The sequence below is a fragment of the Onychomys torridus genome, chromosome 15 (genome assembly GCF_903995425.1).
Source record: "Onychomys torridus chromosome 15, mOncTor1.1, whole genome shotgun sequence".
NCBI lineage: Eukaryota > Metazoa > Chordata > Mammalia > Rodentia > Cricetidae > Onychomys > Onychomys torridus.
Window position 1 is genome coordinate 16,886,271 of NC_050457.1, and position 135,529 is coordinate 17,021,799.

At 39.9% G+C, this 135,529-nt stretch overlaps 1 protein-coding gene across 2 annotated transcripts; it reads left to right on the forward strand.

Annotated features, from left to right (window-relative positions):
* Window positions 1–433: 433 nt before the first annotated feature.
* Homer1 (homer scaffold protein 1) lies at window positions 434–113,331 on the forward strand. 2 transcript variants are annotated; one of them, XM_036207068.1, is made up of 10 exons: window positions 434–933; window positions 47,850–48,006; window positions 53,645–53,776; window positions 56,252–56,344; window positions 63,455–63,594; window positions 97,909–97,944; window positions 98,973–99,129; window positions 102,196–102,306; window positions 103,027–103,107; window positions 111,214–113,331. In XM_036207068.1, exons 1-10 carry the CDS (start codon window positions 929–931, stop codon window positions 111,400–111,402), a joined length of 1,101 nt encoding a protein of 366 aa, XP_036062961.1. In that variant the 5' UTR covers window positions 434–928; the 3' UTR covers window positions 111,403–113,331. The 2 variants fall into 2 exon arrangements, with proteins under 2 accessions (XP_036062961.1, XP_036062960.1); XM_036207067.1 differs by lacking the exon at window positions 97,909–97,944.
* Window positions 113,332–135,529: the final 22,198 nt, after the last annotated feature.

Sequence of the window (135,529 nt, forward strand, 5' to 3'; positions counted from 1 at the left end):
GGGGCTGGGTTCTCGGATTCATTCATTCTCCGCCGTCTGGAGCCCGAGGCCGCCGGTGGCCGCGAGGAGGAGAGGCGGGAAGAGGGGGCGGCCGCGAGCGGGGCTCCATTGTGCTCGGCGGGGGCCGGGAAGCCGAGGGAGGTGGGCTCGGGCCCCCTGCGCTGCTCCCCGGCGGCCGCTGCGCCCCCAGCTAGCCGCCAGCCTGGAAATGGCTCCGCTGCTGCTCCTCGAGAGAACGAATCGATCCTCCCCAGCCTTCTCCGCCTGCTCTCCACCTCCTCTCTGCTCCGAGTCTTAGGAGGACGAACCTTCAGAGGACAAGATTCCAATGTGGTGTGCCGTGCACATCGCGAGCGGCCGGGGTTTGCACTTGGAGATTTTTTTTTTTTAATGTAAGCGAAGGGAGACAGTGGCATTGCTGCTTGTAGGATTTTTTTTTAATTAATTTTTTTTTTTTTTTATTAAAGTGCACGTCGCGTTGGGTTGCACGCTCCACCCCTAGGGACCTGGTGTGGTGAAATTTGAACCCACCGCCTTAGCCCAGAGAAGGCCGAGTTACCTGGCTCCCTGGAGTGCCGAGGGGCCGGGAGCGAAATGACCAGCGAACTCGTTTTTTATAAGACTCGGTGAAGCTGGGTTTTGCGGTTTCCTACATGTACACCCGATTTTGTGGAGTAGTTTGAGTGCTATAGTCTCCGCGCAACCTTTTCAATTCCAAATAAGCAAATGTTTGAACGTTTTGGTATCAGCGCGAGTGAAATCTTTTTACCGACAAGAACTAACTGACTTGTCAGCGTCGTTGAATTACCTCCGGAAAAGATCTCGGGGGTGGAAAAGCAACTGCGAAATAACAGACGGAGAAAATTCCTTGGAAGTTATTTCTGTAGCCTAAGAGCAGAAACTTCAGAGCAAGTTTTCATTGGGCAAAATGGGGTAAGGATTTTGTGCTTATCACAGCTTTAAATCTGTTTATGCGTGTGTGAGTTGAGCGGTGGCGGCGACTGTTTTTAAATTCTGTCCCTTGTTAAACGGGTATTACTTTAAAATAGAGATTATATTTGTATTATTGTAGAGCGACACCAGGGGTCCTAATCAGAACGTGTAGTGTTGTTTGTAACTCAGTTATAGTCTTATCAATGATATGTATGGAGACCATGCACTAGTCTACCCCGTACCTCTTAATTGATCATAGCGCTGTATAGGTTACCAAAATCTTGCCATCTTAGGTTTGTTTGACCGGTATTAAAGAGAAGAGCTGCCCACATTCTTTCAGTACTTTGGGGAAATAATCAGTTGCACAAAGGGACGGTTGTAATGAGTAGTTAGACGACAGTCCTTGAAACTGATCCCTTGTAAATTGTTGCCCTCACTGCCCTGTTTTATCCTTGAACATCGGAAGCTAAATGCACAGCGTCAGTTTACTGGGCGTTAAAACGCAAATCTCGGAGTCTCACTGTTGCGGTCTCCACAGTGTGGTTGCTGGAGAGAGAGAGCGAGCTTTTGGTTGAAGGAACTTGGTCACTCTTTCTGCTCTTCTTTTTTAAGCTCAGACCTTTGGCTTGACTCAGCCGTGTCAGATTTACGTCTTCAACATAAGCCAGCCAAGAATGCATTTTCCAAACTTTTCATTCTAAACACTTCAGCTTAATAAAATGCTGGGAGCTCTCCTCTATTTAAGCTGGAAACCCGTGTTATGGGAGCGGTGATCTATTCATTTCTTTAGTGTATTATCCACGCTGTCTCTGAATTCTTCTGTGGCCAAATTAACCGATAAATACATAGTTGGGGGACCAGGTTTGGAAGGGTGGATTTTGAAATTCATTGTGGTGATTTATTAGGAGCACACACCTTAACGTTCTGGAGGAGTTCCTTTTTGTTCTGACAGTTAAAATTTGAAGTTTATTAGCTTATACAACTTTGAAAATGTAGAACACATGTCACAGGAGCCCTTCCTCAGAAATTAATTAAGAGTTGCTAATTATATTTAATACTTAAATGACAGGGGTAAGAATGTAATTAAAATACCTTATTCTATTTCTGGTGCTACTAGTAGCTTTAGTGACCTTCTGCAAATTACTTAACCTTTGTGGATGGACTGTATTCTCATGTGTAAAATAAGGAGTATGAAAGTTTTTCCAACTTGTAAAAATGACTCCCCCCCCCTTTCCTCATTTAATAGTCAGTAGTTAGTTGGCTTTTTTCTTCTAAACTGTTTAAGCTAGGAAATAATGGCGTTTGAAAATGTTTTGAATCAGTTGCACGAATTTTTAAATGAGAAAATTCTAAAAAAAAAAAAAATTGATATTGGAGACCTTTGAAGTATGATTTCCCTTGATTGTATGCAGGTCCATAGTTTAAAATGTGTTGTTTAGGTCACGTTGGGGTGTCACATGCACTCGTACCTACCATCAAGATCAGGTGGCGGTTCTCACCAAGAAGGCTGCCTTCCCCAGACTGGAGTGGCAGCGTCAGGGAAGAGACTCAGCTTTCTGTCTCTTTACATGAACGCCCACTGTTTTACCAAGTGAAGAGATTCATTTACTACTAAGGAGACTAGTGTTGGGAATATGAGTCTAAGCTACTTCCATGAAATACATTTAGATACAACATAATTTGTTTATAAACAACTCACTAGCCTTTTTGTGAAAAATATTTTTAAGGGGCTGGAGAGATGGCTTGGGGCTTAAGAGCACTTGTTGCTCTTTCAGAGGACCTGGGTTCAATTCCCAGCACCCACATGGTGGTTCACAACTCTCACTCCAGTTCCCAGGGTTCTGATACCCATTTTTGACCACTGCAGGTGCCAGGCTTGCAAGTGGTGCTCATACATACATGCAGACAAAACACTGACACACATAAATTAAAATTTAAAAAAATGAATAAAATAAAAAATTAAAAATAACATATAAAATAAGGCTGTAATAGAGCCCTGACTGGTGAGTGCTGTAATTTGAGTTTGCCCCTTCAAAATTCAGGTGCCAAAACTTCATGGTCAATGTGACGATGGCTGAGTACTGAGAGATCTAGAAAGGAGGGCTGGAGAGATGGCTCAGCAGTTAAGAGCGCTTTTCTGTTGGGAATGTGACCCTTTCTTATTGAGGGTGCCTTGGTTTGTCTGCGTTGTTGAAAGAGGAAGGGTTAGTAGAAATAAAGAGAACATCATACAGCAAAGGCATTTGCACACGTTTCTACCCTTTGTAGGTGAATAAGCATAGCCATCTGGGCCTCTTTGAAAGTAAGTTAATATTATATGACCTTGAAAGTTTTCCCAGGCGGTCCTAAATTACCTTATGTGGACGAATATCCAGAATTTCACGTGGATAAGGAAGTTTATATATTACAGATGGACTTTTGATGAATGTTAAGTTATAATAGGATTTACATTAGATTTAATTGTAGGTATAATTAAGGGGTAAAGGACTGGTTAAACTAAAATAATTAGACAGGAAAAATGAGTCCTGTAATACTAGTTTATGCACTGTGGAAAAGGAAGAGAACAGCTGAAACCAGCAGTTGGCAGAGTCTGTCAAAAGCGCACACACTGTGTTGAACTGGAGTGAGGTCAGCTCAAGTATGGCTGTGTAAACATCCGTGTATCAGACTCCTTACAGATAAAGTCTATGTAAGATGAAACCCACGAGAAGCTTCAGCATCTCCAGGAGGGGTTTCTGTTAGGTTGTGCACCCCTGGAAGTATACCATGATGTACTTAGTCTGGAGCTCTGAGAACACTTGAGAAGGCAGCCCTTATCACGTCACTTTGGCCAGTTATTTTGAGCTACTTTTTGTTTCTATTTAGTTTAGACTCTATTAAGAGATAGTTACATACAAAATAGGAGTTTCCCTACAAATGGATGATGATATTTTTGTTTGTTTTTCTGATATCTACCCAACTCTGCAAATTTTGAGCCTTTTTCCCATAAACTCTGCTGCACTGTTACCTGGGGTCGCCTTTGCTGAAAGATGAGAAACTGAAGCTGGTTCTGCTGAAGGCTCTAGGGTGGCAGTAGAAATGTGGGAACCCACCATCGCAGTAGGAGTGCACTTTGTAAAGGCAACCGTCTTCCTATTCCTAACAGTTTAAGTCCTCAGTTCTTTGTTAATTTACCACACGTTCAGCACCAATTGTGTGGCATGTGCTCAGCCGAATGTTGTTGAGTTTATAGGTTAGAACTGGGGAATCTTGGTTAAAGTAAGATGCGAAATGATAAAAGAGCAGTCAAGTGGGGGCATTTGTAGAGGCACACAGTCTATTTGCTGCTCTAGGAAGGATAAAAAGACTTTGGAGCAGGTGAGTACAGCTAGGCCTTGTAGACAGATTAGAAGGCATTTAGGTAGACCAGTGATGGACAGAACCACTGCAGAAAAGCCTTGCTTGCATGGACTCCTTTGGATATAGAGGAGTGAGTCTCTAGAACTTTATCCAGGACCAGGTGAGAGCATTGTAGGCCAATGAAAGACTTTGTTATGCTATAGACTGGCCTTTTAAAACGTAAGAGATCCCAGCCTGGTGTGGCATGCCCTGCACATCTGGTCCTTAGAAAACAGAGGCAGGAGGGTCTGGAGTTTGAGGCCAGTCTGGGCTGTAAGAAAGAGCCTGCTTTAAAAAAAAAAAAGCCAGACAAATTAAAAAATATATGACCTGTTGGCAGCTATACATTTTTATGCTGTAACCTAGTACTCTCATTTAAATGATAAAATGGCACAAAATATTCTTACTTTATGTGATATAGTCTGATATTTTCTATTCAATTATATTCCATTTCATTTTCAAGAAGAAATGATAGGGAAGACCCACTACTTAGATTTAAAAAACTGTGGTAGAAACTGGCAATTTGAAAAAACGTTGCTCAGGGTGGTGTGATGGGAACATTTCGGGACTATAGAAACACCAAGCTAAAACAATGATCTCTGCTGGGTAAAGGAAGTGAATAATTGGACAGGCGCTGGGAAGTTCCACCGTGGAGAGGGTGTAGTTGGGAAGCGTGTCGGTGGCATTTAGAGTGGGGCTTTAGAACTCCGAGTTTTCAGGTTCAGAAATGGTGGAAGCTGCATGGTGTGCTCAGAGAGGAGTAGGTGCTCGCCATACTGAGGGGCTGTGTGAGAACGAGCTGGGGAGTTGACCAGAGAAGCTGACTGTCCTTGTAGTGTGTTGCTTGTGTTACTGGCAGTCAAGATTAAAAGCCATTACATCTCAGGAGATGGGATGGATCTCTGTTCTGCCATTGGAGTTGTCTCTCTGTCTTGGATATTGCTAACTGAATAGAACAGGAAAATGAATCCTGAACATGTAGTATTCTCTGGAATTGTCAGTTCCTGCTATAAGGTTTAAGTGACTGTTTTAGGTAGCCCTAGTGTGTGTGGTTAGGACCTGTCTAGTCAAGTGTAATGTGCAGGCTTTTGTTGCTTGTTTTTTAATACCTTAGGATTTGTGGTACATATACTTAGTGTATGACAGTGCAGTTTACAAGAAACCTTGTTTGTAGAAGAAACAAGGTTTTCCTGGAGGTCTGGAAGACTTTCATTTTTTAAGTTTTTTTAACTGAGAGATTTTGAGGTATTGTAAGAGTTCAAGTTAATTACAGAAGAACTTGTATGTGATAAGGGTAATTGTAGGTAGGTTTAATCTGTGTACAAGAATTGAGAAGGAAACAAACAAAAAAATTCAGACCTTTTTTGTCCTTGAGACACAGGATCTTGCTAAGTTGCTCAGATTGGCCATCCCAGAGTACTGGCATTACAGGTGTGTACCACCACACCCCATACATGAATGGTATTATAGGAGTATAGGGGAAACTCAACAATGAAACCCAGTCAACAGTGTAGGAATAAAATTGTGTGTCTAGGGGTTGGGGATTCAGTGGAGAGCTCTTGCCTAGCAACCACAAGGTCCTGGGTTCGGTCCTCAGCTCCGGGGGGAGGGGAGGTAATAATTGTGTGTCTAGAATCTTTCTTTTAGATCAAAAAAATCAAAATTTACAGAGCACTTCCTACTTCCTCCAGCCCCTTCTTCCTCCCCTTGCTCTCCCCTCTCCATTTCCTTCTCTACCTACCTTATGTTTGAAAGAGTTTTATCATGTAGCCCAGGTAGCTACATGGGACTTGTGACCCATAGCTTGCTTCCCCAGCCCCTGAGTGTTGGGAGTGCCCCTGCACTCCATTCATACTTAGTGGTAGTCTTCCCTGTCCATTGTAATCTAGCATGTTGGTACATTTTGTCTTCCTAAGGTCTAAGGAAGGAGGGGCAAGAAAACTAAACCTTGTTCCTCGTTCTTGTTTTTTAAATAATGTTTTTGAGAAAAGAAGATTGAGTAATTGGCATGCATATCTTTTCAGTATTTGGCTTTTTCCTCTACTTTCATTTTATTTATCTTATTTTTAAGTTTTCCAAAAATCTTAAATGTATGTGGCTTTTTATAGCAAAATAATTTTTAACACATAAAACTGACTCTCATTTTTACTTAACTATCCTTTCTCTTCTTAAGGTAGGCTGATCAAATTTTTCTCATTTTTTCTTATTAGAAAATAAAATGGTTTGTGAAATCTAAAAAATGTCTAATCAGTGTTTTATCCTTGTGATATGGTTAACCCCTGCAGTCTTTCCTGCTTTTGAAGAGTCATCTTAACCTCTGTAATTCCTAATAGTATTGTAAAATTGACTCTGCCCTAGGGGTGTCTCTCTTTTTTTTTAAGTGAACATGTATGTGTGTATAGTGTGTGTGAGTGTGTGTTTCATGTGTTCAGGAAAGGTGTGTGTTTCTGGGTGCACATAATTGTGTGCTAGTGTGCTTGTGAGTCCTGAGATTGATATCAGTATCTTCCTTGATAGCTCTGCACCTTAGATTGCCAGAGGGTCTCTTGCTGAACCTGGAGCTCATTGTTTTTGGCCAGTCTCGCTAGCCAGCCTGCTTTAGGGATTCCTGTCTCTCTGTCCCCTCCCAAGTTCTGGGACTGTTCCACCCACCTGGTTTTCACATGGGTTCTGGGGATTCAGACGCCACGCTGGGCTTCACATTTGCGCCAAGCCTCCAGTCCACAGAACCATCTCCCTAGCTCTGGATATTTTCTCTCAGTAGTCAGTAAATCATGAAGAGCTCTTTCTCATTATGTTTGAAATGAAAGGGTTAGTACTAAGTCCTGAGGCAGAAAGGTTGTAAGAATTGACAGCTTTTTGTAAAACTACCAAACAAGAATTAGAATGTAAGAGAAACTCAAAACAAAAACTGTTTCAGACCTGTAGATAACTTGCAGTTTTCATTACTGTATAGAGTGGTTTAGGCGTTGTTGCCACGTCTTAGGTTTATGGCATATCTGGATCCACGTGTCCACATGCTGCAGAGTCCAGAAGACCATAAAAGAGATCGTCCTTGACTTTATCACAGAAGGACTCGCTCCTAGTTACACACTGTTGTTAGTTGTTGAGTCTGGGGGTATACCTCAGTGGTGGAGCAGGTTGCTCAACAAGCTGAGGTCCTGGATTCAGGTCTTCCACTACCACCAGGAGACAGGGCAACTGGAGCCTTAGCTCTGAAGTGTATTCTCATGGCTCAAAGTGCTTCAAACAGACGGGTTTGTGACACAGCAGCACACTTGGAAAATTAGCTGAAGGGATTTGAGTAAATTAAGTCCCATTCTTAGTATACAGAAGAATCCTGAGTTCTAGTAATTGGAATATGTCAGTTATTATTTTCTTTATATAGGTAGATTGCTAGATTCTTTTTTGTGCTTAAGTATGCCTCAGGTTTGCTTGAGAACTTACTATTGCTTTCCTGTCTTTCTTAAATATTTGTGATAAGTCTTAGGGTTATTCTGTAAGGTATTTTGGTGATTTCTGAGTTTTCGTCCCTGGCACTTTCAGGTTCTCCTATTAGGCTCTTAATAATGATCACTGGTAACTCATTTGGAATGGAATTAGCTATCAAAGAACTCAACTTAGAAAATGTTATCTGTGTCCTCCAGTATTCCTAAACTTAGGACAGTTACTTTGATCTTACCATCCCTTTAGCTTTTTGTGTGCTGCTTTTTACGTGCTCTTTTGTAAAATGGGGTTGTTTCCTATCTTACTTGTTGCAAATGTGTCTTTTGGCTTTTAACATTGAAATGTGTGTGGTTTGCTTAATTGCCCTGTTGCTTGCATTATACTACTTAATAAGGACTCCACCTACTCTAATAGTATTACCAGGGATCACTGTGTAGGTTCAACTGAGAAGAGCTGAGCATGGGGGCACACACCTTTAGTTTCAGCACAAGAAGGCAGATATCTGAGTTCAAGGCCAGCCTGGTCTATAGAATGAGTTCCAGGACTACACAGAGAAGCCTTTACTCAAGAGTGAGAAGACTCCGTCACCCTTTAAGCCAACTTTCTTAAGATTGTTGATTAAAAAAGCAAAAACAGTTCCAGATCTTGCAGAATGCCCTTTACCTTCTCTGCTGATAATCAGTAGTTATTACTTTGTTAAGTTTTTGACAAGTTCATGCATGTATGCAGTGATTTGGGAACATATTCACCCCATTGCTCTCTCCTGCATCCTCCTTCTCTTATAGACAGCCTCCCCTTCCCAAATCCTACTTTCATGTGTTTGTGTGCACGCACGCGTATGTGGAAGCGTGCAGGTAGTCATAGCTGCTGTGTATTCATTCTTGATGAGATTGCTCTTGTCCTGTCTGGAAAGCAGCATTTTGTAGGACGCCTATCCTCTAGCACGGTGATTTGCACTGTGACCCTTTAATACAGTTCCTCATGTGGTGACCCCCAACCTTAAGATTATTTTTGTTGCTACTTGGTAACTGTAATTTTGCTACTGTTATGAATCATAATGTAAATATCTTTGGAGATAAGGGTTTGTCAAATGTCAAAGGAGTCGTGACCCACAGGTTGAGAACCACCTTTTTTAGCAGTTAACACTGTTCCTGCTTCCCTTTTTTGATGTTCTCTGAGTCTTGGAAGGATGATGTCCAGTTTAGGGCTGAGCATTCAACAGTCGTTTATTTTCAGAATAGTTAAGAGTCTCTGTTGAATGTCAGCCACTGTAAAAGAAAGCTTCTCTGGCCAAGGTGGATAGCAGTGTTAATCTGAGGATATAACTATAAACATTTAGAAGGTAGTTTGGTTACTTATATATTTAGCTTAATATAAGTAATCTACAGAATTGTGTAATTCTGTAATTGTGGCTTTTCATTTCTTTTATTTGGTATTTTGTTAATGTTAAATATATGCGTATGCATTACTATTTTGATGATAATCTGGGGTAAAGTATAAACTATTAATGACAGTGTTACTGTTTAATTTTATTTTGTGACAAATTACAATATTCTGAGTAATCAGTGTTTAGTCCATAGGTGGAGTTACAGGCTGTTAATGTGGCAGGAAGCTAGTCTAAAGAATAGTTTCAAAGATGGTAGAGTTTGCCGTGATGCAAAAGTGTATAATGGAACTGGAGAGATGGCTCAGTGGTCAAGAGCACTGGCTGCTCTTCCAAGAGAGCCTGGATTCTATTCCCAACCCCTACATGGCAGCCCATGGCTATCTATAACTCCAGTTCAGAGGATCTGATGTTCTCTTCTGGCCTCTGTCACCAGGCATACATGTAGTCCACAAATAGGCATGCAGGCAAACACATAAAGCAATAAAATAAACACAAAATGTATGAGTGTATATGTTTTAGGACTGCATACATAAAGTGTGTTTGTATATACAAAAAAAGATGAGAAAGGCTTTAAAGTGCTGCCATGTTTCTGGGAAGACCAGTTGTGAAAGTGTTTGAGTCTTTCTGAATTGTTTAGTTGCTCTACAATGAGTACGTTTAAGTTTTAACGTTTTCTCTTGGGATTTAAGAGTGAAAGTATTTAAAGAATGTTAATATCTATAGTATAATACTACCACAGTCAGTAACTGTTCATGTATATAGTTTTACAGGCATTTGTATCAGTTTTCACTTCTACATGTAAAATCTTAGTTCATTATTTTCAAGATTGACTAAAGAAGTAGTTACCCTACTTGACCAGCAGAACTGTTTTAAATGTAAGGATTATTCTGCTGACAGTTATCAGGATATTAATGATATCTGCATCTTTATGGACATGTGACTAATAGAACATTCTACAACTATGAAATGATAGAGCATGTGTTGAATCTTGCAGCTGCCGGGAGCTCTTGTCCTTAGCTCAGGGAACCTAAGTGGATGCTCGGTGATTGCTTTGGAAAGCTGTGTTTAATCCTTCCTAGTCCTTCTAAAATATTCAAATTTAGTGCAAGCTTGGTTCTTGGTGAGTTTCTTAAATGCATGTCTCTTGTCTTCCTTTAAGATGATGAAAACCCTGCATTTTACTTTAAATCTGCTTAGTGTATTATGTTTGGGATGTTTGAAGTACTTATAAGCGTTTTGACATTACCATACACGTTTGGTGTAATATTTCCACTGTTGACTTTAAATTGAAATTTTTATAAGCTAACCCTCCTTGTAGTTATCGGGCACTTCAGTTTCTGGAATACTTATGTAGATAGAATCTGTTTCTCTGAAGATCTCAGGCTGGTGGAGGGAGGAGGAGCACTTGAGATGTTAATTTGGAACATTTTCCCTCTGCTTAAAAGACCTGTAAGTGGAGGGCCAGGATATAGCATGTTGCAGTTTCTGAATGACATGGTTTCTGTTACTTGATTTACTATACTAGTCTCTAAGGAAAAGCTGGCCCATACTGTACCAGATTTAAACTTGTCATTATTCTTTAAAAAATATTTATTTTTATGTCATGTGTATGAATGTTTTGCTGCATGTTTGCATGCACACCACACACTTAGCCTGGTGCCTGTGGAGGCCATGTAACTAGAGTTACAGACTGTTGTGAGCTGCCGTGAGCTGCCGTGTGGGTTCTGGGAAATGAATGCTCAGGTCCTCCAAGAGCAGCACATGCTCTTCAGTGCTGAGCCATCTCTCTAGCCCCTGAATTGTCCTTTTGGAATCACCTCCGAAGCTCTAATGCAGTCATTAGCTAGTGTAAGGTAAAAGGAGTGGAGATTAGGGAGGACTGTGAGGAAGTGACACACACTTCCTAAGCACATTGTTCTAAAACCTTCTACTCAAGGAAACATATCTCTAGCCTGATCTCTTTTTTATTCTACAAGCTTTTTATTTTTTTATTTTTTATTTTTATTTTTTAAATTAAAGCAATCATGTTATGTTAGCTAGGTCAGATACAGGTTTGAACTGCATTACCTCTTGGCTACAGCAGGAAGAAGACTAGATCATAGTATGATACTAGCAGAAATAAATACTAGCAGAAATAAATACTAGATTAGTTGTTCACAATTGTGAGCCTATATCAGCACCACCTAGAGGGCTTGTTAAAAAGAAAAAGATGCTGTATTCAGTGGGTCTATGAGTTTGCGGGTGATGCTGCTGCTGCTGCTGGATCTTAACTGAGGAATGCTGCAGTCCATCACAAAAGTGAACACCTTTGTCTAGTCAGAAAGCTTACCTGTTCCTAAAGTGCCACTGTCTCCCATTCCCTCCCTATCGCCTTCGCTAGGCATGACCCACACACTTTAAAGTTAGAAAAACCATGATACAAACTGGGGCCAGGACACCTGATTTAGCTGCTGATCTATTCTTTATAAGCTAGAAGATCCAGGATAGTCTGAAACCATACCTTTGAACCTGATTGCTTTTAGCCACACCTACCAGGTATGACCATTTCCTATTAAGGTTTCTTCTGCTTTCTGGCATTGTTAAATGTATTGTTTTTAAAACTACCTGAGATGGCTTTGACTTCTGAAGTTTTCTGCTTTAGGAGAAAATATGATTTCATTCATATTTGGTTGGGGATTTAGCTCAGTGGTAGAGTGCTTGCCTAGCAAGCACAAGGCCCTGGGTTCGATCCTCAGCTCAAAAAAAAAAAAAAAAAAAAAAAAAAAGCCTTAAACAAAAAAACTTCATTCTAAATTACTGATTTTGCTTAGAAAGTTTTAAGTTGTGTGTCATAAATATTAGACTTTTATTGTTGTATGACAGACTACCAAGATTTAAACAACACCTGTTTGTTATCCAGACGTTTCTGTGGGCCAAGAGCCTAGGCATTGACACTTAGCTGGATCTTCTTCATAAGATAATCCAGGGAGAAACTAGGATTGAGATTATGGACATTTTCTCTTGTATTCCTGTGGTTTTCAGCAGAATTAATTTCTTTGCTTACTGTGTCTCTTCCAAACCAGCCAAGGAGAGCCTCCTTTTGGTTGGCCATTTACCTGCATAGATCCAGACCTCTTTGGATAATAATCTTCCTTTTGATTAATTCAGGATCAACAAACTTGTGATCTGTCATTTGTGTGTCATTTGTGACCCCCTGCTCGGGTCAACTGTTCACTCTCTAGAGCAGTGGTTGTCAACCTTCCTAATGCTTCGACCCTTTAATACAGTTCCTCATGGTGTGGAGACCCAACCATCCAGTTACTTTCACTTTTACTTCATAACTGTAATGCTGCTACTGCTGTGAATCATAATTAATATGTTTTCTGTTTCTGTGTTTCCTGTGAAAGGGTCCTTGGACTTCCGGGTTGAGAATCACTGCTCTCGATTATGTGCAAATGTCCACCGGGGAATGGTCTTGGAGGCCATCTTAAAATTGGCATCTCATACCAAGTACCCGTGGTTCCTTTTCCAAGTCTGAAACCTTGAAGTTCTGTGCTTCTACTCCCACGTGGATGGGTTACTCCTTATGCATCCCAGATGTTCCCTTATCATTCTGTCTCATTTACTGGATACTGTGTCTGTTGTGTTTAACTGCACAGTTTTCTGTAATGTGATTTTTCTATCAAGGGCTGGGTAGAAAACACTTTTTCCAGACACTGTATTAGGTATGTGAATTTGTTCTCTCCTAGTTGTTGAGTGTATTTATATAGAAAGACAGACAATGTCCTCCTACTTTCTTAGACCCCTAACTTACTGTCTTCTAGTTTCCAGTGCTATTGAAGCTGATTGTTGCTGCTTCTTGTGTCTTGACGTGTAGTGTTGATGACCTGAACTTCATGATGATATTTCATGTGTGTTTTTCTTGAATGCTGTTGTTTATTTGCAGGCTGTGGATTGAACCCAGTGCTTTGCCCCTGAGTTATATTCCCAACTCTGCTTTGGTTTTTACTTTCTAGTCATTTGTTCTTTAGTATTTTAGTGGGCTCTTGAAAACCCAGCAACTCACCTCCCTAAATTTGGAAAATTCCTTGTATTTTTAAGGAATAACTCCCCTACCTTTCTCCCTGCTTTCCAAGCCAAGGTCTTACTCTGTAGCCCATGCTTTAAACTATCCTGCCTCAGCCTTCTGAGTGCTGGGATTATAGACGTGTGCTACCATGCCTGCTAGAAATATTTTCTTGCCCCTTTTCTCTTTGCTCTGTATGAACTGCCTGTTTGTTGGATGATAGACCTCTTTTCATTCTTGCATGCTACTTAATTTCTCTAAAGAAGAGTAATTGAACACACATACCCATACCTCGTAGCATTCTGAGATAAGGTAAGGCTATTTCCTACTACATGCATGGGGGTGGGAGTTGTCCATTTGTAGTCTTTTTTTTCTTAATGCTCCTCTTTCAAGTACTGCTCCTGTTTGTGGGAAAGGTAGTTGATGTTAGAGCTGAGGTAGAGATCCCATTGCTCTCTATTAAAATTTCAGCCAACCCCAGTTAAGTCCCACACTTCACACTCCTTTGCGATCACCTTGCCTCTCTTCGGGCAGGTGGTAATTCACTTAGCTTTCTTTTTGAGGATACTTTGACACTTTCTTGTTTTACCAACTCAGGTACTGTAATTTGTTTTCCATACTTGAAAAATGCACTTTCTGTTCTTGGATGTTATGGGTTTATACCTTCTTTTCCCTTCACTTTGACTTAAATGGAATTTTAGAAAAGGAAGATAAATGTGTGTCATTAATTTACCATGTTTGATCAGAATCACTGAGCCTTCAGGTCTTGATTTATGTTATTAAGGCATCTTTCAGAATATGTTGGTACTATTGATCAATTGACTGGAGTTTGGTAGATGACACAAATACTTTCTAAAGATCTGTCTGACTAACACCTAAAAACTCAAGCATAATTTAAGTACATTTTAAAATTAAAAAGTTAAAATTGGTAGGGTGGTGGAGTGATGGCTTAGTGGTTAAGAGAACTTGTTGATCTTTCAAATCAACCTGGGTCGGATTCCCAAAACCCACACGATGGCTCACAATCAGCTACAACTCCCAGTTTTTCACAGGATCTGATGCCCTCTTCTGGCCTCCTTGGGTACCAGACACACACATGGTGCTGGACATATTTGAAGGCAGAAACCTATGCACCTAAAATAAAATAATGTAGAGAGAGAAAGAATGTACACCACCATACTTGACTATTAAAACAACAACAACAACAACAACAACAACAACAACAACAACTACTGAAAAGCAGCCCTCAGCATAAGAGTGCTTGTTCTCCCTGCTGTTAGACAAACCAAAGCTCCGGGTGCCCTTGCTAATACTGTGCTTCTTGAGCACTTGTTTACAAAAAGTAAAATAAGCACTTAGTTTGCGTCATGAGTCATGCTAGGCACTGGCAGTACAAAAGGAGTCGATAGACATGTAAACAAGAAACGGTATTGCTGTGACTTAAATGCTGCAGTGATGCGCACTGAGTTAGACCTTGCAGAGAAGGAAGTTTCTTGGATCGTCAGGTGTTTCATGTAGCCAGCTAAGTTTGAGTTGAGACTTGAAAAACAAACGAAAATTAGAGGAAGGTGTGAATAAGGTGGTTAGGACATTTTGGGTGGGAAGATAGTGTGGGTAGTTTCAGAGTATGAGTACGCTTGTTAGAAAGGTAAGGTGGTAAAGAGAGATGTGAGCAGAAAGCTAGCTGGGGCCAGTTCTTGACTGTCATGTTAAGAGGATTGTCCGTTTCCCTTAGGTTAGTGGTTTTCATGTACTTTTATGTGCCTGTATCCATAAAAGATTTGAAGCATCTTCCTTCATACATATATATATTTATAAATTATATGTTCTACATGTGTGTGTATTTATAGAAGTACATTTTGTATGACAGGCACATAACTTACATAATAGGCATGTTTATATATAATAAAACATAAAAGTAGACATGAAAGAAAAGGAAAACTAAAGCTGTTGCTTTAAGTAATGGTGACCAGTAGAACAATTTCCAACTGGTTATTACCAACCTTGCATTTTAGAATAACCATTCAGACTCATTGTGGGGAAGTGTTATATTTGATGGAGGGTGTGTGTGTAAGTAGTAACTGGGATTGAAAGACACATTTAATTCCAAAGTAGGTTAGTTGCAGCAGTTTAGTCAGGAATAATTGTTTGAATTAAAACACTACCCAAGGGCATGGACTTGAGATTTAAGTAGTGACTGTCTCTGAGAGTTGATGTAAACTAGATAGATCTGGAGGATAGGGGAATAAAGAAGTTGACTTCGTAACCATGAACTGAGGTAGTGAATTGGGAGGAGAGAGGAAAGTTTACATTGGAAAGAGGTGGTGACTGATTGAAAGTTATGTATTTATGGTCATCTGCATTGGGGATATCTTATAATTGGATATTCAAGTCTGACATTTAGTAAAAACAGAACTTGGCTAGGGATTGAGTTTTGGGAATCATTAGAATATATAAGTATTGGTTGCTGCTGTGAATGTGGATGAGCTCATTCAGGGTATTTATAGAAAAGAACAGGCTAGGCTTCTCTGGGAATCATCATTTTAGGAGTAGGCAGAGGAGCTGAGAGAACTGTAAGGTGGGAGAACATGTCACACAAATTAAGAAAATGAGCTTGAAGAAAGGGGTCCTGGGCCCCGATGAGGAGAATGACCAAGTGAGTTAGGGTCAGGGGTTTGGGCTGATAGGTTTCTAAAGGCTTTCTCTTGAACACTCTGCAGCCTATACTGGAACCCAGGTTGCTACAGAGTGAGGGGGCAGGACGAAGCAGATTGGAGATGTAGACATCTACTTGAAGAGACAGTATCTTGGGGTTAGGACGATGGCTGTGATAAGAGCTTCACACAAGGGCCTGAGTTCAAGTCCTCAGCAGTATGTGAAAAGCCCAGAGGGTTACAAGCCTGTACCCTCACTAGGTTACTGGTGAAGACAGGAGGGTCCCTGGGATTACTAGTGAACAGCTGGTTCCAGGTTCAGTGAGAGTCCCATCTCAAGGGAATAAAGCAAAACATGAAAGAACAGAACACACACCACACACACATTCTCTCTTCCTCTCAGACAGGCAGACAGACATACACACACAAGAATATTTGTGAAATAGTGTAACTTCAAAATTCTCTAAGGTTCAGGTAGTTGAGTTTTGTTCAAAGAAATATGGACAAACATTCTTTGAGAAGGAATAACTAGCTGGAGGTATTTTTAAAAGAACAACAAACAGATATTTGTTGAAGAAAGGTGGGGCCGGATGTGATGTGGCACATAGGTAAAGTGGTTAATGGTTAGTTAGTAAAAGAGATGTTTTCATGGTAAACTGGAGGAGATGGGGAGAGAAGACATGACTGTATTGCACCCTGAAGGGCAGGAGACCCTTGGGAGTTTTTAGTTGATAGACTCCAATTTCTCAATTTGTTTACTGGTTTGTCTAACATATAAAGTGTCAGGCACTGTTCTAAAATATGAGATCCATCTATAAACAAAGCCTTGCCTTTATGAGTGTTATATTCTAGTCACTAGAATCTAGTGAATGATAAACAACACAGCCATCTGCTGAGTGTGGAGAATATAGTTACTCAGAGAGCCTTGGAAAAAGAGGGAAGCCTGGGAGAGATTGCTTACCATGGCCACTGGGTAGCTTAAAGGGCCTAAGTAAGGTAAGCGGCCCGAAGTTTTAGTGAACTCTGAAAGCAATCTAAATGTAGGTAACTCCAGTACCCAAGTAGGTGGAAGAGTTTTCATGGTTCCATTCTATTAAAGCATTAAAGGATGATGCCTAATTTTTCAGTGTTTGTTTTGATTTGTGGTTTGAGTCAGGGTCTCACTTTGTAACTGGGTGCTATGTAGATGAGGCTGGTCTTAAGCTCATAGAAATCTGCCTGCCTCTCTTCCCCCAATTGCTGGTTAAAGGTAAGGGCTACCACACCTGGCCTCAATTTTATTTTAATATTTTCCCTTTAGTTGCCTGTTTTCTTCTTAGAGAACATTCTGTAATCTTGGAAGATCAACTTCATAAATAATAGAGTCTGCTGGAAAACCTTCAATCCCTTCTTACTTATTCCCCCTTACTCTCCACCCCCCCTTGCCCACCCCCAGGTACTGCGGACTGAACCCAGGGTTTACGCAGCTAGGAGAGCTCACTGCACTGAGCTATTACCCTGAACCCAGCCACCAATTGAAACATCCTGAAACGAAGTCCCGTAGAAAGTCTTAAAGCCTTTTTGATGGCTGAGATGATATTTAATATCTTTAATAGTTTTCTCTCACACATATACAGCACATTTACTCATGGTGAATCAAACTGTATAAAGCCATGAGTAAGACTTTTTCTTTACTGTCTAGGAAGGTTTAAAGTTAATCAGTATAAGTGCTGAGATGATACTCTGACTCCTAGTGAGTACTCAATATGTTATTATTTTAGGGACTTTTCAAGTTATCCTATCTTTCTTTTTCCTGATAAATATTTTCGGTCTTTTCTGGACAAGGTAAACCTTAGCTTTCTTTCTAAATCACTCAAAGAACTTGTACCCTGTACTAATTCTGATCTTACCATGATAGCTTGGATAGTGTTTTAATTTTGTGATGGACTGGCATGCTAAAGGAGTGCATGGTAACTGTTCATTGGCTGCATCAATAGTAAAAAGAGATAGAGGCTTTATGACGTTGAAGAGTTTACTCTTTCTTCTGTAAAGCAGACTTTCATTGTGAAGCTTCTAACACACCATCTCTTTTTAAATCTTGAGATGAGATTCAGGCTACCTAAGCTGTAATTGCAGAGTAGTGTAGTGTAGCCTTACTAGCTTAGCAAACAGGTGAGGTTTCCAGAGTCAGAGAGTAGCAGTGTGATCTTGAGCAACTTATCTAAGTATTGTGTGCATCAGTGTTCATATCTGTAAATGAGGAGAGAATTATGAAGACAAATGGATAAAGTATCTAAAAGGTTGTTAAAACAATACTTAATAAATAGTGACTAAAGATAGCTGTTATTGGTTGGGGATTTAGCTCAGTGGTAGAGCGCTTGCTAGGCCCTGGGTTCGATCCTCAGCTCCAAAAACAAAAACAAAAACAAAAACAAAAAAAAAAAAAAGGAAAAAAAGATAGCTGTTGTTATTCTGTGATTTGTAATTTTCACTGTAGTGTTTTTGTCTTGTTTTCTTCTGTTTGTATTTGAAGAGGATGGTGGAGAAAGCAGTTCCAGTTCATGAATGAGGGAAGTATGGGGGCTGGTGAGATGGCCCAGCAGGTAAAAGCGTTTGTTGTGGAGCCTGGCAGGCAGCTCATGTAAAGGTGAAGGAGAGAACCAGTTTCACAAAGTTATCCTTTGACCTCCCCATCTGTGCTATGGCTAATTTTAAAAAATATTTATATGGGTGTTTTCCTTGCATACATGTCTGCATGCCATGTGCATACTTGGAGCTCATGGAAGAGGGCATTGGATCCCTGGGACTGAGTTACAGATGGTTGTGAACTGCAGTGTGGGTGCTGGGAATTGAACCCAGGTCCTCTGGAAGGACAACCAGTGCTGTTGAGCCATCTTTCCAGCCCTCCCCACCCCACCCCCCTTTGTTAAAGAAAGAAAAGTATGTTTTTAGGATATTTGTGTGCTAAAGAGCAAAGATAAAATTAATGGAGTATGTTTTGTTGTTGTTTTTTAGTTTAGTTTTGTTTTTTTTTAGTTTTTCAAGACAGGGTTTCTTTGTGTAGTTTTGTGCCTGTCCTGGATCTCACTCTGTAGACCAGGCTGCCCTGGAACTCTGCCTGGCTCTGCCTCCCGAGTGCTGGGATTAAAGTTGTGTGCCACCACTGCCTGGCCAAATTAATGGAATTTTTAAAAATTATTTTTTATTACTGTGTGTATGAGTAGTGATACTCACGTGAAGGTCTTCTACCATGGTTTCTGGGGATTGAACTCAATTTGTCAGCTCTGTGTGGAAACTGCTTTTTACCTTCTAAGCCCTTTGGCCTGACCAGATTTATAGCATTTACGCACCTTCTTCCAGTCAAATATTCATGTAAACATTTTGTGTTCTGTACCTGCCTCTAAGCCTGATGGCCTAAGTTCAGTTCCCCAGAACCCACATGGCACAAGAAGAGAAGTGATTTCTCACAAGTTGTCCTCTGACCTCCACACATGTGCCCTTGGCACACATTTGTGTCCCTCCAGAATGAAATAAAATATAACACAGATAAAGAAGCTCAGAGGAGATTTGTTTTGCTGCTGTGTAGTCACTTTTTACCCTTTACTCTCAGGTTCAGAATCCCTTATAGAGCCATGCTTATGTGACTTGAGAGAGCCTGAAAATCCCAGTGTTCTTTCCTCTGGAAAATGCAGTGTCCACCACTTAATACTAAAGTAGATTATTTTACAAGCTTTACTTTTTCTGGACCCTCATAGTACATCATCCTGCCTCTCCCATGAATTTATTACTTTATATTCATATTATAATTATTTTCTGTATTAAAAAAAATGTTTTCAGGGGTTGGGGATTTAGCTCAGTGGGTTCGGCCCTCAGCTGGGGGGGGGTGTTTTCAGCTGGGTATGGTGGTCACCATCCCCACCACCAAATAGGAAGAGACAGGAAGGTTACAAGTTTGAGACCAATCTAGGCTACATACTGAGACCCTATCTAAAACAAAACAAAAGACAAAGAGAAAAGGAAAGAAAAGAAAATTTTCTTCGAGATAAACTTAACATGGACTAGTATGTTTCCTCTTTGTGTATTCCCCTCAGCTCTTAACAGGATGCATGGCAAACATTAGGGACTAGAATTATTACACTTGTACTCAACGGAGACTGTATATTGGAGTTGGTAACTGCACACTACAGCAATTTGCTTAATATTCATTTCCTGAGACTGCCTCAGTAAAGTTTTGAATTCTTGCCTCAGCCTCAACTTCCTTGTGTGATGTTAATTTGGCTTCATTCTCCTTGGTTACTAAATGGGAGTGTATGCCTCATTCAGCTTTAAGATTTAGGTGATGATCTTGACAAGATCAAGAACCAGTGAGAGAGCTGGAGAGATGGCTCAGAGGTTAAGAGCACTGACTGTTCTTCCAGAAGACAAAAAAAAGACACTGGAGGAGTCTACCATTTGTCCTGGGTTTACAGCCTTACCTCTGTTAGATTTGTATTATAAATGTTGTGATAGGTGTTTAAGCATACAAAAATGAAAAGGTAATTATACATTTAACACCCATGCATCCATTAACTAGCTTCAGTAATTAACATAATCTATATTATTTTGTCTATATTGTTTGTCTTTCTGGATTATTTTTTGATTATTTTTTTTTTTTTTTGAGACAGGATCCCTATTATGTAGTTCTTGCTGTCCTGGAACTTACTATGTATACCAGGTTGGCCTTGAACACACAGATATCCACCTGCTTTTGCCTTCCTGCTTCTGCTGGGATTAAAGGATTTTGCCACCACACTTAGTCAGTGGATTATTTTAAAGGATATTCTAGACATAATATGTTTCACCTGTAAATAACTACATATGTGATCATTAAGTTACAAGTGTTCTTTAAAATAAAAATTTTCATGATACTATAGTACCCAAGAAAGGTTTGCCCTCCTCAGAGATTCTTAGTATCTATAAGTGTATAGCATGAGTGTCAGATCTCAGCTATCCTGGTTGCTGCTGGTATTGCACTAGTGCAAGTGTTTTTGATCTCTGTGTTCCCAGTCACACTGTGCCTTGAAGTTTCTGGACCTGCTAAGCAGTTGTCAGCTTCAGGATCTTGGCAAATTGTTTCCATTATTACTTACTGTATTACAAATGATCCCAGAATTTAGTAGCTTCAAACATTTGCAGCCGTTTATTAGCTTATGAATTTGGAACTTGGGAAAAGCTTTTGGGGGATGGCTTACTTCTACCCTATATTGTTTTGGCTAGACTGTGGAGTTATTCATGGGCACAGTAAGCTAGTGTTGACTTTCAGCTGGGCAGTCAGCTGGGATTGGGGCCTTGATTTCTTGATGCTTGGCTTGCTATACAGTGTAGTGGATCCTTAAAACAACAACAACAATAACAACAACCAGGCTGGAGCTGAGTATCCTGTTGTAACCCAGCCTCAGAAGTATCCTATACACCTTGTGCCATCTTATTTGATCAGTCATTGAAGCTCATCAAGTTTTCACTTTTTGACAGGGAGATGGCATGGTTTCAGAAGAGGGAACAGAGATAACGTTTTAGCTGCCTTTAGACATTGCACATGCAGTTATTTATTTCTCAGATTCCCTCTTCTGCTATCTAAGTTCCCTTTCTTCCATTCTTACTGTGCTGTCTTTACCATGAGGATTAGGTCCTGTCATATACCCAATACCTAGTACTGTACCTGTTGAAATAGTGAAATGTACCAGGCTTGATGGAGCACACCTTTCATCCCAGCATCCAAGAGGCAGAGGCAGGTGGATATCTGAGTTTGAGGCTGGTGAGTTCCAGGGCAGCCAGGGTTATTCAAGGAAGCCTTGCCTCAAAAAAACAAGAACAAAAATAAATATTAAAGTGTATTATTTTTATTTAGAAATCCAAACACTTTATTTCACTTGCACAATAGATACAATAGAAACACCAGAAGTCTCTCTTGTGTTTCTCTACCATTTCTTAACTCAGGGCAAAGGTGAGGTGGAGAGGCAAACAGTTGGAGAGGAGAAATTATCTCAGTATGGGAGGTAGGACGGGGATGATAGCTCCTTGGTGGTAGAGTGCTTACCTGGTACACATGAGTCTCTGGGTTCAATCTATAGTACCGCCTGTGGGAAAGGCCTGGGGTAAAGTGCCTGAGGGACAAACAGGAGGCTAAGTTCAGATCTACAGAAGCACATAAAAGCCAAGTGAGGTGGTCCTGGAGGAGGATGGGTAGAGAGACAGGACAATTCCTGGAGCTCATTGGCCAGCCAGTCTCACGTCTCAGAAAAATAAGATGGAGAGCCCTCAATTTAGCAAGACATTTGACATTAACCTCTGGAGCTCATATGCACCTTTGCACCCCCACCCCCACTATGTCCATACATACAAAGCTGAATTTCTTTCTTTCTTTTTGGAGACAGACTCTTTTTGGGCAGTTGAAGCTAGTCCTACTCTGTGGCCAGGCTGGCCTTGAACTCATAATCCTCCTGCCTCAACCTCCTAGATACTGGGATTAAGTGCTGGGATTATTGATGTGCATCAGCATGCCTCACTCCAATAGCTTACTTTCTACTTGCCCTTTCCATACTTTTCAAATCTCAAACCTACAGTCCATTTTCTGTTCTATAGCATTCTATTCATGAAAGGACAACTTGAGCTTTAAATGTTTACGTTGAAAAGTGTGATAGAAAAGAAATACTTAGTAATCTTAGGTAATAGCCAAATAGATGTACTTTAGTCAAGGAAAGCTAACCAGATGCTCATCTAGGGATACTATTCTTTACTTTTGGCACAGAACTAGCAAGGTTGCTTAGCAGATTTTGTCAGAGATAGGGTAGGGAATAGATAACAGCAAGAAATCTGTGGATCACCTCAGATGAAAATTGCTTTTTAAAACTTTGAGTAATGATGACATTGTAGTGTGAGAACCATAATAATGTGAAGTAGAAGTTGCCACAAATTTTGAGATTTTTTTTAAAAAATTTAACAAATAATTACACACAATCTGTGTAGGCACTGGAGACACAGGGTAAACAAAAATGCATATGGCCCCACCCTCACAGAGTATGCAATCTGGGGCTAGAGGCAGGCACTATGATTAATGTTTGCAAGATACCTTTCCATTATTATTTTTAACTTACATGTGTCTATATTTCAAATGGTTTTCTCATAAGTGCCATATATTTGGTTATTTCTATATAACCATTTGATAATCTGCCTTTTTATTGGAATATTTAGATCATTTACATTTAATGTCATGACTGGAACGATTGGATTTTACTTTACAATCTTGCATTTTTTTTTTCTCATCTGTTCTCTTTTTCTCTTCTTTGCCTTATTTTAGATTTCTTAAATTATTGCTTTTACCTTCTTTATTATTATTTAATAGTTACTTAGCTTTTTATCAGTTTTATTTATTTTTATTTATATGTATATGTGTGGAGGCCAGAAGAGGATATTGGAGCCTCTGGAGCTAGAGCTACACGTGGATGTAGGCCACCCAACTTGAGTGCTAGGATTCACACTGGTCTTCTGGAAGAGCAGGAAGGGCTCTTGATGGCTGATCTCTCTCTCTCTCCAGATCGTGTTTAAGGTTTTAACTTTCAGGTGTCCATGCGTTTGGAGGCAGAGGTTAACATCAGGTTGACATCAGTTGCTCGCACATTTTTTTGAGACAGGCTATCTTGTGAACCTGGAGCTTGGCAGTAGGCTGGACTGGCTGGTCAGCGAGGCCAAGAGCTCTTTCTGTCACTGCATTCTCAGCACTGCTGGTACAGCTGTGTCCTCCTGTACTCTGCTCTTTTAAATGTGGGACTGTTTTGTTTTGTTTTTCAAGACAGGATTTCTCTGTGTAGTTTTGGTGTCTGCTTGGATCTTGCTCTGTAGACTAGGCTGGCCTCAAACTCACAGAGATCTGCCTGGCCTGCCTCCCGAGTGCTGGGATCAAAGGTGTGTGCCACCACCGCTCAGCAATTTTTTTTTTTTTTTTTTTTGGTGAGAATTTTTGAGTTCAGGTCCTCATGGCTGTAAGATGTGGTAGTTTGAATGAGAATAGCCCTCATATACTAAAATATTTAAATACTTTATCCCCAGCTGGTGGAACTGTTTGGGAAAAATTAGGAAGAATTGTGGCCTTGTTGGAGGAGGTGTGTTACTGGAGATGCCTTTGACATTTCAGAAGTCCAGGGGCATCTCAGTTTCTCTGCCTCATGCATGTAGATCAGGATCAAAGTCTATGTACTGCTCCACTCAGTGTCTGCCCGTCTGCTGCCGTGCGCCCCACCACAGTGGTCATGGATCCCCTCAGGCACCAAATGTGAGGCACCAAATTAAATGCTTGCTTTTATCATGGTATCTCTTCACAGCCGAAGAAAAGTAATTAAGACATATGGCATGTTCTTTATGACAAGCAGTTTTCTCAACCTCTATAATTTTTTTAATCTGGAAAAAGTTAAATGCCTTACTTACTTGGTACATAAAAATACAAAAGTTACACATTAAAATAAATTTCTTAAAAATCTTTTAATATATATTTCTTGTATGATTAAGCTAAACCTGTTGATTTTCTCATTTATCACTCTGACAAAAACCAAAATTCTTTCTTTTTGTGGTATATAATAAAATAACTTTTCTGAAGTCATTCTGCTGTACCATAGTATTAGACCTTCTTATCCTTATCTGTCTGCAACTTGGTACTCATTGGTCAGTGCTGATCAACATTTCTATACATTTATTTTTACAGAGCCTTGTTGTATAGCTCAGATTACTTTTGGAGTAGAATCTTCTTCCTCTTGGAGTCTTTTGAATACTGTGTATATGCCACCAAGCCCATCATCCTTGTTAATAGTACACATTTTTAACCCATCACATTCTACTTTTGAGTGAACTTACACCACCTCACATACAAGAACTTTATTTCATTTATCCTTCTGTATTTCAAGGAGGCTTTACCTCAAGGATGTCAAAATCTGCTAGTGTTCAAGTTTCTTATATAGAATGGCACAGTATTTGCAAGTCACTTACACACATTATCCCATATAATTTAATTAATTAGTTGTGGCTTTTGCTGTACTGGAATTACACTAGGGGTTTGCTAATGCTTGGAGATTTCTTTCATTCAGCTCTGTGGACTCTCCTTCTGGGCTCCATCCTCTTAAATGTTAGTGTTAAATACGTTAAATACAGCTTTCTGATTTCAGTTATTTATGATAAAATGTAAGTGCTATGGAAATAGTTCTTATACTAGTATTGTTTAGAGAATAATGAGAAGGGGAAATGCATTTGCACATAAGATTTTAATAGCATCTATATGAATGGTTAAAATTGTGATGAGAAATCTGTGGATATGGAAGACCAACTTCATAGCATCATTCTTCTATCTTTGTGCTATTGTTGTTTGTTCTATCTCTATTAGTGTTATGAGCCCTACATTACATTATTATTTTTACTTCAGCAGTTGTTTTTTTTATTTTTATTTTTTTTTATTTTTCAAGACAGGGTTTCTCTGTGTAGTTTTGGAGCCTGTCCTGGATCTCACTCTGTTGACCAGGCTGGCCTTGAACTCACAGAGATCTGCCTGGCTCTGCCCCCGAGTGCTGGGATTAAAGGCATGTGCCACCGCCGCCCAGCCAGCCATTACCTTTTAAAGAGATATTTATTTATTTATTTATTTTTGGTTTTTTGGAGACAGGGTTTCTCTGTGTAGCTTTGCGCCTTTCCTGGAACTCGCTTTGGAGACCAGGCTGGCCTCGAACTCACAGAGATCCGCCTAGCTCTGCCTCCTGAGTGCTGGGATTAAAGGCGTGCGCCACCACCACCCAGCTTAAAGAGATTTTTAAAATAAAAAATTTCCCCATATCTTAGTTACTTTTCTCTTGCTGTAAAGCAACACAGTGATCAAAGCAACAATGATCTTGCAGAAGAGTTTGCTGGGGGCTTGCATACAGTTTCAGCCTTACTCCATGACTGTCATGGTGGGAAGCATGGTGGCCAACAGGCATGGTGTTGGGGCTGTAAGTGAGAGCTTACATGTTGAGATAACAGCCATGAGGCAGAGAGGAAAGGCCAACTGGAAAGAAACCTCCAACAAAGCCACACCTCTTAATCCTTCCCAGATCGTTCACCAACTAGGAAATAAGGATTCAAACATAAAAGCTCATTCAAACCACCACATTCCACTCCCCAGGACTCATAGGTTTGTAGCTATATCATAATACAAAATGCATTTAGTCTAACTTCAAAAGTCCATTGCTGTGGATATCACTCTGTATAAATAAAATACTGATTGGCCAGTAGCCAGACAGGAAGTATAGGCGGGACAAGCAGAGAAGAGAATTCTGGGAACAGGAAGGCTGAGTCAGGAGACACTGCCAGCCACTGCCATGAGTACCAACATGTAAGATACTGGTAAGCCATGAGCCATGTGGCAAGGTACAGATTAATAGAAGTGGGTTAATTTAAGATAGAAGAACTAGATAACAAGAAGCCTGCCGCGGCCATACAGTTTATAAGTAATATAAGTCTCTGTGTGCTTACTTGGTTGGGTCTGAGTGGCTGTGAGACTGGTGGGTGAGAGAGATTTGTCCTGACTGTGGGCCAGGCAGGACCAGAAAAACTCTAGTTTTCTGCAAGTCCATATGGTCTTGCCCAGTCTCAGCACTGTTTAAAAGTCTCATCTGGACATGGTGATGAATACCTTAATCCCAGCACTTAGAGGTAGAGCCAGGTGGATCTCTGTGGGTCGAGGCCAGCCTAGTTCTGTAGAGAGTTCCAGGATAGCCCAGGGCCACACAGAGAAACCCTGTCCCAAAAAACCAAAGAATAAAAAAAAGTCCAAAGTTTTTCTGAGACTCAAGCAGTCTCTCAGCTGTAACCTCCTGTAAAACCCAAAAGAAAAATGTATACTTCTAACATACAATGGCACAAAATCTATATTATCATTCCAAAAGAAAGGGATGGAGGCTTAATGAGGAAATACCAGACCAAAGCAAGATGGAAACCCAGCAGGGCAAACTCCAAATCTTATAATCCATGTCTAATAGCAAATGGCTTAGATGGCTGTACCCTTCCAGCTTTGCTGACTGCAACACCCTTCTTTCTCTTGGGCTGGGTCCACTCTCTGTCTGCAGTTCTCTCTTGGCAGGTATTCCACAGCTCTGGCACCTCTAACATCTGGGGTTTGTCTCCAGTGTAATTCAGGCTTCACCTTCATAGCTCCATGCAGTGGGCTTTCAGGGCCTCCAGGCCCCCTTTGCCACATCCGACTTTCCTTAACCCTGGAGGGAGATTCCATAACTCCATTACACCTGTATCTTTCATGACTGCAGCCAGAACCACGTGGCCAATGCTGCCAAGTTTTGCTGTCTGCTTGCTTTGGAACTTGCCCCTCCTTGAGTGAGGTTTGCATAAGCTCTGCTTTGTTGCTGCTCTCTAGGAACAGACAGTTCCTTAGGCCCTTTATTTTCGAAAGTTGCAGGATTAGCTGGGTTGCCCCTTGCTTTGAGGACACCACTGTCTTTATTCCATGTATCACCAGGCCTTTCTTAAGCCTCTCATCTCAGACTTGGCTCCAATGTTATGTTCTGTGGTGTTCTCTTTCTTCTTGAACAACAAGAAAAACGAAACAAACAAAACTTAACACACTTCATTTCTATTCCTGTACCTTACAGCTAAATAGATTTTTTTTGAAACTTATTTTGCAGTATATAATCGGCTGGTCTTCCAGTATATATTTTTTTTATCTTTAAAGGCAAATAGCTCTGAGGACATTCAGGTTTCTACCTACTTATGTTTTCCTTTGCCTTCTTAAAATGTCAATTACACTCTAACACTGTTTCAGTCCTTGTTTCCTAGTCTGTCATCTGGGCATGTATCTGCTGGTTGACTGGATCTTTCTTTTTGCTTATTGTGGGTTGTATTTTATTTATTCCTCATTGAATGTCCTGTGGGCATGAGAACAGCCCTCTAGGCACACAGAGTGTATTTTCTGGGCACCTTTCCCTGTGTTTAGCTCTCTCTCCTCTAATACTTGGTACTGTTATGTCTAATTGCTTTGCTTTTCCAACTTTTTATCCTGTCCTAAACATGGTGCACTGTTAAATTTCTGTGTGCTGTATGTCTGCAAACCCTCTCCAATAAGTGGGAGTATTCCCTTTCTCAGAAATCACTGTGCCATCCTGCTTGTTGTCAGTGTTCATGTGTTTTATCAGGATTGTAGTGTTTAGATGGGAGGATAAATCCAGTCATTGCTCTTCCGTCCAGGCCTTGGAGTACACCCTTTAAGTACGTGTAGAGATTTTTTTTGTTTTTGTTTTTAAGTAATTGTAACGTGTCACTGAAGTGGCATGACCAGTGAAGTTTACCTGGGCTCTGAAGGTGAGCACGCCTTACCTGAATGATGGTAGACAAGCAGTGAGGAAGACAGAATGTGGGGCAGGTTTTAGATGAGTAGTCTTCCTGAGTCATTCATAATTAGCTCGACTACTTTGCTCTATGTGTAGCAAACAACCGATGAAGTTTGTCTTTTGAATTTCCTTTGTAATCATTCTTTCTGAATAGTTGTCACAGTTGTAACTCTTCTTTATTCAGTTCCTACCGGACAGTTTGAATAGATTGCCTTGTCTATTTAGTTTGTCATTGTGTCTAACAATACCAGCAAATAATAGATGCTAATAATGTGTGTGGAGGAATGAATTCGATGCTCCCATGTTTTATATTTAAAGGTTATCACCTAGGAAAGATCATTCACATTGGGAAGGTTGAAACTCTGTTGTGAAAGGGCCTCATCAAAGAAGTTTGTTTTATTTGCTTCGTAATTGTCTCTGCTGGAACGTTGTTGATAGAAATGTGATAGCCCTAAAATATAACCTCAGTTATTGTATCTGCTAAACACTTTGAAAAGTTACTAAAGGGTTTCATAAGATCTGTCTATGTGCACCGATACACTTTTACTTGTATTGTGAAGGCAATTCTTACTACAGTACTTAATTGGATTAGTAGTAAGATTTGGAAGAACCGAAAAACTTCCTTTTAGTTATAACATTGATCATAGATTTTTCTTCCTCCTGCAATGGAAATTGAATTTTGAAAGAATGATTTTACTTCTGCAACAGAATAAAAAGATAAGTAAATGAAAACAGTAGTGTTAGCCCACTGAGATTTCTATATGTTGATCTTTGAAATGCAAAATGGGATACTTAGTCCAAAGTGTCCCATATCTGCTTCAGCCACTGGTTGAATTTCATGACACATCTGAAAGGTATAACATGACAGGAGGAATATACATGTTCCGATTAAAAAAATGAACTTTACATATGTGGTAATGTTTTCTGATTTTCCCATCACTATTTTTCCCACTTTGATTTTATTTCTTCCTGGCAAAAACACCAAGAGTTTACGCTTCCTGAATTTATTGAATGCCACCCCTTCCCCTTGAGCAAGGCATATAGGTTTGGTACCAGCAGTAAACTCAGGTTTCAGTATATGGCTCTAAGACCAGACTGTATGTGAATGTTGGTGATACAATGTGCCCAGCTAATTATATACCCTCTTCATCTATAGGTACCTCATCTTCAAATGGGGGATAATAATAACTATTCACAAAGGTTGAGAAGATTATTGCAAATATTGCTCAGAATCATGTATGCTCAATGTAGTTAGAGTTTTCCTGCCTGGCCCAGCGTCAGGACAAATCTCTCTCACCCGCCAGGCCCATAGACACTCAGAACCAACCAAGTAAACACAAAGAAACTTACATTGCTTAAAAACTGTATGGCCATGACAGGCTTCTTGTTATCTACTTCTTCTATCTTAAATTAACCCATTTCTATTAATCTATACTTTGCCACGTGGCTCATGGCTCACCATTACCTTACATCTTCCTTGTCATTGCGGCGGCTGGCAGTATCTCTCCACCCAGCCTTCCTCCTCCCAGAATTCTCCTCTCTCTTCTCCCGCCTATACTTCCTGCCTGGCCACTGGACAAACAGCATTTTATTTATACAGAGAGATATCCATAGCACTTCCCCTTTTCTTTTTTTTTTTTTAAAGGAAGGTTTTAACTTTTACATAGTAAAATTACATATAACAAAACAATTATCATGCAAGAATTTCAGTTACAGTATTAAAGAAGATATCCTATATATCTTATATTTGTGAGTCTAAGGTTTTATATCTAATTTATCTTTTATCATAATTGAGGAAATTATAACTACCTAGTCTTCAACCACATCAAAGACCTCAGAAGTATATAATGTTACCTGAGAACCAGGAGAAGGATGCAAGCAACTTTCGGGAGTCTTATAGGGTAGACAGAGACAGCTGGCAACCTGGACACTCACCTAATGTTCCTTTGTAAAGTTGGGGCATTTGTCTTCAGCCCACAGGGCTAGAGTCTCTTGGTCACTTCTTTCAGTGTCCTGTAGAATGTCTGGCAGTTTCCTCTGTGAAGCAGGAACCTGAAGGACCATTTTGTCAAGCAAAGTTCAGTGGTCACCTTTCTATGGTTCCTGCATGTTGTCCAGTTGATCAAGCAGTCCAGGCAAGAACAGTTTCTTGCCCAAATGGCTATTTTTGCTAAGGTGAAGATAAACTCCATATGAAGTGTCTTCAATGCCCATCCTCCTCTCTGAAGTAAATGGGTGCTGCCAGTCTCACTGTCCAGAAAGTCTAAATTTTAAAAATATTTTAAATGCCATATTCTGTAGACCTTTGAAGTGTTTGAAGATTACCTGTCTATCTGAACTATATCTATGTATATCTAGAAAACTTAACATGACTATAAGTTTGACTATCGTAGAAGACTAATTGATCTGTATTTCTTAATTATCCATTACAATCTAAATGAGTTGCATAAACATAATACCTCAAATATATATATATATATATATATATATATATATATATATATATATATACAGTATAACAAAATTAACTTTAAGTTTGTATCTATAGACTAAAATCTATACCAATGTAAAACATTTTAAACAAGTTGTTGCTCTTTAAAAGTAAGTTTGTTAATCTACCCTTTCATCCTATTATATCTATATCATATCACCTTTTCTTCTTTAGAAAGAGATCACATTTATAATCAACTTGATTTAAATAAAAATACTGGTTTTTCTCTGTCCCACATCAGAAGGCTCTTCTGATGTGGGACATAAGACTCTCTTAACCTTTTCTTTTAGCAATATGCCTGGGTTTAGAAAAGGAGTGAGCCAATTCCATCTCCAAAGCCAGTTTGATAATTTTGGGAATTTGGGCGTAGTTTTTCTTACTACTTCCTGCTGGAGGGGGGCGCTGTATCTTATGGGGACACAAAGAAAATTTTAGGATTATGGAGTAGTCCATGAGGGTGAACCTCTGAGCCAGTTGCCTTGAAACCATTTTGGATGTCAGATCATCTGGGTCATGGTGTCATCAGAGACCTTTCAGGTGGTCTTGGCTGATCAAACCTGATGTATCTTAATCTGGAACAAATCCATAGCCTCTGGCTTTCTGTGGAAACAAAAGCAGAGACTCTTTTCCAAAGCAACATATCCTTATATCCAAATTTTGAAGTCAAGGTACCTTTAAATTTTACATATTTGTTTAACTCAACAGCTTTTATGATCAAATCTTTTTCTGTATTTAAAAATTACAAAGGAACATTAGGTGAGTGTCCAGGCTTCCAGCTGTCTCTGTCTACCCTACAAGACTCCCGAAAGTTGCTTGCATCCTTCTCCCAGTTCTCAGGTAACATTATATCCTTCTGAGGTCTTTGATGTGGTTGAAGACTAGGTAGTTATAATTTCCTCAATTATGATAAAAGATGAGTTAGATATAAAACCTTAGACTCACAAATATAAGATATATAGGATATCTTCTTTAATATTGTAACTGTAATTCTTGCTTGATAATTGTTTTGTTATATGTAATTTTACTATGTAAAAGTTAAAACCTTCCTTTAAAAAAAAAAAAAAAAGAAAAGGGGAAGTGCTATGGATATCTCTCTGTATAAATAAAATGCTGTTTGTCCAGTGGCCAGGCAGGAAGTATAGGCGGGAGAAGAGAGAAGAGAATTCTGGGAGGAGGAAGGCTGGGTGGAGAGATACTGCCAGCCGCGGCCATGACAAGGAAGATGTAAGGTTTGTGTTTCTTATTTAACAAGACGGTTACATCTACAGTTCAAGTAGCAAACACTGGAAAATGTTATTGTGACCAAAGAATTTACCACATCTTGTAAACATAGACTTTTGTCTTCAGGGTTCAGAGCAGTGTATTTAAATGTTTTAGTTTGCATTATCTCATTTGTGACTTCCTCTGGCATTAATGATTGAAGTTATTGAACAGTTTCTTGTATGCATCTTGATTTATAAGATGAGTATATAAGATGAGATTCCACTTAATTTCAACTGCGAAGGTTAAAACTATCAAGGTTTTCTTGTAACTATTTGCCATTTGGTTCAATATCTGGTATTTAAGCCATTCGGTTTTCATATATTTGGTCTTTGACCTTTACTACACAGAATTAGTTTCTACAGAAAATTTTGGTATTTTTTAAACCAATACTACAAAACTGGGGAATTGAAAGTAGAGTGTTGAGTCTGGGTGTAGTGCCACACACTTGTAATTCTAGTACTTAGGAGGTAGAGGCAAAATGGTGGGGAGTTCAAGATCATCTTCAGTAACCCTGGAACATGGCAGCTTACTAGTGGCTACATCCATGATGGAGTTTATGAGCTCCTTCTTATGCAAGTACCCATAGATAGCTGCTGTGATTTCATGAATGCAATGGCAATGTCATCCAAAAGACATTTATTGCATCTCTTCCCCATCCCTGGGCTCTTGACATTCTTTCTACTTCCTCTTCCACAATGTTCCCTGACTTTTTGGTGGGTCATCTCTCAACAGTCACTCATTCTTGGCACAGTTACTGTTTCTTCACTAACTACTGCCCTATGAAAAATGAAGCTACAATACTGACCCTTCAGGCAAGATGTACCCTCTGGTGCAATAATGGTCTGACTATTCTCGGGGGTAACCAACTGTTTTCTTTTGATTTGAGGCCTGCTCCACAAAGGAATTGGTGTCTGGCACTGCAAACCTGATCACGGTTAGCAGTCGTAGGCTTTAAGATGAAACCTACTACTGCTGTTCTACTGAGCAGAAGTGTTATCAGACTGTCTTCTAAATACTCTTGTTTATACTCACAAAGTAGTGCTGTTCTCAGCCTTGGTCAGAGAAGCTTCTTTTTCTTCTCCAGCAGCTTTCCTGGCCCTTCCGTGATAATGAAAACTAGCCAGCAGGAATGGAGCTTTATTTCTCTGTCCTGCACCTAAGGGTGGGTGTGACATTTTCAGTATTAGGGTCATACCACTTGTTCTACTTGGCAGTCAAGTGCAATGTCATACAATACAATAGCCTGTATTGTTTTGGGGGCTCTCTGGGTCCTTGGCCAACCACTCATGGGGAGATATTCTATACTTGGCACTGGGATTTTTGTTTAATAATATATCGCTTCTGGGATCAACATCATCCATCTGTGCAGGATAATTAAATCCATAATCTTAAATTTTTTTCACCAGCTTACAGAATATTAGGTTTTTATGTGGCTTTTTCATATATCTTTAGATTAGCCCCCTACACACTTCTCTCTCTCTCTCTCTCTCTCTCTCTCTCTCTCTCTCTCTCTCACACACACACACACACACACACACACACACACACACACACACACACTCTTCACTCCCTTCTTTCCCCAGCTCATCCCTACTTAAAACTTTCTAAATTAGTGTTCCCTACTTTGCTTTCATATCCCTGTATTCTGATATTTTCCTGTTTAATTCCCCACCATGGCTCCTTTCTGAAACTTTCTTATTAAGTATAGGGTCTTGTTTGTAACCTTAGGATGGCCGTGAATATGCAGGAGCCTACCTCAAGCCCTATGAGTGCTGGGCTTATAGGCCTGTGCTTCCATGCCCACCTAAGAACTAAAAATCTTAACTTAGTGAATTCATCTTATCTATTTCTGTTCTATAGGGGTAAAGAATTTAGGTTTCCAAAAAATTTGAATAGTTTGCATGCCATAAATAAACACTTCATAATTCTGCATCTGATAATTCAGTCAACTATGGCTTAAAAATATTTGAAAAAAGGAAGTCTGTACTGAGCATGAACATGTATAGACTTCCTTGTTGTTCCCTAAATAATTCAGAATGATAACTAGATAACATTTATATTATGTTTGATTTATATTCTGTATTATATGCAATCTAGAGGTAAAGTGTTTGTGAGGGATGTGTTGGGGGCTGGATGCAAATACTATACCACTTTATATACAGGACTTCAGATTTTTCACCTATGAGGGTCTTGGAGTCAGTCTTCTGTGGATACAGAGAGACACTTTCATAGCAGAAGAGGGAATGCATTTAGGATACTAGAAATAGCCTGATGTCGTTTTTAAAGAAGTATTTCGGTGTCAGTTATAAACCCTGTAGACTGCGTTCGTCACCATCCTCCGTACCCTTTATGGTGAAACAGTCTCTAAAATGCTGCCGTATGCGGTTGTTGCAGCGTGCTGTGATGCTGTGTTATTGCTCTTAGCACCTTCCTCGTTTAATTATACCTTCCTCATCTAATAATTTACTTTTCTCAAGTGTTCCAAGAGAACACTGGACAGAGACTTAAGAGTTCCCTTTGAATAATTCTGTCACAAGGTAAAATTTAAGCATAGATATCACCACTTTATTTAGTCTCCAGAGTATGGCTTTTAAGGTTCTAAAAATAACTTTTTTAAATGGTTGAATGAGGTAACCTCAATTGGGGTTTGGATGGTATTTATTTAAATGTTCTAGAGTGCCTGCCAGGCACAAAGCTTTAGTAGAATTGATGCTTGTCCTTATAAATTGGTAAAGAAGTATCTGCACTTAGTTAAGTCATCATCTTCTACACTGTGTTCACTCGAGAACCAGTCTGGAAACCCTCCCTGGTTTTAGATGATTGCCTTGCTTTCTTCTTAGGTGGTTGGTTTTTTTTACTGGTTGGGGCATCTCTTAGGTGAGTTTGCAGGTTTACAGTTAGCCACATAAGCATCCGTAGACCTCTTGTTGGGCAGGACGGCGCTAGCTTTGTCATACACCATGAATATAATTCTGAGCTGACAAAATTGATGGAAAAGCCTTGCATCAATGAAGATTTGGGGCTGGTTTCTTTTGGAAAGAAGGAAGTTTAATAGGTAAGAGTGTCTCCACGACTTTATTTTCTTGATGAATCGAATAACCCAAATGCTATAGTGTTTTTTAACTGGGGCTAATTTTAAAAATTAAGACATTTCAAATTCTGTCAAATCTAAAATCTCTTAGCTTAGATTTACTTTTATGTTTGTGTGTATGTATATATGTATATATATGTGTTGTATATGTGTGTGTGTGTGTATATATATATGTATATATGATCACAAAGACAACATTCCTACTTGTGTTTTTAAGCAGTGATGAATAAATTGGATTGAAATTGTTTGCTGAAGCATTTTTTTCTTATATAAGAAAAAAATGAGATGAGTTAAATTACTTGTAATCTCACCACCAAGTCTTAAGCATTTTGATGTGTAATATTTTATTCACTTACTAAGTATGCCTGATATATCGATATTTAAGTTGCCGGGGGCACAATAATTAAAATCCTTTTCCTTGAGAGAGAGAAAGGAATTATGACTTTTTAAATATAGATACTAAATATAGGTACATCTTCACTGAGAGGGTAACATCTTAGCAAAGACCTGGGGGAGACATAGGAAGTTGCTGGGAGGATCTGAGGGGAAACGTCACTTTAAGCAAAGTCCTTTTGGTAGGTGGGTGGTGGTGGAGTATGTATATGTGTGTGTATTGAAGGTCAGAGCTGGTGTGTCTAAAACATCAAGAGGGCCACTGAAGCAAAGGAGAACAAGGGGCACATGAAGTTGAAGGTGTGGTAGTTTGAATGAGATTGCCCCTCACAGGCTCATATGTTTGAATGCTTGGAATTGTTTGGGAAGGCCTGGGAGGTGTGGCCTTGTTGGAGGAGACATGCCATTTGTGGTAGGCTCTGAGGTTTCAAAAGCTGATCCCAGGTCTAGCCTTGGCTCTCTCAGCCTGCTTCTTGTGAATCAGATGTAAGCTCTTAGCTATGGCTCCAGCGCCATGCCCTCCTGCCTGGCTGCTGCCATGCTTCCCACCACGATGGTCATGGACTCACCCTCTGAAACTGTAAGCCAGCCCCAATTAAATGTTTCTTTTATAAGTTGCCTTCATCATGGTGTCTCTTCACAGCAATAGGACAGTAACTGAGACAAAGTAGGTGCTGGAGCCACATCCACTGGGGATCTTCCTCCTAGCATCACATGAGCTTCACCTTGGGAACTTAAAGCCATTCACTGGTGCTGTGCTGAGGGAGACTGGTTTCTGTTGTGCAGCTAGAGTTGAGAAATAGTAGCAAAACATCACTAGGCTTGATTAAGGAAGGAGATACTGAAGTTGATGGAGAATTTGGAGGAATTTTCTCCCATCTCTGGTTTTCTTATTTTAAAACCAGTATGTTTTAGGAAATTTCCCAGACATAGAAAAGTAACTACTAACTCTTGTTCAATAGCCATCTGAATGTTACATGTTTGCTGACTTTGTCTCTTCCCCCGACCCTTTTTCTCTAGAATATTTTAATTTTATTTAAGTTTGGTTTTTACAAGGATCATTCTGGTTTCTGGGCTAAGAGAAGTAAGAGACAGGCAAGGTTTAAATATATACTTTTTTTTTTGATCATGCAGACACATACTGTATCCACTCATTTATGAACTACTTTCTTTTATTATATTGAACATTTTATATCATTGACTACTCTGCAACTTCATTTTTTATAGTTAAATACTATTCCACTAGAATGTACCCTAATTTGTTCTTAAATTATGGAACATTTTAACTCATACCCTTTTGTATTAAGCTGTGGTGATAGGCCCTTGTCTTAATGTTTCTACAGCTGTAATAAAACACCGTGGCCTAAAGCAACTTGGGGAGGAAAGGGTTTATTTCATGTTAGAGCTTATAGCCCGTCATCCAGGGATTAGGGCAGGAAACCTGGAGGCAGAAAATGAAGTGGAGGCTGTAGAGGAAATGCTGCTTAAAGGCTTGCTCTTAATTCCTTGTTCAGCTTGTTTGCTTACAGCACACAGAATCACCAGCCCAGGAGGCACCACCCACAGTGAGCTGAGCCTTCCCACAGCAATCATCAGAAAATCTACCACAGGCTTGCCCACAGGCCTGTCTGGTAGACATTTTTTTCAACTGAGGTTTCCTTTTCTCAAATGACTCCAACTTGTGTCAAGTTGTCATAAAACTAACCTCCAAAGACCTCTTAGATAGGTCTTTGCTTATATCTGTGATTCGTTACATAAGATAGACTACTTGAATAAAGTTGCTTTGTCAAAGGGTGCATACAGAAATCTAAAGGCTTTGAAATGTATGTCAAATATTTTCCAGAAAAACTACATCCACTGACTGCTTCTGAAAGTGCCATTTCCCTTAACTCTCACTAACAGTGAATTTTGTCAGGTTGATTGTTTTTAAATCCTGTTTTGATAGGTGAAAAGGTAACTCATGGCTTCATCTGCAGTTCTTTGATTTCTAATGAGACAGACTTGAGTTCTCCCTTATTTACATTAAAAATAATTATTCAAAGCAGTTGCTGGCTGTGTGACTTTAAGTCACTTAGGACTTTTTATTTTTATCTTCATAAAACCTGCTTCATAGGGCTACTCATGAATATTAAAGCATTTTTTAAATTGGGAGTTTTAAACTTTTTTGTAACCAAAAGTTTCATAGAACAACACATACCCCCTTATCAAATCTGAATTGTTTTGAGAGTTTATATTCATATTCTTTTTTATAAATGCTTGACTGACCATTATTGATCACAGCCTTTTGGTTGTGTCCTGGAGTTTGCGAAATGCTGTTCTAAGCTGTGTGCTGCTGGGTCTTTTAGCTGTTGTAATCACCCCAGTACGTCAGAAAGTCAGCTTCCCTTTAGGGCTAATAAACCACTTCCAGTGGAGCTGAATAGGGAGAATGCCCGGACCTACCTTGATGTATTCCCATAGCAAATGCTAAATACATTTGAGTCTCTATGATGTTGTACTGACCGAACCATTCACTTAACTGTTGGGAGATGTAGCTAATGTATTTGAGCAAAAATAAAGAATTTCATCTGTGATTTTTGTTACCTTAAAATATAACAGAAGTGATAAACAACACTTGGTTTTAACATAGCCCCCTTTAAACAGAGGATAGGAATGAGAGCTTGGTAATACTAGGAAGTAGGAAGTTCTGGATGTGTGACTGCCTTACCTGAAGTACCAGATGCTCACTGATGGACTTACAGTGATGAGAATGGAGTAGCTATTAGTTGAAAACCACTTGGTAGTATCCCTAATCAGTAGTACAGCAGTGTTTTAACTCTTGTTGTGTAGGTTAAGTATGTTTTGCCTAAAATAATTTTTTATACTGAATAGTGTGAACATTTTAAATGACTAAAGGCTAAAGGTAAAAACTTAAGGCATTTACTACTGTTCCACATTGAAAAAAATTAGAGTAATGTTACAGAGTTCATTATATAAAAATAAAAACTGTGTTTTATATTGAAAAAACTTATCTTTGGGAAAAGAGCAGAGTATATCTGTTGTGTCTACCCTATATTGCAGTGGTACTCAACCTGTGGATCCTGACCCCTTTGGGGAGTGGTGTATCAGATACCCTGCTCATCAGATATATTTACATTACAGTTCAGAACAGGAGCAAAATTACAGTTAGAAAGAAAGTTGCAACGAACTGATTTTTATGGTTAGGGGTCACCATAACATGAGGACTGTATTAAGGACTGCAGCATTAGGAAGGTTGAGAACCACTGCTACATTGTTTTTTAAACAGATGCCACCAAATTAGAAAAATAAGCAACTCAGCCCGACTCTGATGAGTGTTGATCTTAATTACTGTGTTCAGTAGAGAAGTCCTCTGGCCCAAATGTCCCATAAATACATGAAGATCTATTTAGTCGCACTGTCATCAGGGACATGCAAACTTAAAGCAGCTTTGAAATGCCATTTTGTGCCCGTCAAGTTGGCAAAGATTAAAGATGTTTCTTGGACATCACCACATGTTGGAAGAGTGCAATATGGACCAGCCAGAGTATAAATTGGAACAAGTGTTGTGAAGAGTGATTTGGACATCTGCTATGGTGCATATGTTATGCCAGGAATTCTGCTTCTGGTATGACGTGTAAAAGAATTGTTCATAATAGTGAGAAATCAGAGCAACCTGTGTATCTTATTAGTAAGGAAATGGCTACACACAGCATTGTCTAGTACAGCATTCTAGTGCAGCTAGATATATGATGTGAGTTATGTCATTTTAATCTACTTTTGAAGTTCAAAACAAAACCAGTTTCGGTGTATTGAGACAATACATTAAACATGTAATTAGTGTAGAAACAAAAAATATGAATTTTGGAATCTATTATGTGCATTTGGTGCACATACTCAGCTGTTAAGTATTCAATTTGGAAGTACTTCATCTGAATTTAAATTTTATGAAATTTATTGTTGGGAGAAAATTCCCATACATTTTTTTTTTCTGGTAACTGAAATGAATATCAGAGTTTAAACTTCTTCACCTCGGCAGTACTATTCTTGAGGTGCTCAGTAGTAATGTGGGTGTGTGTGCATAACACCTGTGTCTCCACTGATCAATTTAATATCGATGAGAATTATCTTGTTCTTTGAAGATGCTTTTAGACCTTAAATGGCCTTTTAATGTTTTAGTCATTTTAAAGTTTAAAGAACTGGATGTCTACTGAGAAATCTTCCTCAGATTTCCCTAGTGCATACTGTTAGTTCTCTGAATTTAGCTTTATTTAGAGGAAATCATTAGGCTAGAAAAGAATACGTAAAGTATAATAAAACTGATACCAATTTTATACCTAACTCTAAATGTTACAACTCCTGATGCACTTTAAACCCATGGTATTTTAATTATGTTTCTAAGTAGAGAGGATTTTAAATAAATGGAGAAGCAGAGGTATCAGTTGGCAGTGCCACGTTGTAAGTCTGTCTATCTCCCTCTTGTATAGCAAGGCCATGTTATAATTTTGTATTCTCCACATAGTAACTTGCAGGTTTTATAATGCGCCACCTGCTGTGTGTTTGGTTGATCACTAGATGGAGTTCTAACAGTGTAACTGTGTGTCGGGTAGGCATTGGTAGAATTGCTCTCAAAGTAGACTTTTTTTTTTTTTTAATAGAACATTTCTTAAAGAAGCAAACCACAGTTAAACATGTAACATAGTAATAAAAGTTCTGTGGTGGTACTTTTTTCTTGGTTTGTACAAGAAACACCAAACATTTTTGTCAAGATTTTTGTTGGGTGTGTTGGGGGGCAGGGGAGGAATTGAGATTTAGTCCTATAGATAAGCAGTTTATATTATGAATTTGGAAAGATAAATCTTTCTTGTGCTCCTGCTTGACTGAGGCATGCTGTGCTGCCTCAGTGGTACACAGTCCATTCTTCAGACCTTCGAGGAACTTAATAGCACACTAGATAGCATCTGTCTACTCCTTGATGCCCCCTTGTCTTGTTCTGAGTTCTAATCTCACCATTCTTCTTCTCTTGCCACATCAGATAAAGTCCAAACTAGAAATTTTGTCTTGTTTTGTTATTTTACTCTAATCAAGGGAGGCATTTTGTCAGGAGTTGGGTGTACCTGCTGTATTTCAGTCCTGCTTGTAGGCAGGTTTAAATGTTCCTTACTCTTCTTTTTCCCCCTCTGAATAATAGAAATGCTTTTGTGTCAGACACTCCTGAGTCCATCGAATTCTAAGGTACTAAAAAGTGCCATTCACTAGCTCTTTGGTAGTCTTTGAAAATGTTCCTTAAAGCATCCTTTTCTCAAGTTACATAAATGTAACTTTTCCACGATGACATTTTGAATCTCTGTGATAGAAAATCAACTGGGAGTAGACTGTGGCAACATTCCACACCTTTCTGCTCCCTCCTCCTTCCTCCCCACTAATCTCAGTGCAGGTAGAACTTCAGCCCCTGAGGTGCACTACAAGTTTAAACAGGACCCCCCAAATTGTATGTGCTGTGGGGTGGTTAAGAAGATAACAACAGCTATTCATCTGCAGCTAGCTAGGCTGGAGTTGTGCAGGAGCAGTCACACATTGGGGCGGACAAGTGTGAGACAAGTTACTGTAACTCATCTGTGCTTTCTCCGCTTCGTTGTGTTTGAGTGGTATTTTAAGTAGCAACTACTTCACTTAGGAGACCTGTCTTATCACAGTATAAGCCTACAGGTAGGCTGACTCATTTCTTTCGTGACACAATCAAGAAACTAGATTCTGTGATTTTCCATGTAATATTAACTAAGAATGCCGTTGCCCTTATGTTCAATTGTGTCTCCCTTACAGCGTTAGGGTGGCTTCTTCTGATATAGTTGTTTTGTGCAGTGTTTAAGACAAGATTCTTTGTTATGTGTTATCTCCTGGTGAGTATTCTAGAAACTTCCAGCAAACTTCTGAGTTATTTCATTGACCAGAATCATTGCTTCATTGCTTCAAAGATCCATTTATAGACCAACTTCTGGCAAGAATGGAATTGTAGAGGCAGATGGTATCTGAGGTTTGTCAGGGAGGAGCTGGAAGGATAATTGGTGGATAGTCAGCTAACAGGGTCTTAATGGTCAAATTCTGAAAGGAAAGTATTACCAACTGTATTCCCAATGACTAGACCACTTTCTTTTGAAAACTAAAGTAGAAACGGTATTATTTGAAGTTAAAATCTTCCTTATATGTAGACGAATTTCTAAACAGTCTTATTAAATAAGAAACACAGAACCAAATACGGGGTGCAAGCCGTAGAGATCAGAGCAACTAACCCCAGCTCACCACCTCGCCGTAGGTTCCCAAGAGTGTTTCTTCCTGTCTCACCTGCGCCTTTATTGCCTTCCTGTTCTGCCTTCTCATTGGCTCTAAGCCCAGCCACATCACTTCCTTGTCACTGCCTGTCTATACAGACCTCCAGGTCTCTATGGTTGGTACTGGGATTAAAGGCATGTGTCACCATGCTTGGCTGTGTCCTTGACCACATAGAGACTCTGTCTGCTATGTGATCAGGATGGGATTAAGGGCGTGTGCCACCACCGCCTGACTTCTATTTATGGCTTGCTATGACCTCTGTGATCTCCAGGCAAACTTTATTTATTAACATACAAATAAAATACCACATTTCAGCACAAATAAAATATCACATTTATATCTTTGCTAAAGTGTCCATTAATGCTTAGATATCTGGGGTTGGGGATTTAGCTCAGTGGTAGAGTGCTTGCCTAGCAAGTGCAAGGCCCTGGGTTTGGTCCTCAGTTTGGGGCAGGGGTGGCTACTTAGATATCTGAAAAGAATGTTTGTAATGTAGGCATTAAAGGTGGGCTAAGAAACATCATTTCATCATTTTTCTTCAGTTGGCTATGTTTACAGGGCCTAAACTTTTGTACTTCCTTGGAACAAAGCTTTATTGAGTAGTTACAATATTTGCAAAAGTATAGATTGCAATGCTCATCTTAAACAGCATTACCATTGATTCTTTTTAAAATCAAGGCTATTCAGATGACAAATGTGAGCTTTTTTCTAAATCTGAAATGTCAGTAGCCCCTGGAAAGTGCTGTTTGTTTCATTCAGTTTTTAAATGCTCATTTTTTTATTGCACAGATGTTTGACATCTAGATATAATAAATGGTCAACGCTAGTGAATTTGAATAAGGCTTGTTTTTTATAATAGAATTCTGATTTTTTTTTTTACACTCCCCCCTCAGTTATTTTCCATTTGCGGGTTCCCATGTCTGTGTTTAAAGTTGCAGAATCTATCACTGAAGATAGTACTGTAACAGAATTTTAGCTCTGTAACGGTATATAGAATTTTAGAATCATTTTCATGCCAGTTTCCTAAAATAATTTAGTGAACCAACAGAAAAACACCCTATAAGCTGTTCTTATTAATATATGTATAATAAAAACAGTGCTTCCAACCACTTACTGTCAGTGTATAAGAAATTATCAAGAACCCTAGGCATACATCTATGATTGGGATTTTGTGTATGTATGTAAATCTGTGTGTGCATATATAGTTTTACTTTTCTAAACTAGTTGAAGACATTTCATGATGAGTCTGTTGCTACTTAATTTGAGGATGATATTTGTTAGAACGATTACTTTGAGTGTTCTTAACAATGCTCTACTTAAGAAATAATACTGTAGTCATTATTAAGAAACCCTCAATTTTGGATTGTCTGTAAATATACATATTTTCTAGTGACCATTACTATGTAAGTGTAACATCAGTAGCAATGTCAAATATCAAGACCAATTTTCAATAATACATGTCTCAGTTTGTGGTTTTTTTTTTTTTTTTTTTGAGCTGAGGATCGAACCCAGGGCCTTGGGCTTGCTAGGCAAGCACTCTACCACTGAGCTAAATCCCCAACCGTGGTTTGATTTTTATAGTGTGTGTATAAATACAAGCCCTAGCATGAAGAGGAGATCAGAGATGAAATAATTGTCTATGTACTGGATTATTTAAAGTTATTTGAATTTCTTTATTGCAGAATTGTTAGAATCTTTATTTCTTATAGGTACATGATAGATACTTTAGAATTGGATATGACACAGTGTTTGCAAAATATATTTTAAAATGGAACTCCTTTTTCTCAGTTTCATAAAATAGTTAGAAAAACACTATTTGATTCTATTAGTAAAATTATCATGAAGCAAGTAAAATGATGAACTTTTACCAAGAATAAATACTGTGTTTATCACTTGGACACTGGTCAGTCTGAGATGCATTTTAAGTCTATCTCAAGATGAGACATAATATTTTGGTTATATTCTCTTTACTGCTTTTTCTACAGCTTTTTTCTAAAGAAACTTATTAACATACATAGTGTTGAAACATATTTTGAATTGCATGGCTATAAGACTGATGATTTCCCTAAACTTTGCATTCCACGTGATTTTCTCTTCTGAGGTCTAAACAAATGTTGCTTTTCTAGCCTCACAGATCTACATGCCGATTCTTAGTCATCTGAATTTGGTCAAGATTGTTACTTCTCATCTTCCAGTCTCAAATCCTATGTTCTATTTACTACACTGACTAACAGTCCCCCTAAATAGAAATCCAGGAAACTGGGGTTCCTCCTTCATCAGGATTCATTTCACACCATTGACATTTGGGATAGATAAGTCTTTGCTATCCTGTACATCGTAGGTGTTTAATAACATCCTGTTGTCCTTTACATAGCAACAGCACATCTCCCCTCCCCACCCCACCTCCTAGTTTTAAGGACTGAACCTAAAGCTTTATGCATTTCCTGCCTGATAGGCAAGCTTAATGCTGCCAACTTTAACTTCCTAAACTGCACAGTTATTTCCTGCTGATTTCAGTTGCTTCCAGCAGAGACCCCCTCAAGAACAGGCTTTTTTCTATTTCTTCATTCTTGTGTCTTGTATACTCACTAAAATTCTTATTTTATTAATTAAAAAAAAATGTGGGTATGGTTGTTTTGAATCACACATGTGCATGCCTGAGACCAGAAGACGGTGTCAGATCCCCTGGATCTTGAGTTACAGGTGGTTATGATCCGTCATGTGGGTGCTGGGAATCGAGTCCCATCTTCTGGAAGAGAAGCCAGTGCTCATAACCAGTCTCCCCAGCCCTCTCACTGAAGTTCTTGCTAAGCACACAGTGTCCTGTACCTTTTTCCCAGCTGTGCCATGATCGTTTTCTTCATAAGAACCCTCATTTTATTACTTTTCAGATAACCTATCATGCTGAAGAATGTTTCATTTTAAAAGTATCTGTGTCCCAGCTACATCTCCAGCCTCTAGCCCAGTTCTTGGCATGTAATAGGTTTTTTTAATCTTGTGTTTAATCAGATGTTGTAGTGGTCTCATTAGTGACTGTAATTTCCCTAGTCTTTAGCTTCCAGAGATCTTAAATTCAGCTTTAATTAAGAAGCCATTTGTTCATAGCATTGAACACGGTGTGTACTTAGTTGATATTCACATGTCATTTGTTTTTGAAATAACTAGTTATTGGATTACTGAAGGAATTCATGTAAATTGAGGAAGTTAATGTATGGGGAGTCTGTATTTAAGACATTGTATTTCCAGTGAGTATAGGTTTATCCATTTATAGAAAGCTTGATGTATCATTAGTTTTACTACTCAGTTCTTAGAAAAATGTTTATTAGAACATATTTCTATAATCACTCGTCTGAACTATAAATTTTCTCCTTTCAGTTGTAAACAACAGAAGATCCAGTCAATAGGGTGGTTGCAGCACACACCTTTGATCCCAGCACTTGGGAGGCAGAGGCAGGTGGATCTCTGAGTTCAAGGACAGCCAGGGTTATACAAAGAAACCCTGGCTCTTCTGGGGGGAATAAAAAGAGTTCCAGTCAATATACTTTGTGTGGTGTACTCCTTTAATCCCAGCACTCAGGAGGCAGAGCCAGGTGGATCTCTGGGAGTTCGAGGCCAGCCTGGGCTACAGAGATCCAGGACAGGGACCAAAACTACACAGAGAAACCTTGTCTCAACCCCCCCCCCCCATTAAAAAGTCAGAAAAAACAAATAAGTCATCTTGTAAGGCTGGCCAGCTTCCCTATGAATGAAGGACTGAATGTGCAGAAGAGGGAATGAGTTAGGCCGTACCAGTTCAGAATTCTCTGTGCACCGCCTTGCCAGGCCAGCACATTGAGGGAACCCGTCTAAGAGCAGTTACACTTTTTCAGGGACTAGCACAAATGTATTACTCCTTAAAAAAAGCTTAATAAAAGTGGGGACCTGGTAATTATTTCCAGAAATAAATAGAGAGAGAGGTAGCTTCCCTGCAGGGAAGGGACCTTTTTTTTTTTTATCAACGCTAAGTGCTGACGTGGACAGAGGGGAGACACGCTGCTGCCCCATCCATGAGGCTTCAGAGCCATTTGTCACAGACCAGATTTGCTGTCACTGCTGTGTTTGTTCTTTGTCTTGTTTTTCTTTTTTCTAGAATCTGTTTTCTTTAAACTTACACTTCAGAAAAATGCTTTCAATTATTTAAAATAAAATCTGATTTATTTGTATTTAAATATTAAATATTCCCAGTTAAAAGGTTAACATTCTGAACCAGGCATGATGGCTTACCCCCTGTAATCTCAGTACTCAGGAGGCTAGGGCAGCAGGATCTTGAGTTCAAGGCTAGCCTGGGTTCCATAGCAAGACTTTTTCTCTAAATAATAAATAAATAATGTTGTTTAAACTAGGAGGGGGGTAGCAAAGACAGCTTGGTGAGTGTTGTTTCCAAAACAAGTTTACTAAAGCCTTGGACACTTTGGACTGTAGTGCTCCTGTTTGTGCAGATTGCCCGTGCCTTCTTTTTCACCTTGTAATATTGTTTTGAGTATTGATTAGTTTTTGTTCTTCCTATTTGTAAAACCTTCTTGTACATTTTAAAGACCCTGTTTGATTTAAGAAAGTATTGTCTATGGTTTTGAGCACCTCCTCCATATACTTTTCAGTATAGCTCATGAAAGGATAGTATGAATGAGATCTTTCAGCTATTACAGAATGATGTACTTGTAAGTGCGTAAAATGTCAGAGACTCAGTAAAATAGAAGGATTCTTTTATTTTTATAATCTGTTCTACAGTATAATCCTATTTGTTGTAACACCCAGGACCTGTAAAGGTTCTAGGAATCGTTAACTAACAAACACTGAACCTGTGCTCCTAGGCAATATAATATCATGTTCCTATAAGTCTCTGATCACATGTGTATAAACCAGTTAGTACATAACTTTGTTTCAGGTGCATTTCTTTCATTTCAGTGTATTAACTTATTTATTTATAGACATGATCTCATTATGTTTGCAGCTCAGTTTGGCCTTGAACTTACAAGATACTCTGTCTCGTGTCCAAATGCTAGGATTGTAGGTATGCTGCACTGCACCCTGTTAATGTGTGATTCAGTTTTCTATTATCACTGTTTTAACATCGAACATGTGACCAATTATAGTATGACTTGTACCCGAACCGATCTTATCTAACACACATTTGTCCTCATAAGGCACATTAACTGTGCATCTATGACTATGTAACACTTAGGAGTACTTCAGCATTATGCTGAGAGGCCAGTTTAAGCAGTGAAAGCATCTGTAAGCACAGCAGTGCAAAAACCGTGGTGCTAAACAGACCACTAAGAAGACACCTGAGTGCTAAAGCAAGACAGAGAGGTATTGTCTTGTTCATCCCGAGGTAGAAAAGTGCACGTTAGGCAGCTCCTCACATTTTCCACAAACACAGCTCTGTAAGATGGGAAAAGTCGCAGGTACTTACTTGAAAGTCTGTTAGTTTGGTTTGCTATTGTTGGGATAAAACAATAACCAATAGCTTGAGGGAGAAGATGGTTTATTTGGCTTCCAGCTGCCAGTCCATTATTAAAGAAAGCCAGGGCAGGAACTCAAGCAGAATTCACAGGAAGACTGCTTACTGGCTTGCCCAGTTGCTTTCTTATACAATGCAGGACCGCCCATCTGGAGGTGATACAACCAACAATGGGCCGAGCCCCACCCCCCATCAATCATTAATCAAGAAAATTCCTCAGAGACAGGTCCAAAGGCTGCTCTGATGCATGCAGTTCCTCAGTTTAGGTTCTCTCTTCCCAGGTGACTCTAGTGTCTGTCAAGTTGGCAACCCCCCCCCCCCCCAGAGTTACTGATGACTTTTAGTGAGTACATGTGTGTGTACAGAATCTCTGAGTGGCAAGAATTGGCTATAGTTGTTTTAAAGAAGCTTATAATGGAGTACTTCCACTATTCATATCAGAATGAAAACTTTTATTTGTGGGTATGCGTAAGTTTTTAGTAATGCAGTCACCTTTATGGTTGTTGTGTCTTCTTGTTCTAATGAAATAAAACTGTTTTCAGTAGCTTTTTCCTTCCCTCCCTCAGGGAACAACCCATCTTCAGCACTCGGGCTCATGTCTTCCAGATTGACCCAAACACAAAGAAGAACTGGGTCCCCACCAGCAAGCATGCAGTTACTGTGTCTTATTTTTATGACAGCACAAGAAATGTGTACAGGATAATCAGTTTAGATGGCTCAAAGGTAAGTCACGTTTACTAAATAATCTTACTCTCTTGCTTTGTTCAGCATAGAGCTTCAAGTCCATTCACATTTTTGTTCCCATTAAAATAATTCCTTTTTGAATTATTGAAGCTTAACTTGAAAAAACAAAAAGTGATCATTCTTAGAGTAGCAACATTTTTTTTTTTTTTGGCCCATCAAGTTTTTTTGAATTAACTTAATTCTTTATTATATTGAGTTTCATGAGGAAACATATTCTTCAGATTTATGGTAGATTAGTTTATTTAATGAGCATTCCTTGTATCTCTGTTGTGTATCGATGTTAAACGATAAGGAAATACTAGTGAACAGTGAATTTCCATATTCATCACTTTTTCATTGTTACAACAGTACCAGGTATTGGCTACTTGTGGAGAAAAAGATTTATTTATCTTACAGTTTTGAAGGCTGTGAGTCCAAAGGGGACCATCACCCTAGCGTAGTGATGGCTTCTCCTTGTTTGCTATGCTGAATGATTTGATAATGGTGACTGACTTAAAGATGAGACAGTGATTACATCTGGAGCCACAGTTGAGCTGAATGGGGCCAGACATTCTCCCTTTATGATAGCCCATTCAGGAGAATTGAAGTTTTTAAGAATTACTTTCCTAGAACACATTCCCAATGACCTCTAGATAGAACACTTGAATGTTCTACTATACCGCCTTTAAATCATAAAATTCTTCGGGGTGGGGTGGGGTATGGGGCTGAGGATCTGGGTTTGGGTTCTAACACCCATACAGAGGCTCATAACCATCTGTAACTGGTTCTAGAGGATTGGACACCTCTGCAGGTACCAGGCACATACATGGTATATATACATACAAGCAGGCAAAATACTCATAAACATTACATTAAATAAATTTAAAACAACAGCAATAAAGATCCTTTAGGAGAACACAGTTAATACATAATTAACCCTTACAATTTCTGTACCCTTAAATCATGAACTCTGCCAACTTCAAAACTAAAGTAACTGAAGTGTAAGACGGAAATCTTAAAGTTTTGCTTTTAAGAGAGGCAGATGATGTAATATTTATGATCAAGGACAGTTGGGCTCCACCTTCAACTCTGTCAATTACTATTTTGACTTTGAAGAAAATGCTTTCTGGGGGATCCTTTTTCTCAAATTAGTGTAAATAGTTATAAGGATTAAATAAGTTAATATCAGTAGAACATACTTCGTGCTTGGTACGTAGTATGCTGTTCAGAAGGGAGAAAATCTTTTATTACCAATGAATTTTGTATAACTAACTTATATTCCAAACATCAGATTCTGAGGTTTCCTTCCTTCAAGCTTTCTTGAAGGTCTGAGGCCTTTCTAACTTTCCATCAGTTCAGTGTAGAAGTTAGGAACACAGAAGAAAGCCAAAGCACCTCATTGGGATTTTCGAATCATGTGACCTTGCACAAGGTATTTAATTTGTTGCATGTATTTTCTCACATGTAAAAAAAAAAAAAGATCTTAACAACTGTGCATGCACTATTATACCAGAGTATTGCTGTAAAGAATAAATACATTTTAAAAGGCATAATGTGCAGCAATGTATTGACTGGGTGAAGGTGCTTGTCACCTAGCCTGACAGCCCTGGGGCCCACACAGTGGAATGAGAGAACAGACTCCCACAAGTTGTCCCCTGACCTACAGGACATGCATGTGCACATACACATAACATAAACACATTTTACAGTAGCAACAACAAAAATGTACAATTGCCCTACGTATACTTATTATTAATACTACTAGGCTAATAATTTTACATGTGGCCTACTATGGTTTGAATCAATATGTGATTGATTAACTTGTGTTTCTCCACATAATTAGTTTTCTTTTCACTTCCATGTGAATGACTTAAAAGATGATGATGGTTCATTTCTGTGAAGTGTTCTTTAATGAAGAGTGGCTGCTCAAAGCTGTTCGGTTTAGTGAAATACAACAGATATTAAATGTTATCTCTGGCTTTATACTGTTAATTTATTTTCCCTACTTAAACTTTCAGTTTCTGTAATCTGTTGTCTCACTTGATCTAAATTGCCAGGATAATGTGTTTTTATTAGCTGGGTTAAAGGGTTAAATGGAAAGAATCAACGGAAGTAGTCCGTGGCCAGGAAGGAAAGCCACACTGAAATACTTCAGTGTTACCGAGTCTTTTTTTTTTTTTTTCCAGAGCTGAGGATGCTCTACCACTGAGCTAAATCCCCAACCCCCCCCCCCCAAGTCTTTTTCTGCTGTCTCATCTCCGTCTCTGTTTTATGATTGCCTTAAAAAGCCCAGAGTACCCTAAGTAGGAAATGTTCCTTTATTCGTTCTTTGTGCTTGAACTGTACACATGAGGAAGTTTGTTGGTTTGTTGGTTTGTCTTTCTTTTTCTTTTTGAGACAGGCTCTCACTATTTAGCTCTGACTGGCCTGGTACTCAGAAGTTCTCCTGTCTCTGCCTCCCAAATGCTGGGATGAAAGGTGTGTGACAACATCGTATTGTTTTCATTTTTTCTTCATGATGTAAAGACCCTAGCTTGGCCTAGCCAGGTTCAAAGCATTCCTGATTTGAAACGAGATACTTTTCCACCTCTTCACCTTAGACAAAAACTCTAGGTTTGAGAGTTGTTTATTTTAAAGCACTAATTTTTTCTTTTAAAAAATTCTTAATTCTATAAAAACAAAACAAAACAAGGGTTGGGGATTTAGCTCAGTGGTAGAGTGCTTGCCTAGCAAGCGTAAGGCCCTGGGTTCAATCCTCAGCTTAAAAGAACAAACAAAAATAAAAACCACACCTTTAATCTCAGCACTTGGGAGGAAGAGGCCAACAGATTCCTAAATTGACTGCTGGCCTGGTCTACAATGTGAGTTCCGAGACAGCCAGGACTGCACAGAGAAACCCTGTCTCGAAAAGCTAGAAAATTTTCTTAATTCTGTTCTAGTCAAAAAATCTAAGAAATAGATTTTTAAGCATAGGATTATTTAAAGCTTTTCTTCCATGATTCAGGGACTAATAATACAGAAAGAGGAAAGGTTCAGAATGGAGACTAGAATGGACCTCTTTATCAAGACACAATGAAGTTAATTTGAAATGGTTGAAATGAACCCTAATGTTCACCAGCACATTGGTTAGTTTTTCTTGTTGCTTATTAAATGTGTTATCACCCCACCTTTTAGAGTTAGTGGGGTCTGATGCCAAAATGCCCTTTTGGTCTTGGTTAACACTTAGGTCCTCCTTAAATGTTCCTGGGAGAACACTGAAGGACCACCAAATCTAGAACAATGCTTGCTGGTCTTTATTTGCTTGCCTTTGCTCTCTGTCATATCCTTTTAGGGACTTCACAGCTATTGAATGATCTGAAATTCCATTGTTAGCTATTTCTTTGCTCTAACCAACTCTTACAGAATGAAATCCATAACTGCATTGCCTCTCTTACTGTTGTGTCTCAAATTTCTAGAATTGTACTTGGTAGCTAATAGGTATTCAGAGAACAGCAGACAAATCAATCAATGATCTTTGGTTGTTTGTCTATAGTCTTCTTTCGAGTTAGTCCTTCTAAAATATTTTTAGATTATTTTATTTTACATGGATGAGTGTTTTGCCTGCGTGTATGTGTGTGCACCATGTGCTTGCCTGGTGCCTGCAGAGGACAGAAAAAAGCATCAGATGCCTGTAACTGTAGTTATGGGTGGTTGTAAACTACCATGTGGGTGATAAAAATCAAAATCAGGTCCTCTGCAAGATCAACAAATTCTCTAAACTACTCACCCACCTCGCCAGCCCCTCAACTTTTGATGACTGCTCCACAAGTTAAAATAATTGTTAGCATGTTTTACATACCTAACAAGGTATGTTAGTGGAAGCTGTTTTGAACTAAATGGTGAGGAAGCTTTATAAATATCAGTGGAGAAATTGATAAAGTACAAAGATAAAGCTCTCATATAACAATAGGTAACATCCATTACCTGTGAAAAAGGAGGGAGCCAGTTTCCATTGTGCCATCTTTTTCTTTAGTGAGACATGTATGTCCATATATCCTTGTTAAAGCTCCCTCAGTTCCTGGTAGTGCATAAACATTTATATTTGTAGTGGATCACTTGCTAAACAAATACACATTTTTTCAGAAAATGATGAATTTCTATTGCCCATTTACTAGTTTGGTAGATGACAGTTTCAGATTTGACAACATAAATGTTTTTATTTTGGTGCAATTATATTTCTTAATTTTAGGGGGTACTAGACTACCCAACTATAAATGACCCTTTCCTTTCCAGCACTGGCAGAAAACATGGATTAGTATGTTATAATACCTGAAACGTGTTACGATCTCCAGAGTTAATCTTTATTAACATGCCAAATGCCATGTTTTCTAAGAAATCATATGTGAAATAGAAATGATATTGCCACCAATCTATTATTTTATAAGAAAAGTGAAAATACTTCTTAGGAGTTTGTTTTTTCTTTGAGTAGAGAAAAGGCCTGCTAAGTGATTGAAGGTCTTTTTTTTTTTTTGTATGAAAATGTATTTTGTGTAAATTAGATTGTAAAAAGCTTGATTATACATTAAAATATCGAAATAATTTGTATTCATAGATTATTTTTTTTTGTTTAATTTTATTTTATATATGTGCGTGTTTTGCCTGCATACATGCCAGTGAAGCACATTCATGCTGGTTGCTTGGAAAGTCAAATAGAAGGTGTCAGGTCCCCTGGAACTAGAGCTACAGACAGCTGTGAGCTGCTGTATAAGTGCTAGAAATTGAACCCAGGTGTTTCGGAAGAATAGCCAGTTTTCTTAACCCTCTTAACCACTGAGAGAGTTCTCCAGCCCTCATACATTTATGTCTTGAAAGATTCTGTTAAGACTAAAGCCTATTTGTTTCCAGAGAATAGCATCTAAGATTAATAAATACTGATCCTCAACATTCAAAGGGAAGAAGCCGACCACATTCAAACCTGTTCAAAGGCTCAGTGGCTGAGCACTTGCCTTGTATGTACCAGGTCCGAGTGTGATGGCCACTCTACCAAGATAAAAGTAACTGCTAATATTTGTCCATTATCAACTTGTGAAAAAACAGTAGGTTTACAAGGTACATCTTTGGGAGCTTGGGTGCTCTCTCAGTCAGTAAAGTGCTTACTTGTGCAGACATGAGGATCTGTTCTATCCCCAGCACCCATGTCAAAAGCTAAACTATGTGGTAATGCTTTTAATCTTAGCACTGGGGAGGGGAGACAATTCCTTGGCCTTGGTAGCCAACCAGCTTTACCTAGTCAGCAAGCCCCAGGTCCTAGTGGGAGACCCTTTCTCAAAAACCAAGTTGGACAGCTTTTGAGGAACAACATCTGAGGTTGTCTAGCGTACGCAGGCATGCCCGTACCTACACCACACACACACACACACACACACACACACACACACACACACACACACACACACACACCCTAACACATACATACCTTTGAAGTTTTTTGGATCATTAAAAATATATCTATAGTTCTACTAGTTACATGTTTCTACATTGCCACAACTGCAACTATCTTTATATATTTAACTTTGTGGGTTACAAATGAAGCTGCAATGATCTTGGATTTAAATGCCCATTTCTTATTTTTGGCTGGCTACTTTTCTTTATTTTTCAGGCAATAATAAATAGCACCATCACTCCAAACATGACATTTACTAAAACATCTCAAAAGTTTGGCCAGTGGGCTGATAGCCGGGCAAACACTGTTTACGGATTGGGATTCTCCTCTGAGCATCATCTTTCAAAAGTAAGTTATTTCAGTAATCTCTGAGAAAATCTTCATCTCTAATTTATGTGTCCTAAATATATAACAGCAAACAGAATACAAAATACTGGAGAAATTTGTTTAATTTCAGTTGTGAACTCTAGAACTATAATGACTTTAAAATAAGAATATTAATATAATATTAAATGTTATAAATAAATATAAACATATTAAAATAAAAATATCTTTGGATTCCTTATAATTTTGTATAAAGATTTACTATACACATCCAAAATAGTCACCACTAGTTAAGAGGGCTTATTATAGTGAATGATCTGTGTAGCAGGAAGGAGAAGGTGGGAACTACCTCTCCAGAAGGGATTTTGCAAGAAAAAAAAAAAAATTAATTGGAGATGGTCTTCAAGATAAGCAAACATAAACTCTTCCAAAGAGTGAAAATTACAGTTAGCAGGAATATAGATTTCAGTTGGATTTTGTTGTTGTTGCTTGTTTCTTACTATGACAGCAGTCATGTAAGCTATTGTTTGTTGAGAAAACTCTGATTTGCTTGGATGTAGAATCTCTGAACTGTCTGCAGTACAGAGTGAGATCCAATCGACACCAAGAGGAATTTTTCGAGTAATGCTGCTCAAATGAATTACGATGGCCAGAAAGACTTACAAAGTGCAGAGCATCACCAGCTAAATACTGGAAATAAAACAGTTGTTCTGCCAATAAAGAAAGCCACCCATGCTTACATCAGGGGCATCTTGAGTTCTTGTGGAAATTACACAGAAAGAATGGATATCGAGATTGGAAAGGTGCACAGGATACTAAGGTGATTAGGATGAATAGCACTCACCTTGCTCTCTAGAGTCTGTGCCCACAAGACAAAGATTTGTGCTAAAACTTCTATGTTAACTATTCTATTTAAAGGGTTTGCCTTTAACAGAATTTCAGATGCTTACATGAGATTTGATATAAACAGAATTTGAAAATTAAGTTGTTCGAATGCAGGGTAACAGACTCTTGTAGGTAGATTCAGTTCATATATACATTAAACTTTAACCTTATTTACTGTAGAAATTGTTCAGATCCTTTAAGATGAGTTATTTTAAATGTCTTACACCTTTGTGAATATTTATTGACTTGATTTATAATTAGATAGTTAGTAGTTGAAATAATCTTCTTGTTTTTCTTGTGTTTTAGTTGTAAACATTCCTTTTCATGTATGTTTTCAATATAAATTAAAGTTTAAAGCTCAAAGTTTGAAGCTATTTTAACTATTGCCTTTGTGATTATAACACACTCTCTATAAGACACTTACAGTGTGAGTGTGGCCTAATAGGACTTCTCTTAGCAAGTCTTCCTTTCTAAATATATTTTTGAACTGTGGTATAGTTGTGAGTCTTAGATCGGAGTTTCTCAGTATAGCAGTTCAGATGAATTTCTCTTCCAGAAAGATCTCCTTGAAAAGTTAGATGCTTATTCTAACACATTAGCCATTACTCAGCCACTTCATAGAACTTTCTTTGTGTTGTCTGCTAAAGGAGATAAATTATACTTTTTACTACATGAATTTCATGATTTTTCACAACGAAGAGCTAAAATTGTAAGTGGATTTCTGAAACAAACTTTCATGAAATATCTTTTAAGTTTCAGTAATTTTGATAATAAATTAAATCTTTCATTATATTTTTCCAAGTTACTGAGTAGCTAGCAAACAGAGTAAAGGAGTAGTCAGTTAAAACCTGTCAGTCATACAGTCTCAGCTTACATCCTCTTACTTGTTTGTTTGGGGAGAGGGTGTCTGGGAATGACTTTGTTAGAATTTTTTTCCTCTTCAAGTTAAAATATGCTTACTATATCTGAATATAGTGATAGAATAGCTTCCATATCCCAAACAAACAGGTACTGTGTGTGACAGTGGTGTTTCTAAGAATTAGCATTTCATGAATAACTTTTTCATCTTAATGACCTTTCATGTTATTTTTCTTTTTTAACTTTGTTATTGCTTTCTGTTACTGAATTGGCTATTTAGAAATCTTCACTAATGAGTTTTTAGTTGTTAGTGATAATATAATGATATGTAATGTGTCTGTATGACTTACATAATATGGGCATTTATATTTTATTATTAGTTAAAAGCCTTTTCTTAGTATTTTGATGTACAAACAGATACTTAAATGGTTGCATTTTCTTAGCAGTTAAAAAAGTGTAGTGTGCGCCTGTCTGCTGACTCTGCCACTCATGTGAGTCTTAATAAATGGTTTCTAGTAACCAGAGAAGAATATAGATAAACCAGCTTACAAATTCCAACTTCGTGATGAATAAGATTCATCACAGTGCTTATGTACTTTTGGGGTTTAGGCTTCTTTTCCCATCATTTTCATACTATAAGCTGTACTTGTTGGGAGGCTGTACTGCTTATGTAAGAGTTGGCTCAGAAAATAAAGGGAAAACAGGCCCTGTGGCATACTGCTAGCTGGCTAATGCATGTAGTCTCTGTGTGTTCAGTTTGCAGAAAAGTTTCAGGAATTTAAAGAAGCTGCTCGTCTCGCAAAGGAGAAGTCGCAAGAGAAGATGGAGCTAACCAGTACTCCTTCACAGGTGGGTGCGGTGGGTCTGCTTTCATGTGTGAGCACAGCTCACTTCAGACCATCAGATCCTGTATGCCAGAGTAAAATTTGGAAGAATAATGGCAAAATTATTACCAGAGTAGATAGAGAAGTGCACTCTTAATTCGTCTCTACTGACAGAGAAAGACCTCATTGTTGACAAGAATAGTTAAAAAAATCAATATTAACTCAGATAAGCTTTATGTTCTTGTCTTAGTTTAAGTTTTTATTGTGAAAAGACACCATAACCACAGCAACTCTTAAAAAGTAAAACATTTAATTGAAGGGTTCACTTACAGTTTCAGAGGTTCAGTCCATGGTGGTGTGCAGACAGACATGATTCTACATCTTACAGACAACAAGAAGTGGACTTAAAGTCATATTGAGGGAAGCTTGAGCAAAAGACACCTCAAACCCTGCCCTCACGGTGACACACTTCCTCCAACCAGGCCACATCTCCTAATAGTGCCACTGGGTCCAATTTCTTTCAAACCGCCACAATACCTAACAGCAGAAGAGCAAAAGTACAAAATGATCGACCTGTGTTTTTGTCAGTGTTCTTTTCATTGGCAATGGTAAGACAGAAAGGAGAGTCTCAGAAAAACAGACAGAAATGTGCGCGCTCATGTTCTAGAAGCTAGGTGTGACACACCAGGCAGAACCACGTGGGGAAGCTGAAGGGTAGTTAGAGGCAGGAAGAGCCAAGGAAATCTATGCCAGACTTTTGCTTAGGATGTCATGGGAAAAGTGGAGAAACAATAAAAATAGTGTAGGATTGGCTAGTTTGAGCAATTTCGTTGGCTCTCAGTTTCTGCTGGATTTAATCTGGCTCTGGAGTGATTAAGACAAAGGAATATGTTTCTTCAGTACGAGTCCAGATAAGAAAATGTGTTGTATGATATTAGCATGACTGGTTTGACATCAAAGGCCTGTTCCCCACTAGGCTCCTAGTTTCTCTAAGTGTTGGCTAGTTCTAGAGGAGAGAAGTAGTTTATCTAGTGCAACATTACAAAATGTTGGATGATTGTGAGAGTAGAGTTGCTTATGTGCAATCTTGACAACCTGAGTTCTCTCCAGAATTCACAAGATGGACAAGGTGGCAAGAGAGAACCAGCATCCATGTCCTCTACCCACATGCCTGCTGTAGCATGTGCATCCCCCAACATCCATGTCCTCTACCCACATGCCTGCTGTAGCATGTGCATCCCCCAGCATCCATGTCCTCTATACCCACATGCCTGCCATAGTTTGTATATGCCCCCACTATAACAATAATAATAATTTTTAAAAAATCAAACATTACAAAATATAAAGCATTGTAAAATTTAAGACATGTGGTTCTTCTGGTCATAAAAATCTACTTATATCTAACTATTTGGTAAGCCTCACTAAGTATAAAGAATTCATTTTTATTTTAATTAGGAGAGTTCTACTAAATGTCTTTGCTCACAGACAATGTTTATTGTGGATTGAAACCAAAGTCCATTCTTCCATACTTGCAGCAACCTGGGATAATTTGGGTGATCTTTGTGAAATTGCATTGAATCTCTTTTTCAAATGCTCTGCTGCTCCAGTGATTCCTTTAATCATAAAAGCCACTCAAAATTATATGCCAGTATGTATTGGGAGTTCTGATTCTTTAGGTGAATGATTTTCTTGTTACCAAAAGATGTAACAAAGCACATTCAGTAAGTAAATATACAAAAATATCAATAAAGTTGTAGTGGGTGATGCATGTCATTGTTTTTAGTTACTGTTTCTCCAGTTATAACAGCATTGTGTTTAATTGATTGTAAACTGTTACAAGTTAAAAGCTAATTTCTTATCTCTGGTGGAAGGAAAATCTTTAAGCTTTTGCTTTGGTCAAATGAATATAGAAAAGATGATCATATTTGAAAAAATTCCATGATATAAAAAGAATGAATAAGGGCTGGAGAGGTGGCTCAGAGGTTAAGAGCACTGGCTGCTGTTCCAGAGGTCCTGAGATCAATTCCCAGCATTCACATATTTCTAATATTTCAAGTCTGTTAACTTACTGTGTTGGACCCAGAGAAAAGAAGAAAAAGCAGTTTCTCCTTCCTCCTCTTAATGTTTCTGTTTTGTTTGAATGGAATAATTTAGAGTGAATAACTGGTGATAGTGGATAGTCAGATCCCTCTTTTCACTTGAGCAGGAGCACTACTTCAGTTAAGCATATCTGAGTGTGGGGCATAGCTCAGTGATAGAGAGACGACTTGCATGCCAGACTCCAGGTTGGATGCCCAGCACTACAAAACAAAATGAGATGGGAAGCACACGGTGGCTCAGCATATACAATCACTCGCTGTGAAGCCTGATAACCTAGAACTGATCCCCAGAACCACATGGCGGAAGGAGAGACCCAGCTCCTGACCCTAACGCCTCCTACTGTAACACTCATGTGCCCCTTCTCTTCCTTATCCCCTCCCTCTGCTCCTCTGTCCCTCTCTCCTGAACCTTCCTTCCCCTTCTACCTCAACAAATAGACAACAAAGAATAAATTAAATTAAAACACAAAACCATAAGCATTTTCAAGCCAGACAAACTTAAATGTTTTTTTTTGCTGTGACTAGAGAAGTTGTTTAACTAGCACAAGTATTATATCCTTTATTGAGAGAGGTGAGTATGATAAGGATAATGGCAACTCATGGTTAGTGAACAATGTGTGCTCTAGAGCAGGGCTTGAATTTTGGCACTAACCTTTATTAGCTTTATGATTAGGTGAGTAACTGGGGTTGGGGAGGTTGGACATAAAAAACGGGAATAAGACCAACATATTCTCAGGGTTATTGTGGGACTTCAATGAGGATTAAAAATGCGTATATATAGTAAGTCCTTAGGAAATAATAGGCACCTGTTATTGTTGAGTGAGTGTGGTTATAAGGATGAGAATAATCATGATAGTCTTTAAATAGTGCCTGGCACATAATAGTTGTTAGGAAAACATAAATGCCGTGTGGCTTTGGGTTGCTATTGCTTTGGTAAAACCATGACCAAAAGCGACTTGAGGAGGAGAGGGTTTATTTGGTTTACATATCCTAGGTCACAGTCTGTTGAGGGAAGCCAAGGCAGGAACTCCAACAGGAAAACCTGGAGGCAGGAACTGAAGCAGAAGCCATGGAGGAACTCCGCTCATTGGCTTGCTCCTCATTACCTGCTCAACTTGCTTTCTTTACTTTGTGTATTTTTATGTAAGTTGCTGTACGTCTGCATGACAGAAGAGGGATCAGATCCCATTATACATGGTGTGAGCTACCATGTGGTTGCTGGGAATTGAACTCAGGACCTCTGGAAGAGCAGCCAGTGCTCTTAACCTCTGAGCCATCTCTCCAGCCCCCTCAGCTTGCTTCCTTACGTAATTCAGAACCATCTGCTTAGAGTTGGCACTGCCCACAGTGGGTTGGGTCCTCCCACATCAATTATTCATCAAGAAAATGCCTCACAGGCTTGCCTTCAGGCCAGTCTGTTAGAGGTAATTCCTTAATTGAGATCCATCTTCTCAGATTACTAGTTTGTGTTAAGTTGGCAAAAAACATCCAGCACAACATGCATCAGAATTCTTTTGGAAACTTATTAAAGCACACTATAGTGTCTTATTTAATAAATACAAGATGGAGCCCAGATATTTGTATTTCTGCTTTCTTTTCAGGAGATACTGATGTGATTGGTCTTATGTAAGGTACACTATATAGACAAGTCATTCCATCTTACCTTCAAACCCTGAGATAAAAGGAGTCTTGCATTTAGACAGAAGTTAGCCACCTCACATTCTTACACTCTTGAACTAAGGCAGTGTATACTCCTGGCTTAGTATGGAGAGAGTTCAAGTTAGCACGAGCCTGTCAATGTGGCGCTGTCACTGTTAGTCAGTCTGTACGGGCTGTAATAAGTCAGGCGAAGTCTAGAACAGTAGAAAGGGAGTGGAACTGATTGGGACTGCAGGGTACAGGCTTTTTGTCTGTTTGAATCAAAACCAATAGTTGGTCTGTTAATCAAAAAAGAGAGCTACGGCTTGAACAGGTCTGTAATCCCAAGTGCTCTGGAGGTTGAGACAGGATTGTAAAGTATGCCTGGGCTACACGCTGGATTTAGAGCCATTCCAGACAACTTAAATAAGTTAAGATCCTGCCTTAACGTAACAGCAAGTAGAAAACAAGGTTGAGCTATAGCTCAGTGATAATAGTGCCTGCTTAACGTGCAGGAGGCCCTAGATTCAACCCCCAGTATTGGGGGGAAATGTGAGGAAAACATTTTAAAGGATTCTTACTTAAAATTTTTATGTTTACATTCAATAATTTTAATTCTCCAATATTTTAATCTAAAACCTTTGAATATGTTGTTGACTTGAATCCTACCTTTCTTTTCTATGTTTTGATTCTAACAGACTGACTATACTAATAGTTAGTTGTTGTGGGAGGTCTCTGCAGGCTGTAAAGCAGGCAGGGAAATGAGCCTGCTGAGAGAAGACTGAAACTCAGTTCACCCTGATTTAGGTAACCAGTGCGGGGCCAAGATTTCTTGGAGTCTGATAGCAGCTTGTATATTTTTGTCATATTTAAGCACAGTGCAATTTTGGATAAAGATTCCAGGTAACAACTCATCTCCTTGAGTTCAGCCAAGTTCAAGATATGTTTACCCTGAAGCTGTTTACAGAGTACACGTTTGGCTTCTTCCCTGAAGTGGGTTCTCTTGGCTCAGAAACAGTGCTCAAGATAAGGGTCTAGAGAGAATGACTGAGTAAGCACAATGTCCGTAGGTGTCAGGGTTGGCCTGGCCCTAAGATGACACAGAAGTCACTTAGGCTCTTGTAAAGTACAAATGACATCTCTCACAGTTTTATGGCCTAGAAGTAATGCTCAGGATTTAGGGGGAAAGGGTCTGGGATTAACAAACATAATGTTCTGAGTGATATGGGGAGAGACTGGCTCAGGAGGTAGCAAAGGATTTCCAGGTTGCAATCTATATTTTCCCCCAATATTCTGGGAGAACAGCCAGATATCTTCTCCCTTTGGACAGAGCAGGGGAGATCGGGTCTGTGTTTAATTTTCCTGGCTTCTCCGGTGCTTATCTGTGTACATAGACCTTTTTGCCCATTTTCTTGAGTTTTGAGGTTGTTTTTTTGCTTTGCTTTGTTTTTGTTTTTATGGGTGTGTTTATTTGGGCTTGCAATTCAAAGGGATATATGTTCACTACACCAGAGAAGGTGAGGTTGCTGGTCACATTGCATCTGAAGTTGGGAGGCAGAGGGGGATGAATTCAAGGTGGTTAAATAGAGCCAAAGCTTGGCACTTGCAAGAATATCAGAGTATTCTGTTTTTATTTCTTTTCTCTGATACATGGTATGATAGCATGTAAAAATACAGTGTATTATATATGCTTAATTCACCTGTGAATTTTATTTTACTTTATAGCCATTTACTTTTCAGACATTTTAAAGCATTTCATTTGATTTTAATTAAAATAACTACTCTAGCACTCTAAATTGATTAATTTACATAATATTTAATCCAGTTATTAATTATGTAAATACAGTTGGCATAAACAGTCTTGAAGGTAAATACAACTGGCTCCTGTTAGGCGTTTAATGCAGTTACTGGGTACAAAGTATGCAAGCAGAGTGAAGATTGGCCTGTTAGTCATGAGCCTCAGTCAGTTAGCATATCTTACAATATTACTTAGGGGTTGGAGAGCTGGCTCAGCAGTTAAGAATACTTGTTTTTACAAAGGACCAGAGTTCAGTTTCCAGCACCTATGTCAGGGAGCTTACAACCCCAAGTAACTTCAGCTCCAGGGGATCCAGCGCTCTTTTCTGGCCTCTGTGGGTATGTGCATGTACTCACACAAACACACATACCTACACATGAACTAGAGAATAAATCTTAAAAAAAAACTAGATGGGTTATTCCAGACTCAGATTTTCTTTTTCCTTTTCTTTTCTTTCTATCCTCTTTTCCCCGGGATTTCCTTTTTTTGGGAGGGTGGGGGGAAGATTGTTTCTAAATGCTTACTGCTTTGTTAATCCTTAATATTGACATAAAATTGTAAAATGCTTTTAACATAGTGAAAAGTTTGTTAATCTGCTAGACTTTATGTTGAGAACTCTGTGAAAGCCCTCCATGAGAAGTCCGGGTTTCAGCAGTCAGAGAAGCAGTGCCTTACAGGAAAGGTGACCCCTGTCAGATAGGAGCTGAGGAAACCCATGGCCTCGCTACATGCCAGCAGAACTGTGCCCTGTGTAAGAGCTGTTACAGTTCCAGAGACTGGGGTTTCAGAGATGCTGGCTCCAAATGGTGACAGTGTTGTAGGGAACGATTTACTACACCAGGATGTCAGGGTGCTTGCCTGGAATCTCACTCCATCTTCTGTGTGTACGACAGTCAAGAAGTTTCTCCCCAGATTTTCCTCCCAAACTTCTGCACAGAAGAGAGAGGTATTGACAATTTTATTGCAGTATGGAAGAATGAGGTGGAATGAGTCTTTTGTGAATGTCTGTTAAATAATAAAGGGCCTGTTTTAGTTTAGCTAAAAAGGATGAAACTAAAGAAATTTCATTCCAGGCATTATTAGAGAGCACAGAGTCTGGAGAGGAGGGTGGCGCTTCCAGTGCCTCACACACTGCCTTACTCCCGAGGTGGTGGTGTTTTGTTTTTCTGAGACAGTGTCTCACTGTGATGCTCAGGCTGGCCTTATGCATGCTGTCTGTCCTCCTGCCTCATCCTCTTGAATGCTGGGATTGTAGACAAACACCACCCTGCCTAGCTGCCATTTTTTCATTCTAGAGTAATTTTATGAATATTATTAATTTCACTTAATTACTTTTATTAACCCAAATATTTTAATGTTTTTAAAATTACATTTCTAAATTGTTATCTTTATAGTTTTAAATTATATTATATTTTGGTTAATTTTCTTATTAGTTGCTTTCCTGAAAAAATAATTATCTTTTTTTAATCTAATTCAAATTTCAGTTGCTATTTGATTTCATCACAGGGACTTCATTTAGATGACATTGTGTGCTTGAACAAAAGTGTAACACTTTTTGAAACAATCTCTTACTCTCTTTTCTCTCTTCTTTTGTTGAAAGGAATCTGCAGGAGGAGACCTTCAGTCTCCTTTAACCCCAGAAAGCATCAACGGCACGGACGATGAAAGGACCCCGGATGTGACAGAGAACTCAGAGCCAAGGGCTGAGCCAGCTCAGAACGCGCTGCCGTTCTCACATAGGTACACGTTCAACTCAGCAATCATGATTCAGTAGTGCAAATATGGAGGCTTATTTGGTTCAAAAACTCTTGAGTGAAAAGCCCAGGTCAGACTTCTTTAATTAATTTGTTGTTTTTGGTTGTTCAAATTGACTGAATGAATATTTTCATTATCTGTGTGGAAAAAGGGATATTGAGTTAATTATACAAGCAACTTTTTCAATGGATCAAAACATAAATCCCTTTTTTGGGAGGGAGTTTGTTTGTTTGTTTCTTTTTTTCAAGACAGGGTTTCTCTGTGTAACAGCCCTGGCTGTCCTGGAACTTGTTCTGTAGACCAGGCTGGCTGTAGCTTTGGAGCCTGTCCTGGAACTCACTCTGTAGCCCAGGCTGGCCTTGAACTCACAGAGGTCCACCTGCCTCAGCCTCTTGAGTGCTGGGAAAATCCTTTCTACTTTTTGAAGACCCCTTTTGTTACCTAGTTTTCTGTTTTCATGCCTGTAACTTAAGAATTATACATTGTAATTAGAAGCAACAGGATTTCTGCTTTAAAGTTAAGCTGTACTGTAGTCCTAGAGATGTCTTAACCATGGTTTCACAGACGACAGTAGATACCAGGCTTGAGCCTGTGAAAAGTAATGCAGACTGTTTTGTGTACCAACAGAAGAAAAGCTTAAATTGCTTCTGAATTTTTTTTTTTTAGACCTTTCTTTTCAGAGCTGAGGACTGAACCCAGGGCCTTGTGCTTGCTAGGCAAGCGCTCTGCCACTGAGCTAAATCCCCAACCCCCTGAATTTTTAAAAGAATTCTGTAGTCTAAAAGATACAGTGTGTTCTAAATGTATTATAAGCTAGTTACATTAATTATTGGCCACATTATGTTATTATTAGACTGTAAAGAGGAATGTGAAATGGTACTATTGATTTTTTTAGCAAAGCCTATCTGTGATCTGCCTTAACATTAATTTTTACTCTTACTGAATAGTAGTTTATGTAAAATTAAGAGGATAGTTTTATTTTACTGCACATTGTTTTGGAGGGACCAGGTTCTAGAAAATTAAATTTTTTGACAGATTAGAAGTTTCAAAGTGAAAGCCAGGCAGTGGTAGTGTATGCCTTTAGTCCCGGCATGGAGGCAGAGGCAGGCAGATCTCTTGAGTTCAAGGCCAGCCTGGGCTACAGAGTGAGTTCCAGGACAGCCAGAGCTACACAGAGAAACCCTGTCTCGAAGGAAAAAAGAAAGGTTACAAAGTGAGATATTGCAAGCTGTCCTAAGTGAATTTTAATTTTCATTGAACTGTATCAAGTAGTAGGTGCCTAGGATTAAACATATTAGACAAGCACTGAGTAATCTTATTAGGCTGAGGAGGAAGGAAGTCAGGCATGATTTTTAAGACTAAATGGGATATTTTGAATGTAAGGATGCTCTAATACCAACTCTACACATGATAGTAAAACATTTTGAAGTAAGTTGTTCATGATTTGAATTACTGTAGTGCAAATGCTTTTTGTCTCTAGCTATACAGAGAGCTGAACTCAAGAAACCCTCATTTTCTCAATCTGACTACCATACATTCATGTTGAGCAGTCTTTCAACAAGACTGCAATTTTTTGATAGCATTACAAAAATTACATCATTTAATTATAAAGAATGATATTGTAGGATAGGATTTTTAAATATTTTAACTGCATTAAGGAAAGGGAAAACTTCCTTTCTATCAAGTAATATTTAACCTTTCCATTTAAAAGACTGAACTGTACTGATTGTAATTATATAGTTAATTTAACACCTAAATTGAGCCATCTGTACTGAATACTGTAGCAATTAGAAATAAGAACTTTCAAATTAACATTTGTAGAAGCTCCTTCTAGTTTATACACTTAAAATTTCCTAAATGTTTATTGTTTTCCTAATCCTTATATTGATGTTACTTCTCTAGAATTGGTCCCCATCCACTGACTCTTTTCCTGTGTTCTTGAGTGTCTGTTAGGAATCACTTTTACCTTGAAGATACTTCTGTGACCCATGACTTGTCATGGAGGATTTGACAGTGTTCCAAATAGAAAACCTAGGAGATTAGTTTAACCATACAATTATGTTGAAGGCATTTTATAATCATATAGTTTTTCTTATTAAGAATACCCAGCTATAGGATTTTACAAAAGTATTCCTTTGAATTCGGTGATACATGATTCAGCTTTCATCTACTTCCTTGATTGAAATAAAGATTTTCATGGGAGGTAGATTTATTTACAGTTACTGCAAGAATTTGTGACTTGTCAAAAAGATAGGAGACCTAAGAGATGGTATTATTCAAGATTTCCCAAACGATGGTAGTTTAAAATTAACTTAATGGGTTTTTCTTTTTTTTTTTTTTTAAAGGATTCCTTTTTTCTTTCTTTTTTTTTTTTCAAGATTTATTTATTTATTATGTACACAGTAGAGGGTGCTCATTACAGATGGTTGTGAGCCACCATGTGGTTGCTGGGAATTGAACTCAGGACCTCTGGGAGAAAGTCAGTGCTCTTAACCTCTGAGCCGTCTCTCCAGCCCCTTAATGGGTTTTTCATGGCTCCTGAAAAAGAAGACAAGTATCAGACATCAGTGCAGCTGACTGTAGTGTTTCAGTGTTACATAGACCTATGTGCGTGCTGAATTACAGTGTGAAGCATTATAGTTTGAAAGCATATGCCTTTGGCTTATCAGGAAACTAAATCCTAAAATTCAGTGGCTCACTAGTAATACTTTAATTTGACAGCCCAGTTCTTCTGGCCCTGCCCCCTGCTATAAATATAGGTACACATATCTTAATGCTCACATAATAATTTAAAAAATGTTATGTGTATTGGTGTTTTACATGCAGGCATGCCCATGCCTGGTGCCCAAAGAAGCCAGAAGAAGGTGTCAGCTCCCCTAGAACTGGAGTTAAGGGTGGTTGTGAGCCACTATGTGGGTGCTAGTATCTGAACCTTGATCTACAAGAGCAACAAGTGCTTTTAAGCACTGAGCCAACTTTTCAGCCTCTGCTGTATTATTTTAAAAGCAAATCCTAGATCCATAATTTCATCCACAATAGTTTCTTAAAATTATCTTGAACTTTTAAGGAAATATAACTAAGCTGTGACAGTTTTATATTCCCTAATTCAGTGGCATAATGCCTTACCTTGAATCATTTACTGCTACTTTCGAATTTTAAAAACTATACTTCTAAATTAAAGTGTAAGCATATGGGCTCTTATGTACTCTTTAGTCAAGTGCTATAGGACTGTTTTGTGTCCCTTTCATAAACTATGCAAAAATAGTCTAATAGAATATGTTTTGAGGAATGAACACTCTTTGGTCTACTTTAAATGCTTTTAAAAGCTTAGGAGATGTAAAACAGGAAAACGTGAGGGTGAATGTTTACTAATTTCTTTGAGGGTATGTTATTACATCTTTTCTAAATTGCCTTTTCCTTTATAATTATTTTTAACTTAAATGATAATATCCTTTTGGGATTGAACAAAAACTCATTGACAAACTGAAGTGATTTTTGAGGATGTAATTTGAGATCGTAGTCTTAAACTAGCTGGTAACTAAAATGCATTTAGACCCTAATAGACTAACTTGTATGGACACGTGTACAAAAGTTTCCCTCTCTCATTCAAGGTAATGGTTTGCTTCCTGATGTCATTTGTTTAGAATTCTACAATGTGTTATCTCTTACAATAAGTGTTTGGATTTTTTAAATAAGATTTAAGACAACCTAAATTCTCTCAGAAGTAGTTAGTTTTATATTATTGTAGTGCTGTTGGAATGTAATACTGAAATATACTACTGAAAATTAAAAATTTTTATTTTGTTAATTATAATTTTGATTCTCAGAGATGCAGTATTATATTGGTAAACAGCTGCTATCATCTTTTTGAGAGTTCAGAACTTATATCAGCAGTTTGTGAAGCTATTTTTGTACTGACAATTTTTGATAAGTTTGGCTACTGTAATGGAAAATAGGCTCTTTCAAGCACTGATTATATTTGGAGTCTTCTAACATTTGGATAATACATTCTTATGGTGCTGCTGGACTTCATGCATTTTGGGGTACTGCATGTATCTTCTATTCTGTTAGAGATTTCCCTGCTTGTGTGTTTGCAACAACTCATTAAAAGGTATATGCAGAAACACTTTCTAGTATATTGCTTTTTGCTATAAAACAGTATAATAGTAAACACCTGGGTTGATCCACTCCATTTATATCTATTATCTAAGTTTCAGAAAGGGACTGGAATTGAAATTATATCTGGAGATTTTTCTGCAATTTCCATATTTTAGGAACATTTTAACCAATTTTTAAAAAATTACTTATATTTAAGTGAGCTAAAGTATACCAGAATGTACTTTTTGTTGTTGTTGTTGGTGGTGGTGGTGGTGGTTTTTCGAGACAGGGTTTCCCTGTAGCTTTGGAGTCTGTCCTGGACTAGCTCTGTAGACCAGGCTGGCCTCGAACTCACAGAGATCCACCTGCCTCTGCCTCCCGAGTGCTGGGATTACAGGCGTGCGCCACCACCGCCCAGCTTTTTGTTTTGTTTTGTTTTGTTTTCCAGAGCTGAGGACCTCACCCAGGGCCTTGCGCTTGCTAGGCGAGTGCTCTACCACTGAGCTAAATCCCCAACCCCAGAATGTACTTTTTATAATTTAAATACAGGTTGTACTTATTTGCAAATATTACAAATCAGGAAAAAGTGACTAATGTTATGAAGCCTAAGCACTGTCTGGCGTGCTGGCCTATGCCTTTAATCCTCGGGAGAGAGGGCAAGTAGAGCTCCGCAAGTTCCAGGCCAGCCGGCGTTACATAGTGGGACCCTGTCTCAAAAGGCTCTAACTTACCATGTGTTATGTACATCCAGATATATATCTCCTTCCTTTTTAAGTAGTAAACAGAACTTAGAAGGTTGTAGTTAGGAGCTAAAGTAAAAACAATAGGTGTAGATAATTTTTGTTTAGATAAATCTATTATGCTGGGATTTCACTTAATAAATGATTTTTTATCACTGATAAAATTATAGGCAAAAATTTTACATTGTACAGTTCACTTAACTGCTATAGTTGTGACTTTGCATTGTCAAACCTCAAAAATTATAGTAGATTTTTCAGAATTAATATGAAAGCTAAGAAAACTTGCAATCATAACTCAGCAATTTTTGGATACAGGATTTACTTTACCATAATTGTGAAAGGGTAGCACTTTATAACAGTGCCATCTTGTTAATTTGCTGCTTAAATACTGATCTGCATTCTCTGTAAACTGAGAAGCAATTTATGTCTTTTAAAATAAAACGCAACAAAGAATATAGTTTATCCACCAAGATTGTTAAGTAGTTTTCTGAATAGATATACATAATTTTCTGTCTTAAATTTTGCAGAACTACTTTTCATTTTCTTCTTAAGTCATCCAAGATTTTGTGGAAATGTTAAAAATTGCTAAAGCCTTTTGTGAGGCATTATCACTCAGTATAGGTTATTTATAAGAAGAAATGATTCTGTGAGACCCAGACATTTCTAAGCTACTTCCAGTGTGGGTTAGTCCCTTGTCTCCCCTTTCCAGCTGTTCCTGTTAATGAAGGAGGGTATGGAGTCATTCATCTCCAGTGGCTGTCAGCTTTTTTCTACAGCTGTCCAGCTGGAGTTAGCTATGTGGTACCTGGCCACAGATGAGATTGGTGTAGACTATGATCTCTTCCTTTGGAGGACTTTTAAAAACCATTGTGTGGATTCCATTGGAGAGAGGTTTATGATTTGGACAGGTCTGCTGCTCTGGTACATAAGGAATATGCTTTTATTTCTAATTGATTTTACTTTTAAGAGTATTAATGGTTGAGACCAAAATATAACAAACGCAGAGAGAGACAGTCAAGCCACATACATACATAGTGAAATTTGTGATATGGGTGATCGTAAAGAGTGATGAGATTAAATGGAGTGTGTAAACTACTGAAATTTTTAAAAGTGAAGCCAGAGGGGTGTTAGTTATCTAGTGCCAGCTGACTTCTTCCAGACCTTTGAAACTAACCTGTAAAGTCAGGCAACTGCTTATTTCAGACATTAGACTCACACTAAACATGAAAATAAAATGACAGTTTGCTAAAGAATGTTGAAAGTATGCCCCAGTGACTGCCTTGCTGTGGAGTATCGAAAGTGTGGATATGAAAACTATTGAAACTATACACCGTGTTCGTTTATGTCCGTTTGCCATTTACAATTTAGCTTGTTGACCAATATGTTAATTTTTATGACTTTTACTAAATAGAAGTTTAAAAATAGTAAGACTTTAGAGATAGAAAAACTTTGATCATTGTGTAGTCCAAAAATCACTTCATGGGCTGGAGAGATGGCTCAGTGGTTGAGAGCACTCGTTGCTCTTCCAGAGGTCCTGAGTTCAATTCCCAGCAACTACATGTTGGCTCAGAACCATTTACAATGGGATCTGATGCCCTCTTCTGTCATGAAGATGTACAGGAAGACAGAACACACACACACACACACACACACACACACACACACACACACACACACAAATAAACAAACAAGTAAATCTTAAAAAAAAAAAGAAAGGAATCACTTCATTTTACAAAAGTAGAAACAGAATCAGAGTGTTCTTAACCTTATCTGCTAAATGGCTGAATTGCATCAGAGAGTGCTCCAGAAATTTGGGTCATAAGAGTCTAACCTGGACAAGGGAGTTCTCTCTGTATAAACTATAAGAGAGTGTCACTTTTCAAACACTTATCCTCCTGATTTTTATTATTGTTCAACTTACATGTTGGCTTCTGCATGTTTAACTCCCTATTTGGGAATTCTCAACTTCCAAACTAGGCCTCATTGACTTGAATTTCTAGCTATCTCTCATATATTTCTACTTATTTTAGATAAACAGTAAATAATGAATAGTTTTTTTGAGTAAATAAATGGCTCTTTGCTGTTCCTGCTGTTAACTGAGATAATAGAATATGGTACATCGCAGTGATTCAAGTTGTTCATTAACGTAAACAAACATGTTTAGTAGAACTAGCAAAGTTACATATTTGAAGAATAATCAGCTTAATATCATAATTCTAACAAGGCTGATAATATTCCCTTTACTATTTGTTTGCTTGTTTATTTATGTAGTTTGGTTTTTTAAAACAGGGTCTCTCTATGCAACCCTGACTGTCCTGGAACTCACTCTGTAGACCAGCTGGCCTCAGACTCAAAAGAGATCCGCCTGCCTCTGCTAATCCCAAGTGCTGGGATTAAAGGCATGTGCCAACATTGCCGGGCTCTCTTGACTATTTTTAATGTCAGCTTTTTAGAGAAATAATTCACATGCTAAACAATACTTAATATGCTATTCACTATTCACATATTAAAATGTACAATTCGGTAGTTTTAATATATTCAAATAATTCTACAACCTTAACTATTAATGAATTTTTACCATGCCTGCCCTTGTCCAAGATAAAAACAAACCTGTACCCATCAGGAATTTTCTCCTTTGCCTACATATATATATTCTCCTTCTTCTCCAACACTACACAATCGTGACTCTATTCTGCCTATTTGGGTTTCTCTATTCTGTACATTCCATGTACGAGAACTCATGTAATGTGCACTGAATCATACGTTCATTCAGTGGTAACGCTTTAGAGGAATCGCCAGACTGTTTTGGCAAGCAGCTGCATCAGTTTGCACTTCCTTCACTAGAGTATAAGGGTTCTTTTCTTTACATAACACCAGAACTTTTTATTATTGGTCTCCCTCAATCCTCCTGCTGCTGCTGGCTTTGAACCCAGAGCCCCAAGTGTGTTGAATCAGCGGTCTGCACCAAGCAACATCCTTTTCCCTCATCTTTTTTGTGAGCACCATCCTCCTGGATGAATTTGTATTTGATTTTGATTTCCCTAATGGTATCTTTTGACATGCCTATAGACCACTTGTATGTCTTCAGAGAACTGCTACTCAGATCCTTTACCCAGTTTCAGTTGAGATTTTTTGCTTTATTTTTGATTTGTGGGAATCTTTTATATATTCTAGATATTAAACTTTCATCATGTAAATGATTTGCAAATAGTTTCTCTAATTCAGTAGGTTGTCTCTTTTTTTGAAGTGCTTTGCAGTTTTAACAGGGGCTGGAAAGATGGCCTGGTGGTTAGGAGCACTGGCCGCCCTTCCAGAGGACCTGGTTCAGTTCCCAGCACCACATGGTGAATCACAACCACCTATAATGAGATTTGGCGCCCTCTTCTGGCCTGCAGGGACACTTGCAGGCAGAACACTGTATACATAATAAATAAATCTTTTTTAAAAAAGTTTTAACATTTTTTTATTTCTGATTTATTTATGTTTTTTTAGTTGCTTGTTTTTTTGATGTCATGTGTTAAGAAATCTCTGACTCGTCTGAGGTCAGAAGCAGCACATGTTTTCTCCTGAGTTTTCAGCTCTTCAGTTTTGATCCCTGATCATTTTTTGCATATGATATGAGGCAGAGACTTACTGTTTTCTTTCATGTGATTGTCCACTTTTCTCAGTACTGCTGTTTTTAGGCCATTCCTTATCCTCTGAAAGTATCTTGGCATTCTGAACAAAGCTCATAAAAATGGACATTTATTTCTGGGCTCTCGGTTCTGGCCCGTTGATAAGTTCTACCCTTTTACCAGTACTACATTGCCTTCATTAGTTTAGCTTTGGATTAATCTTTAAAGTTGGGAAATATAATTTGTATAGCTTTTTTTCTCCTCTTTAAAGGTTGACTCTTAAGTCCCTAAAATTTCTTCTCCTTTTTTTTTTTTTTTTTTTTTTTCCATTGTTGGTTTTTCGAGACAGGGTTTCTCTGTGTAGCTTTGGAGTCTGTCCTGGAACTCACTCTGTAGACCAGGCTGGCCTCGAACTCACAGAGAGATCCGCCTGCCTCTACCTCACAAGTGCTGGGATTAAAGGTGTGCGCCACCACCGCCGCCTGGCTTAAGTCTTTAAAATTTCTAAGCAAAGTTTATACTATAGAAATTCCCTCCACATTCCTACAGAGAAACTGTTTGGGATTCCGATAAGGATTTATTAAAATTAAAGTATCGATTTTAGTAGTTTTAAAGTGGATTCCTTAGAATTTTTTATGGATAAAATTAAGTCTTCTGCCAATTGATACAGCTTTACTGTATTACTTTCTGTCTAGGTGCCTTGTATTTCAGTTTCCTGGCTAATAGCCCTACCTACAGTATTAAGTACTAAGAACAGTGGGATCTTTTACATTCAGAATCTTTTACCAAATGTCAACTGTGCAGATTTTGTTTATCAGGACTAACAAGTTCACCTGTATTCCTAGATTGTTAGCGTTTTTCCATCATACTAATTCCTGTTAGTGATTTCTTCTCTTATGCCCCCATAATGTGATGGTTTTAACTATTTTATGCATTAGCAAAGTGAGCAGTATCCATGGGTTATTTCCAAGGAAAAAAAGAAACTTGATAGGAAAAATTCTCATAAAAATACTAATATTTTTAAAGAACATAACACTGGGCATACTTTTACTGTATTTAAATGTGGAGATTTCCTCTCTTCTTTTTTCTCTCTTTATCGTATAGGAAGTAGTCATTATATAGAAAGAATGTGAATAGAGTTCACGTGCTACCTAATTTTTAAGGTGCATTGTTTTGAACATTAAAGTTATTCTTTCCAAATCATTGATCTCTAATATAATTACTGCTCTACAAATGGCTTTTTCTGTTGCACTGTCAGCTGGTTGTGTTGAATGACCGCCTCTATGATCAGTACCTTTTTTGACAGTGGTCCACCGTTTGCTTAGGAGGTTTTGTGTTTTGGAGCACAGGCATTTTAAAGAGTTTAGTAAACTTCTGCATTTAGCTTCAAGCAATGCAGCATTGCTATGGTTTTCTCATAGGACATTTTAAAAGCTTTGCTTGCTTAGTGGAATAGGAAGTCCTGTAGATATTAATGTTAAAAAACTTTTACTCCCATCTACCTGAGACACCAAAGGGGGTTGTTTAAATTTTCAACAATAAAAGTAGTCCATGACACTCTTAAACTGCAACCTTAAATAGTTCTGCAAAATGCTTTCTTAATCCAAGGTAATAACTTTGGTGTCTATAAATGTGATATTAATGGCAGTGCTTGTTAGAAAATGTGTTTTTAGAACAATTATTTGATCCTGTGTCATAATATATTTTTGTAGCTAAATTTTTTTTAGGGTATGCTTATTTGTAAGCTAAATTACTATTAAAGAAACCACCTAAAGACTTCTCATGTTCTACAAAATACAATACTCCCCCATCCAATACAGAGAATAAATAGTATTAATTTGCTAACTTACATAATTAAACAGATCATGTGTGTTGTCTAAGTCTAAGCACACTGCTGTTGTATATACCCTTTGCTTGGCCTTGATTCGCTTTGCTTTGCTTTGCTTTGCTTTGCTTTGTTTTGTTTTGTTTTGTTTTGTGAGACGGGGTCTGGCAATGTAGCTCAGACTGACCTTGAACTTTCTTCTTGTCTTAGCTTCCCAAGGGCTGGAATTACAGGTGTTCACCACCCCACTCCACCCCAGCTGGTAGTCATACCTCTTTCAAGAGGTATTAACTGTTTTGTCATGATTATATGTGGCCACAAAGTCTTAGGTTCCATGACAAAGAAAGAGAAGGATCTTTAATGGGATTTTAGGATCCTTATCATGTACAGGACCTGCTAGGAGTCAGACCCTGAACTTGTACTAGACAGAGGAGCATATTGGAGTTTTGCAGGAGAAAGATTTATTGGGCAGGGAGAAATAAATACAAAATATCATCTACCCAGATAGATTCCTATCCTTTTCTCCAACTACCACTTTAAAAAATAAATTCTACTTGAACATTTTTTTCTTTTTATGGGAAAGTTGGACTCTTTATTCCCTTTCATCTTATACTTACTGGATAGTGGTGTTTTTTTGTTTGTTTTTTGTTTTTGTTTTTCAAGTTAAAACAAAAATCAGTTCTCCAAGAAGGATTTTTTTTTTTTCCCTACTGTGAAGACAGCCAGTTTTCCTTGCTGGAGAACTCCTCTGGCCTTGGTTATTTTTTAACTTAGTGAAGTCACTATTTTCCTTGGAAGAAGAGCATCTGCAGTTGATTCTAATTGAAAGGTACAAATGATCCTGACTGAGAGAAGCTCCTGGAAGAAGCATGACAGTTTTAAAAGACCCAGTGGTGCAATTTAAACGTTGAAGAATGAAAAGAAAGTAGTTCTTTTAAAGATGACACCTGCTTGAATTCTGTGTGGAGAGAAGACTGAGCTGTCGCCATCTAGAGAAAGAAGAGAGGGGCTTTGGCAGACACTTCATGGTTAGAACTTTGGAAAATGCCATGATACTTGCTTCACCAATTTTCAGGAGACTGAAAAGCCTTTGATGGAGGAAGGAAAAAAATAACAACCTGGTTTTCTTGGACTTCTAAATAGAACTGATTCATAGATGTTATTTGTTTTGAAACTTAACAAATACATCAACTTTTCTACATGTAATCTTGGCCCATGTAACACTGCTCAGGTACATATGTTTTCGTGAATCCACCTCCCACCTCACAGGGATGTTGTGAGGCAGATGTTAGATCTTCCGAAGAAATGTCTATAAATAGTAATTCATGCCTATCTCTTTGTTGATAGTTTCTGTTTATTTAAACATTTATAAGTGCTTTATTATATCTACAAATGAATGTTAGGTAACCCTTTGGAAGATAATGGCATTGTATTTGATTTATCAATGAGCATCCTGTACAAAGAATTATTTGACTGCATGAAGTCTTAAATTGATTCTTTTACAAATGAGCCTTCATACAATAATAATAAAAGCTATAGTAAAAATGTCTGGGTTCCCCTTTTATTTAATTGGTATTACTATACAAATAAAGATTTGATGGATACTTCATAATAGGAAGAAAATTTGTATCTATTTAATCAGAGGAAATCAGGAAGTGAATTGAAGGATTCAAGCTTATACAGTGATATTTGTAAACAAATAAAATTTTTTCCTGTATGACTATATCATTGAAATATTTATTTTATGACTAAACCTATATACTGTAAAGAAGGGAAACAAACATAGCACTAGGGCAGGGTTCTCAGCCTCTAGGTCGTGACCCCTTGGGGTCAAATGATCTTTTCACAGGAGTAGCCTAGGACCATCAGAAAACACAGTATTTGCATTATAATTCATAACAGCAAAATTACAGTTATGAAGTAGCAATGAAAATAATTTGATAGTTGGGGGCTCACCACAGCATGAGGAACTGTGTAAAAGCCTCACAGCATTAGGAGGCTTGAGAACCACTGATCTAGGGAAAGAATGTTGAAGGTGGTGGTCTGGTTCTTTGCTTGATTTTGCAGTGGTGGGGAGATAGGACCCAGGAGGTCACATGTGCTAGACAGGCATACCTAACACTGAGATGCACCCTTGTCCATAATACCTTTTAATAAACCTTACAAACTTCTAGAAACATCCTACTACCTAACTATCCTACACACCCTGGATCACTCAAAGGATACACATGTGGGAATGGGAAATATAGAAGGACCTTTCTTTTGCTGACTTAGTTTAGTAAAAGAAATTGATCAATTTCCCTCCCTCCTGTAACTCCCAACCTCTGTGTGTGCATGTGTGCATTTCCTTGTTTGCTTTTGTTTTGCAGTGCTAAGAATCAAACCTAGGATCTTTACATGTTAAGCAAGCTTATTGTGAGCTTTATGCACAGCCTGATTGCTCATTTAATAGTTTTGTGATCCATAGTCATTTAAGCATTTTGTGCATATCTATTGATCTAAGTTGGTGAAAGTGGTCCATACTGTATGTAGTCTCCCATATCCACTGGAACATACACGCTTGACTACTACAACGAACATATTTGGGGAATTTTGTTCTCTTATTAAAAATTATGTAAACAGTGAACTATGCAGTAAATTTGAGAACAGTCATGAAATTGTTGATAAACTTTGTTTTATATTATATTTATATAAGAATAAAGCTTCTCAGAATTAATCTGAACCTTGCTTTTTATATACCAGAAATGTAATTTTAATTTTAAGAGGTCAGTTATTGCTTGAAATACTTACTAAAGAAGTATCTCTGGGCTGGAGAGATGGCTCACAGGTTAAGAGCACTGGTTACTCTTCCAGAGGTTCTAAGTTCAATTCCCAGCAACCACATGGTGGCTCACAGCCATCTGTAATGACATCTGGTGCCCTCTTCTGACGTGCAGGCATGCATGCAGGCAGAACACTGTATACATAATAAATAAATTGATCTTAAAAAAAAAAAAACTCTATATTTGAAAAAAGTATTCCCCATATTTGTAAAAAAGTATCCCACATCTAATATAATATTTGCTTGCTTTTCTAATTGATGTATTATGGAAACAAGTGTTAAAGTTTATGAACATGTGCTTCAGAAACAATGGAGACATACAATAGTACCAATCATTGCCTTAGCAGTGTTAATTTGTCTACTATTTAAAACAATGCTTTCTTCCACTAGTTTTATTATGGGAATAATTTATAGGATGCTTCCCGAACCTAATTTGATTCAAGAAGGAATTAGCTTTATGGGAAAATATGAATTTAGAATGAACATCCTTGATGAAGAATTTTGGAATATGAAATGCTTCAAAACCTGAAACTTCTTTTCAAGTATCACTATGATGCCACAAATGGAAGATTATGCATCTGACCACATATAGTGACTCATAGTCAACATTCAGGCAGACCAAAAATCCTGTATAAAATTATCTTCAGACTGTGTAAAATGTATATAAAACATAAGTGAATTTCACTCACAAGGTACATTATGTACATGAAAAAAATGTTTTAAATCTGAAACACTTCCAGTTCCAAGTATTTTAGATAAGGATGCTTTCATCTGTAATGTAATGGTTTTGTCATCATTTTGGTCTCTAAACGTTCAGAATGTTCTTGACCATCTCAAGAACGTAGGGATTGTACTGAGGTTCTTCTGGCTCAGCCACCAGTACTAGGCACTTAGGCAAGTGACATTGTCTCTCTCAGTGACAATTTTCATCTCTTAGGTAAAAGGGAAAGGTTAAGATGTGATTTCTAAGTAAGCTAGACTTGATTATCTTCATGTGACCCTGTCTTTGGTCAAGAAATGAGTAATATATCCTCTAACTGTCTTCTGTGGCTGTGCCTGAGATTCAGTACTGGCTTTATAATTGTTAAGACATGTAATGTTACTGTACTATATAAAGGAATCTTTTTCATACAGCAAATTAGCTAGCGCTGCCTTTAAATATAACATTAGGAAAAAAGTAGTATCCTGTACTTTGGCATAATATGCACACATAATTGAAATCATTTAAATTCCTCCCAGATGGCACTACAGATTCAAAATGTATAATATATCAGTTACTACTTTTCAACAATAGATTCATGTGAAATTAGAACACTAGCCAAAGATATGGGATGAATTCATAAGCTCATGGATTATCATAAAGAGATACGTTTCAGAAGCATATAGCTATCTGGTAACTAGACTTAGAGATTGAAACAAGGTTGATAAATAGCTTATAGGTTGAGTTAAATCTCCTATACTTACAAATTTGGAGCTTAGCAGTATTAATAATATTTAGGCTGGGAATGTAGTTCAGTGAAGTCCTGATTAGGTGGCTTCCATCTTCAGCATGTACGCATGCATACACGAATAATTAACTGGCCAGTTGAAAAGAAATTTGCTCTCTAAAGTCGCTTTCTTAGCATCATTTTACCAACCTATGGAAAATGATGGCATCAGATATGCATTCTTGGGGCAAGCAAGTTGTAAGCCGTTAATGAGTGATGCACTACTGTATCTGAAAAGTTGTAGAGACATCTAGCACCCTAAATAGTGCTAATTGAAACTTCACGTGTGAGTCACACTAACTGTCCTGCACAAGTTCTAGACTAGTTTATAGAGGTAAAATATTTTACACAGAGGCCAACAAAGGTCACCCTTTGCATTTAATTTACTGAAATTCAATAATATCAAATTAAATGCCATGGTCTTTTTTTATAATTTTCTTCCTGAGGAAATATTTTTATAATGATTTATTTATGAATGTTAGTTCCAGAGTCTGAATGCAAGATTGTATGCAGTATCCTTAGTTCTTTTAAAGACTAAGTGATAATGGGGTATGTGGAAGGCTACTCATTAAAGAGTTTATATGTGTCCTGTGTTTTTATAAATTTTGGGTTTTTGTTGTCTCATGAGTAATAGAACAGACACCATTACCCAATTTTTCAGAGGAAAAAATCTGAATAGAAATGTTGAGGATTTTTTTTAAAAAAGGAACTTAATATTCTTTTTTATTCTTAGAAAATTTCATACATGTATATAATATATCTTAGTCATATCAACCCCAGATTCCTCCTTCATACCTTCTCCCTCCCTCCCTGCCTTCCTCCCTCCCTCCCTCCCTCCCTCCCTCCCTCCCTCCTTTTGTTTCCACTCCACTGAATTCATTTCATGCAGTCTCCCAGAGCATGGCTGTAAGGTCATCCATAGGAACTTGGGCAGCTTACCAGTAGTCATACCCAGGTTAGGGAGCTTTTATAAGTCTGTTGTAATCAGAATTAGAACTTGACTAATCTTCCACATCTCTGCTTAGTCTTTTCCTTGGTCTGTTGTGAATGAATTTTAAGTCTATAGTAGACCAAACTGCAAAAATAATAATTAACAGAATTTAGTCATTATTTGGCACAAAAATAGGTTAGGATTGCCTAAAAGGTACAATTGAAATGCAGTGAGTATTGAGTCTGTAGACATTTATTCATTTGAGGACATGATATGCATTTAGGTTAAGTCCATTGGTCATGTTCATTTATTTAATCATTTTTTTATTCTTGATAATTAATGTATTTGATCAAGTTCACCTTCATCCCCTTCTCTTAGCCCCGCCCCCAGGCCCTCTGGAGCCCTTCTTCCTAGTACTTTCAGAGTTGTTTGTTCCCCAATGACGTACACCATTTAATAAGGGGTGTTTGCATGTGCATGGGTATAGTATTAGTTGTGGAGCATGGACAGCTTCCCAGTGGCTACATCCCTGAGGAAAAATGGCCCATCCTCCCCTAGCAGCCATTAACTCCTTAGATAAGAGGGTTGCCCCACATGCCTCTTCCCTGATCCGTCCTGGAATGTTGACAGGCTCCATGTTGTGCAGATAACCATAGCCGCTGTCGAATTCATGAGGCAGTAGCCAAGCCGTGTCCAGAAGACATTTCACAATACTCCTCCCCCGTCTCTTAAATTGTTTCCTGTTCCCCTTGTTTAGTGTCAGCTGCCCCTTAGTGGAGGGGTGGTGAAAAGTGATCCCATTTAGAGCTCAACACTCGACAGTCACTCTCCGCACCATGACAGATGATGAGTTTCTGCCTTAACCACTGCCCACTGCAAAAAGAAACTTGTCTGTTTAAAGTTGAGAATAGCATTAATCTCTGGGTTTAAACAAATGTTTTCAAAGATGGTTTGCCATCAGGTTCCTTTTGTAATTGTAATTGACATATGTCTTAGAGTCTAGTACATATGCTTATGTGTTTGTAGTCATAGTAGTCTTGATTATTTGTTAGTTTATATTTTCAAAGAATTATTAGGGGATCTTAGTTTGGATAATTTATATGAGTGTAGGTGACAGTAAAAAACCCTATGTGTGATTTCTTTATGATTAGTTAATGTAGTACTAATACTATATTTTGTATATTTACCAAGTAGCTAGCTGTCGATCTTAGATCTTAGCTTAGAGCTAAGCAATGTGTTCCTGAAATCATCAAAGGCTATCATAGGGTTGGCATATGTGCCCTAAGAGTGCTCAGATTTTCGTGTAAGCATATTGCAACCCAAGAACATCTAGAGAGGCACTGTAAGAAGTTGAATCTTCCAACATAGTTGCAAAGGTATTTTGCAAAATGTGAGAGTATCTAGAAGTTAGGGATATCTGGAAGGCACAATTATGTCTGTGTAGTATTTAATACATGTGTGTGTGTGTGCTTATACACGTTATGAGGGCAAAGTCATCATCCAGACCACTTACATACTCCGCTGCCCTCATGATGATCCTGAGAATCTCATCTACCTCCACAGATGCTCGATACATGATTTCTGACAAAGGAATATTGAGGAAGGCCTGTTCATGCTTGACTTGACCAGTGTATTATATTTGTGTAGGTTCAGGGTAGTTTTGCCCTCATCTTGAGATCATAGAAATGATACCTGGAAAGATAAAGACTTGGAAGAAGTGAGAATTCTTTCCTACTTAGCTTTACGAGTAAAAGACTAGGAGGGAGATGCAGTTTTGGTTTCTATCCTCTTAAGTTTTTTGAGGACCTTTGACATGCCTGTTCATCTTTGAATCTCACTGTCTGCTATGGTGCATGACACACTAGAAGCACAGTAAACATCTGTTGAACAGATAACTAATTATTTCTTCTATATTAGACCTGTTTTTTCTCCCCTATTATTAAGGTAGAAAATCCATAAGGATGATGGAAATACCTTACACCTGAAAAATACTAGAAAATACTCTTGACTTACTACATTTAATACATTGACTGCTTGAATTAAGTTTGTAAAATATATAAACTGGTAGGCTGGCTATTTGGTAATCATCAAAATGTAATATCACGTATCTCAATAAAATAGGAATGTAAGTCTTTATGTGACCATGTGCTCAAATGCGTATTGAGTAGTTCCAGTTACCTGAACGTTAAATACACTAGTTTCAGTCCTTACATCATATTTAGTAATGTAGTTTGTCGTAAGTAGTTTTGTTGCCACTTTACAAACAGGAGAACCTGCAGAACAGAGTATAAGTCATTTACCCAGAGTCATCCTGGAAATTGCAAACAGAAACTTCTGTTTCAATCCATCTTTTTAACTGAATTATAGATGCTAAGAAAATGTACTTGAAGGGATAAAAGCATTCATTCTTCTTTTGTTTTCAAGTACAGAGTAATATACTCTGTTGATGTAATTATTTTTGTTTTTCTCCCATACTTGATTTTTTTTGTGTTTACAAGTCTAAGTCTAAATCAGTGTACAGCTTCAGCTTGCATTGCTGTTGTCAAAGTGTAGAGCAGGAAAGGGAGGAAGGGACCAAAGGAAAGGCGTGGGGAAGGAGGACAGGACAGGCAGGGCGCTTGGCTGGTGTACTTTCTCATGGCTGTGTTAAAATGACTGGGAGAGGTGGGAGGAAGGACAAGAGTTACTCACTATGTACAAGTGTTCAGTCCTTTCTCACAGGGACAGCACAGCTGCAGAGCAGCTCAGGACATGGAGATGGGGACCTAAGGCTGCTGGTTAGGGCACATCAGCAGGCAGGGAGCAAGGGGAGGGCAAAGTAGAGCCTGGTTCTAACTCCCATGTGCCCCTTCCCAGCAATCTGCTTTTGGGGTCCCCCCAGAAAGGTCCCCAATGCAGAAGCACCAGGGGATGGAGAGCAGTGCAAGTTCAAACCCTAGCATTCCACACCTGGCTCAGGGCCATCTCCTAATGCAAAATGCATTCAGTTCAAGTCCTGAAGTTTCTGTACTCTTAAAGTTCCAACACTGTGCCAGAGTCTGCATCTCAGCTGAGACTCAAGGCAGACTCTTAGCTGTGAGCCCTGGAAAATACAAAACAAGTTACCTGCTAGGAATATACCCTATTCTACAAGGGAGAATCGGGGCATACTCGGGAAGACCGAAACCCTGCAGACAGGGCAAACAGCAAACTCCACAGCTCCTTATCAAACCTTTGCAGCTTCTGGTAATAGCTTCTTGGCTCCCAGCAGGCTTTGGCAGCATGTTCTTTCCTTCTAAAATGCAAATCTTAAATGTAGATACTAACTGAGCTAAACCTCTTTAGATAGTTTACATCTTCTTCATGTAAAACTCAGAAGCCAAAATACATAAATGCCCAATTTTTGTCAAATTTGTCAGACAGTTCTAAGTTGCTGAAACTTAACGAAGGAGAGGCACTTCTGATTATATTAAGCTCTGAATACCATTTAGCACTATTGAGGTCTTCTGTGGGTATACTATAAGTAGTATCAGTCGGTACATTCTAAAGTAAGTATCTTCTTGCATTTTTTATTCTTGTTTATAAAAATGTACCTGAAAGTGTAATTTTACTTTCAAAAGATAATGCTTTTGTGGTGTGGGAGTAGAGTTCAGTGGCAGAGCACCTGCCCAGAACACATGAGCCCCTGGGTTCAGTCCGCAGCAAACTTAAGGTCAACGGCTTTAAGTGGCATGATTCTTGAAGAAGCAGCATGGCAGCTAGACTTCCAGGTCTGCATTCATGTAGTTTCCCTGCAGTCTTCTACAAATCAGTGATAATTATAGAGGTGCAGTTTAGCTTGTTGAGAAACAGGTAGTGAGCTATCACAAGTGCAAACAAGAAGGTGTTTATTCCAGCAGGCTGTTTATGTGGATGAATACAGTATATGAAGAAGGCTTTTCTTAGGCTTGGAATATATGGGTTTGGGGATGCTTTTTGAAAGATGTTAGCTAAGTAAACCTGAATCTGTGTTTTCATAGTAAGCTCCTAGTTTTACTACAGCCTTCATTTGTCCAGAGAAACCAGCTGACAAGTTATTCTTAACAGAGGTCAAATAGCGCTGTGGGTAGTTTGCATTCAAGTGCATCATAAACCTGTGTATTTCACGTAAATACCTGCACATTTTCAGTCACTTTCCACGGTGTAGTCTTAAGAATTGTATCCCGGGCTGGAGAGATGGCTCAGGGGTTAAGAGCACTGTCTGCTCTTCCAAAGCACCCAGGTTCAATTTCCTGCACCCACATGGCAGCTCATAACAGTCTGTAACTCCAGTTTCTGGGGATCCAGTACCCTCTTCTGGCCTTCTGGCAACAAGTACACAGACATAAATACAGGCAAAACATTCATAAATTTTAAAAGAAAAAAGAATTTTACCCCAGCTTTAATATTTTTGGTTTTGGCCAACATATTCTGATCTCACTAATTTTTATTGATCCATATCCTAAACTCACTGGAAAGTAGTTTTTGTTTTCCTACGATTTCTGCATAGCATTCTTCCTCAGCAGCTGTCATGTGACTGCATACAGCCAACTATAGACTATCTTTTAGGCAGTGAAGCAAAGGGAACATGTGAAAAAGAGGAGTTGTAGCTCAGTGAGAGAAACTGTAGAACAGGACCCTAGTTCAAGTCCTCGTCCTAAAACATAGCTAGAAGTCAGTCCTCATCAGCCTTTGCTCACAACATACTGGTCTGTCTTAATTGAAATTAATAGTATTGAAACTTAGTTGTAATGTGATGCTGTCATGTGAAAAATGCTTTCAAAAGGTAAATGTGGTGGCACACACCTTTAATACCAGTACTTAGAAGGCAGAGCATGAGGATCTCTGATTTTGAGGCCAGTCTGTTCTGCATACAAGTACCAGGTCAGCCAGAGCTCACAGTGAGATCCTGTCTCAAAAACAAACAACAAAACCCCAGACAAACAAAAGAAGTTCTTTTAAGAAAAATCACAGGTTACCAAGAAGATTATTTAGATCAAGGAAGACAGTTTCTGTGATGAGTATGCTCAAGATAGTCACTGTTACTGGAAGAACAATAAAGAACATTTCACTGGCATATCACTTGTATCATCCTACAGCTGAAATATTGGCTCTTGCTAAACTCACTTGGGGTGGAACCAGTGTGACTCCATCACCTTGGCAAGTAACGTGGGCTTTCAGGGTTATAGAGGCCTTTGCCGCTGTCCAGGCTGATCAGGGAGGTTTGAGAAGTTAAACTAAAAAGCTCCCCTTGACAATAGCATTCAGTAATAAACTAAGTTGTTATTCTCTATCACTTACTCTTACGGCCTTTGATCAGTGCCCCTACCTTTGCATACAATTTAAATATTAAATGTGCACTGACGAATAGTTGGTGGTAATGAATCTGCCTTGAATGACAACAGAAACAAACTTTTGTTCATGCCATCACTCAAGCATTATTAGTTTTGTCTTTTAATTATAGCCTTTTCAAAAAGAAAATTAAGCTGTAAATGTTTCTGATTCTGAGTACCAAATAATGGCCATTAAAATATTGATTGCTATTGTCTCCAAAAGATGAAAAGTTTTCATAACAAAATATTGGGAAAAAGATTTTACTATAAAATATCCATTTTCTTCCACCCAGTTATGGCTTTAATTATGCCAGTATCTAGAGTGACTTCTGTTATTCATGTTTTGCTCCAGCAGTACTTAGTGGCATGCCAAGCATGAAACTAAAGTTACAGACAGTTGTGAGCTGCCATGTGGGTGCTGGGACTTGAACTCAGGGCCTCTGGAAGAGCAGCCAGTGCTGTTAACTGCTGAGCCATCTCTCCAGGCCACCAAGCAGTTTTCACAGTGAATTTTCCTTAAGGACCTGCTTTGCAAGGAAATTTATTTTCATGTCCTTTGGAAGCTAAATCAGCATGTAGTTCAAATGTCTTATCTTGAATATTTTTATATGTTGTAGTCTAGCAAATGGAAGACAGGCTTGAATTTAGTAGACCTCACTTTTGCAAAAGATAGATACATGTTCATGAGAGTTGAAAGAGGCATCATTTTCCACCTGGAGACCTCCTCAGTAAAGCATTCTGGGGGAAAGTTTCTAAAGAAAGCTCTTAGAAAATGGTTAGTTGTTTTTATTTGTTTTCAAAAGGTAAATCAACATAAAGAGTGGCTTGTGTTAATATAATAGGTTTATAATTTGTAGTATCAATTTGGGCCAAATCCTTTTTAGTTTTTGCTACAAGTTACCAATGAATCGAGTGAGTAGTTACCCTCTTTTGGGTGGACCCCCAATCCTCCAAGTTTACTGATGCAGGAAAACTGTTTTTATGTTAAGGTATTGAAAGTACCAATTTTAAAAGTGGATCTTTTACAAGTAAACGTGATTGAAAAAGAATTTAGTGTTACATCTGATTCCTTACAGAAAGTAGACTGTTGTACTTTTCAGTAGGCATCTCTGGGGGCTTTTCAACCTGATGTTAGGAGCCAGCAGTGAGACTAGAAAGGGGCATAAAGTTGGCACTTCCTGTGGTCCTTCCTCAGCCACCAGAGGCCAGGCCAGAAGTGCACAGATGCCACATCTGCAGTACATGTCTCAAGAGATCAGTGTGGAAGGGTTGTTTACACTACACAGAGCACCATGATGGGATCCAGGACATCTGAGAGCCACTGTGACTCTCCATCTTAGTAAAAATGGAGCAAGAACTAGATTTTTTTTTTCAGTTCCTGTTTTTATTTATTCAGACACAACTTCTTGTCTTCTGGTTTAAGAACTAGATATTTTTGTGTCCTCCACAGTCTAACGGGAAGCTGCACAGTGGTGGCTGAATGTTTCGTGAGCCAAACACATGTAATTCAGATTCAGGTTTCACTGTGTCTCCCCTTTTGCCACCAGAAGGCAAGCGCTGGCAGTGCTTGTGACAATGAGTTCTGTTTCCCTCATTTTCTTACTCCTTCATTAACTCGCTGAGGTTACCAAGGTCTGCACCAAAGGTTTAGACTAGTCATAAATAATATATCTACACTACCAAGGAAGGAAGCTTAAATCATTCAGTGAGTACCTGATGTTGATTTGACTTAAATTACATCTGTTTCGGTCATTTACACCACTGATCAAAAAGAGTCTTTTTAAAATATTTAACATTCATATTTAACATTAAATCTCTGGCTTTTTCTTAGCTCACTGAAGATGCTTTTAAGACTTTATTGCTTATTCATATAGAGAAAGCCCTAATATTTGAATACCCATTACATATTTCATACAGGCTACTTACTCCTGAGAATTAGCCTATGAAGGTAGTTGCTGTTAATCAGTAACGGATGAAACAGTAAGGCTAAGTGATGAACCAAGACCCCATAACTAACTAGTTGATGTTAGTTTGGAGCCCTCAAACTCCCAAGCCTCTCCTTGGACCGCTGGTTTCAACAGTCAGTTCTGGCTTAATGTGTATGTTCTTCACAGCTCAGAAATATTTTTAGACTGATACAGAGGCCCTCCTTGTACATTTGGAAGCAACTTTATTAATTTTGTAAGTTCCTTAAAGCCAGTGATATTTTACTTTCTTTACAAAAGCTAAGTAAGTTTAGTATTTTAGCTGATCTCTATGATGCCTTTGATTATAAAATTATATTGCATTTCACAAAGGAAAATTTATAAAGTACAACCTCGATAGTTCTTTCAGACAGATAAAGATATTAATACAGCTACTTTTAATAATGAAAATTGTGTGTGTCTGTGGTATGGGGGTGCTTGCACATGTGTGCATACAGAGGCCAAACATCTATATTGTTGGTCTTCCTGTTTTGCTTTCCAGCTAAATTTTTGACAGGGTCTTTCCCTGAACCAGGAACTCACCATTTTGGCTAGACTGGTCAGCCAGGGAGTCCCCAAGATCTGCCTTCCTCAGCTTAGGGATTGTAGGCATGCATAGTGTACCCAGCTTTTACATTGCTACTAGGGATCCCAATTCAGGCCCTGGTGTCAAACACTGAGCAATGTTCCCAGCACATGCTGGCTACTTTCATACACACATAAATACATTAAATGGTTTAAAGATCCTTGTGACTTAATCATTTCCAGAGTCCCACTCTTCTGATTCACTTTTTGATGTCATAATTCTGTCTATATCCATCCATCCATCCTCTACCTACGTACTACCTATCTGCCTCTCTGTCTGTTTATTTGGAGCCAGCTCATTCTGTAGCTCAAGATGGCAAGGAATTCACTCTGTAGCCCAGGCCGCCTTCAGGCTTTTGTCCATCTTCCTGATTCAGCCTTTGAGTACTGGGATTGGGGCAGAGGATAACAGGGTTAATGCCAGCTAGGGCTACATAGCAAGACTGAAGCCCCCACCTTGGGGTCGGAGGAAGAGCCTCCAAAGAAGTATCCTGATTAATAACAGTAAATGAGGGGTTGGGGATTTAGCTCAGTGGTAGAGCACTTGCCTAGCAAGCACAAGGCCCTCGGTTCAATCCTCAGCTCCAAAAAAGTAAAAATAAAAATAAAAAATAACAGTAAATGAGTATTGAGACAAGCTACAGAGTTAAATGTAGTAGGAAATTCTCTTCACATATCAGGCTATTTACCTGTCAAACCCCAAAATTCTTACTGTTGCACTTCCTTTTGGCAAATGTATTATAGAGTATTATGCTTTCATTAAAGAAGAATTTCTCTCCTTTAAAGAAACAAGTTTTAGGGGTTGGAGATTTAGCTCAGTGGTAGAGTGCTCGCCTAGCAAGCACAAGGCCTTGGGTTCAATCCTTAACTCAAAAAAAAAAAAAAAGTTTCATTATTAAGAAACAAAAATTTGTTGGGTGGTGGTGGTGCCCATCTTTAATTCCAGATTCTGGAGGCAGAGGAAAGCAGATCTCTCTGAGTTCAAGGCCAGCCTGGTCTACAGAGTGAGTTTCAGGATAGCCAGGACTACACAGATAAACCCTATCTTGAAGGAAAAGAGAGAGGAGAGAGACATATAGACAGACAATAATTTGCCAGGTGTGGTGGCACATACCTTTAATCCCAACACTGGAGACAGAGACAGGCAGATCTCTTTGAGTCTCACAGGACAGCCAGGGCTATGTAGAGAGACCATGTCTCAAAATAAATAGGTAAAGAATGGAAGGAAGGAAGGAGTGTTGCTGGAGTTATCTCCAGTCCTGCCTGGCCCACAGCCACACAGAGCCAAATAAACACACAGATGCTTATATTAATTAAAACTGTTTGGCCTAATGGTGCAGGCTTCTTGCTTGCTAGATCTTATATCTTAAATTAACCCATTTCTATTCATCTATAAGTTGCCTTGTGGCTTGTTGGTACTTTACATCTTATTTCTCATGGTGGCGGCGGCTGGCAGCATCTCCGGACTCAGCCTTCCTGTTCCCAGAATTCTCTTCTCTGCTTATCCCTCCTATACTATACTTCCTGCCTGGCTTCTGGCCAGTCAGCGTTTTATTTATCAGTTAATCAGAGCAACACATTCACAGCATCCCCAGCACTTCCCCTTTTCTTTTTTTCAAAAGGGAAGGTTTTAACTTTAACATAATAAAATTACATATAACAGAACAATTATCGGGGTTGGGGATTTAGCTCAGTGGTGGAGCACTTGCCTAGCAAGCACAAGGCCCTGGGTTTGATCCTCAGCTAAAAAAAAAAAAAAAAAGAACAATTATCAAGCAAGAATTATAGTTAAAATATCTAGTCTACTTATAATATCTAGTCTATTTGTATTTGGCAAAATTAAAGACAATATTTTATCTATCCTATATTTGTGATTCTAGGGTTTCATATCTAACTTATCTTTTATCATGACTAAGGAAACTATACCTATCTAGTCTTCAACTACATCAAATACCTCAGAAGGATAGAATATTACCTGAGAAACAGGAGAAGGATGCAAGCAACTTTCGGGAGTCTTGAGGGAGTAGACAGAAACAGCTGGCAGCCTGGACAGTCATCCAAAGTTCTGTAAAATTGGGGCATCTGTCTTCAGCCCACAGACCTAGAGTTTCTCAGTCTCTTCCCTCTGTGTCCTGTAGAATGTCTGGCAGTTTCCTCTGTGAAGCAGGAACCTGAAGGACCATTTTGCCAAGCAAAGTTCAGTGGTCACCTTCCTATGGTCCTGTATATCCAGTTGATACACTTTTTCAAGTTGAGGCAAGAACAGTTTCTTTCCCAAATGGCTATTTTTGCCAAGAAGAAGATAAACTCCATACAGAGTGTCTTCAATGCCCATCTTTTTCTCTGAAGTAAATCGATACTGTCAGAAGCAGACATGTCTCTCTGTCCAGAAAATTAAATTTTTAAAAAATTTTAAATGCCATATTCTGTAGGTCTTTGAAGTGCTTGAAGATTACCTATCTAAAATATATCTGTGTATACCTAGAAAACTTTAACTAACATGGCTACAAGTTATTAAATCTGTATTTCTTAATTACCCTTTACAATTTAAATGAGTTACATAAACATAATACCTCCAACGAGAGTAGAAATATATATGCACTATAACAAAATTAAGTTTAAACTTATATCAATAAACTCCATAGCAATGTAAAACATTTCTAAACAAGTTGTTGCTCTTTAAAAGTAGGTTCATTAATCTGCCCTTTCATCCTATCATTATCTATACGAATCCCTTTTCTTCTTTAGAAAGAGATTGCATTTATAATTAACTATTTTTTCTCTGTCCCACTCCAGAGGGCTTTTTTGATACGGGTCAGAAAAATCTCTTAACTTTTTTTTTTTTTTTTAAAGCAATATGCTTGGGTTTAGAGAAGGAGTGGGCCAATTCCATCTCCATAGCCAGCTTGGTATATTTGGGAATTTGGGCTTAGCTTCTCATACTACTTCCTGCTGGATGAGGGTGCTTTATTTTTATGGGGACATAAAGAAAATTTTAGGATTATGGAGTACTCCATGAGGCTGTATTCTCTGAGCCAGTTACCTTGAAATCGTTCTGGATGTTGGATCATCTGGGCCATGGTGTCATCGGAGACCTTTTAGGGGGTCTTGGCTTGTCAAACCTGATGTATCTTAATCTGGAACAAATCCATATCCTCTTGTTTCCTGTGGAAACAAAAGCAGAGCCTCCTTTCCAAAGTAACATATCCCTAGATCCAAATTTTGAAGTAACAATACGTTTAAAATATACATATTGGTTTAACTGAGCATCCTTTATAATCAAAACTCTTCTACAGTTAAAAATCCCAAAGATAACAGTATCCAGATTCTCTGTGTGATACCCACCTTACGTGGCTTACTTTTTATATTACTTTTACTTTTTGTAAAGACTATTTTTTAAAACTTTCTATTTCTTTAATATAACTGTCTATATTCCCTTTCTTTTCTCTTCCAAGCCTACGTACATTTTTATTCACACTGTAAACCATTTAAAGTCTTGTTCCATCTGAATCTGTCTTATTGTGTAACTTTTGCTTTATACTGCAGTGGTTAACACTGAAGCAGAAACCCTGGCTGCTGGCTCCACCCAACTCAGCTTCCCAATGTGGTTGTACATTTAATGCCAGCTCTGGGTCTGAGAGCCATGTATACCATCAGCATGTAGCCCAGAAGCCTTTTTTTTTTTCCCACTAGTACAAGCTAGATCTATTATGCAGTGCTCTGTGCGACTTGGAGATGCTGCAGGTCAAGTGCTCACGCCACAAGCCCGCCATACACAGGCTGTGGCTAACTTGAGAGAGACAACTAGGAAGCTGTTTTTAGCTCCGTTTTAGAACCTTTTTTTCTCAGGTTTTAGGTGGAAAATCTTGCTGCATGTTCTGGCGCCATTTGTTGCTGGAGTTTTCTCCAGTCCCACCCAGGCAGACACACAGACGCTTATTAATTAAAACTGTTTGGTCTAATGGCTCAGGCTTCTTGCTAGCTAGATCTTATATCTTAAATTAACCCATTTCTTTAATCTATAAGTTGCCACATGGCTTGTGGCTTATCAGTACTTTACACCTTACTTTCCATGGTGGCGGCAGCGGCTGGCAGCATCTCCTGACTTAGCCTTTCTCTTCCCAGAATTCTCTTCCCTGCTTATCCTGCCTATACTATACTTCCTGCCAGGCTACTGGCCAATCAGCGTTTTATTTATCCATCAATCAGAGCAACACTTTCACAGCATCCCCAGCAAAGGAGGGAGGGAGAGAGGAAGGGAAAAAAATCCTGACCTTAAACTGTTGAATGTATCTTTTTGTCATTGTTTTTAAGTGGACCTAGCTTGGAGCCAGTAGTTAATACAAGAACGCCTAACCTAGAAAGAACATAAGCATGTTTGGATCAGTATTGATCACTTTCGTTCTCCCCATTTAGGGTGGGAGGTGAAGAGCCAAGTGCAGGCCGTCTTCAGATCGCATAGTGCTATGGAGTGTTTCCTCTTTGGGATTTTTGTTTTAGTTTGTTTGTTTGTTTGTTTGCTTTTCCAAGACAGGGTTTCTCTGTAGCTTTGGAGCCTGTTCTGGAACTCACTTTGTAGACCATGCTGGCCTTGAACTCACAGTGATCCACATGCCTCTGCCTCTCAAGTGCTAGGATTAAAGGCATGCACTGTCACCACCCAGCTATGGATTGGCTTCATTCTTGATACCCTATTTTTACGTATTTTGAAAAAAAGATGATCTAATCATTTTTCTTAGTAATACTTTACTAACATGTGTAGAGTACAGGCAAGGAGTGACCATTTTAGAGACTCCGATGACAGATCCAGAGCTCTAGATGTCTGTCTTAGATGGTGCAGGTAGCCATTCACATTGGCTTATTCAGAGGTTAAATGTGCTGCTCATGCACCAGGCTCTCAATTTTGAAATATTTTTCTTCTTGATTTTATATTAATTCAATACTTCAATACTTTCCTCACAAAGCTTTGACTTTAAGTAACGGGAAACTGAATTTGAAATCCAGTGTGAGGAATCTCTGGTGATGGCTTTGAAGTGTTCTGAGCACCTTGTAGATTTGAAGCCAAGAGAAAACTAGCTGATCCTTTCTGAAGGGAAACTTTACCGAAAAATCAAAAGCAAACACTGGAATGAAGAGTTATTTTACCTTACCCCTGCATTCATAGTGTTCCGGTTGTCTCCAAATCATTGGACAAATTGATTTCTTCCTGAGTAGTTAACTAACTTTCGAAACTGTGGTTATGCTAAAAGACCAAATCAGCCGAGTTGTTGTTGTTGTTGTTGTTGTTGGTGGTGGTGGTGGTGGTGGTGCACACCTTTAATCCCAGCACTCGGGAAGCAGAGCCAGGCGGATCTCTGTGAGTTCGAGGCCAGCTTGGTCTACAGCGCGTGATCCAGGACAGGTTCCAAAACCACACAGAGAAACTCTGTGTGTGTGTGTGTGGGGGGGGGGGGACCAAATCATCCTCAAGAACACCCACAATGTTTTTGTATTGGTGGAAATCTAACTCAGGACCTGCATGTGCCAGGCAGGGAGCAGCCTCCTCAACACTTTTTAAACAGGTATTTCTGAAATGTAAAATGCCAACTTAAAATTACACTATCAAAGTTAACCCAAAGGTATCAATTACTACTAAATATCAATCTAATAGGGAGGAAACCAGTATCTTAGAGTTGAAGAAAACGGAACATACCTTTTTCTTTTTTCAAAATTGGGAAGGATTAAAACATACACATGCACGTAAGACTCTGAGATAACTCACGTGTTGAACTCCCTTTAGTATGACAGTCTTTGGCCTTTATGAAGTTGAAGTTGTATAAGTCATTATAATAGAAGCATTTACATACTTGGTAGCCAGAGAAATATGTGGATAACCACAGGAGGAAAACAATGAAGATTGATAGGCAAACACTAAATTGTATTTCACTGTGCTTTAGAAGAAATATGACCCAAGGAACAGCTCAAAGTAGATGAAATAGGAATGTTCTCTTAACAACTCAGATTTACCACATAATAAATCTGAGTTAGTCAGCAAATGACTTTTAGATCATGCATTCATTTACCTTTAATCAGTCTGAGAAAATACAGACATGGGGACTGGAGACATGGCTGGGTAGTTAAGAGCATGGACTCCTCTTCAGAGGACCCTGGCTTGATTCTTAACACCCATATGGTGGCACTCTGTAATTCCAGTTCTATGGGATCCAACACCCCCTCTAGCTTCCTTAGGCACTTCATGTAAATGGTGTACAGATGTACATGTATCCTACACATGAGACAGTAAAAAAAAAAAGAAGAGAATGTAAAGACATAAAAACTTAATATTAGCCAGGTGGTGGAGGCGCATGCCTTCAAGAAGTCCCAGCACTGGGTAGGCAGAGGCAGGCGGAGTTCAAGGCCAGCCTGGGCTACAGAGTGAGTTCCAGAAAAGACTCCAAAGCTACACAGAGAAACCCTGCCTCTAAAAAACAAAAACATAATACTAAACTGCTTTCCTATAGTGTTCATTCCAGGCTGTGTAAGTCTTTGATCTGGCGGACTGTGGCCTTGTGCACTGAACTGTGTTTGGGGGCTCTGAAGAGTAAAAAAAGATTGGTGAAAATCCCTAACACGGCTTGGCCGTGTCAGGGCTCACTACTCAATACTTTGGGACTGAGGCATACTCATGGAATGAGAAGTACATTAAGAGACTGGGTTCCTTCAACTTTTGCTGTCCTATCTCTGACCTTGCTCCAGTTTCCTACCACCCCAGGCGCCTGCTCTTTGTGCCTGGCATGGCACTTTCCCTTTACATACCCCTGCTACTTTAATCCTTCTCCCCCGTCTGTTTCTTACCGCCCTCTCCAGTGGCCCGCACACCTCCTTTTCTTACCCTGGAGCACTGGTCTGCTTCCTGCCCACCCAGTCTCTTCCCATGCCGAGAAAGCCAAGCTCATAGAGCGGTTCTGAGAAAGTTCTACCAAGCTGAAGAAAGTCTTTCCAGCTCCTCTAATCATTTGTCATCGTCCAGTCACAGGAAGAACATACAAAAGCATGTAGAAAGCGTTTTATTGAATTTTGGGAGTAACATAGCTTTATTAAAGGGGCTACATACCCTTTTTAATATGTGAATTTTTATCCATTTTAATAGTTTGTATACTTGTAAAGCTACAAACAAAAGGTAACAGGCTCTCTGTTCTATATTCTCTGTGCCCTTTTGTAGTTAACCCTACTGTCTTTCTGTAATTTATTTTTCACTTTGCAGATCTGATATACAGTACTCACTAGGTAACTCCATACCCTTTGACAACATTTTGTGTTCCCTGGTCTTGACTGAGCACCTCAAATGTGGTGTGCATTTATCTTTGGGGGCTGGTCTTTTACATGTAACATGATTTCCTTGAGATTCATCTGTATTACAGTACATTCAGAATTTCTTCTATTGAAATACCTACATGCTTTATTTTGTTGGTCCAGCCAACCACTGAAAGACATGGGGTTACTTCTGCCTTCTGACTGCTGTGACTAACCCTGTTAGCAGAGTGGGTATTTTTTTTTTCGGCCTTTATGTCTTAACATATTTCTTCAACCTTCTTCTGTAGTACAGTAGCGCATTTTATTAGGTAGTTTGACCTTAGTCCACACGTTTTGTGGGCTCCTTTTTCTCTGTGTTTCACTTTGACTGATTTGATAATTTCCTGTAGTTATGTCAGATTCCCAGAATCAGTCAAAAACATTCTTTATCTCTATTACATGATTTCTGACACTGTCACTTGATTCTTGCTTGTCGTTTCCATTTCTCTGTTGAAATTCACAGTCTGATCAAGCCTGATGTCTCCTTTTCCAGGAAAGCCTCGGAGGGCTGTTTGCCTTCCTGCTTAGTACGCCCTGCATCTCTGAGTCAGAAGCCGTGGATTGCTTTCTCTTTTGACACTGGCTTCATGTTGCTCTTCAGTATACACTGCAACTTACTGAATGTCAAATACTGCATAAAGACAGCAGCGGTTTATAGTAGTTGTCCCTTTATCCAGAGGGGATTGGGTCCGGGGCCCGTTGTCAATACCCAGATCTGTGGGTCCTCAAGTCCCTTATGTCAAGTGGCATATTGTTCCTATATATATCCTACTGTACACTTAACCTCTAGAAGTAGACTGATGCAGTTTATATGCTGTATAAATAGCTAATGCTTTGTTGTTTAGGAAATAATGGTAAGGAAAAGCCTGTTTATGCTCAGTACAGACAAAATACATTTTTTCGAATCCTTTCAGCCAGTAGTTAATTGAGTCCACAGATATGGAACCCATAGATATGTAAGGCCAGCTACTATATGTGCTCCTATACTTGGGTATGACTCTTTCTCATGTTAGCATAGGAGTTAAGTAAGTCATTCTACTCAAGGGTTAAACTAGGTTTTTGTTTTATCATGTATACAAAAGAGAGCACCAGATCTCATTACAGATGGTTGTGAACCATCATGTGGGTGCTGGGAATTGAACTCAGGACCTCTGGAAGAGCAGTCGGTTCTCTTAACCTCTGAGCCATCTCTCCAGCCCTTTATCTTTTAACCCACTTGTAGTATTATCTTGTGCTTAGGGTAAATGCTGACCTGCTGGAGAGATTTTTCCCACAGTTCCTGATACCTCCTTAGCTTTTGGGTTGTCTTATACTTTATCCCTTTCACAACAGGAAGTTGGTGTCAGCATGATGGCAAGGACCCAGCTACCTTCTGGTGGCAGGTAAATGCCATCTTGTTTATTTGAGGGTCTTCTATGGGAGTTTCTTACCCCTCTCACAGGTATTGGAGACCCAAATCCTGGACTGTTTTCTGTTCTTCCTAGGGTTTAGAGGTTTGTTCTCTTGTTTCCCAACTGTACTAGGTCATCTCCTGTGTCCAAAGAAGTAGGGGGACAGTTTGAGATTATCCTTTCCTAGTAGACTAAGCCTAGGTAGGCTTTACAGCCTTCACACAGTAAGGGCATCTCCCTTCATCCAGGCCTCTCTTGTCTCCCCTCTTTGCTCCCAATCGTTCACTCATGCTGCTTTTGGCAGAAGATTGTGGTAAAGAGCTTGCAGGAGAGTATAATCCCTCCCTCGTGCCTCCTAAGAGTCTTAGAAATGCTTTTTAATAGCTGCCTTGCTCACAAACAAATATCGTTCCATGCATGAAATTGTATGATCACTTTGTTGACCTAGAAAATGAATACATTTACCTGGATTTAACCATAGTATACTGGACGTTTAGGATTATGTCTTAAACTTGAGCTTCCTTAATCTAAATAACAAGCAAATTTGAAGATACTGGATGTGCTGAATAGTTTTCTGTCAGCTTGACACATGCTAGAGTGATTGAGAGGAGGGAGCCTCCGCTGAGAAGATGCCTTGGTAAAAATCAGCCTGTAGGCAAGCCTGTGGAGCATTTTCTTAATGGTTGATGGGGGAGGTTGTGGAGGGGGCCATCCCTGGGCTGGTGGTCCTGGGTTCTATAAGAAAGCAGGCTGAGCGGGCCATGGGGAAGCAAGCCAGGGAGCAGCACAATCAGCTCCTGCCTCCAAGTTGCCACCCTGCGTGAGTTCCTGCCCTGACTTCCTATGATATAAAAGTGTCAGCCAAATAAACCCTTTCCTCCCCAACTTGCTTTTGGTCATGATACTTCTAACTAAGACACTGGAAAATCCTAGGGTAAATTGGAAAATGTTGCTAACCTACTTTAAATATATACCTAGATGGTCATATCTTTTCTAATAAGTACATTGGTCATATGAATTAGGTCCACCCTAAGGAGTTCATTTAACCCTCTTCCCTAAAAACGTATCTCTAACTACAATCATACTGTAATATTCTAAGAGTTAGGACTTCAATATTGATAAATTTGGGTTGTGGGGCTACCATTGAACTTGTAACAGAAGACACTGAAAACCTAGTTCCATTGTAGAGCTCCTTCTGGATGACAGTGTCCAGCAGAGCCCTCTGCTACAATTACACGTCCTGTGTCTTTGCTAACCACTAGTCATGTGCGGCTGTGGCTATTGACTGTGTGAAGTGTGCCTAAAGAGACTGAAAAGTGAATGTTTAATTTTATTAATACTGAGCAATGTAAATAACCACATGCACCAATGGCTAACATTTGACTAATGCTTGACTAATCTCTAGTTAACATATAAAGATTGGAGGATTAATATAGTTAATATAGGACTCCAATACCATAGTCATAATAAATGAAATAAATAGACATAGATTGAGTTATGAAATTCTTAATGGAGTTTCTATCAATAGAATATAAAAGTGAGATAATAATGTATTAAAATGCCCTTGTTCTTTCTCTATAGAGATGTTGTAGCTCATCTTTAGAATGGTATTGTTTTTTGACAAGTAGATTTTAGAAATAAGTCTTTAAAGTCATTTTCATTTTTTAAAGAGGTTTGATAATTGCATATAGCAAATGTTTAAATTAGTTCAATAAGATTTCAGTTACCAGATTAAAGACTCGGTTTATATGAAACACATTGGGGGAAAACTGTAGGTGGTTTTAATAGAAACTAATTCATGTAGAATAGGTAAATAGTTAGGTATTTTTCTTAGAAAACCTAAATCTAAGTTGTTCCACAAAGAAGAATTTGAAAAGAGTTTCTTTTGGGGGGATAAAAATAGTTTGCTAAATTCATTGCTTCATTTATTGCTTTATTCTGTCCTTTAATGTTTTGATGCAATATTATTACCTGGTAAATTTTAGGACCAAGTAAAACTAATTTTAGTTTTATAACAGTTATAAAAACTGCAGTCCCGTATACCCTTTACCTGGTATCCCTTAACTAATGTCTTGCATGATTGCAGTATAATCAACAGGCTTTGGGAATCAGCACTGTTGCAATAACACCAGCTGCGCTCAGTCTTTACTAATGATTCTCTCTCTGTTGTCTCTTTGACAGTGCTGGGGATCGAGCCCAGGGCCTCTCCCATGCTAGGCAAGTGCCTTTACCATAGAATGCACCTGCAACCCCAACGTTCCTTTCCCGTTCTACAGTGTGTTTCGTTACTATCTCCAGTCTCTCTTCTGGTCCTTGGTCTTTTCTTCATGTTTTTAAAGGATTTTGATTGATTATGTTGAAGAATGTTCTTAAATTTGGGCTTCTATGATTTTTTTTTTCTTATTTGATTGATTAGCATTTTGAGTTTGTTTGCTTTTCTTAAGACGGCCTTTGGAAGTGATCTGTTGTCCTTCTCTGTCAGGGGGTTATAATGTGGATAGATCTTAAAACTGGTATTAAGCTTTAGAAATTTTGATTATGAAAACTGCTGTCTTTGATATATTACAACTACTATAAAATACCAGTCTATAAAACATGCTTTGTGGTGTAAACTGATACTAAATACAAAACCATTGATAAAAGGATGCTGTAGTTATCACTGATTAATGGGACAGAGTTAGTAGAATTTCATTCATTGGAGTAAAATTCAATAATGAAAAAGAGAAACCATAGTTTTCTTTCAAACAAGACAATTCTCCATTGGAAAGTTAACAAAGTAATTATCAAGAAAGGATCTTCTTAATGAATAGAATTGCTTTTGTAATAGTTATTAGAATGAATTTCTTGATCTAGCATATCATATGAAATCATTTTATTATAATAAATTTTTATATCTGAGCATTTAAAAATTCTGAATATAAAGATACAAGTCAGTAATTGAAAAACCTTACAATCATGTAAGCATCCTCATCTGTCCCCACTGAGGAATGAAACCATAGTGGACTTGGGTGCCCTTAAACAACATACCACATCGTTAGGTATTCTTTTTAGCTTTGGGTATATTATATGTGTATCACATTTACCTGTTAGACATATCCCATTCTAGAAGCACTTTTTGTTTTTATAGTTTGGGGTTGTCTGAAAACATTCTTAGACTATAAGCTTGATAATAGAATTAAATATTGTTGTCCATTCAGAAGCAGCACCCAGTGAAATGATAACATTTTCTCCTTGTTTTGTTTTAGTTCAGCAATCAGCAAACACTGGGAGGCTGAACTAGCTACCCTTAAAGGAAACAACGCCAAACTCACCGCAGCCCTGCTGGAGTCCACGGCCAACGTGAAGCAATGGAAGCAGCAGCTGGCCGCCTATCAGGAGGAGGCAGAGCGGCTACACAAGCGGGTAAGGGCAGGGCTGCACCAGCACGGTGGATAAAGGTTTCTGTGGTGAAGGGAAATTTGCATGTAGAGAGTCTTCTAGGGAAATTCTTTGCTTATCAGGAATGTATATGAGCTAAGTTTCCTGCTTTACTGGCTCAAGGTAAATATTTCTCACAGTTTAATGAGAATGAAGATTATATGGCTTTCGTAAACAAATGAACTGATTGTAGTTTCAACTGTGCCAATTAGCTGTGTGCCACAATGGCAGAGCAGTGAATAGGAAAGGGGAATAGAGACAAGGAGACCAAGTTAGAACAGATACTATCCTGTCCTGTGTGTAAAAATTAACTTACAGTTTATAAGACGAAAAAGTTGTGGAGCTCTGTTCATAATACATAAATATACTTAATGATGAGTAAGATAATCTTGTTAATTTTTTTATCACAATGGAAACCTAACTTATGACAGATCACTGGTAGTCAATACCCATTGAAGATCTAGTGTGTTCTCTTACTGTGTAATCATTTCCCAGAAAGAATTTTTGCAGCAGTAAGAATATTAAAGCATTTATGAAAAGAAGTACACGCCTGTAATCCCAACACTTGAGGAGTGAGGCGGGAATCTGCAGTCTTTGGACACACATCTGTAGTATCCAGTGCCTTCTCTCCTGTAGACCAAACTTGCCGTTTTTTCCTCGTAGCTGGTATCGGTTCAAAGGATTGTTTGGCTGTGGGTATATGGCAACAAATGATCTCAGCTTTACTTTAGATGGGTTATCGACCACTTGGTGCCATTTCCTGTTACCACATGCACAGTCATTTTTAGATACATATTGGACATTATAAGTGAGGTTTTATAAAGCCTTCTAGTTCCTTTGGAGAGTTGTTTTTTATTATTATTATTATTATTATTATCATCATCATCATCATCATCATCATCATCTTCATCATCATCAGGCAATAAATCCCTTGAATTTATCTACTGATAGATTTAGTCAATTTTAATTTTCCCTTGTCCTAGGGAAAATCCCCTAGTCTAGTTGCAGGCAGTCTTCTCCCTAAGATGTAACCCTCTTGAGATGTCACTGGAAGCATGAAGTATTTTCAAGGCCTCATTCATCTGACACGATTCAAACTGCCTTCCCTGTGGCCAATGCCACCACCCTCAGTCCTTCCAGAGTCCGGTATCTCTGCCTGCGCCTACCTCCGACCCCCCACCACACCCTGCACTCCCTGACCCTTTAACTGTGCACACTCAGCTGTGGGTCCACTAAAGATTTGTAGCAGATCTATTTGCCTTTTAGTTAATTCCCCCAATGTCTAGCTCTTCCAGCTATTCTGAGGAGTCCCAAAATGCTTGGACTCCTCAGAATAATAAAGCTAAAGGTTTTATCTTGAGTTCATTGAGCCGTACTGCTGTTCTAGCAAGTGCCTTTAGACAGAGATGTGTGAGTCATTGACACCTAATGTGACTGCTTGTCTAGAGTTGGCTGTTTGGGGTTTTGTTGTTGTTGTGTTGTTACTATTGTTTGTTGGTTTTTTGTTCATTTTGCCCACAGGTTGTTCGTGTATGCGTGTCTGTCTGTCTGTCTGTCTCTGCCTCTGTCTATGTCTCTGTCTGTGTCTGTAAAATGTCTGCATGTGATTTCGGGTGAGTTTGTGTATGGCTCCCGTGTTGAGGTTTTAGGGACTGAATTCAGACCGTCAGATTTGTGTGGCATTTGCTTTTCCTGCTGAGCTGTGTCTCCAACCCATTCCCAATAGTTCTTTATTAGCTGCTCTGTATTGTGAGCAAGGGAGAAGAGAGCTTTGAGGGTTCCAGCAGAAGGGATTGCCTTTCAGAAGATAGGTGCTGAGTTGACCACCTGTTAAGATCAGGATGGTCTTCACAGGACATTCTAGTTCAGTTAAGAAGATGGATGTGAACACCATTTCTTCTCAGGTCAAAGAGAGTTGCCTACTGTTACAGTTAGAATTGTACATCTTAGCCAAAATACGTTGCAGCCAGTGAATGAAAGACCCTAGGATTTAATTTACCCCTGTGGTCTGGGGATGCGCCCAGTGGTACAGTGCTTGCTTCACATGTAAAAGGCTCTGGGTTCAATCCTCATTAGTGAAAAGAAAAAGGGAAAAAAAAATTTAATATTATAAAAAGCAGTTGGAAGACTTTGAATGAAAATTCAAATGAAAATTAATTTGTTAGCAGTTCCAGAATATCTAAGAAGAGAGGCCATCGTTGTAATTAAATCCACTGCAGGAGCATTGCATTTGTTCAGACCTAGCAAAGAATGTCTGTGTAAGGAAGCATATTAGTACCTAAGTAGAAAGGAAGCTAGGATGTGAAGGAAACACTTCCAGAATACAGAGGGTGATTTGCTGTTTTGAAAGCGCAAGGCAAGTTTGCTTTATCCTAGTCAGCAGGACTTTGAGAGAGTGGCATATGAGAAGTTGTGGTAGGGTGTCTGTAAATGTGTACACGATTTCTTCTTGTAGTAACAGGTGGATGACTTTGAAGGACACTGACCTTTTCCATTGTCTTCAAAAGATGTCAAGTGCTCGTTAAAAAGTAATATTACTTATTGACTCTTGGTAAATTCTTAGTGACTGAAGAACTGCTGTCTTTCCCATAAGAGGCACAGTTGACATGAAGTCATTCTAATATCCAAGTTTTTAGGTGTTCTTAAGCACATCTTTCATTTCAGATTCTCCCACGGTTCGGAAATATATCTGAGAAACATGCTTGCTTCTGCAAGGCCAGAAGACTACAGATGGGCAGCGGACGGTCATAGCTGTGCTTTGCACATGTTAAGGAACTTTCCTTAGGAATTCTTTGTAGTGGTTATCACTTGTTTTCCCTAACCTGGCTCTGACCAGCACTGAATAATCATTGTCCCCAAACTTTCTAATAACCCTTTGGTTTTTGCCATTGCCTTAAATATTTATCTTTAAAGAATTTATTTTATGCTGGGAATATTAATAGTCTTTCATATAGTAATTCAAAATTCATTAACTTCTCAGGGGCTTACTATGACTTCAAAAAACCCTTTGAAATTGCCACTTAATTTAACCGTGTCCTTATTTATTTGCAGGTCACTGAGCTTGAATGTGTTAGTAGTCAAGCAAATGCTGTGCACACGCACAAGGCAGAGCTGAATCAGACAGTCCAAGAACTGGAAGAGACACTGAAAGTGAAGGAAGAGGTAGGTCCGCTCTTGAGTCATCTGCGGCCCAGACAGTGCTGTGTGCAGCGCAGTGGACGGTCTGCAGGTCTGCAGCACTGTCGTCTACAGAGCCCTGCGATTGGCAGTCTTTAAAGAGGAAACTTACTGTTAGGAAGCTTGCTTACGGTTTCCCCACTCACGGTTCTGTTATTATTAACTGTGTTGAACTCTGGTTGCCTTTTATATGAGGGTTGTATTTATATAATCAACAGGAAACCATTAGAGATTAAATGAATTTTTGCAAATTGTTGCTTTTTTGGTTTCTAGTCAAAAAGAGCTATTTTATATACCAAAGGAAAAGTTGTATCTCAAACTTGAAGCTATTTAGCTAAACCATCGGTTCACGCTTGCTGATAAAAAATCACTCTGGACTGGGCATATGATATTGCACCTTAGTCCCTCGCCTAGGGGACCGAGGCAGGAAGATCTTGAGTTGAAGCCACCTTTTGCTATGTAGTGAGTTCAAGGAATGGAGTACAGTGTGAGACCCTGCCCCACCTCCAAGAAAGAAAGCAGGAGCCTCACTCTGTTCCAGGTAGCATACCTATGCAGACATATATCCCCTCTGAAAATAAATAAAGGGCGCCTTTTTAGTTACTCTTTCCTCAGAACTAGGAAGTAATTTCAGGGGGAAATCAGTTCTTCCTTCTCCTTATTATAAGTTAAATGTTGTTAAAGACTTTACTTTACCTTTTCCAGGAAATTGAAAGACTAAAACAAGAAATTGATAATGCCAGAGAACTCCAAGAACAGAGGGACTCTCTGACTCAGAAACTGCAGGTAAGATAAGTGAAAATGTGTGTTGAATCTACACAGAAAGTGTAGTCATTCTTCAACATCAGAATGACATTTTCGAGCTTCCATTTTTACTTATTTCTTTTTGTACCACTGAGTCATGTCTAATGTTCAGTGTTCTAGACATTCCTTGATTTCTTCATCTAGGCAGTTTGTAATCATTGGTGGCCATTTATAAACTACTGTCAGCATAGTGCTTTGCACATTTCTGCTTTTATCATTAAAAGGTACCCCAAACGTAAGGGAAAACGTCTCCGATGGATTTCATGTAGTGTAGGGGCCTGCTGCTGTTTGTGTGCTGAGCTACTGTCTGAAATCTGGCATTCCTCGTGCCTTAATAGAACAAAAGTTAGTGCCTTCTTCCGGTCGTCAGCCTTAAATCAATTTTGCCCACTTTTTCTCTGCATAGGTAACATACTTCCTGATTCTAGTTGACATACATGTATCTTGTGTTGGTGGGAATCAGATGTAGAAAAGTTTTTCAAAATTCATTACTAAGCTGCCTTTTGCCAGCTTAAGCTTGCTGCCTCAAGAATGGTTAGAAGCACTTTAGAAAAGAAACAAGTGTGTTCATCAAGTGAGGAGTTTGTCAGAGGAACCTGGAAACCAAGGATTAGGAGGGGGACCAGTTTATAAGAAGACTCAGCCATTTTGTTCAGTACTTGCTGTGCACAGGTACTGTGCCAAGCACTCTTCATATTATATCAGAATATCACAGTTCAATGCAGAGGAGCCCAGGGCTTGAAGAAAAGTACCTTGTCCAGCCCATACTTAGATCAAGACAGTCCAACTCTAATTAATGCCTCTGTCCTTGACCAGCACACTGCACAGTGGTGACCCTTCAAAAAGAAGACTTAGGCAGGCTGGAGAGATGATTTAGCGGTTAAGAGGTCCTGAGTTCAGTTCCCAGCAACGACATGGTGGTTCACAGCCATCTGTAATGAGATCTGGTGCCCTCTTCTGGCTTGCAGGGACACATGCAGGCAGAACACTGTATACATAATAAATAAATAAATCTTAAAAAAAAAAAAAAAGAGGAAGAAGAAGAAGACTTGGCCAGGCATAGTTACATACATCTTTAATCCCAGCACTCATGAGGATTTCTGTGAGTTTGAGGCCAGCCTGGTCTACATATGAGTTCCAGGATAGCCAGGGCTACACAGAGAGACCTTGTCTCAAGGAAAAGGAGAAAAAGAAAACAGGTTCCTTGCATGAAACAGCCCCATCCCATATCCATCCCCCTCCTTTGCTTTTCCCGCCCTTTTAGCAGCCTGACAGATGGGGTTGCTCATTTGGTGTGTCCTAGGAAATATTATGTCCAAATTTTATTCTCCATGTAGAGCACATGCAGAGCTGGCAGGTCTGTATCCTAAAGATTGCTTACTAATATGTGAAGACATTTTATGTCTTCATTACTAGAAGAGGGTTACCAACACTTAGTAGTCAAGGCCAGTGGTGCTGCTAAACAAGGGGTTGATCATCTGGCCTTAAATATCAGGGTACTGCGGTTGAGGGGGGCGCGCGGTGCTGAGTATGGTGCATGTAATTGAGGCTGGAGGAAGAGGGTGGGTGGTTCAAGGTAGTTTCTCTCCTGTTTACTTTGATTTTTGAATACTTGTGATACTAACCTTAACACTATACGGACTAAGCTACACACCGATACACATTTCATGTTGACAGGTTGGGGGATCCATTTTCAAAGCAAAGACAGTAGTTCAGAGGTGTTAGTATGTTTAATCAAGACATACAGCTACAATGTACTGAAGCCTCACTTTGTCTGAGTCTAGTCTGCTCTTTATATGTGTCTTGGTTACTGTCCTGTTGCTGTGAAGAGACACCATGACCGAGGCAATCTATAAAAGGAAGCATTTAATTGAGGCTCGCTTACAGTTTCAGGGGCTGAGTCCATGACCATCACAGTAGGGTACGTGGCAGCAAGCGGGCATGGTGCCGGAGTAGCTGAGAACTTACATCTTATTCACAGGCAGCAGGCAGAGAGCGATTGGCCAAAGAACATGGGCTTTTGAAACCTTAAGCCACAACCCCAGTGACATACTGCCTCCAACAAGGCCATACCTCCTAACCCTTCCCAAAACAGTTCCACCAACTAGGAACCAGGATTCCCATATATGAGCCTATGAGGCCGTTCTCATTCAGACCACCACAGTCTGCTTACAGAATACTGGTTTTAACCCTAAAATATATATATATTTTTAATTCTTATTTTCTTGAGTTGTTCACTTTGTTTTGTTGTTTGTTTGTTTTTTGGTTTTGGTTTTTCGAGACAGGATTTCTCTGTAGTTTTGGAGCCTGTCCTGGACTAGCTCTGTAGATCAGGCTGGCCTCGAACTCACAGAGATAGATCCACCTGCCCCTGCCTCCTGGGTCCTGGGATTACAGGCATGCACCGCCACCACCACCCAGCCTTGTTTGTTTGTTTTAACAAAGAATAAAAATTGTTGAATTTTCTTATTGGCTTTTTAGAGCCTAAGGAGCTAATGATAATCTCCCTAGATTACTTTTTTCTTTCTAGATTGCTCTTTTTTTCTCTTTATCTTAAAGGGGTGTGTGTGTGTGTGTGTGTGTGTGTGTGTGTGTGTGTGTGTGTGTGTGTGTGTACACCACATATGTATGTGCAGGCTCCCATGGAAACCAGAAGAGGGCTTCAGATCCTCTGGCACTGGAGTTACAGGAGGTTTTGAGTCGCCTGATATGGGCACTGTGATTGGAATTCTGCCTTAACTGCTGAGCCATCTCTCCAGCCCTTCTTTCTAGATCTCTCAGTACTCAGCTATCATCACATTGGCTGTGAAGTTTTGGCACCTGAATTTTAGGGAGGCAAATTCAAATTATAGCACTCACCAGTCTCAACTCTGTGATGGCCTTATTTTATGTCACTTCAAAGTTTTTATTTATTTTTTTACATTTTACTGCAGATATGTTGGTGTTTTGCTTGTGTATATGTCTGTGCCCCACGTGTGCACACCCATTGCCCATGGGATCCCTAAGGGGGACCGGGGTCAGAGCCACTTTGTGTGTGCTGGAAACAAACCTGTGTCCTTTGGAAGAGCAGCCAGTGCTCTTAACTGCTCCGACTGTTCCAGTTAGGAACATGTTTGACATCTATTTGTCGTTCTTGAGGAGACTTCTCATTCTGATTCTCTTGCCTTAATAAGTTTGGGGCTTGGTTGCTCGAATGCTGTGAGGAGTTTTATTTTCAAAAAAAATTTTTTTTAACCAAGATATTTTTCAAAGTGATTGTTGAAAGTCATTTTTCTCAACTATTGGTGGACCATTTTAATTTCCTTATCCAGCAAGGTGTGATGTACCCCCTTAATCCTGAGTCCAGCATATTTCTGTGAGTTCAAGGCCAACCTGTTCTTTGTCACAAATTAGAGGCCATCTAGGGCTCCATCATGAGACCCTGTGTCAAATGATAACAGCAGCAGCATTAGTGTATGTGTATTCAATTACATATTGATCTATTGGTTCTGGTAGGCTCTGAGCTCAGTGGCAGAGAGAGCCTCACTTAGGTTCTCTAGACATCCCCAGTGCCAAAAAAAGTTAATAAAATGTTTCACACATAAAATTTAAATATTTGTCCTTATATGTTAATTTCTTCTGCAACATAGCTAATATGTAATTGAATTTTCTTGTCTTCTATTTCAGTCTTTTTCTGGTTTTCCCTTCTTCATTTGCTTTCATTCTCTTGAATTTTTTTATATAATTAAGGAATAATGAATGAATTTATAAGTGTTAATGCAAACTGCTTTTGTTTTGTGTTTTTATTTTAGTGGGGGGGGGACTGTAGATGCAATTCTAAATGGTCTTATTAACTAAGAAATACACAGCCAAATAAACAGTTAAAAGCCCAGAGATGAGACCACCTTATCTTACTATTCTCTGCTGTCCTTCCCCCGAAAGAGAGCCCTTCTTCCTGTGTCTTGTCTTTTTATTGCCTTTCTGTTCTGCCTTCTTATTGGCTGTAAACCCAACCACATGACTTCCTTGTCACTGCCTGTTTATATAGACCTCCAGGTCTCTATGGTTTGTACTGAGATTAAAGGTTCGATCACCACTTGGCTATGTCCTTGAACACACAGAGACTCTGACCTGTGATCGGATTAAGGGCGTGTGCCACCACCGCCAGACCTCTGCTAAATGGCTTGCTCTTAGCTCTGATTCCCAGGCAACTTTATTAACATAAAAATAAAATCACATTTCAGCACAAATAAAATATCACCATAGGGGACCTTATACTTTACTTCTGATGGGGTTTTCTTTTCTTCGTTTTTCCTGTTTCTTTCATTAATTTAATCAACTCCTATTTTTCAGTGTAGCATCCTTAGTTTTTTGCGATTTTTTTTGTTGTTGTTGTTTTTTGATCCATTTGTTTCTGTTCTACATTTGTGGGTATTTTGCCTGCATGTTCTGCCTGTGTATTACATGTTTGCAGTACCCTCAAAGGCCAGTGGAGGGCATTGAACTGGAACTGGAGTTGCAGACAGCTGTCAACTGCTGTGGGGTGCTGGGAACCAAACCCAGACCCTTTGAAGAGCAGCCAGTGCTCTTAATCATTGAGCCATCTCTCCAGCCCCCAGTCTTTAATTTGGGATGCCTAATTCAAGCTCCTTTTTGAAGACTTTTATGTGAACCTTAACTCAGCATGGAATATCATGTTAAGATTTTTTTTTTTTCTGTTTTGTAATTGGTTGAGGGACTTTTGTGGTTGTTTTACTGAATTCTTTTTAGTATTTTCTATTGATTGCTTTTTATAAATGAGTGTTTTATACCTTTGCATTTTTGTAGATGGAATGGCAGTTTAAGGTGATTTATAGATTGCTAGTTGAAACACCTTCTTTTGAGGGGCAGTGGTAAACAGGTTATGTGTGCTTCAATGTTTTAGTTTTTCTTTACATAATACGAGCTTAAAGTTTTTGTCATCTTTTTATCCTTTGCTGTTTCTAAAGGCTCCTTGACTTTTACTCTCTTTGCCTTGCCAAGGCTGCCTCTTCAGCTTTCACATACAGTTAAGGCCCTCAAATGTACAGTCTGCTGGGGTCTACCAGGCCGTTGTTTCTGGGTGCGGGCATTCACGGAGGTCTTGCTCTTCACAGCCCCATCCCTCTGGAAAGGGTTCGAGTGGTAGCTTGAGAAACCTGTCTGTGGGAGCTGTTACGCAGGTTCTCTGACTGCCAGTGCTTTGATGCTTCTGTTCTGTCCTTAGTAATATCCAAAGTCCTGGATCTTCACAGTTTTATTGTCATTGTATGTTCGTGTGGTTTGTGGAAGTAACTGGCAGGTGTCAGTGTGCAAACTCTTATTACCTTGTCCATTCAGAAATTTTTTTCTACTTCTTTATTGCCAATATCTTCCTTGAGAAAACATGTTGTATTAAACAGGGACCATTTTACCTTTACTGAGTATTTTATTCCCAGTGCCTAATAGAAGATGTCTAACAACTAATTGTTAAATAACTTCTCCAAAGTGCATACATTTCTTTTACCTATTTTCTTCTGTGTAGAAATGAGTTATTGACACTTCTCTTGTTGATTTAAATGTTCTGTTATGTGTAAAGGTCTAATAAAACATTAATAATCTTAATTACATACTTAATATCTTAAGTATAAGCTGTGAAGCAGGTGTCCTCAAGACAATTTTTGTGTGGCTTTTATTTAGATTGAATGGTACAGGATTTAAATGTAGAGAAATTAACCATACCTGGTCACATTGGCAGTAGTTATAATTATATAATTTTTAAAAATTTCTCTAGTGTTTGAGTAGCCAACGTGTACCACCTTTGCCCAGTAGAATTTTGCACTTTCATTTGGGGTCTTTAAAGCACTCTGAAAGGAATTTAAGATTCTGGCCTATAAAGTGCTTTTCTTTTTTGCTACACTGTGAGGTTGGTGCTCCTCGAGTGCCTTGAAAGACTAGGAAATTAATAGACAAAGTGACGGCAGAGGACAGCCTTGGTGAGAGAAGCAAAGGCCAGGGGGGTTGCCGAGTGGGTGCACAGGCCGGGAAGGTGCTGGCTGTGACTTCAGTCACAGCTGGTTGACCTGTTCTCTAGGTTGTCTATTCTTACCCACAATCATATTCCCATCTGAAAATAGATCAGGGCCATCTGCATTGTGCCGGTGCTCGTCTGTTACTGAGTGAGCACAGTCTACGGAGACACATCTTGGAGTGTGATGCTGTTGAACAACTGGGGGAAGAGTGTTCGTGTGGTTCCAGTCAGATGTTTGCAGACTGGGCTACGGCCGTGAAGAGGCATGACGGTGGATGATGATTGGTCTATTTCTGTAGCTGGAAACATTCTGTCCCTAAGCTTGTTGCTGAAGTGCAAGAGAGTGCTATGCAGTCATGAGAGGAATTTTCACATTTGATCACAGGACCTGTTCCTCCTAATAGTTTACCGCCTCCATGGATGTAGCTTCTGAATTTCTAATCCTAATTTCTGATTCTTTTCTCAGTTATTTTCACCTAGCAAATACTTTGAGATTAGATTGGGTCTTTACACTCTTCGTTTACAAATTATATGTTCTGTTTCTCTCTTAATTCTCCCACACTTTGCAGCTTATCTGGGGAGTGTTGTAATGTTGCTTGAGCCTTGTTCAGAATTATCAACTGTTACTTTCTTTAATGTTCAACTTTACCCAGTTCTTTTGCTCAAGACTTGAATGTTTTTATTCCATTTATATATGTATTGTGTGTGTGTACCTTAGTGACTGTGGAGGTCAGAGGATCACTTTTGGGAGGCCCGCCTCTCCTTCCACCATGTGTGTCCTGGGGATTGAACTCGGGTTGGGAGTCTGCTGCTGTTGTTGTTGTGACAGGGTCTCACTGTGTAGCCCTGGCTGTCCTGGATCTTGCTCTGTAGACCAGGCTGGCCGTGACTCACAGAGATCCGCCTGCTTCTGCCTCCCTAGTGCTGGGACTAAAGGTGTGCGCCACTGTGACACCACCTTAAATTTTGAGTTTTGGAAGCAAGTGTCTTTACTTGTTGAACTATCTTTTTGGTCCTAAAAACTTACATTTATGAGGAGATTGTGAGAAAAAATTAATGTGGAGAAAAAGATACCCATAATTCAGACACCAGAATTCTTTCCTTTTTTATGTGTATGCATGTTTTTTCTACATGTATGTCTGTGCACTACATGCATGCAGTGCCTGTGGAGGCCGGGAGAGGGCATCAGATCCCCTGGAACTAGAGTTACAGGTGATTGTGAGCTATCATGGATGCTGGGAACTGAATCTAGGTCTGGAAGAGCAGCCAGTACTCTTAACCACCGAGCCATCTCTCCAGCTCTAAATTTGATTTTTAAAACTAAAGTTAAATCATTACTCATGTAATTTTGATTGTTTTGGACTTGCTTCATAATATTTGTCATGCTTAGAAACATTGTTACAGGCCATTAATAACTCCTAAGTAATCCTCAGTGTCCTGGCATTTAGACTATATCAAAAATTTTAAGCATTCTTGTATTGTTAGGGAATTTTGCATTCTTTTTGTCATTCTCTCCTTCCTGGATTGTCAGCTTTATAACTTCTGATACATGCAGTTACTGAGTCTTCGTGATAGCTTTTGAGTTGAGCACTTGTGTGTTCTTGCACGGTCATTCATTCCTTTGATCCTGAATACAGGATCAGGATCAGTATAAGACAATCTTACAATCTCATTTTAGGGAGTTGCTTTTCTTTGAACTCTTTCTTTAGAGCCTGCTTTCTCCCGTCTCTGCCTGCTCTCACCCAATATCTCAGTAACAAAGATCAGCAACAAAAGTGAGATGTAGATAATCCTCAGACACCCACCTGAGGGTTCTGACTGTCCTGAGAAGTGCCTGAAGCCTTGCTTGGAGTGAAGCAGTGTGTAGTAGCCCTTTGCTGTGGGGAGGACAGGTGTGTTCATAGTCAAGCATGGCTCTCTGAGATGACTGAGTCCCAAGCTCCTTAAGTTGTATGAAATTGAGTGTCAGAGGTTCAGCCTGAGTATCAGACTTGTTAAAAGATACTAGAGACAGCAGAAGTTGTATTGTTATCTAAACAATGAACTGACATGTGCGTGTATGTTGACTTTTGTTTCTGAAGGAAGTTGAAATTCGAAATAAAGACCTGGAGGGACAGCTGTCTGACCTAGAGCAGCGCCTGGAGAAGAGCCAGAGCGAGCAGGAGGCCTTCCGAAATAACCTGAAGACACTCTTAGAAATTCTGGATGGAAAAATATTTGAACTAACAGAATTACGAGATAATTTGGCCAAACTACTAGAATGCAGCTAAGGAGGGTGACACTGGAGTGCCAGTTGATGAGAACATACTGTCTGTCTTCACAGGACTATTGGGGCTCTGCACCAAGATTGCACAAAAGTTTTTGAATATCATTCCTCCAGGAGGAGGGTGTTTTGAAAATTGGAATTGTATATTTCAGTATAAATTTTAGAATTTAGCTTGTAGCTAGTTGGGGAAAAAAAGACATGAAAAACTTGAACTACAAATTACCTCCATGTATATTGGCCATAGTTAACTGGAAAGTTATAAGTAGACACTTAATGCAATCTTTTACCCCCTGATATTAGCCAGTGGGAAAATTAACAATGTTTGGGCCCTTTCTCTCTCTCTTTTTTTTTTTTGGTTCAACACAGTGAAGATTATCTGCTTTTAAATTAATTTATTTATGATATCTACAGCTGTGTTTTATGCAAAATACTGAAAGCCCTGTCTTTTGTTGTTATCTGAATAATTTCTCAGGATATTTTTGCACTGCTGAGAAGCAGGGCCATTACCAATTAATCCTTGCCAGGTGTGGGAGAGAGCTACATCTTTAATTGAAAATTACTATAAGTGGATGTCTGGAGTTCTTCCTTTTTATACTGGGAGTGTCTTGCTCTAGTGACTGCTCTGACACACTCTGCTGTTCTCCAACCTGTCTGCTCTATAGTTTACTTTTCCATATTGATCCTTGTATTTATGAGAAGATATTGTCTCCCATTTTATTACACATTTTAAAGACAATTAAACAAAGGCAGCTGAGGCCCTCAGATATTTTTCTTTTTGAATTTATAGTAAATTTGACACAGAACTGAAATACAGCAGTCTGTCCTTGGCGGTTTAGGCTAGCAATGTTAAGTATATTTACAGAAAATATGCAGTACATTTATTTATATATTTGGCAAGAAATTTTTTCTGAGTGATTAATGAATTTCAATTTATGAAAAATAATGGTTATGGGGGCACTGTTTATTATAGATAATTTAAGGTGTATAACTGATTTCAAGGAGGTCCACTTCCAGCTAGCAGTCAATCAGAGGACTGTATCTAAATTGTGACTGTGGCAGATGGGTCTTCACCGAAACCATGTCTTTATTCAAACTTCACAAGGCAATATTTTGAACTGTTCACTAGGCATTTCAAAACGGGAAATACCTTCAACAGGCTCTTCTCAGAGAGCAGGTTTTAGTGTTGTTTTGATGTAATTTTAAGACATGTAGCAAACCTGCGTTTCTTTATATGATACATTTCTTTCACAAAGCTATTTAAAGACAAGACAAGCGCTGTCTGTCTGTCTGCCCTGGTAGGAATCGAGTCAGCACACATACATTCTTGCTGTACAATGCCTGCGACCTTGAAGGGAGTTCTTTCAGTGTGTGCTTGAGTGCCTAACTTTGGAGTCAATGAATGCACTGATACTTTGTTTGTACCCCAAATGATTGAATTGTTCAGTACAAATTAAGCAGATTAACCCATTTTTCACTCATAAATAGATTCTTAGTACTAGTTTTATTTTATGTTTATGTGTATGTACATATGTACATACATATACATATCAATTTATACCAGAGTGAAAAATAAATGGGTTGTCTCTAAAGTCAGTGTCTCTGGGGAGGTGTCTCTGAAAACTCTCTATCAGACACTTAGTCATCATGTATTATATGTCCTATAATACCACAACCACCACCACCATCTACTTTAGGGTATTTCCCTAACCTGTTTATTATAGAGAGAATAATTTAGGTACACATGCTCAGAGCTGAGATAGTTCTCTGATAAATCAGGTAATAAAATTTATTTGATGGATAGAATTTTGAAAACAGATATATGATTTTATCTGAGTTTCTGAATATCAAAGAATACCAGGTTTTAATTTAAATAGAGGACTAACACTGGGGGTCAGGGAATTTAGTTACGAGTTTAAAAAAAAATCTAAAAAAACAAAAAAAAAAAAAACAGTGTAAGCTGTTGATATGGTAAGCGAATTATTTTAATGATGTAATAAAATATTTTTAAATTTTGGCATAGTGATCATTTAATGGGAAAATAACTCACCAAAATGTCTCCACTTGAATTGTACTGATAATGTGAGGCATATGTGTAATTCAATATATACATATACTTATATGTATATACAGAAATTATTTTTAATATTTTCCTACTGCTGTGAAATTTAAAATTGGAAATTTTGTGAGTGTTTTCCATGTCCAATAGAGCCTAATTGTTTCTTTTTTAGTAACTTAACAATTTCTTGAGGGCTGCACCTATAACTTCCCAGCTTGTCAGTAGACATGTACAGTACTTGGGAGCAGGTGGACACAAGTGCACACATAAATAAACCTTCTTGTTGACTATTTTAAACACTCGGTTACACTAGAGGAGCATTAGAACTCGTCACCTCTGAGTCATAGCTTGTGTGCCTACTGTAGCTTTTCCCATTGCTGTATTATAGACACATTTGCATATTCAAATTTGATTTTTCCCAGAGATAAATATTATACAATGTATCTATATTTAGATCAAACATGGTAATATATTGATCGGAACGTGATGTTGGGGACAATAGCCTGAACATGTGGACTTGCAGTGACACCAGAGGAGAGCAGAGGTCAATCCCATCTCTGTAAAAGTGATTATAACTATGACATCTTGTACAAAAGCAAAAAACTGGGGGAAAAACACCAAAAATACAGTTTTTATTTTGAAATACATTTGTTCTCTGGAGAATGTACTTCATCTTTTTTTCTCAATCTTTTAAGGATATTTAAAGCATTTAAGCGATGGCAGCATTTCCTTCAATCCTACAGGTGCTACTGGATTTTGCATTAGTATGTGATGTTTTAAAATCCTGACTTTGACATAAAAGGTTTTATAAGTATTTCCCTGCCTGGAAAATTAGTTTTTATTCTTCTCTCCTCATCCCCTCCTCTCCTCTGCCTCTCTAGACTGAAAAACGAACATTCATGCAATGGCAGTCCTCCTTGTCCCTAGAGGGGATTTGCAGCACCATCCAAACTCTGATGCTCTGTTGTCTTTGAACTGCTGGAGCAATTAGAGAGGAGCTTGTCCCTTATCTTTTCAGGTGCCACTGAAATGGTAAGCTACCACATGACCTTTAAAAAGCCATGTCTTTGCTCTGTTAAATTAAATGGATCTTCAGCAGGTATGCCTCTGCCGTCTACGTTTTTGCCTCTGGAGTGTGCTCTTGGGTTGCTGCCTCCTGACCCTGACTGCCTCCGGGACAGGAATAGGAGGCAGGCCATGGGGAGAACTTGGGGGTTATTGTTTTGAGCCTTTCATTGATTTGTTACCAGATAATTTTAACATCTGAAATTTTGTGCTTTAAACATAAAATAGACTTCATTGAACCTTTTAGCATAATCTTCTGGCATTCATGAGGTAAATTAACATAATTTCTTTTCCTTTCATGGTGCTTGGGGGTCAGTCCCAGGACCTAGCACATGCTAGGCAAGTACAGTACCACTGAGCTACTTACAGCCCTATGTAAAATCATAACGAAGAAAATTGCAGGTAAGAAGTAGTTGAGTTTGACACATTTGAAAATAAAACTTCAATTGAATACCACATTGTATGGTTAGTAATAATAAGTATTTGTTAAGAATATATCCTTTTTATTTTAGACTCGCTCATTCCACTGTCCTAAGGAAAACAAAAAGTATTTTAAACTGGGAATCATCTTTCTTTTTTAATCCCAGCATTGAGAACTCATGGGTATGAAGCAGAAGGATTGGGAGTTGGAAATTAACCTAGGCTTTATATAATAAGACTTTGTCTCTAAAATAAAAATAAATTTAAACCTAGTAAGCAGAGGGATTGCGGGTCACCGACTGACCCCAGAAACTCTGAGTCCGCACCATGCCGCCTGACAGTCTGTTTGGCCACTAGGTAAATCGGGTGCCTTAAGAAAAAAAGATAAGCATATATATATACACCAAGTGCATGCCTGGTGCTCTCAGAAGTCCAAAGAGGGTGTTGGGTTCCCTGGCACTGGAGTTATGGATAGCTGCTGTTGGCTGTTATGTGGGTGCTGGGAACTGAACCCAGGGCCTCTGCAAGAGCAACAACTGCTCTTAACCACTGAGCGTCTCTGCAGCCCTTATTCTCTGAGAATTTCATACAGTATGTTTTTATTGTGCTCTTTTCTGACCCCAAACTCCTTCCAGATCTCCCCCTCTCTACCCACCTTACTTCACTTCATGTTCTTTGTCTTGAGAGAGGGAGAAAAGGATGGGGTGAAGAAAGAAGGGAGGGGAGGGAGAAGCCGCTGACAAGCCTGGATGGGGCTGGTGTGCCCAGTGCCGCTCCAGGGAGACTCCTCCCTCTCCCAGCAGCTCGGTTGCAGAGCTTCTTGGTTAGCGGTGGGACTTTGTGTCCACTTCTTCTCAGTGCTGGGATCTTGTCTCACTGAGTTTATGCAGGTCTTACTGGACTGTCACAGTCTTACTTGTGAGTTCCTATGGACATCAGCCCTGCTATGTCCAGGAAATGTCATATCCTTAAAATCATTCATCACCCCTGACTCTTATAATCTTTCTGCCCCTCCTTCCGTGTAGATCCTGAACCTTGAGGCGAGAGGTGTGATAAAGACACCCCAATCCGGGCTGATATAGTATTAATGAAAGCAAGAACCTGAGACTAGGTGGGTCATGGGCCCTAGGGGAAAACCTACTCCTGTTATTCTGCCAAATGAAGGGAGCTGTAAAGCGACTCCTAATGAGACTGCTGTACCCCTAGGTCAGTGTGTTGCTCAGCCTTCCTTAGAGAAGCTCTTTTCATTGAAGAGGTGGTAATTAACACAGAGACCCACAGCCTGACAGCATGCAGTGTGAGAGACTCTGAAGAAAGCACCTTTCAAGGTAGCCACAGGTGCTGTTTACAGACAGAACACACGCTCAAGCTCATGCAAAGACATGCGTGAGCTTCTTAGCAAGACAAACAAGAAATGTCAAAATAAAAAGAAAACCCTTTCCTTAGGTCATTGTTCTAAAGACACGTGAGCCATGAAGAACATTGCTTCTGGACTCAGTGAAAGTCCACACGCGGAGGCTTGTGTGGACTTCTCATCTGTCGGCACTTTCCACCTTGTAGAGACCGCTCTTCAAGCCCAGCAGGCCGAACATGCTCCTAGTCCCAGCTGCCCAGATTTGAGGCTGGAGAGTACTTTGAGATAGGAGTTGGGACCACTTAGGGCAATACATTCCCTGTCTCTTCAAACAATAAATAAATAAATGGGGGTGGAGAATTGTCTTTATCGTGACAGTGAATCCAGCAAGTAGGAACATCAGGACCAGTTTTCATCTGAGGCATATTGGGATGGCCAGACATAAAACCCTCCCCCAACCTTACTCCCAGTTTTGATGCTGCCTTTATTTATTGTTTATTAGTTGTTGATTTGTTTTGTTTAAGATGAGCCTGGCACTCACTGTATGACCAGGCAGGCTGCCCTGGAACTCAGCAGAACTCCGCCTGCCTCTGCCTTCTGAGATTCAAGGTGTGTGCCACCACACTTAGCTGCTGCTGCTTTTAACCAAGTGGGGATTGCCCTGAGGAGTCTCAAGGACACTGAGAACACCCTGCCACTTGTTAAGATTTAGAACCTGCTCCAAGACATAAGCTTCCACATTCACCAGTCTCCAGGATTCTGACCTGTGTTTGTCAGGTATTTTTATGCCAGATCCATCCAGGAATAGAAACACTACTCTGCTTCCTCATGATAGCACTGAGTGAAGATACTAGATGTCTTAATAAATGCAGCTCCACAGCTGTTTCTGCAGTGTGGGAAAGTCTGTAGGATTTTTCTGTCAACATGTTTGCTTGTCTGTTGTACTCACTCATTCAGTAAGTGCCCTTGGTCTGTGACTGGTAGATGAGGCCTGTCTGTTCTCCCTGGCCTTTTGTGGAATGACAGCTCAGAAAGCATGGCTAGAAATGAGATGTGTTTGACAAGGACACTTCCTCTACAGCTTGCCTGTGAAATAAATGGACATCTGCTTGGCAAGGGGCACTGTGCCGACTGCTTGGCCTTTGGAGAGGAAGGCAAAGGAGAAAGGTTCAGTGACGGAACCCGCTCTGCTCACAGCTGTAGGTTGGGAGGTAGAAGTTTTTTTTGTTTTGTTTTAGTTTTGGTTTTGATTTTCCGACACACAGTTTCTCCGGGTAGTTTTGGTGCCTGTCCTGGATCTCGCTCTGTAGACCAGGCTGGCCTCGAACTCACAGAGGCTCTGCCTCCCGAGTTCTGGGATTAAAGGCATGTGCCTCTCTAAAATATCAGTTAGAACTCACTTTTTGTTTCTTTTTTGTTACTGTTGTTGTTTTGGAAAATGTCTTATGTAACCCAGGATAGTCTCAAACTTGGTATCTAAGGACAGTCTGCCTCCACCTCCCGAGTTCTAGGGTTCTAGGCATGTGCTGTCCTATCAGTCTCTGTGTGGTACTAGGTATCGAACCCAGGGCTTCATCCATGCTGGAGAAACAGTCTGTCAATTGAGTTACAGTTCTGACCCTATCCAGATGCTTCGTAGCTACGGATCTTACATTTTCTCTTCAGCCTTCCCTGATGCTTATTCCTCCTGTTGTCATTGTAGGTTACACATCACACTTTTGCAGGTGTCTTATTCATGGGCTGTGTATTAGCCTCAATTTAAAAAAAACAAAAACAATTACAGAGTTCCAATGGTTCAATGAAAGTAATTGTTCATATGCAGAACTTAAGTCCCTTCAATTTAAATAACATCTTAGTTTGAAGCACATACTTGTAATCTCAGCCCTTGAGAGGCTGAAGCAGGATTGCAAATTTGAGGACAGCCTAGGATACATAGCAAAACCTGTCATAAAACAGAATAGTAGAAGCGGGGCTTGATGTGCACACCTTTAACCCCAGCATTCGGTGTACAGAGGCAGGCAGATCTCTGTGAGTTAGAGGCCAGCCTGGTCAACAGAGTGAGACCTTGTCTCAAATAATATAACAAATGAACCAAACAGTAGGGGCTCAGCAATTAAGAGCCCATGTGCTTGTAGAGGACCCAGGTTCAATTCCCAGCACCCACATGGCTGCTTACAGCCTTGCATTACTGAGTTTCAGGGAATCCAACATCCTCTTCTGACTGCCACAGACACCAGACACACACACAGTGCACACAAAACACACACATGAAGTAAATCTTTCAAACACAAGGCCAGCCTGGTCTACAGAGCTAGATCAAAGATAGCCAGGGCTCCATAGAAAACCCTGCCTCGAAAACAAAACAAGCCGGTAATCAAGGCCTTAGGGAGACAGTTGTGCTCCCGGAAACTCATCCCTAGCTCTGTGGGAGCTCCCTGGGATGTGCTTTGCTTTGGTTCTAGATGACTAGTCAGGGTTGGCTCTGTAGAAGCTACGGCTTCTCCAGTCACTCTAACCATTCAACGAGAGTGCAAGTTAGATCTTGAAGAAGGCCGAGAGCACTCAGTCCCTGTCAGACCACAGTCGGTAAATGATCATTAAAGTACCTTCTTTGGCCGGGTGGTGGTGCTGCACGCCTTTAATCCCAGCACTTGGGAGGCAGAGGCAGGTGGATCTCTGTGAGTTTGAGGCCAGCCTGGACTACAGAGCGAGTTCCAGGACAGGCTCCAAAACTACACAGAGAAACCCTGTCTCAAAAAAAAAAACAAAAAACCAAACAAACAAAAAAAGGACCTTCTTTGTGCTGGGTGCGGGGCTGTAAGGGACTCCTGGGTCAGGTGGCTTTCTCTCGTTTCAAATGTGATTTAAATAGAAATTCATGGGGGCTGGAGACAGCTCAGAGGCTAAGAGCACTGGCTGTTCTTCCAGAGGTCCTGAGTTCAATTCCCAGCAACCACATGGTGGTTCACAACCATCTGTAATGAGATCTGGTGCCCTCTTCTTGTATGCAGGGAGAACACCATATACATGATAAATAAAAACCTTAACGCCTGGCGGTGGTGGCGCACGCCTTTAACCCCAGCACTCAGGAGGCAGAGCCAGGCAGATCTCTGTGAGTTCGAGGCCAGCCTGGGCTACCAAGTAAGTTCCAGGAAAGGTGCAAAGCTACACAGAGAAACCCTGTCTCAAAACAACAACAACAACAACAAACTTAAAAAAGAAAGAAAAGAAATTCACCATTGAACTTCCCCCTGCCCCCAAGACAGGGTTTCTCTGTGTAACCCTGACTATCCTGGAACTCGCTCTGTAGACCAGGCTGGCCTCAAACTCAAGAGATCCACCTGCCTCTGCCTCCCGAGTGCTGGAATTAAAAGTGTGCGCCACCACTGCCTGGCAAAACAGTTCAGAAGGAAGAGAGAGACAGAGCTCTGAGTTGACAGGAGTTGATGGGTGGCTGCAGTGGGGCATGTCACATTCTCTGACACGCGCACCCCCCACTTCTCTCTCTTTGGAGACCAAGTTTCTCCATACAGTCCTAACCATCCTGGAACTCACTCTGTAGATGAAGTTGACCTTGAACTCACAGAGATCCTGTGCTTCTGCCTCCCCAGTGCTAGGGTTTAAGGTGTGTGACACTATGCCCAGCTCATTGAAGTCATTTCTAAGAGTCCAATTCTGTGACTCTCAATACTTCCCTGGTATTATTATCACCACTGTCTATTTACCTTTGTGTCCTCCCTGACGAGGTACCGTATCCCTTGTGCGTTTCTGTTCTAGGTCCTTGTGTGCATGCAGTCACACAGTGTTTGTCTTTGGAGTCTGCCTTGTGTCACTTAGCATGATGCTCTCCAGGTCCATTCCTGTTGTGGCATGTCTCAGGATTCCATTGCTTCTTGAGACTGAGAAGAGTCTGTTGTGTGGTTATTAGCTCTACTTCACTTATCCAGTCATTTGTTGATGGATGCTGGGGTGTTTCTGTCATTGTGAACATTTGTGTACAAGAGTCTGAGTCTCTGTGGCACATTTTGGGGGCGCTATATACCTAGGATATAAATAGGAATTTCATGTAATAATTCTAGGTATAACTTTTTTGAAGAACAAGCAAAAGATTAGGTTTGAATTGGGTAAATGCAAAAAAGGCTGTAGGATAAAGTGTGAGCTTGCAGGGAAATTATAGTCCCCAGACTGGTGTTTTGTAATAGGTTCATATGTGACCCATGTGCCTTTTTTAAAAGTCTGTGTCTATGTCATGTGGAGGTCAGGGGACAACTTTTGTGAGTTGATTCTCTCCTTTCATGGTGAGGCTGTCAGGCTTGCATTACGAGCATGTTTATCTCCTGAGCCTTCTCACCAGCCAGTCCACATGCCTTTACACATTCTTTCCTAAGACAATTATTGTGCATTAGCTGTGGCCCAGGCTTTGTCCTGGAATAGAAACTACAGAAAGAGGGCCATAGTTGAGTGCAAGACCACAGTTATTTATACTGTAAGTGCTGTGGGAAAAGAGGACTCTGATAGGACATCCCAGGGAAGGAGAGGGAAGGGCTTTTCCCAGTTCTTGCTGGAGAAACAAGAGCTTGTCAGTTCTAGGCATCAAAGAAGGACTGAGTGTATCACATGCCAAGGCTCAGACAGAATACTGGGGCCATTTAGATTAGAGCAGGTGAGTGCGGATGAAGCTGAGGGCATGGGGAACAGAAGGCAATTTGCAACTCTGTAGTTCATTCACAAGGGTGACTGGGGCATTGTTCATTTTGTGGTAACGGAGAGATAGTGAGGGGGTTTGTTGCCAAGAAGTAATGCAATAAAATAAGACCAGGTAGTTACGTGAATGACAATGACCACTGCTGAGGGACTGTGGACAGCTGTGTGTTGGAGATGATAACTATGCAGTGATGTGTTGGCAGAGTATTTAGGAAGTAGAGCAGGGTTTCCCAGCTCTTTCAGGTGACTTGGGAGAATGCGTCTTGAACCGCACGCAGGCTGAGTTCAACATGAGGAAGAGCAGGGAGGCAGAGACCAGATGCCTAGATTAGTCTCTGTTCTCTTTTGGGAAAGGGTGGGGTTGGTGGGAAAGAGGGAGGGAGGCAGGCACTGCTGGAGTCTCTGAGTTTCCTTTTGAATGGATTTAGTGTGCATGGAAAAATACCCAAGTAAACTTTGGAGTCTAGGTGTGAAAGTAGGGGGAGACAGGAGCTGAAAATAGCTGCTTGGGAATGTGGCTGTGTGTGGTAGCAATTGAGAGCCTGAAAATCAGGAGACTACAAAGTGAAAGGGAGACTCTAGGCCAGATGCAGCTTGAAGAACAGAGACGAGTGACAAGGGCTGGGTCAGCCAGAATAGTGGGCCTTCTGGGAGCCTAGTGTGGAGTTCTAGAAAGCCATAATTCACGTGAAAATACAGCCACAAACCAACTCATGTCTCAGGGTGGTGGTTTAAAATGTGTTTTGTTGAGATCCTTTATTTGATATTTTAGGCTTAAAATAAAAAAAAAAAAAACCAACAAACTGAAATATGCGACTTTAGCAAACTCAGATTCACTTTGTATAACATTAAAACCATTGAAATCCAGGTTAAGGGTTTCTTCCTGGAATAGTAAGGCAGGTTGGCAAAGGATAACTGCTGGTTTCTGTAGAAATTGGGACTTTGTCAGTGTGCCAGCTGATGGGAACACAGAAATGACATGTGCAGGTGACGTTGTCTTCTAGAGATCCATTTAACACTTAGGAAAACGGCTTTATTTCCTTCAGGGGTATGCTGATTAAACACTCCGGACCATTGTGTGTCTATGTATTGGATTTCATGTTGTCACGGGGGTGGGACAGGAGAGGGTAGCTGCTGCTTCCTGTGGCTTCCCAGCCTTGGTGGGGTTAAGTTCTTGGGGCTTAAGTTCCATGTCTTTCGGTTTGTGAATTTGATAATGAATTCATGACTAGGACCAGGTAATTGTACATTTGCATTGCCTTAGAAAGTTTACATTCCTGTTACCCTAAGTTCTCCTCTTTCTTATTAACTCATAAGCATAACTATTTACAAATTATTCTCTTATAGAAATAATCACAAATGGTATCAACAAATACTATTCTTTGTACTTGGTTTTAGTCTGCTGTGGTATTTGAGTTTTAATTCTAGTTTGAGTTACGTTTCAAATTAGTTTGGATTCCTTGAGTAGACATTATTTGTCACTTGGACAACAGATTGAGCATGTTTGACATGTCTGACATTGCAGGAAGGAAAAAGGAGCCACCGGTGTTCACAGTTTGCTCAAAATATCCTATAAAGTTTTCAAGTCAACTTGGGAATTGTCAAATAAACAGTAACTTTTTCCCTTCACTTGTGTTCGTTCCTCTTTTCTCTTTCATTAATCTCCGTCTCCCGTAGAACCTTGATTTGACTCCCAGTGCTGTGTGTCTGGGTGTAGACACAGTGCAGCTTCATGATGTCTGGCCAGCGCAACACAGCCTCTTCACAGCAGTTTTGTGACCAAAGTGTTTTCGTCCCTTCCACTTCTAAGATGGGGAGTTGGAAAACACAACCTTCCCTCCACTGCACCGTGCTCACCCGTGGCAGCATGCTTGAACTGTGCCTACAAGTACCTTTTTAAAAAGCAGTATAAAAATGTATCCGTATGTAACTCTTATCAGCCTGTCAAGAAGAATCAGCTGGCTGTTTTTTCATCCCATATGTTGTTGTATATCTGACCTCCCCTACCTCTCTCCTTTTGTAAAAAAAAAAAAAAGGAAATTTGTCTTAATTATACAGTGGTGCTTTCAAAAAAAAAAAAAAGCCAACTTTTATTATTGTGTGGCGGCATGTGTGGAGTCACTTCTGCCTCTGTGGATTCTGGAGCCCAGCCTCAGGTGAAATCCTGTTAACCCCCTGGACCATCTCACCAAACCCATGTGCTTTCTTTCCAGTTGGAAATACAGATAAAGCAAAAGTCACTGTGACCCCCTTCATCTTTTGACGACATTGCTGTGATGCATTGAATGTCATTCTTTCAGTATGTCATAGGCATGTATACACAGTATATAGATAGTTACTGAGACCTCTAGTTTGTGGGATGAATTGTATCAGAAGGTATGGGTTTCCCCCCCTGTAGTTTCCTTGTTTAGGCTATTAGATGTGTCCAAATTGGTACATATAAATCTGCCTTACTCTTTTTCTCTTCTTAGAGTTCTCTATTTTGAACATCAGGTTAGATATTTTTGCATTTTTTCCTTACCTGGAGTGTGCTTGTTAAGTTTTATGAGTATTCAGAATATTCACCAAGTATCCCACAATGCCTCTACAACTTCATACTCAACAGAAAGCATGAACTCTGGGAAGAACATTACTAAGAGCTAAAAAGGTAAATGTTTGACTTCCCTTGATGAAACCCCTGAATTTCAGCACTGTCCATCAACAGGCGCTCGACAGAGTACTCAGTGACTTGACAGAGTACTCAATCAGTGACTTGACTCAACAGAGTACTCAGTGACTTGACTTGCTGGGCACATTGCCTGCCTTAGGAGAGAGGACTGTCACTCTGTCCAGCTCTGCCTGGTGATCAGGTCTGACAACTGTGATACAGTGCCACCATCTCCTTCCGCCTTTCCATGGGCTCCGGAGATCATCCTAGGAGCTGCAGGCTTTGGGGAAGGCACTGTTAACCCACTGAACCAACTTTTGCAAGTTTGTAAGTTTTGATACTGCCTTTTTAAAAAGTATTTGCGGGCCATGGGTGAGCACAGTGCAGTATTTTCCTTTGCTCTTCACGAGGCCAGTCCCTGAGTCCTGGAGACACGAGGGGCTCCCGTGAAAAAGTATAAGGCAGTTTAAGGCCCGTGCTGCTTATAGCCTTGATTTATAATATTTATAGTCTTTAAACAGGAAGATGGGACAAAATGGAAAGAAATAGGAAACTGCTAGGGCTGTGGTAGATCAGGACAGTGTCTACCCCTCAGGTCAGGAGCCTCTGGTGGCATCTAGTGACAGCTGGCTGGTAACCCATCATTTCCTGAACACCTCTGAGGTGTGCATCAGGCCAGCCCTCCCATCAAGAGGGAGAAGCCACGGAGGGAGCCAGACAGCGGTCTGACATCAGCGGTCTGACATCAGCGCTGCAAGGCGAGGAATACACTTGAGGAGGAGGCGGCATTGAAGTGGGATGTAAAAGGGGGTGCTTGCCCCCCTGAAAAGTCAAGTGATGGAGGAAAATGAGAACACATTCAGCTTCAGTCCTGAGGCCCAGCATGGAGTTGAGGATCCAGACTGTAGGCTTGTCCTCAGCTGCCCGCTTTCCCAAGCGGAGAATCAGTGAAACCCTTGAGTAACGTGACTGTAGTTGCTCTAAAGAGAAGTTAAGTAGTCTTTGGACTACACGATCAAGAAAGGCTCAACGTTTCTGCAAGGTCAGATTCAGGAAGGCTTTCAAATGGCAAACAGCTAAACAAAATACCGGGCCGGTCATGAGGAACTGATGGGGGCATTTGGCATTTTTAGTTTCTGCTTCTTGCCTGGCATTTATTACTCCTTTTTCTCCTCCACCCCCACCCCAATCCAGTCCCCACAAAAGCTGTCCAGTTCCGGGACTCCCAGAACTGAGTGGTTCCTGTAGAACCCTAGAGGTTAGTTCTTTATGTTTGAGTTTCCATCCATGTCAACCGAGATTTTTTTTTTTAAACTGACAGCAGTGTAATGAGGAAGAGCAGCAGAGGGGAAGTGTGTTTGGGAAGACACTAGGGAGGAGCCCAGCCAGAGCCTCCCCCACCCCATCCCCAGGCTTCAAGGATAAATAATAAAGCAGAGGGCCTCAGGACGACTTGACCTCCACAGTGATTTCCCCGCGGAGAAGAGATGGTAATGTAGTATTGCAGCCTTGAGAGCCCCCCACCCCCATCCCCCAGTGCCAGACTTCAGCTTTGGAAAGGCCCTTGCTCAGCCCTTCACAGAAGGGCTGGGTAGCCTCTGTGCTAGACAGATCAGGTCACCAGGGTGGGGCTAGGACACGAAGAGGGAGCTCGTGGTGAATGTTAGAACACGTGTATTCCTGCCCATGGCAGCATGGATAGAACCCACCACGTGCCCAGCCTCCCACCCAGAACCTTCACCCCGACGTGGAGTTAGATAAACGCCAGAGAAGGTAGAGAAGAAAGCCTAAGTACCGGGCTCACAAAAGCTGTTTTCCTCTGCTGGGCAGAATACATGCTTAAAATAGATTTTATATTGTTGCCGTTGGGGTAAGAAGAGCCTGTTCATGTGAATCAGGGGGCAGATTTGTGTTCTGTCTTTCCAACTTGATGTGGATTCCAGGGATGAGCTCAGGTGGTACACTTGCGCATGTGAGGACATGTTTAGACATTCTTTGTGTTTCCTAGTGGAGGCTTTGAGGAAATGTACCTGCTACCATGAGGCTGTAGGGGGCAGGCTGCTGGGCAGACATCTCTAGCCTTGGCCCACTCGGAAGGTGAGTTCTGGGCCACAGGACTTTGTGCTGCCTGCGTCCCCAGAGGTCTTGCTGATCTGATGCCTCCACAGGGGGGCAACGGGAGAAACTGACTCAGGGTTACCAGAAAAGCATGGCTGGCACAGCCAGGACAGAACCAGAAAGTAAAGAGAAGACTGGAGCCCTTGAAAGCCCTGATAGTGAGCCCTGTGCAAGGGGAAAGGACACGGAAGGACAGTCCGGCATGGCCTGAGGAGAGGGTGGGTGATACCATACGTCCGGTTCTGGACTCCAGGCGGGAACATTCAACATAAGGGAGTTTGAGTGGTAAGTATTTCAGTTCTTTGTAAAATCTCTTGATTGGATTTTTTTTTTTTTTCTTTTATCAAAACTCAAGGCTGAACTGTGACTGTGGAGATGCCAGGATTCTGACACCCCCAGGATTAATGTTCGGGTATTCTTTGTGGCTCATGTCAAGGAATGTTGCTGCAGGCTCTGTGGACCTGCTGTGGGAAATGTTTTCATTGCAGTGCCTAATTTCCCCTGGACGGAAAGAGCCTCATCTCATCGTTGTCTGAGGTAAGGGCTAGGTGAGCTTGCTCTTCCGGGTAAGGGCTAGGTGAGCTTGCTCTTCCGGGTAAGGGCTAGGTGAGCTTGCTCTTCCGGGTAAGGGCTAGGTGAGCTTGCTCTTCTGGGTAAGGGCTAGGTGAGCTTGCTCTTCCGGGGTAAGGGCTGGATAAGCTTGCTCTTCTGAGCCATTCCCCCTTCTAGGCAATGAGAATTCCATAAACATACCATATGTTCCATCACTCTGCCTGATCAAAGTTCAAGACTAGGTTTTGAAGCCAGGCAGTGGTGGAAGCACTTGGGAGGCAGAGACAGGCAAAGCTCTGAGTTCAAGGGCGTTCTGATCTACATAGTGAGTTCAAGGACAGCCAGGGCCACATAGTCATATGTCTAAAGAAAAAAGAAAAAGAAAACATAACAAGAACAATAAAAACAGAGGAAGATTTGAATGTGATCGCTGTAGTGCATCTGACTGCTCTGAGGTTTTGTTTTCTTACATTTTTGTTTTTCCTCTTGAATCTTGTTTTTCCTCTATTTAACATTTTTATAATTAAGAAGAAGTAAATTATTAAATCCACTATCAATTTCCTTTTATTCCAACATTCCCCGAGCCACCCAGACCCTCCCAACTTCATGAGATTTGGTTTGGTTTTTGGTTTCTGAGCCCACAGAGTCAGTCCACTTAGTGCTGCCTGTGTGTCCGTGGGTGAGGGGTTACCTGCTGGAACATGGGCAGATCATGAACTGAAGAGCATCCCTGCCCAGCAGCCAGCTGCCAATAGCTCTCAGGTCTTGGTGGGATGTCATGACTCCTCCCGCTCGTGCTGGGCTGTGCCTGGCTTGACTTGTGTGGGTCTTACTCATGCGGCCACAGCCTCTTTGGGTTCATGAATACAGCAGCCCCCTTTGTCCCTAGACACTATTTCAAGACGGTCATCTGCTTCCTCTGGCTCTACCACCCTTCTGCTCCCTCGTCTGATAATCCCTGAACCTTAGGTTGAAGGGAGGCTTCTATTTCTGGGTTTGTTTCTTGTTTGGGGGATTTTGTTTGTTTGTTTGCCTGAGACAAGGTCTCTTTATTATGTAGCCCTGGTTGTCCTGGAACTCACTCTGTAGACCAGGCTGGCCTCAAACTCACAAAGATCCACGAGCCTCTGCCTCCCAAGTGCTGGGATTAAAGGTGTGCGCCACCATACCCAGCCTTATTTCTGTTACTCTAATGAGTAGTTTGCTTTTGCTATATTGGTCTGGTGGTATCTATGTACACACACACACACACACACACACACACACACACACACACAGAGACATACACACAGACATACACACAGACATACCCACATAGACACACAGACACACACACACAGACACACACACACAGACACACACACACACACAGAGACACACACACACACACACACACACACACACACACACACACACACACACACACACACACACAGAGACATACACACAGACACACACACACAGACACACACACAGAGACATACACACAGACACACACAGACATACACACACACACACACACACACACACACACACACACACACAGCATGGGGAGAAGGGAATAAAAATACTAGTCTGGACATGCCATCTGTCATCCTAGCGATCAGGCTGAAGCAGGATACATGTGAACTCCAGGCCTGCCCCGGCTCTGCAGAGAGACCCTGTCTCTAAATAAATAAATAAATAACTATATAAATAAAGTAGCACTGGGCAGCATGAAAGTGCTTTTGAAATCCAGCTTGCTGTCCAGGCTCACAACAAGCAGAGTGATGAGCCTTTGTTTCTCCGGGAGCCAGCTTTCATGAGGTGAACAGACAAATGTGACATCGAGATGAAGATCACACAGCTCTCAACAAGCTGTTATTTCTTTTTATTGTTTGGTTCAAAGAATTTCGGAATTTCATTCCAGTTCTTTTCACTTCCTTAGGAAAAATAAACCAAGAAAAAAAATTAACCAGTATTCTTTTCACATCTCAAATATCCCCAATGTTTTTTTTCTTAGATGGGTGTCTTAGGATTAACATTGCTGTGATGAAACACCATAACCAAAAGCTACCTGGGGAGGAAATGGTTTATTGTGGCTTACATATCCAGAATCAGAGTCCACTGAGGGAAGCCATGGCAGGAACTCAAGTCAGGTGGGGACCTAGAGGCAGGCCATGGAGGGGTGCTGCTAACGGGCTTGTACTTCATGGCTTGCTCAGCCTGCCTTCTTACAGAATCCAGGACCATGAGCTCCAGGGGTGTCTCCATCCACAATGGTTCCCTCCACCATCTATCTCTAAAAAAATGCCCTACAGGCTGATCTTATGGAGGGATTTTTTTCAGGTGTGGCTCCCTCCCCTCAGAAGATTTTTAGCTTGCTTCAAGTTGACACAAAACTAGCCAGGTCAAGGAGTAAGTGTGATTTTACTTTTTGTTGGAGTTATAGTTAAGTTTTCAAGCAACTTGATTTTTTCCCCTCAAAAATATTTATCTTTTGACTACTTACTTGCTGTTCTGGTCTGAGTAAAAATGCCCCCAAAGGCCCACAGCGAGTGCCACTGTTAGGAGGTGTGGAGGAAGTGTGTCACTGTGAAAGCGAGCTTTGAGGTCTCCAGTGCTCAAGCTGTGCCCAGTGTAGCAATCTCTTCGTGTTGCCTGCGGATCCTGATACAGAACTCCCAGCTCCTCCAGCACCATGTCTGCCGGCATGCCGGCATGTTTCCCGCCATGGGGATAATGGACTGAACCTCTGAAACTGTAAGCCAGCCCCAATTAAATGTTTTTGCTTATGAGTTGCTGTGGTCATGGCGTCTCTTCACAGCTTTAGAAACCCTAAGATGATTGCAGTACTTGAATTTCAAGAGGTGTTCATGGAAGATACTTGCTGCTACCACTGGGAGTGCTCTTAAATGCCTTCCCTGAACAGTGCACAGTGACCACAATGGAGAGGAAGGCAGAGTTTCAACTAGAAACCAGAGGTTTTTAGTTAAAGTTTTAGATCAAGAAAACTATTTTGTCAGGGAGTGATTTCATTCCATTTTTACTGTAATGGGGAATGCTATCTTTCATTCCATCCAGCATGAGGTGTCCCCATAAAGCTATGGGACTGCTCCCAAACCCCAAAGGCTGGCTCAGAAAAAGGAATTCAAAACTTAGAGACTCTGCCAGCAATCCCCATTGTAGGGTAAGCTAACAGACCCCAGTACTGCAGCTGTACGGTGGATTCTTACTAAGCAGTTAAAAGGGGGAATGGTGTGTGTGGAGTCCCCCAGCAAAGAAGAGGAGGAGGAGGAGCAGAGGAAGGCAAGGACTAGTGGAGACATAAAATGCTGTGGGTGTTATGGTGGCATTTTGTCAGTGTATACAACCGTCCAAACTCATCCGTTTGTTCCTTTGGGTGAATGCAGCTTAATTGTAAATTATTTCTCAGGGTGGTGGTGAGGTGTTGTATAAGCTATTAGAGCTGAGGCAGGGAGCAAAGATATAATGTACAAGGACTTTTGTGGGGCCAAGATGCTAAAGTGTTGGTGAAGCAACCATTTAGTGTAACCTTGAACAGTCTGGAGACCCCTTGGGTTTCTGGTCATGGCCAGCCTACATGATTTTGTAGGAAACTAATGGATTTTATGATTGGGGTAAAATCCTCCCACAACCCTCCCACCCCCAAACAAAGATCTGCCTTGGGAAAAAAAACTGCCCGAGGCTGGCTCAATGTTTCCCCTTCTCCAAGGCCCTGTGGATTCCAAGAGCCAGCTGCCTGGACAGCAAGGAGTGAATGGACAGTGGCAGACAACCTCTGGTCCTTTCACTTATGCCCAGCTGGCATCTGTTCACCTCTGTGTAAGGGTCCATCCCCCCGTGGCCGTTAGGCAGGAGCCAGAGGCTGTAGAGCATTTATTTTATTGACTACGTTCGGTGGACTGTTTGAGTTAGCGTGACTCAAAGAAATGCCAGAAGGAAGATTTGAAGCCTTCAGATTGTGTCCAGCCTCCCATCTCAGAGGGACACACTGAGGTGCAGAGGGGGAAGTGGCAGGTCTGCACTCACAACCTGAAAAGGTCTAAAGTCACTGCCCTCGAGGAGGGTCTCCAGTGCATTCCCTACACTCCTTGTTAATCTGTAAAGTGACTGGGTTCTGGCAGAGATGGGTAGTGCCTTCTCAGCCCTGCCTGCTGTGAGGTAACACAAGGGGCAAATCTCAGCCTGTGGATGAATGAGAGACATTTAGACTACTGTAGTAGAACTTGGCAGTGATTATAAAAGCCCATTGCATGGTGGAAATGGCCATGTTAAACTTCCATTCATATTTACATATGCAAAAATTAGAACAAAATGACTTCTTGGGTAGAAATGGTCTCTAACTGGGAAATATTGCTCCATCGTTAATGCTTTTTCTTCATACATTTTTTTTCTTCTTGGTGGCTATTGAAATAAGTATTTTATACAGAGAATTTTCATGCCAGCACATTCTTGATTGAATGAGGATTGAATTCTTGCAGTGAATCAGCCACAGCTAGGGAGTAAATTAGGCCTTTGTAATTGCCTGGTGACAGCCTGGCAAGCTCTAGTCAGAGCCATGGTTCTGCATGGGCTGTCGGGCCTAGGCAGGCTACTCCCTTTGCAGGTCATGCTGTCCTCTCAGGTAACACTGCAGGGAACTTGGGCCTAGGACGCTGGCTGGAAGCTGTGCTCTGGCCCTTGGGGTATCTGCACTGCTGGTAACCTGATTTTTCCAGAAAATCTGTAGTTTAGCTTAGTAATCAGGATGGGAACTTCAGGACGAAGACTTCAAGGAGTGGAAACCAACCTGCTCTTATGTGAACCAGTAGGGTCCCTGTACTGGTGATGTTAAAACACACACGCGCGCACACACACACAAGTAATAATAATAATACAGCAAAAAACTACTTAAATAACAGATGCAGAGGGGGAACAGAAACTGTCCCCAGAAAATCCTCCCATGGCCACAGTAGATCTGTGACTATCATGGAGAAACGGGGTACGTATCAGGGAAGGTGAGGCATCTTCTTCAACCTCATCTATCCCTTGAGTTAAGTGCATTACAATCAAAGGTGTTGGGGCATCTAGTTTTCTTTTTCTTGAGATAGTCTTGCCATGTATCCCAGGCTGGCATTGAAGCTGAGATTCTCCTCAGCCCCTTGAGTACTGAACGACAACTCAGTGCTGCTGTGGAACAACCTTTGCATACTGTAAATATGTATTACTCTCATTGGTTAATAAAGAGCTGACTGGCCTTTAGCTGTGCAGGAAGAGATTGGGTGGGAAAGCCAGACTAGAAGGAATTCTGAGAAGGACAGAGTCTGAGGGGTTGCCAGCCACATGGTAGGACAGAGATGAGAAGATATGGGCTAAATTGTAAGAGCTGGTTAGAAACAAGCCTAAGCTATTGGCCAATCTGTTATAATTAATAATAGTCTCTGTGTCGTAAATTGGGAGCTGGCTGGAGGGACAGAAAATCCACCTTCACTGTCCCACTATGCTGGCTCTCAAGTTTCTTAATTATGAACTAAGAAACAGGAACACAATGGCTACATCCTGTTACTTTGGCTTTTTATCTTTTCTAGCCATCACACAAGCATACTTCAGTGGTTTTTCCTTAAGTATATCCTACCTAATTTTTTTATAAAACTTCTTAAAGAACTGTGTTCACAGAATATCTTCCTTTACAGATCTTACCGGATTCCACAACTTCTTAACTAAAACATAGTGCCCTGTCCTGTGTGGCTCTCCCTAGGGAGCACCTTGAAGTCCTCACTTGCTGGAGTGTTCCCTGGGTAACTTGTTACATAGGAACACAACCCCAGCTTGAACCCCTTCAAACAGGACAGTAAGCTGCTCCATCATTTCACTCCTTGTCATTTCTCACCCTCCAGACAAGAACCAGATGTGTCGTGGTGGGATTCATCTTCTAACTTTCCATTCCTGCTGCTATTCAGTGTCATGCCTGAGCTATTTTTGAGACAGGGCTTCACTGTGTAGCTCTAGCTAGCCTGAACTAGTTACACAGACCAGGCGGGGCTCACGGGATCCACCTGCCTCTGCCTTCCTCTTGCTAGAAATAAAGGTGTGTCACCATGCCTGGCTCCATGCCTGAATTTGTACTCTTACCCGTCATAGATTTGGTTTCCGGATGTTCATCTTTGCTTTCATTATTATCACAGCACATCGTTTCATGATGCATTTTCTTTTAAGATACGTGATTTTAATTCCCCTTCCCAGTTTCCTAATTGTGTTTTTTGGTTACTTTCTTCATGTTTTGGTCTCATCCGTGGTGTGGAGACTTTCTGACAGTGCTCTACAGAGGAACGCTGGAGATTGTGCAGTGTGTGACAGTGGCTTTAGGGTAGGGCAGTGGGGTGGGAAGCCAGCCCTGTCGTTTCACCAACGTCCCTCCACAAATAGCAGCCCATGGTCTCTGGAGCTGTTTGTACAGGCTGACTCTTAAGGCCCACTAGATGGTATATGAATGTCTACACTCAATTCCTTCTACAAAGTCAGAGTTATGGGTCATTTATTAAGTTAAAATGTGACTCTGGGGCTGGAGAGATGGCTCAGTGGTTAAGAGCACTGCCTGCTCTTCCAGAGGTCTTGAGTTCAACTCCCAGCAACCACATAGCGGCTCACAACCATCTCTAGTGGGATCTGATGCCCTCTTCTGGCATAAAGTTGTGCATGCAGATAAAGCACTCATATACATAAATAAATAATAAAAATCTTTTAAAAGAAAAAACTGTGACTCACTGAAGTGTTTATTCTATGACAAGAACAAGTCTGTGTGAATTCTCAGTGTTAAGGAAATCAACATTAAGTGTTGCTCCAAATCAGGGCATCTTTCTAGTCTTGGATTTTTTTTTTTTTTCCTAAACCGTCTTCCAGGTAATGTCATGCAATCCTCATGTGTATGTGAAGACTCTGTTATGGTTTTCGGGTTTCTCAAACCATGTCACAGCCGTAAGACAGATATATATCTTTGTTGCTTCTGGTTACACCTCTGAGCTGCAGGACCAGGCCCCAGGAGTCCTCACTCCTTAAGCAGGTTTTACTGCCATCTGAGGTATTAACGATCTGACATTCCACAGATGGCCCGGGACTGCTCACCTCCTAGTGCTTTGCTCTAAAGGTGAGCACAATCGTTGTGTCTATGGCAGCCACTTTCTTCTCTTGATACCTTCAGTGTCTGAATAACAACCCAACACTAGTTTTGTCTTGCCTGTTTTTTAACTTCATGACTGGAGTCTACACAGACCTTTGTCTTGCTCCCCAGTGAGATCCCTCAAGTTCCTGTCTTAAGCTGCTCGCCTCCTCTTGCTGCCCACCCTGTGTGCTTTTACACTCTGGGGATACTATTTGTTCACCTCTTGCTAGGCCCCTGGGCTATCTCTAGTTGTTGGCTATTCCAGACTGCTACCACAAGCACTCTTGTCTGCTGATCTGGCTGGAGACACATCCACTACAGAAGACAGTTGTGTCTCAAGAGCATCGCGGCCAGTCTGTGGATATTCTGTAATTTTCCATTGTTCATGCCCATTTACAGCACTGTCAGCAGGGCAGAACTGTTTTTCAAGTCCTTGTCCACACTTGGAATTACTAACAAGGCCAACTGCTAGCCGGGCGCTACGCAGAGAAGCCCTGTCTCAAAAAACCAAACAACGAAAACCCAACTGCTTTCCCATAGCTGCGCTAGCATCTGGATTTCTTTGTTGTCTATTTCTCTCTTGTACTGTTTCCTCCCACTTCTCCACTGACATTTTTAAGGTGTTCACTTTTTAACTCTTTATCTCCTGTACTTGGTAGTACTGAAACATTTTGGTTTAACAGAACTGTTGATTATGGTCATTTAGGTACTTCTGAATTCTGCACACAGCCCCCCACAGCCAAGCGTCCTTGATCCCCATCTTCCCTCACTTTCCGGCCTGTTCTTACAGCAGCAAGTCAGCTGCAATGTGACGGTGCCCTCCTTGCCATCTCCACTACTCCACACGGCAGCTCTGCGTTTTTCACGGGCCATGCCCCCGGCAGGAGACCCAGGTCACTAGTTCTCGTGCACTGGGTACAATGGCCTGGCTCACCTGAGAAAGTGCAGGGACACCTGATGAAACACTGTCACACCAGCAGAGACTGGAGAAAAGGCCACGGTCCTTAGGTAACATCATGGTGGGAACGTGACAGGTGCTACCTTGGTTTGCTAGGGCTGCTGCATTCAGCTGCCACAGGCTTGTGGCTTCACATCCACAGTTCTGAAAGTGCAAAATCAGGGTGTCTGCAGGACTGGCTCCTTGTGAAGGCAGCAAGGGAAGGGTTTATCCTGAGCCTGTTTGTAAACAGTTTTCTCTTTATACCACTTTCCCTGTGACCGACCAGTCACTGGTAATAATAGGTAAGGGCTCAGCCCAATGGCCTCGCTTTACCTAAGATCTCTGTGCACTCCACAGAAAAACCAGACATGGCAGCAGGAGTCTGTAACCTCAGCACTCGTGAGATGGAGGGGAGAAGCAAGTTCCTTAAACCCAAGCTAGGCTAGCAACACCTTCCCTTTAAATAAAAACCTCTGAATGAGAACACGTGCTCAGATACAAGGCTTTCGGACATGAAATATAATGAGACACACCATGTTGGTCACACTGTGGGGAAGTGTGACTGAGAGGCATGGACAGTCCTGGAAGAGAAGCTTTGCACAGAGCTCTAGCAAGAAGAGTCCGAAGAGAGCTCAGGAAGGAGAGGAGTAGATGGCAAAGACTAAGTCAGTCTCCTGAGTCCACAGAAATCCTACTGGCCTTTAGTCAAGTGAGATGCAGGCAAGCATGGCTCTACCGCTACACAGAGGCAAGGCCGGCAGTGGAAAGACCATGTGGACGCCAGTGCCCAAGAACAGCTGAAAGATGGTCTAGCTGTGCCGTATGGAAGATGGAGTCGGATGTGGGCAGAGATGGAAAGGTCTAAGGGCAGCTGCTTATGGATTATGCAAGACGAAGAAGAGTGCAAAGATGGAGGTTCATTTTGACAGGGATAGTCAAGAGCACCATTTCTGGATCAGAGATTCCAAATAAAGAACTCATTATTAAACAGCTGGACCAGCCCTGGGGAAGCCTAGAAGAGTCACAGGCCAGAAGAAAACCACCTATCCATTGTCACGGGGGAAAGTGGGAACACGGGAGTTAAGATTTTTGGCTCAGCCACCAGGAAAGCCAAAGTTGAATGTTCACAAGGCT

Coding starts and splice junctions, on each gene's coding strand:
- Homer1 (XM_036207068.1), top strand. Junction 53,777..56,251: donor CTGAGCATCATCTTTCAAAA/GTAAGTTATTTC, acceptor CTGTGTGTTCAG/TTTGCAGAAAAGTTTCAGGA. Junction 63,595..97,908: donor GCGCTGCCGTTCTCACATAG/GTACACGTTCAA, acceptor TCTCTTTGACAG/TGCTGGGGATCGAGCCCAGG.